Here is a 144,179-nt window from a genome sequence, read left to right as displayed (position 1 = left end):
GCCATGCAGGTGTAGCCATCACTGGTGCCTGCAGTTGCAACAAGCTGGCTGAATTTATTGCCAAGGGACTGTGCAGCACAACACATTTGCTCAGGTTAGCTGTATCACTACCTCCACAACATGCAGTGGTCCTCTGGATCAATACATCCCACCCCTCGCCTCAGATACAGTTCAGCTTTCTCAAAGGTTTCCTGAATTATGGATTATGTTAGCAATCTGTTCAGATAGTAGTTTCCTGGCAGGCTCAGACCTGTCACAGCACCTGACACAGTGTCCACTCCCAGTGCAGCACTGGGCCTTGCTGCAGGGTCCCATGCAGCAGCTCCTCAAGCTGGCATGTGGTCACTCGTGCCTGAAGGCCAGGGCCAAACGGCAGACACAGCCTGTTCCAGATCACTAACTCATCAAACAAGATGTCTTTTGTGGGGTTTCCAACACACCACCTAATCCCCATCTTCAGCTCTCCAGGCTCACCTCACTCCCAGTCCATGACAGATGATACCACAATTAAATTACAGCACTATGTTTATTGCTCTAATCAAGACTACCTGTCCAATATCAAATAAAATCACATCACTGTATCTTTTGCCTATTAGAAATATTCTCATTTTTAGCTTCTATAGACGCATAAACGTCACTCAGTTGTTCTGCTTTAAAACCCCTGAAAACATCTTGATTTCTAATCCCAGATGAAGGTAAATCCATTTTCTGGGGTTCTCTTCTCTTCTCTTCTCTTCTCTTCTCTTCTCTTCTCTTCTCTTCTCTTCTCTTCTCTTCTCTTCTCTTCTCTTCTCTTCTCTTCTCTTCTCTTCTCTTCTCTTCTCTTCTCTTCTCTTCTCTTCTCTTTCTTTCTTTTTTCTTTGAAAGGGCTGGAGCTATCAGTGGGATAGAGCTATCTGACACTAGGACTGCCCCATATTGATCCAGTTTGCCCCTGACCTCACCCACCCCCAGACTGTTTTTCCTCTGTTAGCCCTTCACTACAGGTTCCAACACAGCACTGCCACAAGGCAGCGGCCCCTGCAGCATTGTCAGGCAATGACACTTGGAAGCATCTTCCTGCCTAGTATATTCTCCAAGTTTCTTTCTAGCGGGACCTGGGAATCTAAACAGGAGCTAAACTCCTACATAGGCCTCAGTACTCATAGGACTTTTTCTCACTGGCTGTGTTCTCTCTTCAAACAGTAGCCTGGAAGAACATGTGCTTTGCTAAACAAAAGCAGAAACAGTACAACTAAAGAATCTGACTCCAGACCCCAAGGGATTGTCTTTGCCAAATCAGGATTCTGAAGCACCTGCAAGAGGCCTTGACAGCAACGGTCAGGGAAGTCTTTCTATAAGGTCTTATAACACACTTTTTACTTTTTTTTTTTTTTTAAATGATGAAACTATTTTCTTGCGATCGTGATTGAGATCTAAAGCCAGCAGAAACAAAAGCCGTAAATGATTCAAAGTGGGAAGAAAACCCAAACAAAGCAAAACAGACCTAAAAACAAAGTACTCTATCACATAAACAAAAACAGCACACACACACACACACAAACACAGAAAGGACTAACTCTGTGTGCTGCAACTGCACCATGGTAGAGCTTTTACTAGATTTGGGGAAGGATTTTCTAATGGCAACAACAATGACAGTAAAACACTGCCTGCCAGATGATTCCCATTAGAAAAGGTAGAAAGAGAACATGAAACAAACAGCTGTCAGCCCTGCTTTAGAAAGAATCAATTCTGCCTTGGAAAGCTAGAGGCTAAATCAGCTCTTGTCAGACCTTATAGACCAAGTATCAGTCATCCCATCCACATGCCTTTTGACATCATCAGGTAGACCAGGAGCTGCATTTCACACTGGGATGGCTGCCTGATAAGATCTAGGTGTTTGTAAGCATGTTCTGTGCATGCACACTCAAGAGCCAAGTGCTTTCACAGCAGACCAGCCCAGACAATAAAGCCCTGATGCAGCCTCGTCTTGTGGCACTACAGCTTGATTTGCATGGCCTGCATCAAGCCAGACACTCTCAGGCTTCCCTCCACAGTGCTTGCCTCACCTCTGGGTAAGCCTCCTGTGTCAAACTCAGGGGGCAGAGCTCATGGTTGTCGTATCTCCACTGTCAGCCCCATACCCTGCTTCTTACCATCCCATGCCTGTATCACAACATCCTCTGTATCCACTCCCCAAGGGCTCTGCTGTCCTACCAAATATGGTTTTCTCTACACTACATCATTATATTGGTGATTAAACCACACAAACCTAAGAAAAAGTTTAAAAAAATAGCATCTGGTAAATCAGAAGGTTTACACCTCTTCAATCAGAAGGTTATCTGTCCCAGGATCTCATCTTCTGTGATGGCCAGAAATGGATATCTGCAGAACAGTTCAAAACCAAAGGAAATAAGAAGCTATCCTTTCCCAGAATATTCTTTCCATCTCCTAAATTGTATGTGCCTGGGCTTCCAGCAAGAAAATCTACATGTCCTAAGGCTACTGGCAAGAACTTCCTCTTTCAGTGGAGGGAAGACTTTGCTAAGGAGCAATCTCAAATTTGGTACTTATATTTCTTTTAGAAGCAGAAAATAATAACAGCTGTGTCACTTTCCTGTGTTAGGGAGTTCATCAAAAGAGGACCTATTTGCAGCTCTTCTACAGCTTTTTTCTTTGTTGTTTTATACGTATGTACACCCAGACAGTGCCAGGAGCCGCACACAGGCTCTTTGCTGGATTTAACCCATGTGCAGTTTGAGGACAGAGTGCTCCCAACAGGCAGCAACACCTCAGCTGAGAAGACAAGCAGAAATAGCCAGGGCCTATATTTCACTGTCAATCTGCAGATGTTTGCAGACAGAATAACCAAAGTCTTTGAAGATCCCGAGCTGCTGAAGTACCTATCTCTTCCTCTTTTTTTCAAAGCACATTCAATGCTTCAAAATTTGCTTTTAGAAGGAATCGCTCTGTGTGACTCAAATCGAATTGAACGTCTCTCATTTTGTAACTTCTTTTCTCAGGCAACAAATTATGTCCTGGGAGGAACACAACTTTTAGTTCTCATAAAAGCAGCTTGATACAGTCCATGAATGAAGTGGTTTATATCCAAAGGAATTTCATATATCAACCCAAGTATCAAAAATCACAACCATAGCAGGATGTTAAAGCCCTCAATATAAAAATACAATAAGGTGTGGTGGTTGTCATGGTGACTTTCCATCATACTGGGCACTTGCAGCAACTTGAGAATAATGATTCAGAAGCTGAAATGTAAGATGCTGTTTCAGAGGAAGATATTCTTATAAACCACTTTTTCTTTGTGTTAAATAAATTCCTTTTTTTCAGATTGTCTATTCTGATTTACTATTGTGGCTTAAAGTAATAGAAAGAATGTACTTGAATCCCAATCCTTTTTTTTTTTTTTTTTAAAGAAGAAAATCCCCTCTTTACACTTCCTGCCAACAGATTTCATCTTCCTGAGTCTATGAGTTTTCATAAAGTTTGCCTTGTGAAAAGACTTTAGGGACCTCTTGAATTTCTTGCCCACAACATAAAAATGTATTACATAGTTCAGTTGAAGAATACTAAAGCATAACAAATAATAGCTCCTTTTGAAAGAATTGTCAAGATTTTTTGAGTGGAAAAGTAAGAGGGACTCAGAGGACAAACTATTCTTTTCTTTCAGAAAAAAGACAGGGATTCATGTACAGTGGTGTTAGGGATCAATCATACCAGTTTCAACTGTACTATTTGAATTCAGCTTTTTAAATTATGCATCCCCTTGAAAAATTCATAAAGTTGTTAGAGATGCCCTCTAAGAAATTCCACTGAAGATGTGTATCTTTCTGTGTTACCGGAACTCTCCAAGGTGTTCCCTTGTTTCCTGACTGGACACTGCAGTATGACCAACGCTAATGTTGCAGGAGAAGCTCCTGCCAAATGCAAGTTTGCATAGCTATGGCCATAACAGCTGCATGTTTGTCTGACATTCACCACCATGGGTGAGGCTGCTATCAGGAACACAAATACAGCATAGAAATCTCTCACTGAATATAGGATTTAGGATCACTATTTGCAAGCTTTCAAGAAACATATTTCGTGCAAGTAGCTCGGGGTACAGCTAGAGTGGGAGCTGCAAGTTGAGCTCTGGGTGGGAGCCTGGGGCAGGAGGGCATGAATTGCCAACTCTTGGCACAGGGACCTGTGGCAGCAGCCAGGAAACCAGACACTGAGGCACTGCAGGAGCTGAGGACTCAGTAGGAATATGGCAGGCTTCCACACACGCAGACTGTGAGGTATAAAAGCTCAGGGTTTCCTTTGTTCAGGTCCCTCCTTGGAGGCACCAGTTTGAGCTGAGATTCTTTTGCTGCACAAGGATTACTTTCAGAATCAGAGGTCTGAGACTCTGCTGTGGGAAATGTGGGGTGAAGCCAGTAAGGAAACCATGTCCAGCTGTATGAGTATGTATGAGCTGCCTATCATGTCACTGGAGCCACCAATTGCTTGGTTCCAGCTCAATGACTGCCAGAGTGGTCCGTGAACGGTCAGACAGGGAAGTTTCCTTTAAAAAGCCAATAGTAATCTGATGCTTTATGTCCCAACAGTTCCCTATAAAAAGGTAGACTCTCCTGTTATGTGGAGCGATGAGTGGGAAAAGGAGAGCCTCACCCTGTGCTGTTTCACCCAATGCTGGGTGACCAGAGCAGAGATGAAATAAAAGATGATGAGTCCTTCACAGTGTTGTTATTTTGTTCCTGAAGACATCGTCAATACCCATGTCCTTTCCTGGCAGGGATGAACTCAGGGACATACAACAGGTTGTCAGCATGTGTGGGAGCAGCTGTTTCCCAAAATATCCCCAAAATGAAACATTCACGCTTAAGTTGCCTTGGCACTTGACTTGTCAAGATGCAATCATCCAGGGAGATTATTCAGGCTCCTCACAGAAAGGGGGAAATAAACCTACCCTGTTGCAAAGGGGAAACTAAGGGAATCACCCTCCCACAAACAAATATCTCTCAGCAGCAAGAGTCAGATGGAAGGAAATGAGGTCACCGCACAGTTTCCATATTGTTTTGAGCCCTGGCTCAGAGCACTGACTGTTTTACCAATGGAAAAGTCACAAACTGTTGTCAGGATTACAATCATTTGGGAAGGGATTTGCCAGGTCCAGCATTTTGCTCTGGCTAGTGCCTGGAGAAGAAGCAGTGAGGACACCAGCCTGCCAGGAGCCAGCGTCAGTCAGATATCACAAGACCACCACTGCAAAAGAAAGCTTCCAATTCAGTAGGAATTACACAGTGACCAGTACTATAGAATTACAGAATCACAGAATCACCAAGGCTGGAAGAAATCTTCAAGATTATCTGTCCATTCATCAGCCTTGAGTTACCATTATCATCCCAAACCATATTCAGATGCCAGAAGTGCCACATCCACATACTACTTGAGCACTTACAAAGAAAGTAGCACCAGGACCTCCCTGGGCAACACCTAATCACCTTTTCCATGAAAAAAATTCTGAACCTCCTCTGACACAACCTAAGACCATTTCCTCTTGCCCTTTCACTGGAGACTTGGCAGAAGAGACTAACACTCTTGCTGCAACCTCTTTTTAGATAGTTGTAGAGAGCAGTAAACACACCCCTCAGCCTCCTCCAGCCTAAACACCCTCAGGTGTCTCAGCTACTCCTCATGAAATATGTTCCCTAGATTCTTTACCATCTTTGTTGCCCTTCTATGAACATACTCCAACACCTCAATGTCCTTCTTAAAGTTCAGGGCCCAGAATTGGACACAGACTTGAGTGTCTTACCAGTGGCCTTACCAGTGCTGAGTACAGGGGGACAATCAGTCCTGCTCCTGCTGGCCACACTGTTCCTGATATGGGCCAGGATGCCCTTGGCCATCTTGGCCTCTTGGGCACACTGCTGGCTCCTGTTCAGGACCTGGCAATTCAACATGTTGAACATCATACCATTGGCCTCGGCCCATTGATCCAGCCTGTCCAGATCCCTCTGGAGAGCCTTCCTGCCCTCCGACAGAGCAACGCTCCCACACGCCTGGGTGTCACCTGCAAACTGACTGAGGGGGCACTCGATTGCCTCATCCAGATCATCAGTAGAGATATTAAACAGGACTGGCCCCAATACTGAGTTCCGGGGGAACACCAGTAGTGACCAGCCCCCAGCAGGATTTAGCTCCATCCACCACCATTCTCTGGGCCTATATTTGCAGCCAGTGTTTCACCCAGAGAAGAGTGCACCCATCCAAGCCATGAAAGTCAGTTTCTCTGGGAGAATGCCAGGGGAGACAATGTCAAAGGCTCTACTGAATTCCACTCAGCGAGCATGCATAGTCTTTCCCTCATCCATGAAGTGGGTCACTTTGTAATAGAAGGAGACCAGCTTGGTCAAGCAGGATGTGCTTTTCCTAAATCACATGAACCCACTTCTCAAGCTTTTCCAGATCCCTCCAGATGGCATTCTATCCTTTAGGATTTTCAACAACATCATTCAGCTTCGTGCTGCCTGCAGCTTTTCTGAGGATGTACTCGATTCCTTTGTCTGCCGTTAGTGAAGACATAAAATAACACTGGTACTGGGATGGATCCCTGAGGGGCCTTATATGAGGCCAGATCTCTGCAGGTGTACCTTTCAAGGCTACAGAAACTAGACACACACGGGCATTTCATAGATCATCAAAATCAATCCAGCTATCATGGAAAAGCATACTGCTGAATCCTTTTCTAATTCTACAGAAGGGAAATGAGCCTTATGTCATCTTTCACCATTTGCTTAGCCCTGATCACAGTATCTAAGAACTGACAAACTAACAGTCACAAGACACTGCAGAAGCAACAGAGTAGCATGGTTCAAAGTCTACATCACAGATTAGACTTTATTATCAGAGTCTGGAATTAAATCTGATTATGAGGTCATGAATCAAAATTTGGGCTTGAAAGAAACTGCCCATTTACTTCTTACTTTCCGCTACCATCATAAAAACTGACTCTGTTCAATCAGCAAAAAGCACGCTTTCAAACATGCAGATAATTAGAACAGGAGGGTGGCCTGGGTTAATGTCTTGGACAATCACTTCAGCTTTGAGTCTCAGACTATATCAGTTTAATGTGTTTGTGAAATCGTAGCCAATAATGATCACAATATTTTATCTCATACAAGAAAAGTCTGTACAAGAAAGACAGGGGAAAAGACAGAATTAGAGTGTCAATAATCTAAAATCTACAGCTAGATTTTAGAACATCTATTTAGAACATCACTTTCACAAATTCAAGTGCCAATTTCAGACAACTCTGAGCTCAAAGCTGTGTGAGGAAGCACAAATCTGAACAAGGCTATCACAAAGACAGTGAATGTCCTCTAAACAATTACTTAGATCATCCAAGACTCCCGATCTGCTATGCTCAGCTTATTTAAACTCTACCTTTGCATGTAAAGTGAGACAAAGGGTTCGATAAACTCTTTCTTGTACTTCATAAATTTTGATAACTCTTCATTCATGTAAACTACATGCAGCAGTTTTACCATGCGCCCTTAGCCTCTACAAATAAGTTTTCCCTAGTTCATAAACAAGTTTCAACACACTGCTTTTTTGCTCTATACTATACTATCTATCAGATAGTCTATACTAAAGAAAGAGACCTTTTTCTTCTCAAAGTCCATTTTGTCATAGCAGTTCTCATGAAACAATTTAATTCAGCTGTAGCATTGTGCTCCTGAGTATCCCTTGCTTGCTGGGAATTTTCTCTTCAATGCAGGTAGTTTGACTGATATAGTTGTTTCTGACTTTCCTGTAGTTTTAAAATTTGACAGTGCTCACAGAGGTCTTAGGATGAGGGAAGAGACGAGGATCTGACTCCATGTTTCAGAAGGCTTGATTTATTATTTTATGATATATATTATATTAAAACCATAGTAAAATAATAGAAGAAAGGATTTCATCAGAAGGCTAGCTAAGAATAGAAAAAGAAAGAATGATAACAAAAGCATGTTTCTTGGACAGAGTCCAAGTCAGCTGACTGTGATTGCCATTAATTAGAAACAACCACATGAGATCAATCACAGATCCACCTGTTGCATTCCACAGCAGCAGATAATCGTTGTTTACACTTTGTTCCTGAGGCCACTCGACTTCTCAGGAGAAAAAATCCTAAGGAAAGGATTTTTCAGAAAATATCATGGCTACATTTAAATATCTGTGAGTAGTGGTTTCATTACACTGCACTTAGACAGGCAGAATACATGAGGAGAAAAAAAATATCTTTAATTAGACCACAATACTGCAGAAAAGGGAAGGTTTTTGGGATCTTCCCTTCCTAAGTCCTTCTTCACATTACAACAGTCATTTCAGGAGACAGAACACAACAGAGACAAGAAAGGGAGAGACAGAGAGGGGCAAGGGGTGTCAGTAAGAGGAGAAAGAGAATGGAAGGTTAAGGGGTCAAAGAGTCTGTGATAGGCTGACAGAAGAAGATAGAAACACAGGTTAGGAAGAGTGAAAAAGTGAAGAGAGAAAGACAGGCTGTGAAGGAAGAGAAAGGCAGAGAGTAGACAGAGATCCAGGCTGGAGAGAGGGTGAGACAGAAAATTAATTCACTGCAGCAAATACTTTGGTGTTCCCTTTTTATCAAGTAATATCATCTCTGTAATTTGCCCACATTCCTTCACAAATGCCCGAGAGTTTATTTATTATTTTAATTATTTCTCTATCTTTCAGCAATTTTCTACAACACATTTTGTGTAAACCTATTGAAGTTCAACTTATTTTTCCATAAATATTCCTGATCAGCCTTCAAGCTCCTTTTGTGGAGATTTATTTTTACTCCTATATGTAATGATCTAATTTTAGACCTCTTTCTTTTCAGAGATCAAGCATGCATATCATCTGAAATTCTCATAAACTCTATTCACTATTTCAGTCACCCAAGAAAAAACTCAAATATCCTTATTGGACTTTCAGGACTGATCAAAGAGGGCTGTGAATATCTACAGAGAATCATGCTTAGGTACAGAAAATTCAAGAGCACGTGCCAAAATAATGAGGTTTTCATTATCACTTCAGAGACAATTCATAAACTAGAGTTTATGAAGAGGGGGGAGGGAATGAGTTTACTTTATTATATAGATTTTACACTATAAATAGTTACTCATATCTGGAAAATACAGTTCTGGCAGGGAGAAATAACAGGCAGATATTAAAGAGCGTTAGAAGGAATATCAGCTCCCTCTATGGAGCATAGCCAATAATTCAGAGTAAATATTATGGATGAAATGTATTTTCTTTTTCTGTTTGCAAATTTCTTTGAACAGCTTATAGATAATTACAGTTAAAGTCATGTTCTGCCCATCTAGCTTAGTAATAGTGATGGATTTTTAGGCCCGAGATTTTTCTTCTTTTTCTTTTTTCCCCAGTAAACAGATATATTGAGGAATTTGATTGTGATCTAGGGTTTTTTTTTCAAAATATAATTTTATTATATTTTTTAACTATTTTAGGCTGCAAAACCATATATTCGAGAAATATTTTAATCTGCCAGGGTGACTAACCTGAAGCATGTCAGGAGGGACCACAGACCTTTGAGGCAAGGGTCAAGAGCTGTCTTTGTAAACAGACTTGCCAGCCTAGTGAGGGGTGCTTTAAAGCAGCTGGGGCTAGGAGGGCTAACCTGAAGGGAACAGGGGGCACAAGGGGCTGACAAATGGGGGGACAGAGAGACAGGGGAGCTCTCTGACATTTCCACTGTAAAAGCAGTATGAGTTGCAGTGTATCACAAGTGTTTTAGCACTAATGCACGAAGCATGAAGCTCTCGGGTTTTATATTGCTGAAACAGCTCCCAAGGTATTAAAAAGTCCGTTATCCCAGCCTCGCAACTGAAGAAGAAGTTGGGGCTCCTCAGCTCTGGTTTTCAAGGTTGTTTATTTTCTCTTATCTAATACATTATTTCTCCGACCTACTGAGGTCTGTCTGGCACGTAGGTTCAAGGCATACTGAATGCCCTCAGGGCGGTGCTATCTTTTTATACTAAAACCTACATGTACTTTATTTACAATAATTTTCCAATACCTATCACCTATGTTAGACAGTCTGTCTCTATCCTAAACCAATCAAAAAGTGCCACCATCACAGCAGAAGATGGAAGACAAGAAAGACAGGACACACCCAGATTCCTTCATCTTGCCTCTTAAACCCCCATTCTAAAACACCAAAATTGTATTTTTTCACCCTGTGACAAACTAACTATCATTCCATTCATACTCTTGTGGCTTGAAAATCTTCACACAAAGTTGGTAATTGTTTCCATGGTTAAAATCAAAGGCACAGGTATCTTTGACTCCATGCCAAGGTCTTTGAGCCTCTTGTCAGGGTCTCGAACCATTCAGGGCAGTCAGAGGAATGTCCTAGGCTCCGACAGAAGCAAGGGGAATTAGAAGTCTGTGAACATAGCATGGTGCTAATAATGCCAAGGTTGTGGGTTTGATCCCTGTATGGGCCTTTCACTAAAGAGTTGGGTCCCTTCCAGCTGAGAATATTCCATGATTCTGTGAAATCAGCAAGTGTGATACTGTAGTAGGTGGCTGCTATCACTTGATCAGGAAAAGGAGACAGCTTTATTTACTCAGCTCAAGAAAGCTTCACCATCAAAGATTCTTGATATCAATGGATGACTTTAACCTCCTTGATCTGTACAGCAATACAGCTGGTGGAAAGAAACAACAATATATACAAAATGTGCTGAAGGCAGCTTCTGATGCATGTGGCCAATGACCTAGTGAAAAAATGTCCTGTTCAACCTTAAACTTCCAAACAAGGTTAAACAAGTTACAGGTAAGGAGTTTGAGGGCACTCTTAAGCTGCAGCATACAAGGTTCTAAGACAAATGAACAAGACAAAGAGCAGAATTGTCACAGACATCTTTTCATTAAAAATCTTTCCTTAAGATTTTTTCCTCCTGAGAAGCTGAGAGGCTTCAGGAACAAAATGTAAACAATGGTTATCTGCTGCTGTGGAATGCAAAAGGTGCATCTGTCATTGGTCTCATCTGCTTGTTTGTAACTAATGGCAAATCACAGCAGAGCTGACTCGGACAGAGAGTCTGAGGCAGCTGCCTTTGTTATCATTCTTGTCTCTTCTATTCTTAGCTTAGCTAGCCTTCTGAGATGAAACATTTCCTTCTATTCTTTTTAGTATAGTTTTAATGTAATGCATATAATAAAATAATAAATCAAGCCTTCTGAAAATTGAGTCATCATTCTCGTCTCTTCCCTCACCCTAAAATCCCTGTGAACACCGTCACACAGAATCACAATCCTGGACAGTTGAGAAACAGAATTTGAACTGTTCAGGGACCTGCTTGAAAGAATCCAGAAGGAAGTTACCCTGGAGGTTAAAAGAGCCTGGGAGAACTGTTTGAGAATTGCTCCCAGGAAGGCCTTTGGCCTAAAGCACATCCCAGCATCTCAGCCCTTCCTCCTCCTCTTTCTGGCATTCACACAGAAGGGGTAAGGATGGAAGGGACCACAGTCATCTGGTCCAGCCTCCCTGCTCAAAGCTCAAGCAGGGTCATCCTAGTGAACATTGCACAGGATTTCATTTAGACAGCTCTTGAATATTTCCAGTCAGAGAGACACCACAACCCCTCTGGGAAGCCTAGTCCAATGCATGGTCACCTGCACAAGAAGGAGCTCCCTCCTCATATTCAAGTGGAACTTCTGTGCATCAGTTTCTGTTACCTCTTGTCCTATTGCTTAGATCTCTCAGAAGAGCCTTGCTCCAACCTCATGGCACCCTCCCTTCTGATACTGATAACATCTCTCAGTCATCTTTTCTGGAGGCTGAACAGGCCCAGCTCCCTCAGCCTTTCCCTCGTAAGAGAGATGCTCCTGTCCCTTAATCATCTCTGTTGCCCTCAGCTGGACCCACTCCAGGAGTTTCATGTCTCTCATGTCCTGAGGAACTCAAAACTGGACACAGACTGAAGATGAACATTTATTGCACCTAAGATCTGTCTGATGACTCTGTGGCTGTATGTAGAAATACAGAAGAACAAATATAATTTTCCTTATCATTTAAGTGAAAACAAGAACAAAGAAACAAGTTTGCCTGTTGCTTCTGTACACCAATAAGTGACAAACTATTTCTTGTTCCTTGTAATATAAAACCAGAAGACAAAGTCATCTCACCCTTAAAGACCATTTACACCCAAGGCAGGAAAGAGCCTGGGGGTCAGCAACAAAATATTTTTAGATAGTGGGTTTCAGCAGTTGGGGTGTCAGTATAACACCAGCTTCAACGGTGTTAAAAGTATTCATTTCAGCTTCCTCTTAAGCAGTGAGAAACTCCTTTCTGAGGATGACTAGGAACAAGAGGAATAGTGACCAAAGAAGATACATACGCAACATGATCATGGCAGAGGTGGGAATAGAAAAGCCAAAGACTATCTGGAGTTGAATTTGATCAAGACTGTAAGGGGCAACAAAATGGGATTATGCAAGTATATAAATGAAAGAAATGAAAGAAAATGTGGGCTTGCCACTAGATAGAGCAGAGACCACCACAAAAGGAAAATGGAAAGCCACACAAAGCCTCTCTTGCCTCAGCCTTTACTAGTAAAACCAGAATCCAGGAATCCTCAGATTTCTGAGACCAGAAAGAAAATTTGAGCAGGGAAGACTCTAGGAAACAGAAACTGAACATGCAGCACTCTGTGAGACCTGTCAGCTTGCTCCCACAAATGCTGAGGGAAGCTGGTGATATTGAAAGACCACTCTTTATTGTCTCTGGAGGGCAGATGGAACAGTTTCTGAGGATTGACAGAGAAAAAATGTCAATCCTATCTTCCAGAAGGGAGATAATAACGAGTAAGAGAAGCCCAGGCCAGCCCAGTTCTCCTCAGTCCATGGAAGGTGATGGAAACTATCTCTAGACGCGTGAAGGATGAAAAGATAATTAGGAATAGTCAACACTGACTTACAAAGTGGAAGTCATGTTTAACTAATTTGATAGGCTTCTCCAATAAGTTGAATAGCTTGGTGGATGAGGGGAGCACAGTAAATACAGTTTCTCTTGTCTTACGCTGGCTGTTGACACAGTCTCCCTCGACATTCTGAAGGAGATTAAACTCTGGTCAAAGAGCTGGCCCAGAGGGTTGTGGACAAAGGCTGTCTGGATGCTGATCACCAGTCATGTATCCCATGGGGGTGTAAAGTTGTGGGTCAATACTATTCAATAACTTCATTACTGCTCTGGACAATTAGGTAGACTGCACCTGCATGAACTTTGCAGAGCAGACAAAAGTATGAGAAGCAGCTAATACATCAGGTGGCTTTGCTGCCATTCAGAAGGACATAGAAAAACCAGAGAAACTGGAGAGCAAAAACCTCATGAAGCTCAACAGAGTTAAATGTGAGGTTCTGCATCAGACAGAGCAACCCTGAGCACCTGAGCATGTGGAAGGAGGTGATTCTTCCAGCCCTACTTAGCACTGGCGATGCCACACCTGGAGTATTATATCCTTTTCTGGGCTACACAGTACGAGACAGGCATCATGGACATACCATAAAGAGTCTCAAAAAAAGTCCACAAGGCAATTTAGGAACTGAGTCACGAGTCATGTGAGGGAAGTCTGAACAAACTGGGACTGTTCAGCCTGGAGAAGAGAAGGTTTGAGGATCTTATCAATGTGAATAAATACCTCGTGAGAGGACTAGAAATGACAGAGCAAAGCTCTATTCAGTGATGCTGATAGGACAAAAGACAATGGACACAATTTAAAACACATTACATTCTACTGCACACAAGAGCATAATTTTTAGTGTGTGGTGGCTCAACCACTGGGACAGGTTGTCCAGAAAAGTTTGGAATCTCAGGCCCAGAAGCTCTTCAAAATCTCACTGGACACAGTCCTGGAAAACCTCCTACAACTGACATTGCTTAGGCAGAGGTGTTGGAGTGGAAGTGATGTGTGACAGCATAACAGTTCCTTGAACAGTTGTAGTCTAGAGAAGTGCACAGAATCTGCCAGCTTAGACTGTAATTTTGTAGAAAGGTGTCCTACTGCTAGGACATAACAATTTTCTCAAAGTGAAAAGGAAAAGGGACAAAATCTACTGATGATCAGCCAGTTTGCAATTTGTGGTTAAATACTCGCCTGCTAATGCAAGGAAAAGTTGGTCTGTATACAACATAGCGTCCTCCCCAAGGTTTGCCCAGATGTTCTGGGCAGCTCTGTGGTACATTGCTACAAATTGCCACATTTATTTTGCTTCTTGCTGAGGTTTTAAACTGTGTACAGCTGGGTTAGAGGAGTCACTTCCTTTGCACACACCCTGATACTCAGATCTGACCATTCATCTTCCAGAGATGTTCTGTTCTCATATAGCCTACAGAAGGCTCTTGATTCCACAGTTCCCAGGTGATCAAAGAAATTTGTTTCTGACAGTTTTTCTTCAATAGCTGAGAGAGGTCACAAGGAACTGGAAGAGTTTGTTTGCAGAGTTTGTGAGGTAAATACATCCTATATTAATGTACCTGCGAATGCACCAAGGGTCTGAAGGCAGGTAGATGAAGGTGGAGTTCACATGGAAAGTGTTTTCCGAATTTACTTAATGGCCACCGGGTGTCACTGCTACTCCGCCAAAGATGATTGCCTGCGCAGTGACCAGAATCGGTAATTCCAGTCTGGAAATTCAGCTGTGCTCATGTTGTCACAGTCAAAGACAACAAGAAACAGGCAGTTCAGGGACTCCTGCACCTGCTGAAAGCAAATTCTGCAGCATATCGGCATGCAAAACAGTCCCCACACAGTGACCAGGCCAGAAACATTTATTAGAAAATCATCCATTTTTTATAATATTTTTACCATCAGATTAAAATAACATGCCTCTGGACAGCCAATAGAATACATGATTCAAGTATCAGACCATATCTTTCAAAACAAGAATTTTTGTATAGCTTATTGCAAACTACTGTGGTTCTACAATACTGTGGTATTTTAGAAATTTTGTTGCATCTTTTCCCCGGCTCAGTGGAATAAGCTTCTTATATTTAACCAAGCAGTCTTTGCTCTTCTCTTACTAAGCCTCTTTTGTTTTCTCATCCTATGTATCCCCCTTTTTTTATTTATTAATGGTTGTAAAGCCATTACTGTGTGTATAAGTTAGCCTTACTGGCTTTAAGTTTTGATTGATAAGCCATTGAATATAAGGAAAGATACATAGCAAACACAACATGATCACCAAAAGAGATACAGGTCCCATTATTGCTATGGCAAATACACGTTTAACCTAAGGTCCAAAATTGAAACTTCCCAGCCAAGAAAACAAGCCAAAAGGATCGAACCCATCCCTGGTTTTTCTGCCGTTATCCAGACAGTTCCATCAATTTCTGGATATTTTGTGAATGGATTCAGAATGGTCACTCAGGTTCATACAGCACATTCCCTCAAAGTCTTCACATCTGTGTTCCTGGGCTAACAACAATAAGCATTGCTGCTCTGTTTTCCAGTGTTTCATGGCATACAGACGCAACATCTGTTAACAATCCTCTTAAAGCATTACTAGTAGTTTTACTCGCCTTTGCAAGCCAACGACAAGGCGTGCCACAACTACCAACAGAAGCAACTAGAGAACTAAAAAATCTTTTTGTAGGATTCCAGAATTTGGTCTCAGAGTACAATCAGGGCTAAATGACTCATCATCACATTTATTTCACCTGTGTCGTAGTGTCCAATTAGTTAGAGTTTCGAGACTGAGGTAAAACATGGTTAAATGACTGAAAGAGGGACATGGACCTCCCACTGCTTTCCCTGGAATGCCTTTCCATGCTCTGTCACCACATAATAGAAAAATGTTATCTGGCAGACTTATTGCATTGATATTTGTGGTGACATGTGAGGGAGCAGTAAGACTACACCAGGCAGAGGCATTATGGTAAATGCCAGTGCCACTTATATTGACTCCTGTGTTGTCTGTGTTTGTACTGTTAGCATAATCGACATAAAAACATAAAGGAGCTTTTATAGAGCCTAGTACAACCAACTCTTGAGGCTGTAGGGAGAGAGCAGGGAAGTTACTTGCTTTTCTCATGCCTCCATCAGTATTGCCCATATACCATCCCACAGACTGATCACCATTAGGCTGCCATGATCCCAAATATCACGATGATCTACGCTTACCTGGAGTTGTACAATCATGAGGAACTGTTTGATTGTATAATTTGTTCAATTTGTCCTCCAACATGATGCTAAAGCATCATAGGAAAAACTTTTTTCACTTGCTGTTTTGTTATCAAATCTGGCAATATTTAAGAAATTTAAAACAAATGTTGCTTCGTCCAATTGTTCCTGAGGTGTTATACCAAGGGGATTCCCCCCTTTTTTCTTTAAGAAGCATATTCTTTAAAAGGGCATGTGTTCATTCCACAACAGCTTGACCTGTTGAGGATGAGTTATACCAGTTAAGTGATGTATACACCAGCAATGAAAAACAGTTTTCATTGGTTGTGAAACATATGCTGCACCACTATCAGTTTTCACTGCTTTAAGGACTTTTAAAGTAGCAATGGTTTGCAACATGCCAATGACATCTCTTGCCTTTTTCTCTTTATGAGTGGAGGCAACAAAAATTTGGAATATGTATCAACTGATACATGCACATATTTTAAGGTTCTAAAAGACGAAATGTGTGTAACATCCATCTGTCAAATTTCATTGATACCTAATTTATTTTTTGTTTGTACTTTTTGTAGTAGGTAATGGTGTTAAGCTAAACAATCAGGGCAGCAATGAACAATTTGTTTAACTTGAAAAAAAGTAAGATTCAATAGTTTACCTAAAGTTTTTGCATTCTGGTGATAAAAGTCATGTGATAACTTTTCTTGAGTAATTTGATTCACAACTTTTGCCATCATCATCAGAACATCAGCAGCTGCATTGCCTTTCACCAGAGATCCAGGCAATGATAAGAGAGAGCTGAGACGCACAGCATAAAAACAGTGAGATCTGCATCAAACAAAATCAAAGTAGATAACAATATAAAAACATTTATGTTGTGTACTTCTTTTAGAAAGGAATGTTCTATTTGGTTTAAAATATCAACTACATACAAGAAATTTGATATAAAGTGGAAGGGCTCATTTTTGAACAATCTAAAGGCCTCCACAGTAGTTGCTAATTTGACGAGCTGTGTTGATCCTGGCTGAAAAATCACAGAGTTTTCCCAATTCTCTGACAAATCTTTCCAAGCAATAACTGCTTTCTGAGTTTTCTCAGAGCCATTGATGAAAACTGTCTTTACATCAGACAGGGGCTGTGACAATATTAAAAAATGTGGCAGTAAAGAAAGATCTTTTAAAGATTGCAAAGGTTTATTTTTAGTTAAAGAATTAACAATGTTTCCCAAGAATTCTGTCAGGGCCATCTGTAAAGACAATGACTCTTGGAATATATCCTGAAAAACGTTTGCAGACAAAGGAATGTGAATGTGAAAAGGATCTTCCCTACATAGCGTCTAGCATCATTTTCATCCTGTGGAAATAAGTCTAACAATCATGTCAAGCAATGTAGTTACTGTTGTTGAAAATGTGTGAGGTAAAAATACCCACTCTATTATCCACAACTGTTGTGTATACAACACTGTGCTGTTACTGTTGGAATTCAGCTGGGATAAGAAAAAGTTTGAGCGGTAACTCTGCTTCTGGATACAAAAGAGGTCTGAACTGCATTCAGAGTTGCAATGCTTCATGGGCTTCTGCATCCAGCTTGTGAGAAGATATTAAATCTGTGTCTCCCTTAAGTAAATTAAACAAGGGTGACAATTCCTCAGTGGAGATACCAAGGGTAGGTCTGAGACAATTAATAGTTCCTAATAATTTTTGCAAATCGTTTAGTGTTTTAATAGAGATCCACAGCACAATGGGCTGAGGAACAACTTTCAATTCAAATAATAGAAACCCTAGGGGCTTCCATGGACAGCTCAAACCTTGTCTGCTGCAATACAAAGACCAAATTTATCAAGAGCAAAACACAAAGGGGCAAAACAATTCTGCAGTACTATAGAGTGATCTGCTGCTAGCAGTATATCATCCATACCATGACACAGGAAAATGTTTGACAAGTGCTGTCACATCAGTTGTAAAGCACTCGCTACCACAAACTGATATATTTTAGGACTGTTTTTCATTCCTTCTGTAACACAATCCAGTGATGCCTTTGCATCAGTTCACTGTTTTTTAAGGATGATAATGAAAAAGCAAATGAGGTGCAGCATCAGGATGTAATGCAACTGTGAGAAAACAATCTTTTAAGGCAATGATTAATAATTCCCATGTTTCAGGGATCATTGCTGGATTAGGAATTACAGTGCCCATCAGGGCTATAAGTGCACTGATAGCCATATCTTGTAGGAATCTTCATTTGCCTGTCTTTTTTGGAATCACAAATATTGGGGTGTTCCACAGACTTGTAGAGGGAATTATATTTGCCATATCAAATCATTCTTTGACCAATTTTTGTGCTTGTTGCAGTGGTTCCCCTCAGAGGGGCCACTGATCCACCCACAGAGGAGTGTTCATGTTCCATGTGAGTTTAGGTCTCAGCAGCACATCAGAGGTTCCTTTTAAAAATCTGTTGTCAGTGTCAGTCCCCACTGTGGTAACAGGTCTCTTGCCCACAGTGTGGAGTAGCAGAAAGTACATGTGGTTTGAGCTGTGCTTGTTTCCCTTCTGGCCCATATACCATGAGTTCCTTAGCTGACTGCTGTGGCATCTGCTGACCTCCGATGCCTGTAACGATCGATCGCTGATGGCGTTGACAAGGGCCAGGTAGTGGCCATTCCCATTCCCTGACGATGGCTTTGTCAGCTCTGGTATCTATTAGTCCCATAGAAGGCTTGCCACCTACAACACAGGTTAGAAAAGGTTGTTGCACTGAAATAAGTTTAGACCAGTAAACATGAGGAGTGCCTGTGCTCCCAAATCCTCCAGTGCCCCTGTCAGCATTGATAGATGGTATTGATTCTGGATCTGCCAATATAGGAAGTGGGATGAGTTGAGCAATGCATGATCTTAATGGAATAGTACAAGGTGGGTTAGGAGTCGAAGCCATGATTTTTATTTCACCCTTAGAATCAGAGTTGATGATTCCTGGTAAAATAGAAAGTCCACTTTTAGATGATGATGATCTCCCAAATAACAATGCATGACATTTAAAAGGAAGGGGTCCACTTAAACCTGTAGGTATAAGGTTGTACGTGAACCAATGTGTCATTTATTGTGGTTTTGGTGGAAACTGCCAAGTCCAAGCCAGCAACTGCCTGGGGTTCCCCTGATATACCTTGAGCTGTGGAGAGTAGCTGTGGCTGCGTCTTTTTTTGTTGAGGGGTGCAGGTTCCCTGGCCCCTCTTCAAGTTTCCCTGCTTTGGCAGAGGTCATCCATCTTGGTCAAATTTAGAACAGTATTGGCTGTACCAGCGATAGCTTTTTTTGCATCTGGGGCATGGCCTGCAAGGTTTTTTTATTCCTTTGCTCATTCTTGGGGCACTGGTTTCTCACATGACCTTCCTCTTCACAGTCAAAGCATTTAATTGTTGCCCAAGCCACTTGTAGCTGAGCCAAAGCAGCTGCCAACAAATCTTCTCTGTATTGTTCTCCACCAATACATGCACAGGTTTTGACGAAGTCAGTCAAGTAATATCAGGTTTGTTTCTGATTGGATCAATTGCCTTTTGACAGCCAGTATTAGCATTTTCCTAGACTAAAAATTTCAATAAATCTTCTGCTGTAGCTGGTAATTCAACGTGCCTGTTCACAGCTGTTTGCAAACAATCAATAAAGGTGATGTAAGCCTCTCAGAGTCCTTGCCTTATGGTGAAAAAGCCAGGCTCAGTCTTATTAGCATCCAGCACTCTTCTCAGAGACTTCATAACCAGCCCCCTCACTTGGTAAAATGTTTATGGGGGCATTCTTAATTGATCCCCTATAGATGCCTGAGGTTCCATCCCTGACAGATGATCTCTTGTTATTTCAGCATTCTGTGTTCAGATTTGCCAATGCCTGTTCTTGACATACATCTTGGTATTCAGACCACACACAATTGAATACTCTCCCGGTGTCATAACCAATTTAAATAAAGCTTTCCAAAAATCAGCCGGTAACATTATACATCTTTCTGCAACAGATTCTATAAGTCCCATCGTATGGGAAGATTGTAGACTTTTTCCACTCATAGAGTTTTTTAACTCCTTAGCCGTATCATAAGAAATTTGTTCATGACAACATGCTTGTTGTGATAAATTACAGGCATAGCAGTGAGAAGTTCAACATCCCATTGATCGATCCGCTTGTTTTCAGCAAGTATCTAAAAAGTGTTTTGGCTCAGAGGACAGCAAAGCTTCATTATCAGTCACGTAGGGCAGAGGCTTTAATTGCTGTTTTAGCAGCTTTGTGTCGCTAGATGGTACTGCAGCCACAGCTTTCGTTGGCTGTGGTTTTACAGTAGGCTGTAAATTACAGTCTTTTAAATTTATGGGATCACCCTCTGGTTCCTCCTCATTAATTCCCTCCTTCATTTGCAAAACTACCGGATCATGACGCGACAGCGGCAGTGTTGATTCAGAAGAAGAATCTGCCAACAGATCTACTGTGGGCTGATCAATTTCATCCAAGTCATGAAAAGACTGTAGTGCAAAATAAACAATTTGCCACGTAATAAATTTATCAGGATTAACCTCATGGTTCTCTGATTGATGAGTCCTGATGAGTCTTTAAAGAATCACCCCCTCACTTCCAGTTTTCAAGGTTATATAATTCCTTTACTTCATACTACAGACAGTTGGCCTTCACCCACATAAGGAGTTGCATAAGCTTTTTTTCTTGAATTCTATAACCTTGCTTCCTTGTGATACATAATAAACAGGTTTTATGCAGGGTTTCTAATTTACTTTCATTGTTCCCCGTCCTATAGAGAGAGAGAGAGAGAGAGAGAGAGAGAGAGAGAGAGACGGAGAGACAGAGTTTGGAGTTTTGTTTTATTTGCTTACTTATTTGTTTGTGATTTTTTGTTTATCTATAAAATTTAGTTTTTTCCCCAATGGCTCAGAAGGCTGACCTGCAATTGTTCCTTCTCGCACAACAAGAAGGACATCCTCAACAATTCTCAAAATCCACCCTTTGGTTCAGTTGGGAATAGTCTCAGAGAATTCGGGTCCCTGTTAAGCAGGTGCCATTTTGCAGCATATCAGCACACAAAGAATGGTCCCCAGACAGTGATAAGGCCAGAAATATTTATTAGAAAGCATATACTTTTTGTAATATTTTTACCATCAGATTAAAATAACATACCTCTAGACAGCCAATTGAATAAATTATTCAAGCATCAGACCACTTCTTTCAGAAGTGTTTTGTTATAGCTTACTGCAAATTACTGAGGTTCTATCGGTTATATTTTAGAAACTTTGTTACATCTTTTCCCCAGCTTCTTTTATTTAATCAATCAGTATTTGTTCTTCTTTTACTAAGCCTCCTTTGCTTTCTGGCCCTACAAGATAAAAGGGCAGTGACAGCTTGATGAGAAGTGAAGGTGAATTGGAAAGGAATAAGCCCTTCCAAGGAAACACACCTCCTTATGAAGTAGGAATGGGCTAGAGGGATTCCCAGAGAGCAGTGGATTTCAAGGTGGGGTAAATGTTAACCCTAGTTTAGAGAATGGGGGTTTCAAGCAGGTCATCAGCAGATAAGCTGGAAAGCCAGACACGCAGTTTAGGAGACTGCAGCCTTGCTGTCAGCGTTGCTCAGTGCCGTGTGTGTGCTTGCAGCTCCCACCACAGCACAGGCTGTGCAGTCTCTCACCCAGACAGGCTGCAGCCATGCCCTTGCTCAGGCTGGCCTCTTCCTCACAGGGACACAGACTGCATCTCCTCAAGCCCCAATCTAGCCACTGCACCAGCCTGTCTAGCCCAAGGAGTAAAAGGTCCAACTTGCTGCCCACAGTTCTGGCATTTCAAGGGACTCTTGCTGAAGGCCTCACAAGGTGCATCTGACACTGTCAATCCAACATTCCTTGCCCATGACCTACCATCTCCTTTCAATATATACTTCTTTAACTGCCCTCCTTACATACGATAACAAGGGTTCCCAGAATCATTCCATATTCTTGGGAATTAATGGGTTGCAACATTCTAGAGATGCCCATCACTCGGACGAGAGCGACAAAGACAAATTAATGCAGGGCACCAACATTGCAATCATAATTTTTATTTGTACCAAGAAGAACTCAAAATGGCAATCAGTTAGAGTGATGGCAGAATGGTGAGATGGTGAGATGGTGAGATTCACCTCTGTGGTGAATGACCACAAGCCTGAACACAAACTGGTTTTGGATTCTGTTATGTGAGAAGCTAAAGGTGGCTGGCACTGGCATGTAGATGCTCTTTTCCTGACAATAGTTTAGTTCCACAGTTTGTAAACCTTATTTTGTATACCAAAAACCATGGGAGATCAGAGGTGACTACAGTACTAAATAACAAAACATAAGGAGGCAGAAGAACCCAAAATATAAGACTGACATTCTTGATGGAATACATGGATGCCAACTGTCACCTAATATAAGCCAGCCTAGATTCAGCTTCACAAGTTTGGATCAGCTCAGCCTTTCACTCCAGAGTTTTATTCACCTACAGCTTCTGTCAGTATATATTTGCCTTGTGTAACAGAAGTACTTGCTAAAACCTAGAGATTTGACAAGTACTTCCATTAGAAATAGAAGGGATGTGGGGAGGAAGGTAACTCAATTTCCAAAGGAGACACAAAGAATATATGAAATAAGAAATGGGACTGTTAACCAAAATTACTCACATCAGCCAGCTCTTAAACCATATCTCTCTCTTTCTTCTTACTTCAGGTCCCCTACCCCTATACACCTCCCAAGACAGGACACCATGCACAGTTCCACCTTTCCCACAGCCTGGGTGTGGGTCAGAATGTGTCCCTGTCTAGGGTGGATGACATTTTGTTCCAGGTTTCTGACTCCATCAGGGAGTCTGGCTGTCAGAAGGGTGGTGACCAGAACTGCCTTGAAGCCCAGTCTAGCCATTATGTGGCTTGTTAAAGGCCATGGTCCAAGTAATGTTCAGGGCAGCTCTTCAGGATAATGGGAGGATGAAGGTCTCCTGTCCAGACTCTCTCTTTCATCCACCTTTCCTACAAGAGCAGGAAACCCAAGGAAGGGGGGTGGTTCTGAACTGGCCTGAGCTGTCTGGTTTCTGTACCCACTTTGTCTTGGCACACTGTTTTGTTGCACTTCCCCAGAGCTCGTGAAAGCTGAACCTGCCTGCTTCTCTTGGCTGCAGAAATAAGGATTTCTTGCTCTTTCTGATTGCAAGCCAAATGAGACATCCCCCAACTCAGTGTCTCAAGGGAGGATTCTAACTCACAGGAACTGAGTCTGACTTTTCCTTCACTGTCTGAAGTGCCTTACACCTCTCCCAGCATCCCACAAGCTGCTCTGTCCCACCCTGGAGTCTCTTCTCTACAATTTAAAAGTTAATCTACTGGCATTTCCTTAGGCTCCCCACCCCAGCTCTCTAATCCTGGTGTTGTTTAATGTTCTCAAATAGCTAACATTTGAAGGGAACAGAAACACCCTTCCCCACCTCATAACTAAGACACACACACACAGTCCCTAAAACAACAACATTCATCTGTCTGCAACTGGTTTCACACATAGTGTGAATTTTTAAGAAAATCTCGAGTCCAGTTTGGAGAACAACTCTGCTTCATCAAAAAAAAAAAAAAGTTTTAAAAAAGTAAATAAAAGAGACAAGATTTGACACATCTGACCGTGAAAAGAAAGTTTCTGAGACATCAGAATTAAGTGGGCTGAATGTCCTCTTTGAGCACTCGTCAATATTTTTTGAAAGGCTGAGGTGGGAGGAACTACAAGTTGTCAGCTGGGCAGGAAGTCAGCTTTCCCAAAACAAATAGAAAGTTTCAACTTTATCGAAACCAAAAAATATCTTGACTCATAGCAACAAACCGAAAAGGACAAAAACAAATTTGCAAACTGTTCCATTTTGCTAGAATTACCCTCAAAATATTTTAAGTTCAATTTATGCACACCTAAACAACCTTCCTAAAGCAAGGAGCAAAGAAATCTCTGAAAATGCTCCCTCTTCCTCTAGTTTAGAAAGCAGAGGTTTGCTGACAGCAAATCCCCAGAAGTCCAGCACTTCTCAGATTGAAACCACAGCAAACTGATGAACCCCTCATCTTTCAAGGTCCTTGGCCCTGAACAAGCTCCTTCTATCCCCCACCTGTCCCCATGGCATGGGTTTGTTTATGTGTCCATGATGAGCACATAATGTGGCCCACATGAGCACCACTCCCTCTAAACCCCACCCCAACATCAGAAAACCAAACCAGCATTCAGGCACTTATGCAATTTCCCCATGCTTGCTAAATTGAAGTGGGCTTAGATCCCCTCTGACCACCACATCCCCAGTGCCTTTCACCCATGGAGAAACATTTTGTGGGCAGTAACCCCATCTCTGGTGGCACCAGCAGGGTTAAAATAGTCTGACAGTGGGTTCAGAGAGTAGCACAGTAAGAAACTCTCTTGTTGGAAGCATCACTGTTTTTTCCTTTCTCCCTATGTAGGAATATTCAATGGTATGCAGGCTTCCACAGGTCTGCTTCCCTACGGTCACTCTCTTATTTTCATTAGATAAGGAGGGGTTGATGGTACCGATAAAGCCCAATATTTACACTAGGCTCTCGTAGACCAGTTGAGCCAGTTTACTCAAAATGACAACACAGCGCATGTGATACTGCCATACTCTCTGCACACACCTCATGCTTTTATCTTTGTTAAGGCATGCACAAATTACTTGAGGCATATTCTGCAATATTGAGTACAATTTCATGCCACCTCTGGCCTAAAAAAAACACCCCCAAATTTCAGTCACATTTCTCCAGCACATCTATAATAGCAAACAGAGTTGTCTGCTGAGTAGGAGAAATAAACTGCAGGAAGCAAAGAAGGAATAAAGTATCACTGAAAATAAGACAAAGAAAAATAAAATCATTACCTAATTTTTAACAAATCTTCCTTTTTAAATATCAGTATTTCATTATACCAGTTTATTAAAAAGTTTAGGCAACAAAGGAGAACAAATGCTTTGAAAGTATCCCACTACTCCGTGCAAAAAGAGGAATAAGATAAAATCCAATGGAAGTTCAGGGATTTCACTCTCTCGAGACCCCTCAAAAGTAGGTGGTACCTACTGAGTAGGTTGAAATTGTCATGTGACAAGATAACTGTCCATCAAAAGGTGAAATGAGTCTTGTCTGTTTTTTCACTGGTCCATCCGGATAAAAACCAAATATGTCCTGCCTACAAAGCTTAGCTTTTCTCTGGGCCTGTTCTAGATAACCAAATAGTTTTTCATGCTACTTCTGCCTTGATTAGACATATGAGAAATATGATGCTTTTCTTGGAAAAAAGGAGGAAAAGAAATGCTTTTTGGCCCACACACCACCAACTCAGTTTGTGTATCTGAAAATTATTTATGCCTAAGGACTTGTGGGCTATCAGCCACCATTCCCTGCTATTCACCAAAGAACACCAACAGCAGGTTCCAAATAAATCCCCTTCACAGCCTGAAGTCAGATGCCCATGCTGCGATATTATCTCTGCTGGAGTTAATTTGATCTTCAACCTTTGGACTTCTGTAATCACTTGAAGAAGCCTGCAAGTTCTAGCTTCAACATACAGGTGTCCAACATCAGAAAAAGCTCTGCTAGGGCCAAGTGTGACCACCCAGGACTCGTGGTTGTCAGGATCACCCTTGAAAGATGATCCCAGTGTCACTCGAGAAGTACCACCCAGGCTCTACCAGCTTGACAGACCCATCATCTTTGCATCACTGCCATCATTGTCTAGCCTGCCTGCTTTCAGCTGAACAAGATAACAAATGACAGCCTCATTTTCTACATGAGTTGGAAATATTATGCTGTGTGCTACTGCATGATATTGTGAATGGATTTTGGCAAAAAAAAAAAAAAAAAAGGAAATACTCATTGCTGTGGACACAGCATAGAAAAGAAAGAAGGGAAGAAAGAAAAATCAAGCCTTGCTTGAGTGCTTCTTTCCTTACTCAAAGGACTTAGCTTTTCAGGGCTTAAAAATTAAATTCTGTGGTAAGTATATCTTGCAACATGAGACAGTAGTTGCAATCTTGCTGCTTTTCTAAATTATTCTAAGTGCTGTATAATGAAGCGTTCCACTGGAACTTCTTTTCTAGGAAAGTACATGGATTTTCAGGAATACTCTGCTATACTGACCCAGAGCTACAACGAAAAGAAAACCTTGGGAAATGCTTGACATTTCATATTTCATGTTCATATATCCATCTCAAATTGAGATAAAAGACATCTTTTAGAAACCCAATTTATGTTTTTAGTTTCTATCAATTCTAAGCACTTTTCTACAACACTTACCCACTTACTCTTACTTCTTCAACTGAATTTGGTTAAATAAAACTGAGTCACATGAAAAAACACAGCTCTTACAATCAATTTTTTATTTATATTTGGGGCTTTTTTCAACTAAACTGCATTGAATTTAGTGGATCATTTTACTTCCCTTAAAACTTTATTTCCCAGAGGGTATTACTCCAATGAAAATGTTCCATGAAGCTCTGCTCTGTGGTCTAGCAGTAGAAAAAAAGGCCACCAACAAAAGTACCTCATTTCCTACCTAGGGAACATGGTGACATTTTGCTGGAAACCTAGGCCACCAAACATACCAATTTGATTTACAACATAATGGATTTCTTAAGGTGCATGTGATTACAATGGCTTCGGACCCAATCTTGGTTATTCATTGTTATAGCATCCAGTAGAACGATGACAGATTTCTGTTACAAGCTTTCAAAAAAATATACTGCAGCACTGGAGACATGAAAAAATCTCATTTATGTTTCACTGGACTTGTCTGCAAATTTCTCACACACATGTTGCAAAGCATTTTGGAGGAAATCCTACTTATCTTCCTGGAAACGGCCCGTTCCCACTCCCTGTAAACTGAGTTTAGAATGAATGAGGTTGTCACTGAAGAATGTAGTAGGAATGGAAGACTGAAGTAAATACCAAAGAGCCTAATCCTTCTTCTATAACACTACAAGTCTCTGCCTACCGTCCCTACTATGTCTGCAACAACATCGTACCCGGGGGATGATAACAGAGGAATTGCAGGAATGAGACTCAAATTAGAGGAATGGATTCCTCTCTCACCCTGGGTGAAAATGAGTGAGAGAAAGCCAACACTATTCTCCAATTCCACTGCAGATTAATAACAAGGTCAATTCAGCTTTCTCTTCAGTGCTGGGACTGTGTCAGGGTTTGGTTGGCTTTTACCACAGCCAAACAGGAATGTCTGCCCCATGCATAAAAAGGAGTGCTCCGTGCAGAGTTGCTCAATCCAACCAACCTCTGAGGCACACTGCCTTCTGAGCAGATAACTCAGGCCATGCCAGGGGACTGATGTGGAGCCTCAAATGCAGTTGTTACAGTTTGAAGACAGAGGATTCAATTAACTATATTGGCAAGTACTGTAGTTTTGTTTTAAGTCCCAGTTAGTGCAGTAACATTATCTGACTTCCTCCTTATTAATAAAAAAATTAGGATTCTGGTCTTCAGAGTGGCAGAGAAAATCTTGAAAAATAGGGGCATACAAGAGACTCAAACACTAAAAAAAGACAGTAAGAAGGCAAAATACATTGATTTATCGTTTTAAGTAAATATCAGTAGCTTTTCAATATAAAAAAACTGAAAATTCTTTGCAAAGCAAAGAATTTAACACTACTTCACAAAATAACTGATGCTTTCTGAACTCTTGGAGATTAGAGAGACACAGATTTGCCCAGTTTCTTTAGTAGGAACTGAAAGTTAACTTATACCAGGAAACTGTAAGCTGACTCTCAGTTTATAGATAAGGGTTTCTAGGCCAAATTTTGCAATACCCTTTGAACAGAACATGATAATAAAGCACTGTTTAAATGCCCTTTTCAGAGTGAAAAGTTTTCCCTCTTCCAAATGACAGACTCCAGCAGACCCATTCACAAACTCTGAGCAATACAGTATTTTGTGGCACATGCTCTCTGGGTCAATACTGGTAGAGGATGTTTTTGGAGTATCTGACACACAAACCAAAACACTAAAGGATCATAAGCTATATAGAAACCCCTGAGTTAACATACCCCAGGCCTGTCAGAAGGCAAAAAACTCTCAAGATAAGATTGCTATTTAGGCTTGAAGAAATGGGAATTTGGGAGAATGATTATTCACATAGTGCCCCAGGTTACAAAGGTGCGCTGTTTAGCCAGCACTTGCAGGACTGATTCTGAGACTGTTGCAAGACTGTGCACCTCCTGCAGAACTTCCACTGCAGGAGCAAGAAGCACTTCTTGAAGGAATACCAAAGTGCTTGCTGCACTTTTTAGATATGGCAATAACAGTGGAGCTCCTTTGTGGCTTTGGCACTGCCTCCTTCATCATGCTACTCATTCCTTCAATCCACCAGACCATTCCCCCTCTGGAGCAATCACAATGAATCGAGCCATCCTGGTCCACCTAAAAATAAAAAGCCCAGTGTTGTACACATCTATTTTCCCTCAACAATTCCTGGTTGCTAAATGTGAAATTGTAACAGTGCTTAGTCATGATTTGCCTACAGGAAGAGGAAAAAAAGTCCCATGGGTGTATCCTTGCCCTGTAATAATGTATAATTTTTCCAAACAGTCTCAACCACTGGAATGTTCTCTGACCTCCCACTGTCTCACTTGATAGCTTAGTGTCTTGAACAGAAAATCATATGAAATAACTGCATAGGTTTGGTTGGGTTGAATACACATGATTCTTTTCATTGTTGAGAGACAGCTTTTTATATCACATCACCATCCCTGAATTTATAGAGACTAGAACATAGTTCAACGAGACACACTTAGATTTGCCATGTCAGGAAGGATTTTAGCAGCTGTTCCCAGAAGGACCTTGTGAATCTTTTCCTTAAGCCCCATCTGAAAAGTCAAATGAAACAAAAATATCTGACTTTTTTCTGAGAAAGGAAATAAAAATAGTTTGTTCAAATGCAAATCTATATGGTCTGCAAGAAAGAAGTTTTTGTTTTTCTTTCAAGATGTTATTAAAAAAAATCCACTTTCAGCACTCATTGCTTTAGTTCAGCAGAATATTTAACTAACAAAAACGGAGAGCCATGCTGTGCTTTTGACTGTGCTTTGTCCCAGAAGAAAACTCTTAATGGGAATTGGCTGCTCAGCAAGACAGAAAATTTTATTTGGTCCGTGAGGTGTCAGTCAACATAAAATGCCAACATTTATCAGCTTGGCTGGTACATCAAAATAAAAATCTCTGTTGGGTTTTGAGAATGAGTAGTCATTTCACTATGAAATACTCCATTTCTAGTGAAGTCCATGAATCCCAGGCCAACTGTGGTGGGCTGTATACAAGCCTGCAAGCTAGAAATAAATTTCTTGCTCTGGAATCAGGATTCCAACCTGCTAATTCCCAGAAATACTATGGGAACCTCAAGAACCTGTAGTGACTAACAGTGACAATACAAGTTTGAAAAGACAGTCTGAATAAAAAAAATCTCATTAATTGGCAAACCACCCATACAGGAATAGAAGAAATAGATGAAAGAGCAAATACATGCACTGGAGCTTTAATGATACAGCCTCAGCCAGCTCTGAGTAATACCTTACCAAGACGTGATTCAGCCAATGTGGCGAACAAGAAACATTCACCATTTCTGCCTTTAGACAGGACATGCCAACCTGAATGTTCCGCAGGCAGAGCCAGCCTGCTGATGCATATGACCCTTATCTCTGCTCTGCTTGGCATGAGAGGAGCTGCTGTCCTCCCCAGCCCAGGTGCAGGATGTGAGAGGGAGCTGCTGCCTGCAGGCCGGTACAGCTGCGGCTCTGCTGTCTGCATAGCACAGGCCCTGCCTCATCTCTCTGTACAGACAAGAAGCAGAGGACAAAGAGCCAGGTTCTGGTCCAGAAATTACAGTTAAACTTCAACACAAATATTTGCACAGAAATAATGACCTATAAAGATCAGATAAGTCTGTCTTGCATAGAAAATTTTTGTGAGTGACTTGAGAAACACCTTTTAGTCTCCTTGGTTAAAACAGATGGTGTTCTCAGAACTACTGCAACACGTTTATTTTTAACTAAAGGAGTTCAATAATTGACTGCTTTAAGGTGAAGGATAGAGTGGAAAGATTCTTACAGTCACAGTAGCCCCAATAACTGAACACTGCTCAGAGGCAGGAATGAATGTGCAAAACTTGCCATTTTGGAACCCTTTCACATGCTTCCTAAACAACTGACCGTTGTCCACATGGCCTCCTGCCAACGTCCATATGTTATTTCATTCTCTTCTCTTCACCTCACATCTAGTGTATACCTATGACAGCAGCACTACTACTGAATATGATTGCTGTCTGAGGTAGCAACAGGGCCCTGAATTTCCTGTCAGTACCCTGCACCACAGGACACCATCATCATCATCTTCAGAAATATGAGACTAGTAAAACCCAGACTGGAAAACAAATATAGCCCTACACTTGCAAGTGGGATCAACTAATCAATACAAAAAATGTAGAGATAAAGAAACATCTGAGAACATAAAGAAAATAATTTTTTTTTGGAGGAGAAAACAATTTTCTTGCCTTGAGGTATTACAGTTTTAGCATGTGCTAAGACTACATGTGTCTCCACAGGCTTGGATGGAGATTTTTGTATGAAGCACTCTGCTTTCTTAGGAGGTGGAGTGGCAGTTCCTGTTTGCAAATCTAAGTTACTTATGAGTGCTGAATTTATCACTTACGTATATAGTTCCATTACTGCTTTGCTCATTAACTGTCCTGGAAACAGAAGAAAGGTACTGAAGAAAGAATACCAAGCCCATAAGTTCCAAGCACACATTGTTTCACACTGAAGTGCCCTCCAAGCAGTATCACTGAAGTTTTCCTGTCATACATTGCTTGCAGCTGGAGTTGGAACAAAATCCTGGGCTGGCAGATGAAAGGAGCAGTGGTAAAGTGTTTAGGTTAGTCGTCTCTCAGTATGCAAGCCCCATAACAAGCTGCTTCTCTCAGCATACTAGGCTGTGAGTCTCACCATTCTGTCAGTGAATTGTACACCTGGAGTACATGATGTCTCTTCCATATCAGAGGGGTATACATGAGAGATCCAAAGGTCTAGCAGATGGATTCCAATTTTGTCTTGAAGGTTAGCATTTGCTTCAGTCAGGACTGGAATGCATGGGCAGCAAATGAGGATTTGCCAGCCAGGGATGCAACAGAATAGGATCACAGAAATGCCAATCCCTCTCAGATTGACTTTTGCCTTTTTAAATTATGTCAAGTCTTTTTAGGTCTTACCTTTCCCCTTACCTTCAGAGAAAATTTCTCAAATCCCAGGCCCAAGAGTTATAAATTTATTTTGACACTTTCTTGAAGTCCAAATTTGGGTCAAGCACCGTGAGACTGGCATTTAGAGCTCTAGCATGGACAATACCATGCACCTCTCCTTGTAAGACAACTCACCTAACCCAACCCAAATTTCTCAAATGTGAAAGACTCAGCCTGATTCAAGTAAAGCTGACTACAGCTTCCCTTGATACCCGGCTTTCTGTCCATAACCTGTCCTCTGATGTTCCGAGGAGGCTGTGCTTACCTTGAAGTGTCATGACACCCATGTTGGTTTCAAATGCTGTCCTCAGTGCAGGGAGACCCAGTGGCTGTGGTGAAGTCTTCCAGGAAGACTGCATTGGCCTGCACCGACCTGTGCTCAGCCATGTTAAGAAAGAGGTACCCAATTTAAAGGGATCTGGGCTTTCTCTACTTAAAGTAATTTCTTTCTGGTCCCTTCACTGCTGCTGTAGATGAATTCTGGACACTTGTATACAGCTCTCCTCAGTGCTTGCACAGATGGCCTTGCCTTGACTTCTTACATCATAGCACAGTTTACTTGGCAAGACCTGAATAAATCACACCACGAAGCTTCAGAGAGACACCCCAATGACCCACACAAGTACCTCCCCTACTGATTTGCACCAGTGGTGGACCACAAAATCAGTTGTTTTGACTAGTTCAGAATATTTCATTCTGACACAGAAGTCCCCACCTAAAGTTATCAAACCGCATTTCTCAGAGCAATCTTTTCTGCAAAGGGCCATGGTAAAGGCCTGTGGCCTTCCTCACTGTCTCTAAGCTTAGCTGATTAAGAAATCACCGAAGGACTCCCTTGCTCTTGCAAATGTAGGCATGCAGACTCCTAAGATACAGCACAGATTTTGATAGTCTGCTTAGGTCATAGGGTCCTCACAGTCTCAGGAAATTCAGTTTCCAAAAAAGAACAAAGCACAAATGAACTGAAGGAGAGCAGTGGAAAGTGGAGAGAGAGGAGAGAGTCCCAGACACTTTATTTTTATTGTCTTATTCACTAAAAAGACAATGGAATATTTTGATGCCATGTATTTCAGATTTTCTTACTTTGATCTGCTTCTTCCTGAATGTTTGAGGCATGCTCTGTAAGCTATTTTTGACTTGTTCTTATCTGTATTTTCAAGAAGGGAAAGACTGGTCTATGTCAGGTATAATATGCCACAGATTTTAGCTAAATACTGGCAGTCTTGAGTTCTTTAGTTCTGGGTATGCCATTCTCACATATGTACTACAGCTTTCTTCCTTGGCCGCAGACTTTTACCATACAGCTTATTCTCTGCTGCTCCTTCACTGAGAGAACCGTGTGCTCTTGAGTTCTGCAGCTTAAACAGAGACCTAGGAAAGCCCAGTCACACACTGGAAGCAAAAGCACAAATAGACATTTTTATTCCAAGCCATTAGACTGGCTGCAGAACACTCTGCAGCAGTTCACTAAGCAGCGTACTCCTGTGGGACTCCATGCTCCAGAGGGTGGAGTTGCGGCTTGGAGTGAGTACTGTATTTCTTTGTTAAAACAACTATGTGACCTAAAGGGAACAAGGAACCAAAAGACATGCTGTTCACCACACTCTGCCTCCTGCTGTGCCATGCTGTGGCAACCCTGGAAGTCCTCTGACACAAAAGAAGAGGCAAGAGCCCACACAGGTGGTGCCAAGTCCCAAAGTCTGGCCAGGCAGGTTTGCTAATACTTTCCCTACCTTCAGCCAGGGATGAAGTCGAGAATAATTGCACTCTTAGTTTCTTAACAGCCTCACAAATTATGTTTCAGGACACCACTCCTGTTCCAGGAAAAAACTGGACATCACACTGTCAGCTTCTCAAAAACACTGCGGTCCACATATGAGCGGAGGAAGGTGTTGGTTGAGTTAGATTCCAGTTGGCTACATACTGGAGGGAAAGGAGTTCTGAATCTTATCCCCTTCCAATGCATATTCAAAATTCCCAGTGGTGTCTTCATATACTTTAAGTGCCAAAGTTCCTTTAAAAAGTTGAGATTCCTCAATTAAAATCCAGCAAGCCCTGCCTGCCAAAAGTGGCTTTCAAACTAGACTGAGAAAAATCCAGCTAGGCCTTTTACAATTTTCAGCACCTCTGACTTTATTGTAGATAACTTCCTCAAACAAAATCTCTTTCAGCCTGCAATTTTGCACTCCACTTTCTCAGAGGTGATTTATTTTCCTGATTTATGAAGAATTTCAGTTTGGCTTTTTGGGGCTAACTGATGTAGAACATTCAGGACAGAACATTTTCAAAAACCTTTCAGATACCAGCAAGCCAATATACAGATAATTGCAACACATATGAAACATTAAAACTTTCAATAGGTTTAATGCTAGGGATTTTTTGAACTTGTGCACACCACACACACTTTCTTGTGCTTTCTAGAAGCATGTGTGACATTTATGAAGACAGACAACCTGAAGCACTGGGAAAAGATTCTGCTTTGAAGGCTTAGAAGGGAATTTGCCTTAAGATTCTCTGTGCAGAGGGTCTGTACAGCAGTGAATGTCACTGAAGAATTTGTGAAAGAGATATCACTCGTACACTACAACTTTGTTTCCTAAACTCTCCCTCCACAGTAGGCTGCTGGCCTCACACAAACAAAGAAATCTGCTAGGGTCCTCACTTGGAGTAAAAACCCAATTAAAACAAAATGTAAGCTAGAACATCCTCCACAGCCTTCCTGTCTCTGTTTTGCTCTTGGAGTGAAAGGATAAAAGTTTATGGCATATTGACTCACAATACTGCACTGATGCCAAAGCACGTTGCTGGTAGACAGATCATCTCAAGATTTGGATGAGCCAAGTGCTGAAGTAAGTAGGGATCTCCCTTATTTATCAGGTAAACGAAAAGAAAAACTAGCTGCAGTATGTGAGCAGGATTTTTATTTTCTTTGCAGCACAGTGCCAGCTGCACAGCTCATTACAAATACATTTGCCAAGAACAAAAAGTCCTGCCCTGTCCCCTGCTCATCTCAAAGTATGAACTCACCTGCAGGGCTGCTCTCACACAGTACAATCTGTGTTTCTCCCCTTGCAATTAACAAGAACAGTAACTTGCAAGAAGATGGCTCTTTTTGCCTTCCAAGGAAAACTTACTTAATAAATACTCCTTTGAGTGTGGCCCTATATATTCCCTTCTGTGTGATGCCCACAAATATTTCTACTTTATCCTTTATACATAGGAAATATGCATAATTTACATTTAGTTTTCCTACCCCTGGATTTTCAATCATCTGTTGCAGTTTTGAATCCAGCACATTTCAGACCCAACATATTTCAGATTCTCATTTAAACTCTCATGTCAGAATTTGGCCTTTTGGTTTCAGGACAGTAAAAAGTGGACACACAAGCAAAGATGTCCTGTCAATCATAGTTTGAACCCGGGAGAAAAACAAATCAAACAGAGATCTGTACTTCTTCAAGAGAAGAACCCAGCAAACTGGTATTATAAGCAGCAACTTTCTGTGATAATTTATCTTACAGTCAGAAACAGGCAGGATGAGATTACAGGTGATCTGGGATGGAAAACTAGCATGCCTGTACATGCAGCAGCAGTACAATCCTGAAAATCTTCTCTCATTGGTAAAAGGGTTTTTTCTTGCTACTCCAAATGCCAACTAGACTCTAAGCTTAGATTCTCAGCTGAAGGACAGCAGTGACCAACTCTGATTTCAGCTCTTCTATCAAAGTCTCCCAATGCAGAACTCTCCAAAAACATGAAGCCCCAAATTCCAAGCACTTGGCTCAGGACCACCCAGACTGTATTCTCCACCTCTGAAGTACCAAGCAGCAAGGTTCAGATCTGTAAGAGTACTCAGGCTCCCAGACCCTTGCTACCTTGATACTTGAGGTCATATATTTTAAAGTGTCCTATGCCATCACAAATCTAAGCATATATCTGGTCTGACAAAACTGCAAAACAGTAGAATCAAAAACTGACTCCATAAAAAAAACCATCAACTGTAAAAAGTTAATTCCTGGGGAAAAAACCACAGGAATGTCTGTAATGCATAATTTCACACCAAACAAGCCAACACCTTTAAGATAAATATGCTCTTCCTCTTCAACAGGATCCACATCCTGCTCCTGCCCATCCACAGATACAACATTGAATGGAACATGTTTGCTCTGTGTAGAAGTTACTGCCAAGACACTAAGGAGTAACTCAGGAATTTAAACACAGGCATCTGATGTAATTTAGAGACCTTTAAGTAACCCTTAGTTATCAGCACACAACCTGCAGGAACTTTTACGTCTTCAGTATTTTATGACGTCTATCACAGAAGCTTAGAATGGCGGAGGTTGGAAGCAATCTCTGGAATTCATCTGGTCCAACCACCCTGCTGAAACAAGGCCACTTCATGCTGGTTGCCAGGACTACGCCCAGATGACCTCTGAAGATCCCCAAGGCAGGAGAATCCACCACCTTGATCACTCACACAGTAAAAAAGTCTTACCTGATGTTCAGAGGAAAATTCAAGCATTTGAGTTTGTGCTCCTTGTCTGTCACTGGGCTTCACCAAAAAGAGTCTGGGTCCTTCTTCTTTTTGCTCTCATTTCAGATTTTGAAGCACACTGATGAGATTTCCCCGTGAGCCTTCTCTGAGAAAGAGTACCAGCTCTCTTGGACTCTCTTCATATGAAAGATGCTCCAGGCCTTTAATCATCTTTGGAGCCCTTCTGGACTCCCTCAGCAGCTCCATATCTCGGCTCTACTGGGAAGCCCAGAGCTCACCACAGCACTCCAGGTGTGACCTTAACAGTACTGAATAGAGGACAAATATCACTCTCTCAGCCTGCTGGTAACACTCTTCCTAATGTAGCTCAGGATACTGTTCAACTGCATTGGCACAAGGGCATGCTGATGGCTCTTGGTCAAGTTGCTGCCCACCAGGACTTTGGGTCCTTTCCCACAAATTGTTTTGGCCAATTGATCTCCAACAAGTACTAGTGCAGGTGGTGTTCCTCCCCAGATGAAGGATGTTACACTTCCCTTGGCTGCATTGTATGATGTCAAAATCCCACTAAAGAGCAGAACCACCCTCTGGTGTATCAGCCATTCCTCCCAGTTTGGTGTCATCAGTGATCTTGTTGTGAGGGCACTCTGTTTCATCATCCAGATCATTAATGAAGATGTTTAAAGAGTGTTGGACCCAGTGTTGGACCCAGTATTGACCCCTGGGGTGCACTACCAGTTACTGGCCTCAAACTCCATGCCATTGAACACTACCCTCTGGGCCCAGCCTTCAACCAGTTTTCAATCCACCACACTGTCTGCTCATCAAACCCATGTGACAGCAGTTTATCCATTAATTTTATGGCAGTATCCAAAGCCTTACTGAAGTCAAGGTAGGCAGTACCTAGTGCTATTCCCTCATATATCAAATTAGTAATTTCATCATTGAAGGTTATTGACTTCACTAAGCAGGACTTCCTCTCTGTATATCCATGCTGCCTAATCCAAATCACCTTCTTTCCAGGAATAGTTTCCAGAAAGTTGCTTCACCATCATGTCAGGAGACAGAGAACCACAGAAAGAGTTGAAAGGGACACTAAGTATCATCTATTTCCAACCTCCTTGCCATGGGCAGGGACAATTTCCACTAGACCAGATTGCTCAAAGCCCTCTCCAGCCAGGCCTGGAACATGCCTAGGGACTGGGCATCAAAAGCTTCTTTGGGCAACCTGTTCCAGTGCCTCACCACTCTGACAGTAAAGAATTTGTTCCTAACATGCAATCTAAACCCACTCTCTAACAATTTGAAGACATTCCCTCTTGTCCTGTCATTACATGCCCTTGTAAAAAGTCCCTTTCTGCCTTTCTTGTAGGCTCCCTTCAAGTGCTGTAAGGTCACAGTTAGGTCATCCCAAAGCCTTCTCTTTTCCAGGCTGAACAATCCCAGTTCTCTCACTCTTTTTCTTTTTCCTTCAGGTCTCAGGAACCTCTCCCAGTCACTATGATCAGTCTAAGATAATTCTGAGTGGCCTCACAATTCTATCTGCCAGCTCCCTCTGCACTCATGGGTACACACCATCAGGGCCCATGGCCTTAGGTATTAATTTAGTTAAGTATTCCCTAATTTGAATCTCTTCCAACAAAAAGAGTACTAAAACCTCCTCCCTTCAGACTTCCCCCTACTCTCACTGATATTTAAACTAATTAATGCCTACAGTGCTTGACAAGCAAGCAGTCATATTGTGGCCAAACCCCTCCTTGTAAGCCATGAGGAAGCCATTGTTTACTGATACAGATCAAGGCAGGCAAGGTACAGAGGTGTCTTCTAAGTGTTGGCAATGCATGAATGGTGTCTCCAGTCTCCTGCATCAAATTCTGAGCTCCTTGGTTTGTTATTCGGCACCCAAGTGAGATAGTTTTGCCAAGTTGTTGGGAATTGAACAACTTGTTACCAGGTGCTGGGAATTGAACAAATACACTAGCATCAATAACACAATTAAACAGCAACAGAAGAATAGAAAGGGTCGTTTCTTGTGTGTGCCTGTGTGTACTCAGCATGACGCTTTCCAGATAGGGCTGGGACAAGGTTTATCACTAACTGAGATGACTATTCTTAGAGAAGAGATCCATGTATGGATGTGGATCACTGCTGTTTTCAGATGGGAGTGTGTTTTTTCTCTTGTCTCTCTGCTACTAACCAGAAACCTCTATATTTTGATCCTTAGCTGTCTTCTCCTGCTCTGATAATTTAAGCTGTGGAAGAAAATCTTCAGTTTCCCCTGCTCTGACCAAAGACAGAGGGTGAGCAGTTGTCAGGGTTATATCAGAACAGCTGGCTAAATCTTCCCAAAGCAGCTTTCAAGCCTAGACATATGATGACACATCTCATCTCAGAGTGGGAACAGAGCACTCAGTGCCTCTCACTGCTCTGTCAGGGAAGACATGACAGGCAGCTCTGAGAACACCAGCCAGAGCTCTCTCATGCACCTGATGACAGTGCATCCTTCATAAACAGCCAGCTCTGCGAAGAACCAGGGTTTATTGGAAAGTGCTGACTCTTGACTGGTTCCCCTGGTATGCCTCATCACAGCCCTGAGGCAGAAGGCAGGTAAAGGCATTTTCCCAACGTTTGGTTAAGGGCAGAGGCTGTCTAAGGACCATCCTAAGACATGTATGTTCTGTCCAAAATAAGCAAGTGCTCTTTTCTGTCAAAAGTCAGATCTGACCCGGCCTAACAGTCCCGTGGATTTGTTTCCTTAATTAAATCTCATGACTCCTGCATAATGGTCACAGGCATCTTTAGAAAATTCTAAGATCCACATTACTTTCCTGGAGCTAATCACTCAACTTCCTCAAAATATTTGCTGCTCTCATTTCCCTTCTGGAGCACCAAAACAAGCATCAGTCTAATTAACCAAGAAAAAAATCTTCACAGGTAAAAACTTGTAAATAAAATGTGACCTTCTTTAAATACACGACACCAGATGGGCCTTTCTTGTTTTCTAGGTAAACACTCCATACCATCTCAAATTAATCCTTCCTTTGGCCTGCTTCCATACATATTAGCTCTATAAATCTAGTGCGTCCAGACTCCTGCTTTCAATAAAATATAGGGATCACAGTTTATTTCTGCCTGAACAGTCAGAAGATGATCACCATACAAATACTTCACTGCACTCCATCTGTGCAGTATCCTTCAGAGCTTGAAGCTTTTGAAATTAGAAAAGCAGGGGTAAATGTTTTCCTCTAACACCACATAGCTTGTGTACTAAACCTTTACTCTGAGAACTTTGTTACATACAGCCACATTATTGGGATACAGCAGAGGACTTAGTCAAAAACTGGCTAAGGAGTAAGATCTGAATTCACTGAGTGTTGTAACAGGCTGTGAACATATAACAAATGTGATGCTGCTACTGCTAGCAGAAAGATGCCATTATACTGTGGAGGCTACTGGTTTTATTTTAATGAGTTGTGTTCAACTAAAAATATTAACTATTCACCATATTGTATGTTACTAGCTATAGAAACTCTCAACATTAACACACTGGAGTTTTATGAAGTACACTGGTCTTTTTATTAAATATCAGTAAGGTCTTTTCACCATCATCTGGTTGAATCTGTGTAAAATACTGGGTCTTACTAAGTCTGCAAACCTGAGGATTTTCTACACAGAGCTTCTCCATTCACCTCCCTCTTGACACAGAGTCTGTTGTGGGTCCAGGATCCACATTCCAGTTCTTTCAGACAGCCTGGTCAGGCGCTCATGCAGCAGATTAAAAGGGCAGGGGAAGGGCCCCAGCTCATCTGCCTCATCCACAGTCCCTCGTGGCAGTGGCTGGCAGAAATCACCTTTATTTCTGTCATTCTGGAAGTTTAGACCTTCCTTTCTCCTTCAGCAGCTTTACTGTGCTAATTGTTGTACTGAATTCCTCCGGTGTTTGTGGTGACATTTTCAGCTGAGCCTGCATGAACTATATAACAGTAGTCTGCTCTTTTCTTAGTGGATGTTTGTCACATGCTTTTTTACAGGAACAGCCTGGAGGCAAATAAAGGAGGGTAGAGCAAGAAAATGTAGTAAAGCAAGGTTAATTGTTTAATCAGAGATTACTTGAAAAGTTCCTTCTGTCCCTCCTTGCCCTAAAGCAGAGAGAAGTAAGTATATCCTAGAAGGGGTCAGGGAGCTTAACATTTACTCTCAGCTGCAACACCACCTCAGTGCTCTGAATGCCCAAAAGGAGCAGAAAAAAACTTCTACAAATCATCCATGTCCACACTTCAGCTTCCTCCACACTAATACCTCATCACTTGGGGTCAGGGCATAAGTCTCTAGACAGTATAAACTGCCAAGAGATCAAGTAATCCTGTAAGATCTAGTAGAAAGCCCAGGCAATACTAGCAGGAAAAGGGTGATGCTACCTCCCTTTCAATAGGAAAGGTCAGTAAAAATGTGTGGAAAACAGACATGGCTGTGTGAAGTCATACATATATATCTTATGTATGACTATACTAATTTTAATATGACATACAACTTTACAAAGACAAAGCCTTTTTTATTCCCCTTTCACTACCAAGCAGCCAGGCTGCTGTCAGCAACGTGTCAGCTGTCCTAGCTGGCCAGCAGAAGGCAATGCAAGTCCCCTGTGCAGTTCCCTCTTCCTCAGAACACTGTTCAACGGGGTTATTGCTACTTGCAAGTCACTGGTCTCATCAAAGCAGGGGAAGACAGGGAGAAATTCAAACTTCTGCCAAATTGATAAAAATTGACCAATATGTTATTTAAAATGTAATATTTCTTTTAGACTGTAGGCAGAGGTGACTTTGGGCAACAGCATTTTACCAAGACTTCTTCCTTACATGAGAGGCCAGAAGACAAGATAAGGCACTTGAAGGTCTGGTTTTGTGTGAGAAGGCAGGCGCTCAGTTAGGTCCAAGTATCTTGCACAACCTCAGGTGTCTCACAAGCCTACTGAAGATTAAGGAGAACACAATCCTCTCCATTAGTCTTGTGTGCAGAGAAGGAGTGGTGGACTGCTGTGGTTTAACCCCAGTTGGCAATGAAGCACCACACAGCTGCTCATTCAGTCCACCCTCTCATCAGGAAGGGGCAGAGAATCAGCAGACTCAGACTTCTGGTTTTACATAAGGACAGTTTAAAGGGGACAGAGAGAACATATTAATAATGATGGTGGTGATGATTCATAATAACAAGAACAACAAAAACAACGATAATAGTAGTTAGAACATATAAGAGTGAGTGATGCACAAAGAAATGCTCAGTCTGCTCACTGATCCTGCCACTGATTCTGCCACTGCCCAAGCAGCAGGCCCCAGACAACTTTCCTCCCCATACTAAGCATGACATCATATGGTATGGAATATCCCTTTGGCCAGTTGGGATCAACTGTCCTGGCTGTGTCCTCTCCCAGCTTCTTGTGTTCTGCCAGCCTTCTTGATGGCAGGGCAGGAGAAGCTGAAAATTCTCTGACATAGTATAAACACTACCATAAACTTAGTAACAACTGAAAATGTAAGTCTGTTATCAACATTATTCTTATGCTAAATCCAGAACACAACACTATACCACCTACTCAGATGAAAATGAAATTATCCCATCTAAAACTAGGGCACGGACACATTACAGAAATTACCTGCTGCTATTCTAAATCAAGGGATAGTGAGGGAAAATCCTGTTAAAGGTTCGCTTTATGCAGCCCCTGCCATCCCTCCTGAATAAAGCCTTACACTTATGAATTACCGCACCTACACAGGTGCGTCTGTAGAGGGTGGCTGAGAATAAAAATCATCTTTCAGCTGGGGAGGCCAGGACAAAGGTTTATTATACTGAGAGACTCAAACACCTTGGGAATACTTTACTGCACCTCCAAAGACATTATTTTCTGCACACTGGGCAAAACACCAGTACAACTCACATGGCACATAGGACCAGGACAGGAACACTTGACTGCCCCTACAAGCACTCAGGTGTGCTCATTTGTCTGAAGGAGTTAGTGAGTTTTCAGAGGAGACTCAATAAAGTCCCAGGCTGACATCCCAGGCTCTTGGACTGCTGCTTTTGCTAAGTTTCAGGAAAAGTAAGAAGTCCTGTAACACAACAGACACAGTTCCTGGCACACGAGAATTTCCTGCAGTGCCACAGAATACAGTACTAAAGGAAAAAAAATAAACTAAATAAATGAACTTGCATTTGTATCAATCCAAAACAAAGACCCATCTCTAAGGGTACTAATCATCAGTAGAGTAGGAAGTAAAGGTCCCATGCCAAACAAATGATCAGTGATGTTTGAAGAAGCAGGATGACAAATGTTTGCAAAAGTGGAAAAGTACAGTAAGAAAGGAATGCTGTTTGGAGAAGCCCAAGGGAATTTGAGCTTTCCTTTTTACTAGTGTTGTCCCAGAGGAAAAAGAGCCTCAAGTTCTAAATCTAAGACTCTCTTTGTGTCAACAACAGAGAAATTTTAGAAACCAAGTATCTCACAAAGGGAAATTTCAATACAGATATTTTTCTCCCACAACCAGCAAATATGTTTAAAACCTATATACCTACATATATATTTATGTGTATGCCTATACATATACATCAGTGTAATGCAGCCCTGGGGGAAGAAAATCTGTTAATTGGATGTTTCAATGCTGAGAAGAAATAAGAGCTGAAAATACGTATGTGCCGGATGAGACTTCAGTAGAACACAGTGTAACACTTTGGGTTTCAGATTAGACTAGAGACAGAAAAAAATGTATATTTCTGAGACAAAGAAAGAAGATAATAGCAAAGAACTCACAATGAAAATATACAGAAAAGAGAACCACACAGATCTGCATGCTGTGTAAAATGGGGGGAAAATGCAATGTACAGTTCACAGCAAACTAAGAAAATTACTCCTTTTCCAATTCTACAAAGCCCACCTTTTTAGAGTCTTTTGTGCTGCTTCGTTGTCCATCCTTTTGTTCTGATGTTTTATTTAGTAACTTACCTTGTAGACATTTAACAGACTAAAATGAGCAGCTAGGAAAACATTGTGGCAACAGAATGCAAAAAAATTATAAATTACCAATTATAAACTGCCATGGCTATACAGGAGGAATCAAAATAGATACCAGTACAGCACACTGATGCGAATTAAAATAATATCACAGCAATATTCATGGCCACTACTATTGAACTGTTTGTGTACAGGTGTAAATCTGGTCACAGAGAAAAAGCCAGTCAGCAAAATTTACAGGTGCTGTGTTGCTGACCTGCTTACTAGAGTAAAATGCTATAAATTTATGTGTTACTTTGAACATCTGTGTTCCAGGAAAAACAAGCAGGAAAGGAGAGAATGGCTGGAGACAAGCAGTTTCTCCATAAACACTAAGGCAGACATCTCAAAAATCAAAAGACATTCACAAAAAAATTGCAAGCACCCCAAGACGACCCAGAAATTTGTGGTCACACAGGTGTCTACAGCAGCTGGGGGCTCTGCACGAGAAGGGTAACTCCAGGGCTCCCTTGGGACAGGGTGGACACATACAGGCCCCAGCATTGTCTTGGGACAAGAAGAAACTGCAATCAGGCTTGTGAAGCTCTGGCTGCTGCTGTCTTCCAAACCTGTGTTTGGGAAGACTCACTTGACACGTTCCTTGCCTTGAGACAGCTGCAGATTCCTGTTGCTCTGACCGGATCTGGGTAGTCTTGGTGATGTTAAACACACTAGGTGTCATGGATATTAGCGGATAATAACCACAGAGATGCTTGGTAGCAGTAAAGCTGCCTGCATTTCCTCACCGCTGAGTGCTCTGAGGGTACCCAGCAGGGGAACGGCTCCCCGAGGCACAGGGGAGCGCAGGAAGGCGATACCGGGGGATACCCGGAGTAGGACCCCGCTTCCCACGCTGCCCTGCGGGGGTACCGCACGGCCTTAGCGCACGCAGTGCTGAAGCCTCGGTCGCCGGGACCACCCCGGAATACGGAGCAGCCTCAGCACAGCCCCTCATCCCTCGACCCTCCGGCGCCTTCCAGCGCCGCGCACACCCCTCCCGGCGGCGGGCGGAGGGCGGCGCTTGCAGGGCGGTCCCGGCCGCGGGTGTCTCTCGGCCTGGCAGCGGCAGAGCCGGCCCGGCAAAGCGGCGGGCACCGGCGGCCGCCATGGGGACGAACGCGCCGCCGCGCCGGGAGCCGCTGGCCCGCGGCCCTCACGTAAGTCAGGGCTGGGCGCGGGGGACGGCGGGCGGGCCGGGGGCGCTGCGGGGCCGTGCCGCGGCTGAGCCCCGCGGGGCGGCCGGGCAGGCAGCGCTCCGCCGAGCCCTGCGCCGAGCCGGCTCCCGGCACCGGGGGATGCAGCCGGGAGGGAGGGAGCTGCCTGCCCGCGCCGCGAGGATGTCACGGCAGGCGCCGTCTCCAGGGCCATCGCGGGACCCGCCTCTGTATCGCCGTGTTTTCAGCGGGCACACGGGATTTGGGGCCGTGCCGGCTGATGTGGAAGTTCTCGTGAGACCTGTGCTGAATGGTTGCCCTGGGCTGAATTTGTGCCCTTTCTCTCTGGCTTCTTTTCATTACCCAGTCCATAGCAAGCTGTGGGGAGCCAGTGACCTTTTCCGAAGCTAGCACACTGTTCCTTGTAACTGTGACTGTCGTTCTTCTATTTGGAAGATGAGAAATTAGATTCACCTACATTAGGTTCACCCATCCTGGAAGGTGGTCTCGGCAAGGGTCTAGAATAATTTTCAGTTTTATTTTGTTGATGAACCTGTGGCAATGATGAATGGCCCCAGCATTCCAGGTGCTATACTAGTACAAGGAAAAAAGGCATGCATGCTCCAAGGATTCACTTTCAAGCAGGATGTGGACAGAGTTTGGGAGAAGAGACTTGAATACAGGCAGGATAACAAGGGGACTTGATCTCTGTGGGCTAATTTTTCAGGTAGGTTTTCTCAGAAGGCGTTCAGCCAACAGGTGAAGTCAACACACCATTGAGGAGAAGGCAGAGGGGAACTGTACAGCAGGGAGGATAGCAAGTGCAGAAGGGCTGGAAATATGGCACTGGAGAGGGGGCCAAGACTCTTGGGAGGGAGCGGTCCAGAATCCTTGATCTTGGACTAGCAGTGCCACTGCAGGAAGTAGTCCTGCTGATGCTGTTGCTCCAGGCTATTGACTTTGCCACCTGTAGAGCAGGTTTTGTGGCTGACTGACAGCTGGTTTTAACTACTAGGAGCTATAGCTCTCTGCATGCTTGAAGAGTGTGCAACAGATATCAGAGGTGATGTCTGCCAAAATACAAAACAAAAGGTGTGTGCCTATCATGCAAGGAAGGCCTGTCCCTTTTCAATCTGAATGTCCTACCATGTCAGTTGTTTCTCTGAAGCTTTTCTTTACCTGTCCTCCCTTTCCCCTTGTGTTCCAGCCAGCTTTGACTTCAGATTTGGCACCAGATCTCCCTGAGATCTGGAGGTGTTGAGAAATACCACCTTGGCTATTCACCAGTGAAGGTATCCCTCTAGGACTCAGATACAGGCTTTAAATAAACTGATATCCAAAAAGCACTGAAAATATATCTGTCGTATTTATTTTTAAGTAAGAAATTAATTGACATTTTTTGCCGTCTAGTAGCACTGCTTTCCTATGGTGCTCTGAGTCCAAATCTGAAATCACCATGTCAGCACATCAGATACTGAAGAGTAAACCAACTCAGAGACAAAACTGAAAATTAACAAAGCTCCCCATTCATATTAAGGAAATCAAGGGTGCTGATGGAAATTATACAATGTTTGCACATCCCCCAAGATTTTAAATGAGAGTGTCAGTATACAGGAGCTGTGTGGATTGTCTGACTTGGGAGCAGGAGCACTCTTCTACCAGAAAATTTCTCACCTCTGATATGTGTGATGTGCTCTTTAAGCATATCGAACTTAACAAGACTACCTGCAGCCTGGAGATTTTTAACTAGTAAGAAAGTAGGGGGCCCAACACTTGGGGACATGAGTCCCATCAACACTGTGCTGCCTCGGGAAAGGCAGATTTTTATGGGCTATGTAAAAATGACACTAGGGCAGAGTCAAGGACACCCATAACATTTTCTGCAAATAAGCATGATTTCGTGGTAGAAGCCAATCACAGGGATTTTTCCGCTAAGTACTTACGACTAAGGATTGTCCTTTTCAAAATTGTGTTCAAATTTTATGCTTTTTCTTACAATTGTAATCAAATTTTAATTCTAATCAAAAGATTGAGCTGGATCATTGGATCTTTGAGAAAACACAGGCATGACAGCATGCCACACAATGCCAGTATTTCATAATTGCCTTTCAGAGACACACAAGAGGGTTTCAAAAAGCACAGGAAAAGTAAGAGGGAGTCTCAACCTGGAGTCTCATTGTCAGATACATTCAGGCTGAGTTTTTTATAAATACTGCCTCAGCAGCCAGGCCAGTCAGAAAGTGGTCTGTGTCCACCTCCTACACCCTGGCACAAAGAAGGCCTTGGGGAAACAGGCTGCTATTCTCTTAATAGTGTATGGTCCTTCCTGGAGGGACTCGGTACAGCCTAAGGACATGGGTGTCTATTAGAATGTCTGTTGTAGACTTGCTCTTCCTGCAAAAATCAGGGAATATTTTAGCAGTTATATATCTCTGCAATTCTGGACAATTTTTCATCGAAACATCTGTTACTAAATCAAAGCTTTAATAAAAGAACATGGATAGCAAATCCAGCTGAGAAAATCAGACTATTCTAGAATAACAGCTGACTCAGGCGCTCTGCATGTGATTTTTTTTCCAGATTAGTATCAGAAAGCCAGAAGGAAATAAGTAAATGGCAATTTAGCATGTGGGGCTTTTTCGTTTTTTTCCTAAATGTCATCCTGAATTCCATAGATTTACTCTTCATCATCAAGATCTTGATTTACTGTCCAGTCAAAGCAAATTTACTGATGGTTTGTTGGTTGAAGGCTTTAGAAACAGAGCCTCTTTTTAAAATGGTGTGCTTGTTTTTATTTTTCCTTGACTTTTATTTGTTGTTTGGAAAAAACAAACTTTTCCTGGACATTTCTGGTAATGAAAATAAGGCCTACAGACACTTCAAAAAACAAGGAGACTTTATTCTTTATTCCAGAATTAAAACCACAGATGTACTTTTGTGGAATACCTGATACCACTGTGCTTTTGACTGGCACTTAAGCCTTCTGTTGCATCTCTACAAGCTTCTTCAAATGGAAAATCTGAAATTGTTTCAGGGAATTATAGTAGCCATGTAATACATTAAGATTTAAGAATCCTCTGAGAGTCACATATTTAAAGGAGACATTTGAATAACTCACCTAATAATACCTAGTGTGTTGAAAGACAGGAGAATCCAGACTTAGAGAAGGTAGCTACTGCTACCCTTGTCCATTTTATATTGTCTCACAAAATTTCCTCACCTGTCTTAGTAAATGTAAACTGACTATCTGCTTTGTACTGTAACTTTACAATCTCATTTTCTTCTTTCATCATATTTTTTGTCTTAGTTAATAGCCAAAATCCACAAACTACACATGAAAGAAATTATTTTAATATGGCATAAAGGGTGGAAATACATGTTTACTATTATAATTCTTTAATCCTGATAATGGATCATTTCTTAATGGATTTGTTTTTTTGTAATTATGTAGTAGAATTAGTACTCCTTAAAATTAGAAATTAGCAATTACCAGAGAAGATATAATAATTCAAATATTGGTAATCTAATAGTCGCATTGAAAAACACAGTTACATTCAAGTAGGATGTGAAAGAGCCTCAAAAGGATTAGGAGAGATGAAAAAAAAGAACATAGCAGTTGGACAGGAACAGCAGAGAGGAATCTCTAGACCAGTGTGCAACACAGCAGGTATTTATTAATAGTGAGAAGTGGCCAGAGTTTGATTCCTCCTTCCTGCCAGACTTTTAACTTTCTTTTCAGCACTTCATGTCAATTTGAAGTGAAAAAAGTAGGCAGTCTTAGCGTCAGAACTGGTAAAGCTTAACAGAACTTTCTTTCCAGACTTTCACAAATGAGAGGCATTTGCATCTTTGGCTGTTGGAGAGTTGGCTCTTTTTTCTTCATGGTTTCCTCGACCAGGTATTTATATATATAAATCTGAGGTGGAAATTGGGTCTTGTACTTGGCAAAGTTACCCAGTGTCTTACCTACTGATGAGGTAAGCTTCCAATCAACTTCATTCTGCACTGGATCACATCCAAATATTCTGAGTATGTAGAGCAACTCTACTGATTCCATTTTGAACATAGCCCAAGTTGTTTTAAGAGAACCACACTGTCTGCTGATCCAGGGGTGTAGATGCACGGCACCGTAAGAGGAAGAATTGCACCACAAGAACCACCCCAGCCTAGGCTGCCATCATTGTTCAAGACCAACTGGTCTGAAGCCAGCTTGGGTATGTTGAACTTCATCAGATTTCCCAGTGGATGTCTGATGTGTGTCAAAAAATCGTCAGCAGCAATCATTCCAGCAGGACTGAACAAGAAGTAGAGCTTCAGAAGAAACAGACAAGCTGTAACCCTAACAGCAAACAGACAAGCTGTAACCCTAACGGCATTGGTTACAAGTGAAGAAAACAGACCCATTTGAAGAATTAAACTGATCACATAAGCAGAGTTAGTCACATGATGACAGCAAAAAGTGGGTCAGATCCACTATTTTTAGATGGAGTGGGAAGGAAAAGTTTTGTGGTGTTTTTTTTTAGCAGAAATTAAGATAAAGGCTCAAGACATAGAATGAACTGGGAAAAAACACCCCAAACTATTGAGGTTTCCAGTACTCTTTCCACTGCTTTACATGGGTTTCACATGGATATTATCCTAGCCTACACTACACACACACCCCTCTCTGACCAAGGAATTCTCTATAAAGAGTTTGCTTTTTGTGCCATGTATCTATCACATTCTACAACTCTACCTAGTTAGAATAAACTTTACTCACATTTTATAGCATATATGCAAATGCCATTGTTTTGTAACACACCAGACACCAGAATATGCCATCTTTCCAAATAGGGAAGAAAAAGGTACTGTAATCTATTACAGAACATTGGAAACTCTTGGGAAAAAAAGTACAGAATGTTTTTTACCTAATTCCTAATTACTTCAATGAGATTCACAATTCTGCTTCTTACTTGGGTTTTTGAAGCACCTAATTTTAACACTGACTCATGGAATATTTAGATAGGAAAAGAACCTTAAAGTCATCAAGTCCAACCATTAATACAGCACTGCCAAATCCAACATTAAATCATGTTCCTAAGTGCCACATCTATGTGCCTTTTACATAATTCTAGGGGTGATAACTCCAGTACTTCCTTGGGCAGTTGCTTATAATGTTTGATAACCCTTTCAGTGAATAAATATTTCTGAATATCCAAGAATAAACCTCCACTGGCACACCCTGAGGCCATTTCCTCTTGTCTGTCATTGTTACTTGGGAAAAGAAACTGATCCCCACCTTGCTACTCATAAGATAGCTCCCTGCACCAGCTTCATTGATTTCTTTGGACAGTATCTTTCCAGAGACAAAGAACAAATTTTCATATAGTTATTGATTTCTTCTCCCTTAGCTGGGAATTCTGTGTCTTACAGTCTTAGATGTCCATTTTGTGGGCATAAGACGCTGAGCAAAGATGTAAGAGATCTGTGTTACGATGACAAGAGAATAAATCTCCAAATTTCCCTTTTCATAGCATCTATGGCATTGTCTTATCCCTGATCTCTTCCCCTTCTCTGGAACATCAGATATGAACTGTGATGTGTTTGTCCACAATTGCTGTTAACTGCACACCTCACCTGGTAGTTTTAACCAGGAAGAACAAACAGGAAAATGCAGGAAGGTAAAATTTATTAGGCTTTCCCTACTGTGTGTAACTATTTATATTCTCCTTATATCATGTAGTGCACGGTACTTGGTCCCTTTCTGCAAGGAGTATTTATAATGGAGTGCATTCTCAGTAGCTGAACACTACCATGCCAGAATCTTCAGAGGTTATCAGTTTGGCTGTCTCAGAAGGGCCTGCTTTTCTGAAAGCCCCGATCTTTAAAATTCAAGTTGCTTTCAGGTATTTTAGGTTGGACAGTACAGAATTGTTACATTCAGCTGCTTTTGAAAACCTTAGTGGAAGTTCTTTTACTCTCAGCATGTGTCTTTGACATAAATAAAATGGACATAAATGAAAAATTAAGGAGAAATAATAAAGATTCACATCACGTAGATGTTGAAAAGTCATAAAGCTCTGCTTTCAGAAGGGAATAAGTAACACACAGTGGCTAGCACCAGTGCAGAAGATCAGAATGCTACTGATTCTGTCTGTCCACACTATCCATCTCCTGGCCACCGTCATGCACCGACCATCCCAGTTAAGCACCTTTCACCTTTTGCAGGATGGGTTTCCAGGAAATCCAAACCAGCTGCAAACCAAACCCGCTCTTCTATTCAGATCTTAAGCACCATGACCTCTCCCAAAACTAGTATGCTCCTCATCTCCAACATTTCCCAACACTTTGACACTAATGACCATTTAGTCTCTGCAGAGCCTTTACTATTCCTGCAAAGCTTTCTGATGAGGGAAGTGCCAATGAATTTTCTGGATACTGAGACCCTACTCCTCTAATGAACCCCTTCGCAGCCACAGGCCTTGTCAAGGCCCTCTTCACAGTGTCATTGGAGATTTTGAGCAGCAAAGCATAAAACCAACAGGAGCAGGCAGATTTTGGGCTGAGGCTTCTCCTCCCATCTCATCTCATCTCATCTCATCTCATCTCATCTCATCTCATCTCATCTCATCTCATCTCATCTCATCTCATCTCATTTCATCTCATCTCATCTCATCTCATCTCATCTCTCTGCACAGCATTTGTCTCTCTGCTGAGAAGCCTTGAGGCAGGGCTCACTCAGTAACAAGAAAAATTTAATCTTGTTTATGTAATATGTGAGGTCTGTGAGAAATAGCCAAAAGGAACATAAACTTTCTTGTTTCTTCTGCACCTTTCACTGTAACATGCTGAAACACCATTAGAACATTTACAGAAAAATTACATTAAGAGATGCACTGATGGTGTTGTAAGAGTAATTAACTCTCAATGTGGTTGCTTCTAGCTGTGTTAGTACTAGTTTAAACCGGAGTCTGCCCATATGTTCACACTTCCATACACTCATGCTCAAATATTATTCAGGCTCTTCTTCAGTGTTTCGGTGAAACCAAACAGATATGCTGGCAAGTTTATCATAACCTGAGAGCATTTACAGCAGACAATTCAAATTTATTTAATATGGCATTTCCAGAATGTAAATGGGTTTTTAAGCAATGTGCATAAAGTAAATCTAGTGATGCAGAGAACAATGGAAATAATTTAAATTGGACATGAATTGAACCTAAGGTGCCTATCAGTTGCTATTACTGCATGTGGTCAGTATTGCAAGCAAAGATGCCTGGTAACTTCAGAAGTGGGTGTGCTGCAATATTCTCAAAACACTGAGTCTTTACAGAGCTATGACTCATTGAACCACAGCTGTCTGAGGACTTTCTGAATGTCAGCATAGGATAAGATCCTTTCTACCTCTCTTGGGAAACAGTCAGATCATCACTTTAAATTCCCAAGGGCAAGTCGTTAAGAGTTTTTACTTTAATAATCACTCTTGAAAATATTTTTTCTTTTAGCTGAAAACTTCAGTAATTGTTTCTTAAAGTCTTATTAAACAAATATTTGTAACTGCTAGGAAAGACAACCTTTTTCTCCCTGATAAAGGCTAGAAATGCAATTATCTCATTCCTTCCACCTGCTTTCTTCTAGGTATGTCAGACAAGAGTCAGTCTTACACCTAATTTTTCTAAGAATTAAAGGGCAAAGCTAGAAGGGATACGAGTCCCCTCAGGTTTATATGGATGAACAAAGATACAATCTGGACTGAAAAACTGTGGGAAAGTTCTGGTACCAAATAGCTGAATGTTGTACAGGCTTCCTCCAATGTATGGCCCTACCACACTAGACTTAGGTTTCAGCCACACAAATGTGAAATCAGAGAAGTAAAAATGGGCAAAGAATTATCCTTTTACTAGGACTGTGTGACACCATTTCAACTATTGCGATGTTTTAGGTAGTTTCAATACATAGTGGGCACAGGTGTTACAGATGTTACACATGGTGCCTCAGGTATTGAGCTAGGATCCAAGTCATAGTCACTTCATTAATGTGAGACTTGACCTCCAAACGCCTCCAGCTTGAGAAAACAAACCACATCTCTTTTACAGTCAACTGGAACGCAGACGACAGCAACACCTGGTAGTTGGTTTAACAGCTTTTTTGATTGTGCTGCATGCCAATGAAATTGTCATTTGGCAACGCCCTGGGCTGAATTAATGCCAAAATTATTAAATTCTGCATCACACCCAGGCACTCTTCAGGCGCTTCTGGTAGGTGCTCTGACTGGGGGGCTGCAGTTCCGCACAGCCTGCACCATCAGGTTACTGCCGTATTCTTCCATACACCTCTGTAGGCTGTTTGTCCTGACTGTGCATCTCCTACAGCACCCCCACAGCCCCTCGTTCCCTGACAGCCCTCACTTTAAAAGGTCTTAACATGATGGCAGTCGCCACTCAAGCCGTGAGATCATCCAGCAGTTTTAACTAGCTACCTCAGATGTGTATATACGGAGTATTCCATATATAAACCGACTCTAAGGTGGGACAGTATCTTCTTATAGACGATATGGCTCCTCTTTGGGAGGAATTTCTTCACAGAAAGCCCGATGAGACATTGGAACGAGCTGCCATTGCATGGAGTCACAGTCCCTGGCGGTGTTTAAGGACAGACTGGATGTGGCACTCAGTGCCATGGTCTCGTTGACAGGGAGGTGTTGGCTCCTAAGTTGGACTCGGTGACCTCAGAGGTCTTTTCCAAGCAACTGGTTCTGTGGTTCTGTGGTGGCAAATCCGCATGCGGCCCTAGGGGCGAGCCGGGGGCTGCCCGGGCCTCGGGCCAGCGTGGCGCGGCCGGGTCAGACCCCTCCTCTGCGCTCACTTCCTGCGGGGCGGGGCTTGCTGCCTGCGGATGCGAGCGGCGCTGGCGCCGGCAAGGTGACTGCGGGGCGGCCGCGCAGAGCCGAGCCGGGCCGGGCCGGGCCGGGCCGCGTCTCTGCCGCCGATGTGCGGGGAGACGGCAGCGGCGGGAGCGCGGCGGGCGGGGGCGGGAGCGCGGCTGTGCCTGGGGGCGGGGCGGCGCGCGGGCCGGGGCGCGTCTCCGCGGAATGCGGGGATCCAGAGCCCCGGAGATGCGGGTGCGGGTCCCCGGGAAAAGCGGGATCCAGAGCCCCCGCAGGGGACAGGTGCGCACGGGGACACTGTCCAGAGGAGCAGAGAGAGCGGCGGGCCGCAGGCGTGGCTTGTCCCCGTGGCTTGTGCGGAAGAGGGGGAGTACCTGGGCAGCCTTGTGTAGCCAGTGAACGGCCTGAAGTGTCAGGGCGGGTTTAGATTGGATATTAGGAAAAGGCACTTCACCCAGAGGATAACTGGGACGGACTCCCTAAGGAAGTGGTCGCAGCACCAGCCTGACAGGGTTCAGGAAGCGTTCATGCTTCCTGAATGCTCTCCGGCACGTGGATGCTTGGGTTGTCCTGTGCAGGAATAAGAGTTGGACTCAATGATCTTTGTGCTTCTCTTCCAGTTCAGCATTGGAGTAATCATATTCTGTGATTCTTGGTGTATCAATATTTGGAGAAGCACAGGGGTTGATCCCTTGCACCAGGAAGGGGCCTGGTGGAGACATCAGCCACATTTATGGGGGGAATGGTGGGGAGCGTTTTTTGCCCTAAAACATGTGCAGGGCGATGGATGCTTTTCCACCCTCACAGAGGTGTTTGAGGGTGTCATTTGATGTTTGGTCACCTGCACTCGGCTCTAGGAAGGGGCCCTGGGTGTGTGTGCACACAGGCGATGTAGAACCGATGGTTCAGTGCATGGGTGGAGAAGGGTGGTGGGAATACACGTACTGGTACAGGGTGTGGGAAGCGCTCAGGGTACAATAACCTGCGTGCCACACAGCAAAGCAGTTGGGTAGGTGAAATTGCCATCAACACATGGGAATACACAGAGTGTAGAAACAGGGTCTTTTATAAGCCAGTGTTTCAGAGGCGTGAATGTAGAATATAGAGTATGCGGGTGGTGTCATTTGTTTGTGAAAGAGTTATCGAGGATTGTCTCATGCTCTGAGCCTGCTAAGAGAAATAGTAGCTGCTTGGCTGCTGTTAAGTCTGGTCCAGAATTTCCCAGTCTCAAAAAGTCCTTGAATCTGTAATAATCTAAAAGCTTTAGGATGGAGTATAGAAGAGCAGTAGACCAAAGCACATGGAGATTAAGTATTTCAAGTAGTCCTTCATGTAAGACTGTTTTATTTCTTTACCCTTCTGCTAAAGATTGCTAGTTCCTACAAGGTAGAAGAGGTAGACCTTGGAACAGGAGGATCTCCCAGCTAGAGAGTTCTATGTAGATCAAGCTCAGTATATCGTCAGACATCTAGAAACTAAGAGGCAAATGTCCGGGATTCATTATTTCATATAATTTTGGTGAAAAGTCCTGGAAAGAGATGACTTGCCTGCAAAAGCTGATAATAAATTCTAAAACCACACTGGTAACAAAATTTTGTAACTAGGTCATCACAGCTGTGCTTGAAGGAATTTGCTGTTAATGGCTGAAGGGACTTGGCCATTGCTTTTTGACAGTGAATACTGTCTGAAATTAAGAATTATTTTTTCTGAGCATTTAGGCTCAGAAAAGTTTGGAGTCGGGATAGAATAATGACTGTTGTTAAACTGTGATGTAGCAATACATCAGATGTTTAGGAAACATCCACGTTATCCTCGAAAACAATAAACCTATTTAATTAGTGGCAAATTTCCACATGCAGTTGATAATTATACTGCATTATTACCTACCTTATACTAGGGTAAATATTTTGGTTCTTCAGATAGGCAGGTGTTTAAAATTGACAGCAATAGAAAACCTGTCTGCACCAAGGCCAATGTCTGCACTTGTCAGCTTTTTGAAACTACTGTGTTACAGAGTTTTAAGGCAGTACTGGAAATAATTCTGCTTTTAAATATAATGTTAACAGAAGTTTAAATGGACAAATACCAGAAACTGCCTTTGATTCTAGTCAATTCAGACAGATTTGGAGTGTCTCCACATCTACGTCTAAAATTATTTCAAGAGACCATTACTACAGCCAAATACTAACTGTAATTAAATGATCTCTTCATCGCTGGAAAGATATGTGGGCTAGTGATTCAGTTCTGTTGGATCTGTGAAAAAATGGTGGAAAAAGAGATTTCATTTTTTCTTAACTTACAGACCTTCTGTTTTAGGAGATGGTATATTCTGTGTCTGGATGGAAGGTTTTTAGAATTTCAGACAATTCTTGAAGAAAAAAGAAAGAAAACTATTCTGCTTCTTAAAAGACTGTTTTGCATAAGTGAAGAGAAACTGCTTTGTTAGAGGGGTCATGGTGGTCCTATCTCAGACGGGTAACTTGGAGTTCAGTTTAGTTGTCTTTGTCACTTCCTTATTTTGCAGTTTTTTACTTTGGCTTCTTGTTTTATATAGTATAGAATATGTATGCAGCAGTGGCCAACTTGAAGAGTTTTGTGAGCGGTTTGGCTCTAGTTATACTTAAATTGTTCATGCAGTTTCAAAGAACAAGCTTATAGGTGTGTCAAAAGTGGCGTTCACATCTTGAGCACCATTTTATTTGAATTAGTGGCCAGTTTTACATAAATAATGACAGGACATCGTGCTCAGAACCACCTCCGAAGAGAGGCTGTTTTAGAAATGAGGAAAAACAGTGGGGTCTGTTAGATCTGAGTCTGGCTGGTGTCACTGCCAGTGATGGTCACTGATAGTTTTCTCTGATAGTTTTCACTAATAGTTTTGCAGAGCCATAATGGATGGCAAGTGGACTAGAGATACCGCATTACCTTTGACAACTTGGCATAGATTCCTGATCAACCCTCATGTTGCTATTACACCAAAGCATTGTATGATCATGTGTGATGAAACCTAAACTAATGTCTTAAAATTAGGCAAATCTTGAAATTTTTTAAGTTGAATCTTGATTTTGTAAGTTTCATGAGAGTGTGATACCACAGTAGCCTTTCTTTTAGAACTTTACTGAAAAAAATCTGGATGCAGTCTAAAAGGAGCATGGAATTTCTCCTGTTAATATTATCATGCACTGTCACACATTTCTAGCTGGCAAAATCAGTAGAGATTGATACTGCTTTGAGTCAAGGATAAGCAAGCCTTGTCCATTAATCAAGAACAAGTTGCATCTGCAGAGTGGAGCAAAAATCTGACATAACATCAGATTTATACCAAAAGGATTGTGCTTACTTAAACTCTTGCTAACACCTTAGCCATTTCTGTTTGGTAGGAAAGGAAATTTGGGTTATTTTGATGTTTTGTATTATTGATTTTCTTAATGTACTTTGGCCTACAAAAGGGTATGTAGGGCTTTGGAAATAAATGTTTAACTTGCTCTACCTCACCAAAATGTGTTTAATGGAGATACATAAGCTGTCATAGTAAAAAATTTTTATTTTTGTTTACAGAGTCTTGTCAGTGGATGCATCTGAGCAATTTATTCCATTCTTTTATTTGGAACATGAGATTTTCTTTCTTTCATTTACTAAGGCAGAATAATTTTTCTACTTATGCAGAGGTTTCCATCAGAATAGGGAGAAGTAATTTTACTGTTTGATTACAGTTGAACTTCATAACACTTAAATATTGTTTATACAGAATTTTTATATACTTTTTGTAGAAATAGAAGCATTAAAATTGAGTTTTAACTGGAAAAAAATTTCTCTTCTAAATTTTGGAAGGAGAAACCCATTTGTTCTGTTAGGTATTAGATGTCCATTACAAGTGCAGTAGTATCCATAGTTGGGGCTACACTTGTGTGTATTGTTCATGAAGTGATTGCCATTTGATGCAAGTAAATTACTATTATTAATTACACACTTCTTGTTTTCTCTATTATGCCAGGAGGTGTACTTCAAGAATCTTTCAAAACAGAAGCAGAAGGAAGTAATGGAGAAGAATGGAAACAACCACAAACTTCGTGTTTGTGTTGCTACTTGCAACCGTGCTGATTATTCAAAATTAGCTCCCATTATGTTTGGTATTAAGGCAGAACCACAGTTTTTTGAGCTTGATGTCGTGGTGCTTGGTTCCCACCTGATTGATGATTATGGGTAAGGTGAATTTTTATCTACCAGTTTCTGAGGTGTTAGCAATGATAATATGAACATTAGGTAAAACAGACTCTTGGCATGAGTGCAGACAACAAAGTTTTACTTTTTTTTCCCAGAATTTTATTTTTAGCTCCTTATGAGATTGCATATTTTATGCAATCATTTTTTTTCAGCCAGTCTTTGAATTGTAGAAAGTTTTGTGCAAATGCTGTAACTGACTCCAAAAAGAATCACAGGCTGTATGAAGTAAGAAAGTGATGTACTGCATTTTTCCCTGAAACCTGGTGATTATCAAATGGAAATGTGCTACAGTTTTTTAGTTTTCATAGAGAAAAGAGCCTCCTCAGTCATGTTAAATTGCAGCTCTTCTGCTTTACAGTTATTGGAGAAAGTACATATTGCATATGCCAGGAGAACACTGTTAGTTCTTACTTCCAGTGTTGTGGAGGCAGGAAACTGTCGTCATATGTTTCTGACAAAATGAATGACAAAATTTAATGACAAAATGAATGGCAAAATTTAATAACAAAATGATAGCTATATGGTTGTCTGTTCGTGTATGGTAGGTGGGAGAGAACTAGTAAGACAGGATGTTCCACTGGTGACTGTTCTCTTTCTGCACATTGCAGCGCTCTGTTCCTTGCTTTGTACTGGATGTTGTTTGCAGCCAGTAACATGGCAAGGTGCATTCAACATCACAAAAGTAACCTGATTCAGAGAAAAAAAAAAAAAAAAAAACCAAATAGTTTAACTTCTTGACAGGTCAGTACATTGAATTGCACCCTCTCTGATTGGAGAAATAAAGTAGTCCCATTTAATTTGCCATAAAGGACAAACATGGAAACATGGCCCTGATTTCTCCATATCGCATAACCCTTGACTGTCTGCAAGACTTGTGCAAAGTAATACAAAATACTACTTTTCTAGTTCCAAGGTGTTTAACATTTGTCTCTGTATTGTGAATGATTTGTAATGCACAAAGCAAACAGTAGAGATTTTGATCTGGCAAACATAAATGCACAATCTCGCTTGCCTCCTAGATTTTCACCTTTCAAAAGGCAAAGAATGCAGAAACAAAGAGAAAGAAAGTTTTCTGAGATAAATGTACATAATCAGGAAGATGGTAGGTCTGTGAAGGATATTTGTAAATGGAGTTGGAAATTTAATGAAATTTATGCTATATCAATGCGAGGCCCTTTACTCAGTAAAATAAAAAGGATATGCCTTAAAAAAATACAGAGTCTGAAATAATATATGCTACCTGCAGGATGTTTTCTTTAAACATACAGGCCTCGGCTTTGCATCACATTGGTTGTTGTATTTATAGAGTTGTCCACAGAAATGTCAATAAACATACCCTTTCTGACAGGAAGTCATGCCATATCTATTCTCTGTAAGTCTCAGTGGACATATGAACAAAGAGTTTGATTTCTGAGGATTTCCACAATGTGTTCAGCGCAGTTCTTCCTTAATGGTGTCTAGGAAAACTGGATGTTTGGAATATTAGGGAGGATCTTCACATGGATGAGAATATTCTGTTAAAATCTTAAAAGCTACTTTCCTCAGTGAAGAAGATGTGGAAAGCAAGTCTTTTTTCAACCCCAGTACAGCTGTTGTAATTCATGTTTATTTTGTGAGGCAATATTGCTGTAAAATCAAGTTGTATTTACTCTAATAACGCTTTTTCTCTGACCTTCAGTAACACCTATCGTATGATTGAACAAGATGACTTTGACATTCATACGAGACTGCACACCATCGTGAGAGGGGAGGATGAGGCAGCTATGGTGGAGTCAGTGGGCCTTGCATTAGTCAAGTTACCTGACGTCCTCAACCGCCTGAAACCTGACATAATGATAGTTCATGGGGACAGATTCGATGCCTTGGCCCTGGCCACGTCCGCAGCCCTGATGAACATTCGCATTCTTCACATTGAAGGTGGGGAGGTCAGCGGGACCATCGATGACTCCATCAGACATGCCATAACCAAGCTGGCCCATTACCACGTGTGCTGCACGAGGAGTGCAGAGCAGCACCTGATAGCCATGTGTGAAGACCACGACCGCATCCTTTTAGCAGGCTGTCCCTCGTATGACAAGCTTCTCTCTGCCAAAAACAAAGACTACATGAGTATTATTAGCATGTGGCTAGGTAAGCGGGCCACTTCTTACGTTTTTCTCACATGCCTTTCAACACTAGACGAACTCAGTAAGTAGGCTATCAGTCAAAAAATAATATGTATTTTTAATAGTACTTGGTATTTCTTTCTACATTTGCTTTCATTTTGCCACATACAACTGAAACAAATCTATTTTACTGAACACTTCCAGACCTTTTGCCAAGTCAAAAAATAACTCCTTAAATGAATATTTTCTCTGAGCTGAACAGTTTAAAAGCAGAACAGTCTTACATGAGCAGTTACTTTGGTGTAGTAGAGTTTTAGTTAAATAGAATCAAAGCTGTTCAGGCCTAATGTAAAAAAAATCACACAGATTTGTATTATGAACCTTTTTTTGAGGAATGCACTGCAACAGGACAACATGCACCAAAGGCTTTTGGTGTTTAATACTGACTAACTTAGAAATAATTCCTGTTAACAGTGGAGTTTTATGTTTCCTTTTTGTCTTTGACAAAGCAGTGTCCTGTAGGGTTACCATGTGTAGAAGCAGGAATCTTTTTCAATCAGTATGTTTTGCAGATAAATGTTTATCAAATGTACTAAGACTAGTGTGACTGACTGTTTTTATACTGTGGAAATGAGGTCTTTGCTTGAGAATGGACAACTGACAGAAAATCAGAGCAGCTTCAGGAGCAAATCCAGATTTATAGTGGTGTCAGAGTAGTGTCTTGATCTCCTGGTATAGTCTTATAAAGCTTTAGAAGTAGGCTTGCAAGTTAACAGTTTGTAGACATTTAGGCAGTGGTCTGTAAAATTATGAGACGTGCTTAGAGAGGCCAATAACAAGCTAGGCTACCCTGTACGTACCTTGATTTTTATTCTAGCATTTTCCCTATGTGTTAGATATATCCCATTTGGTGCCTCAGCTTTTCAGGGTTTCACATCTGTAGTTCTAAAAGTATGTCCTTCCTTCCTCTTGCTATTCTACACCAATAAAAAAACTTCTCTTGCCCTCCATTTGGACAGGTGAAGATGTCAAAACCAGAGATTATATAGTTGCTCTGCAGCATCCTGTAACCACAGATATTAAACATTCCATAAAGATGTTTGAGCTGACACTAGATGCACTCATCTCCTTCAACAAGAGAACACTTGTTCTATTCCCTAATGTGGATGCAGGTGAGTAGAATACCTTCGTGACAGAGTGACACATAACAGATTGTCTTCAAAAGAGTGCTTTTATCCATGTCTTCCAGCCAGATGGAACTAGCTGGATTGTGTCAGCCTTGTGGGTGCATCTGCTGCAGCTCTATGTTCACATTGCTAGAAGACATTTCAGTTTTTCAGTGTGGGAAGGAAAATGAGGAGAAACCAGGTGACATGTAGGAGCAATATTAGTGCCTCTTAAATTAGCTTAAAACTACAAAGACACTTTTGCAGTGAATTCTTGTATCAAACTTTGGCATAAGTGCTGAGCAAAATGATTTACAGTTTAAGGATAAAAAGAGCAAAAACCAGCTCTCAGTGAGTGGCTGGCTACTATATTCTTTGTGTGCCAGGACTTTGATTTTAAAAGTAGAACTTAAATAATTTATTCTACTTTGCTTTTCTGTAGGAAGCAAAGAGATGGTTCGTGTGATGAGGAAGAAGGGCATTGAACACCATCCCAATTTTCGGGCAGTGAAGCATGTGCCATTTGACCAGTTCATTCAGCTAGTTGCTCACGCTGGTTGTATGATTGGTAACAGCAGTTGTGGTGTCAGAGAGGTGGGAGCATTTGGCACACCTGTCATCAACCTGGGGACACGGCAGACAGGAAGAGAAACAGGTACATGTTTTCTTAACTACGTTTTATAATGCAGGACAGTGTCTCAGAGGTGACACCATTGCTTTAGTGGGAGCAAGGGGAGGCACAGAACTGATGAAGAGTGATGTCAATCTGATGGGCATCTTGCCCTCACAGAGGAGCTAAAACCTTTTTTTTTTTTCATTTCTAAAGCAGCTCATACTCTAATGCAATTTGAGCATCTGATCTGTCCTATTATCTTAATTTTTTGTTGTCTAGGTGAAAATGTTCTTCATGTTCGTGATGCTGATACACAGGATAAGATTCTTCATGCTCTACAGCTGCAGTTTGGGAAGCAATATCCATGGTGAGTACACTCATCTTAATTCATTGAGGGGGATGTTAAAGCAGTAGAGTAAAAGGCATTTAGTCCTAAGGTGTTTCATCATATTTGATTGGAGTGCATTTAATACACTGATTGGAGGTTACAAATGATTTTTCATTTCAGAACCATAATGCAGTGTCTGGTATGCAGTAGTATTTACAGAGCAAAATGTTACTAGTAATATTTCAATACAAGTTCATTTAACATGTTCATGTTTCAATACGTGTTCATTTAACATCCAACCGAAAGTCAAGAAGACAAAATTTATATTAACCTAGACCAGTGATTAAGAGAGCTTGTTCTTTAGGAGCAGCATGGGAGAGAACATCCTGTCTGCCTACCTTGACTTGTGCCTTAAGGACACTTTGTGTGGATACAAATGATACTGAGAGCCAAAACATGGCCAGGATCAAGGAAGACTGTAAAGCCCTGGTGAGGCACATGAAAAACATCTCTGCCCAGGTCATCTCATGTATCCTACGAGTCAGAGAAATCAGGACAGTCAGAGGCAGACACATTGTTCAGATCAGTGTCTGGGTTTGTGGCTGTTGCTATCAAGAAGGTTTTGGCTTTTATAACAGTGGATTGTGTTTTTATTATTTTTAGCCTGTTACAGGGGAATTGGATCCCCCAGCTAAAAAGGGCATAAAAAGGGCAGTGTCTCTTTGGCAGCAGGCTAGCCAGTCTGGTGAGATGGACTTTAAATTGAAGGACTGGGAATCAGGGTGCAAATGGCAATAATTGTGCCATTGCTTCCTCCTGGGGAGCAGGTCGTAGCAACCGCTGCAGAGTCAGATGTACCTTGGCTGCAGATTGAAGATCTGTCTCATTTTGAGGAAATTTAAAGAGGTGGGCACTCTGAAATGAGTAACTTCCCCTTGATTCCAACCAATCCCTTTCTACCAATAAGGAACAACACATAATGAATGGAGTAAATGCAAGTGAAAAATAAGTTTATTAAACAAACAGGATGCCTGCAGGTTGGGTGTGGGAGGGGGGAAAGGAAATAACTGTTAGATACCAAACTGCTAAATCTCACAACCCCACGGGAACAGAGAGAGACCTGAAATGCCAGAAATAACTGTTCCTGAAGTGGTGCCTGCCAGAGGCAGCTGCATGGCTGAAGGACAAAGGGAAAGGGGCATCACACCCTTCCCTTCCAAGGTGGTGCCTCCCAGGAACAAAGAGGCAAGATGGTGAGAACCCGCTCTGGGAAGGCAGGAGTCTGCAGAGCAGTTCTGGGGGCAAATGGAAGCTTTCTGGTTCCAGTGACTGCTGCCACTTCCTCCTGCTGTCCATGGGCTCTGCCAGCGCTGCTACCGTGCTGCTCTACACCATGGTTCTGGGATGGGCTGGTGGGGAAGGAGCACTCCATCCGCACTGGCACTGGGTGCCCAACCCCAGGAACTCGCTGGCTTATCTGCTGCCAGCAGACCTTGCAAAGTTCCCTTTGATATAGTTTCTGACTGCAAAATGCAGTTTTTAGACTGGAAAACCCAAGGCTGCCACAAAAGGGAGAGGGGAGAAGATCTACTCCCGTAGTCTTCTCTCCTGGAGCAGCTCGGGCTGAGGCGGGGCCAGCCCCTCCCTGCAGCAGCAGGAGGGCACATACAGACTTTGCCCCAGGACAGCCCAGAAACGCCAGCTGGAGTCTGGCTGAGGCAGGGTGGGGTGTTGGGGGGAAATGAAAAGAGAACCCAAAAAAGGAAGGGAAAAAAATCTACCAAAACAAGGTTGAAACAGCCCTCAAAGCAAACACTAGCAAGCAAAAGGCAGGAAACTGCCTGGGCAGGGTAATTTTAAAAATACCCTCCCTCCTGCCACATGCACACGAGGTCCCCAGCTGCAGCGTCTTGAAGAGACAGTGTGGTATTTGCTGGGTCCCCAGGATGAAGGAGGAATTGAGAATCTGACTGCATGTTCTTAGAAGGCTAATTTATTATTTTATATTATATTAAAGATTGCTATACTAAAACTATACTAAAGAATAGAGAAAGGATCCTTACAGAAGGCCTAACAAGATACTAATTAAAAACTCATGACTTCTTCCAGTCCTGACACAGCTGGATGGTGATTGGTCATTAAGTAAAAACAGTTCATATGAAACCAATCAACCACCTACCTGTTGAATAAACAATCTCCAACCCCATTCCAAAGCTGCAAACACAAGAGAAGCAATCAAATAATTATTGTTTTCATTCTTCTCTAAGACTTCTCAGCTTCCCAGGTGAAGAAATCCTGGTGAAGGGTTTTTTCAGAAAATATGACAGTGACAAGACAGTAATGATTTTTTGGCACAGATAGTTGTGGAATACAGCATTATAGATCACTCCAGGACAGGATCATAGGGCAAAACACATCAAGGGTTTTCATGACTGTGGTGTTCATGACTCTCACACCCCTTCAAGCGGCCTTGTTGCTTGATCTTCCGTAAAGTGCCTGTATACCAGTGCACTCAGCAAGTGTAATCTAATAAACTAGAAATCTATGTGAGGTTGCAGAGCCATGATCTCATTGGAATTACGGCAACATACCTGGAATTTTGTCATGGATGGCTATGTGTGGAGGTAAATGTTGTCATGGATGGCTATATCTAGAGAGGACAGATCAGAGAAGCAAGGTGGTGGAGTTGCTCTTCATGTGAGAGAGCAATTGGACTGTATCAGGCTCTACTCAGTGACAGATGAACAAGTTGAGTTTATGGATGAGAATTAAGTGACAGGCTAATATGGGTGACACTCTTGTGGGTATTTACCAGAGGCTACCTGATGAAGAGAGGAAGTTGATGAGGCTTTGTGTGGGCAACTGAAATAGCATCACAGGCCCTGGTTCTCCTGGGAGATTTGTACCTGATGTTTGTTAAGAGTGACAACACAGCTTGGCACAGAGTTCAGGAAGTTCCTGCAGATCAGTTAAGATAATTTTGATGCAATGGTGGAGGAGCCAGTGAGGAAAGATGTGTTCTGGACCTTTTACTAACAAACCAAGAGGCACTGGTTCAAGATGTGGAGGCTGGGGACAGCATTGGCTGCAGTGACCATTAGAAACTCAGAATCTGCCCCTGGGGAAGCAAAACAGCAAGCAGGATTAGAACTGTTTAGTTGAGGAGCTCTTTCCTAAACTTGGAAAGAGCTAACTTTAACCTCTTCAAGGGCCTGTTTGGAGGAATCTGATGGGTTAGGACTCCAGATGAGGAGGGTGTCCAAAGAGCTGGTCAGTATTCAAGCATCACTTCCTCTGACCTAAAGACCAGTGTGTCCCTATGATCCAGAAATCAGGCAAAGAGGGCTGGAGCCCTAAATAGATGAGATTTTAGTAAAACTCAAACAGAAGAAAGAAATTTATGGGATGTGAAAAAAGGGGCAGGCCACCTGGGAGGACTGTAGGAACATTGTCACAATATGCAGGGATGTGGAATTCAGTCTGGCCAGGGATATAAAGGACAACAAGAAGGACTTCTACAAATTCATCAGCAGCAACAGGAAGAACAGGGGAGATGTGTGGCTGCTGCTGGATCATAGGGGTGTCCTGGTATTGGAAGACACTGAGACGGCTGAATTATTGAATGTCTTCTTTTCTTCAGTGTTTACTGCTGAGAACAGCCTTCAGGAATCCCAGACATCAGAGTAAGAAGAAAAGGTTAGAGAATGGAAGACTTGTTTGTAGAGAGTTGAGTTAGAGATCAGCTAGGCAGATTGAAGACCCATAATTCTATAGACCTGATGGGATGCACCCATGTGTGCTGTGGGAGCTAGCAGATGTTGCTAAGCCAGTCTCCATTATCTTTGAAAAATCATGGACTGGGAAAGATGCCTAATAACTGGAAGAAAGCCAATGATCTTCAAAAAGGGCAACAGAGAAGGGCTGGTGGGAGATATGGTTGTTGGGGGCCATTTGGGATACAGTGATCATGAAATAATAGAATTCTCAATAATTGGTGAAACAAGGAGGGGCACAGAGAAAACTTCCACACTGGACTTCCAGAGGGCAGACTTTGGCCTATTCAAGAAGCTGATTCGGAAAGATCCTTAGGAAGCAACCCTTAAAAACAAGGGGGTACAGAAAGAAAGTAATCTTGAAAGCACAGGAGCAGGCTGTCCCTGTGTGCCAAAAGATGAGCTGTTGGAGAAGATGACTGATCTGGATGAAAAAAGAACTTCTGAAGGAACTAAGGGAGAAAAAGATGATGACCTTTGGAAAAAGGGACAGGTAATTCAGGAAATATTTAAGGATGTGGCTAGGTCTAGTAGGAAAAAAATCTAGGGAGGTAAAAGCCCAATTAAAACTTAATCTGGTCACTTCTATGAAGAATAATAAAAATATTTTTATAAATACATTAATGGCAAAAGGAGAGGCAAGGATAATCTCCATTCATTATTAGATGGGGAACAGTATTTAGTAACTAAAGGTGATGAAGAGGCAGAGATACTTAACACCTTCTTTGCCTCAATTTTTAACAGAAAGGCAGGTTGTCCTCAGGACAGCTGTCCTCCTGGGCTGGTAGGTGGGGACAGGGAGCAGAATGGTCCCCCTGTTATCCAGCAGGAGGCACTCAGAGACCTGCGGAGCCACTTAGATGCTCACAAGTCTATGGGCCCCGGTGGCCATCCCAGGGGGAGGAGAGAGCTGGCAGATGAGCTTGTGAGCCTCTCTGCATCATTTACCAGCAGTCCTGGCTCACTGGGGAGGTCTCAGATGACTGGAAGCTGGTCAGTGATGTCCATCCACACAAAGGGCAGGAAGGAAGGTCCAGGACACTACAGACCTGTCAGCCTGACCTCTGTGCCTGGCAGGAGAATGGCACAGATCATCCCAAGTGTGGTCACGTGGCACCTCCAGGATGGCCCAGGGCTCAGATGCAGCCAGCATGGATTTAGCAGGGGCAGGTCCTGCCTGACCAACCTGATCTCCTTTTATAACCAGGTGACCCACCTGGTGGATGAGGGGAAGGCTGTGGATGTTCTCCACCTGACCTTCAGCAATGCCTTTGACACCATCTGTCCACAGGACTTCCACCCCTGGAAAAGCTGGCAGCCCATGGCTTGGACAGGAGCACTCTTTGCTGGGTTAGGAACCAGCTGGATGGCCGGGCCCAGAGAGTGGAGGTGAATTGTGTCACATCCAGTGGGTGGGCAGTCACCATGGTGTCCCTCAGGGGTCTGTGCTGGGGTCAGTCCTGTTTCATATCTTCATTGATGATCAGGACAAGGGGATTGAGTTCACCATCAGTAAATTTGCAGATGACATCAAGCTGGGAGCAAGTATTGATCTGTTAGAGGGTAGGAGGGCTCTGCAGAGGGACCTGGACAGGCTGGATGGATGGGCCAAGTCCAAGGATATGAGGTTTAACAAGTCCAAGTCCCAGGTCCCAGACTTGAGTCACAACAGCCCCCTGCAAGCACACAGGCTGGGGATAGTGTGGCTGGACAGGGCCCAGGCAGAAAGGGACCTGGGGGTGCTGGTCCATAGCCAGCAGGACATGAGCCAGCAGTGTGCCCTGGGGGCCAAGAAGGCCAAGGGCATCCTGGCCTGTGTCAGGAACAGTGTGGCCAGCAGGAGCAGGGAGGTCATTCTGCCCCTGTACTCAGCACTGGTGAGGCCACACCTCAAGTGCTGTGTCCAATTTGTCAATTTAGGAAGGACGCTGAGATGCTTGAATTCATGCAGAGAAGGGCAACAAGGGTGGTGAAGGGCCTGGAATACAGATCCTATGAGGAATGGCTGAGGAAGCTGGGAGTTCAGCCTGGAAAAAAGGAGGCTCAAGGAGACCTTATCACTCTCTACAACTCCCTGACAAGAGGCTGTAGCCAGGTGGAAGTTTAGGCTAGATATTAGAAAGAATTATTCACAGAAAGAGTGGTTTAGCATTGGAATGTGCTACCCAGGTGTGAAAGGTAGTATGAAGTTCTCCTCATTTGCCTCATGACCATCCCAAGGACAGACATCTGGAGCCTGATTGGAATTCTGGCCTGCAGGTGGTGGATGAACTTCCAAAAATCCTGAGGCCCCTGAGCAGAATTCTGGCCTGCCAAGTGATTGTTCACAGCTGTATCTACAGTGACTGCTTCTAGCAGGGCCTGCCAAGGGGCGACGCGCCCTATATGCTTGCACCTGCTTCATGACCATAGCCCAGGAATTCTCCCACCTCTTGGCCAGATGAACTTGCTGGAGCAACTTTGGTAGCCCTCCCACGGAAAATCCTTCATCTGCTCCACTACCACCATGATGGACAGAGATTGATGTCCCCCTCCTAAGGACTGAGATTGAGACCCCCGTAATTCTGATCCAGGGGTGCTGGCCTGACTGAAGCAGGATGCCTGCTAAGTGCTGCCTGCAGATGTGTTCACTGGACCTAGACTGGTTTCCCATAGAAACCAGTGCTGAAACACAATGGGTCCTGCTCACTGCTGATATTGACTTACCCTGCTGAGAACGTGGGCTGTCTGTACCCATCTTCAATACCTTTTTCCCCTCAGCCATTTCAATAGACTTACTTCAAGATCTGTTCCCCCCCTCAGCAATGGACTATAGTAGAACCCTGAGATAACCAGGACTTTGAGATCTCCCTGACATAACAGTTGGGTCCTCGGCCGGAATGCAAAGGATTTCATCTCTATGTTTGGTAGCTATAAGCCCACCCCTTTCTCTCTCCCCCTTCCTCTATCTTTTTTCTCTCCCTTAATCCCTCTATCGCATTTGCTGTGGTCATTCAATAAACAGTGGTTTGTTTTGATTAATACTGAAATCCCCACTGTGTTGTGTTTTGCACTCTGAACCATCACAACCCCTGTTCGTATGAGCAGATCGTGACACCAGGGAGATGGTTGAGCTGCTGTCCCTGGAGGTGTTTAAAAGACTTGATGAGGCATTCAGTGCCATGGTTAAGCTGATAATGTTAGGTAACATGTTGGATTCAATTGTGTCAAAGGTCTTTTCCAGCCTAGTTTATTCTGTGATTCTGTTATTTGGGGTCTGGAGCATCTCTCTTATGAGAAAAGAGAGAATGTGGAAGCTGGCCCTGTCTAGACAAAGACAAGGCACAACTGAGAGCGGGGGCCTCTTCAATATATAATAATATCTCCAAGGCGGGTGCCCAGAGGATGGTGCCAGACTCCTCTCAGTGGTTCCCAGCAACAGGACAAGGGGTAATGGCCATAAACCAAAACACAAGTTACATCTCAACTTGAAGAAGAGCTTTACATTGAGGGTGGCAGACCACAGGCAAAGATCGCCCAGGTATGTTGTGGAGTCTCCCTCCCTGGAGACATTAAAATCCCACCTGGATGAGTTCTGTCACCTGGTCAATGTGACCTGCCTTGGCCTAGATGATCTCAAGAGGTCACTTCCAATGCAAGCTATTCTGTGCTTCTATGACACAATACTCAATAACTGATTTGACCTCATGATGCATAGAGAGTCCTGAGTGCAAGCTTCCAGGGAAGCTGCAGAATTCTGGCAAGGTGCTTTTCCTTATTCCTCAGCCCTAATGAGTACTGACTCATTCATCTAAGTTCTTATAAAGTTTGATAGATACTTGTTCAACTAAGGACAAGGATAAAAAGAGTATTTTTGAAGAATCTAAACTGAACAGTAAAACTGAATTCTTTAATACCAAGTATCTGATGCTGTGTATGATATTTTAGAAACAGTCATGTTGAAAACTGACATGAATGTATGGTTTATTATTACATAGTTGGCATCTGTGCAATAAGTACATCTTACTTGATTTGTACCACATAAACTGCCCATATTTTTATTTCTGCTTCATTAAAGATAATTTTACAGGGATTTTGGTATCACTAGTTTCCAGTTTTCTGCATTCCAGTTTCATATTCCAAAATGGAGCTAATGCCAGACTTGAAAGATCTGTGTGTGTTGTTTAAACTACTGTCACTATCTACCATGTCTCATGACAGTCTGTCATAGTGTGAGCTGCAGTATTAGCAGAGTCGCCAGATCATAATATTGTAATGATACTGTTACACTCTTCTGCCATACAAAGAACTTTATAGATTCCAGTGTTATTTCAAATTACATTAATTCTTTTTTGTATTATAGCTCAAAAATATATGGAGATGGTAATGCTGTTCCAAGGATTTTGAAGTTCCTTAAATCTATTGACCTCAAAGAACCATTGCAAAAGAAATTCTGTTTTCCTCCTGTCAAAGATAATATCTCTCAAGATATTGACCATATTCTAGAGACACAGAGTGCTCTGGCAGTGGATCTAGGCGGAACAAATCTCCGAGTAGCAATCGTCAGTATGAAGGTAAATATTCTGTTGTGCTTTTAGATATTCTGCCAACTCCACTGGGCTTTGTGGGTACGGGCTTGTGATGCCAAATAGCTCCAAAACGAAGCAGTATTATCAACTTTTGTTGAGGGACAAAGAAGATTTCTCACCTTCTTTCCTGCCTCTCATACAGTCCTGATAAAACTTGCTTATTGCTTTGCTCTTCTAAGACTGATGTTAAACTAGCAATGCCCATTTGGTGGTGCAGGGTTTTAGCTGCTTCTTTGTGGGTTGACTACAGACTTTGGCGAATAGAACAGCTTTTGCATGTGTTGGTTCTTCTTAAAAGGTAACTCGGTTCAACCTGCAAGGTTTTGTATGTCAAGCAAAACATGAAGGGCTGCAGTATTAGTTTTTTTGCTTCCCCACTGCCTTATACTTACATTAATTGACACAAGACCATTCTGAGCAACAACCAGCATCTAGCAAATCAATTTACTGAACTCTGCAGCGTTTCAAAGATGTGAATAAAATTCATGATGAGAAGTATTTTGCTTTTGTTCTTAACAGTATTGGACAATTACACCTACCGTTATACTTCATATTTGCAGATAACTAGATCAGTTCAATAATAACTGCCCAGAAGGTAGAATAAGGTGCCTGAAGCATGAAGGGTTATGTAAAGGGATCTGACACAGTCCACAATTTTCACATTAAGAGAAAATTTTCATTTCAGAGATGTCTGACAGATCTTCAAGGTCTTAAAGACAGCTTTTAAAAGTGTAATATTTTTAGAAGCAAAATTGACACCACATTTTTTCCTATGAGTCAACACAGACTGGAAAAAAATAATGTAAAAAATTCTGCCCACTTTACAGAGCTTGAAGTTATATTTGTGAAAATTGAAATGCTGGCACATCAGAGTGAAAACAATCAGACTTTCATAATAAAATTTACACAACAGATGTAAGTATTTAACAGCCAGTGGCAGAATATGAGATTAAATTTTATTTTCACAAAAAAAAAAAAGATTTAAAAATTCCTTTTAGAAGGCCTTATGTCTTCTGATAATATTTGCTGCAACCTTGTCTTCCAAATCAAGTTCTCTGATGCACCCTCAAACCTAAAAGTGAAAAAGAAACTAAGCATCCAAAATCCACAAACTGTCACTTATGTGATACTGAGATGGTGGGACCCAGTACTCAAACCCATTATCAGTTTGGAATTTTCCAAGTTCTTTCGCAACAATCACTCAGCCATGTTTTTTTATAGACTGTCATTGTTACTCCTCTTTACTGAGTTGCATTAATTCAGTGCAGTTCACTGAGATGCATGGTACAGGGGATTTAACAGGGAGAATAACACTGTTACACAGGATGCCTTCAGCAGTCTCCTGGCTTAATCCTGCCATGTAAACATTGAATTAATTCCTTAGTGCCCATGGATTCCAAGCATGCATCATGAATACTTTCATTACACAGCATGAACAGGGTTGAAAATAATCTTCATGGCCCCTCCCCACCCTCTCCAAAGTATTTACAAGGGCATGTAGTGACATGAAAAGGGGAATGCCTTCAGCCTGAAAGAGGGTGGGTTTAGATTAGATATTGGGAAGATGTTCTTTGTTGTAGGATGGGGAGGCACTGGAACAGGTTGTCTAGAGGAGTCTGGGATGCCGCATCCCTGGAAATGTTCAAGGCCAGGTTCGATGGAGCTCTGAGCAGCCTGGTTTGGTTCAGTGTCCCTTCCCATGGTAGGGAGTTGGAACTGGATGACCTTTGAGGTCCCTTTAAACCCAGACTATTCTGGGTACCATCAAGTGTCATGATGTATGACACGATGGTACTCCACAGATATTGCAAGTAACTCAGAAGTCTAATCACTTAGAAGATATTTCTGAAAGTATAGTCAATTTTGCCTTGAAATTTCTAGCATTTCTGTCTGTCTGATTCTGCCTTTTTGGTGCAGAAACCTTTCAGAATGCAGTCAGATTGGAAAGATTTTATTTTTAAAGCACTGTGGGTTTTCCGTCCTTTTTAAGCAATTGTTACTTTTTTTTTTTTTACGCAGTGTTGAGCTTAAGTACATTGCTCTGTCATGGTTTATGCATAACAACAGTTGCAGCAGCTCTGGTGATACTTCCTCACATGAGCTATGTGTTCCTTAAAATGTGTATTTAATTTCAGATGGGGGGTTGATTACAGAAGCAGAATGCAATGCCTAATCTTACAAACTTGTACCCAAGAGCTGTCACGAACGTTGCCTGCAAGCCCAAAAACTAAAGTATAGCATTTGTGTTTTTTTAAAGAGATAAGTTATGGCTCTCTATTTTCAAATTCACTTGTAATTTATGTGGAAGAGAAATTTCATCATGACATACATTTCTGTGGGGCATGTTTTGTTGTTTTTAATTTCTAGGGTGAAATAGTTAAGAAGTATACCCAGCTCAACCCTAAAACCTATGAAGACAGACTAGCGTTAATTCTAAAGATGTGCGTAGAGGCTGCATCAGAGGCAGTAAATGTAAACTGCAGAATTTTGGGAGTAGGTAAGTTAACAAATACTTTTTACATCTGTATTTTCCAACATGAAATCAAATCACTACTCATTAATTTAAAACACCTCTCTAAAATGGATCTTCTGTACTTCAAGTTCTTACATATTCTTAACAAACAAACATTTCTAAATAGCTAAAAATGAGAAGCTGACTATAAAAACTGAAGTTTCTACAGTTTGTAACAACCATTAAACAATCTGTTATGGTAAACTATATCTAAAATGTGTTTTTGTAGTACTCTGGATTATGAAGCTCTCTGCTGTCTTGGCCTTGTGAATCAGATGCTCAGTGTTTAGTGTTTATCAAAACAGCTCTTTGCTGTCTGTAAGCCTTTCTTTAGGGCTAGGATCAACTGTGCAGCAGAATTTTCAGATACACCAAGGCAAACTAAAAAGGCAAGAAAGTTAGGAGTAAATTTGTAGCTAGCAGAGACAAAAGCAGCCCTTCTGCTGACTTCTAGTTCACTTGCAGTACAGTGTATTAAACTGTGTATTAAACAGTGTATTAAACTGTATTAAACTGTGCTTGTATCAGACAGGACTTCTTCAGTTTGATGGTGACTAGGAGATTTGTCCTTAAATATTAGTTATTTATGAAGATGTTGTTTAATGTGTTCTGGATTTTTCAGAAGGACATAGAATATTCATTTTAGCTGAGAAACGTTCCTAAAGAAAAGTAGTTTGTTCCAGATGAAAACTTACCCGAATCACACACTACAAAGAAAAGTTAACTTGAACTTCAAAAACAGTGTTAAGTACACAAAGATGTAAGGAAAAATGTTAGCCCTTCAAATCTGATCTTTTTTACACCTTTAATGTTCAATTCAGCTGCTTGTTTTGGAGCTTTTATGGCTGCTTTCCATTACAGCATTAACCCTGGAGCCATCTTCATATATGAGGCAGTCATATAAGCTCTGTACAAGAAAATGTTCAAACTTAATTGTCTAGAGCTACATACCTCCGTTATAGACACCTGCTTTTCAGTGGTCCTGAGAGACTGCTGCCAACTCTGGAAGCCTCTCCAGAGTTAGGAAAAACTGGGCTGGCCAATAGAGCTGGTTACTGGCCTACTTTGTTCAGCAGACAAATCCCTGAACACAGTTTTGATCTTTCACAAAAACAGTGTGTTTTTAAGGCAAAATCAATACTCTAGGTCTAGTAATTATTTTAGTCATTCTGAATCTTGAGAGTAATAGCAGACTTCTGGACACTAATAGAGTTCCAGGATTTGAATAATTTATTTTTTCTGTTACGTCTTTTGTACCCACTAACAAGAAAGGCAGCTACTAAGTGATTTGCTGCAATCTTGCCTGAAGTAGGAACATTAACTCTCTGACTAACAACCACTACCTATCTAGTCAGTCTAAAGATACTTGGTGCATTGTGATTAGAGGTGTGGCATTCTATGAACTGTCTTCTTTACTTTGAGGGTGACTGAGCACTGAAACACACTGCCTGGAGAGGTTGTGGAGTCGTCTTCTCTGGAGATACTCAAAACCCACACGGACAGAATCCTGTGCCACTTGCTGTAGGTGAACCTGCTCTAGCAGAGAGGTTGGACTAGATGATCTCCAGCAGTCCCTTTCAACCCGAACCATTCAATGATTTTGTGATCTGTACATGTCTAAAGAGTAACTGCCAGTAATACTTCAAAAATTTTTACTTTCATACTCTGCTTCAAAGCCTAATATTAGGGGGAAAAAATGTTGTCATTAGAGAAAGAAAAATAGGTTTTTACTTCAAGTCTGTTACACAGACTTAGTTTTCATTTTTCTCTCCTGTATTTCTGGGACTTAGGTATTTCCACCGGTGGACGGGTAAACCCTCGAGAAGGAGTTGTGCTTCACTCTACAAAACTCATTCAGGAGTGGAGCTCTGTGGATCTCAGAACTCCTATATCTGATGCTTTGCACCTGCCAGTCTGGGTGGACAATGATGGAAACTGTGCTGCTCTAGCAGAGAGGAAATTTGGTCATGGAAAAGGAATAGAAAATTTTGTAACACTGATTACTGGTACAGGTGGGTATGTTGTAGTTCAGTAAAACCCAAAGTCCAGCACCATCACTTAGAGGCTCTATAGGCTAGGCATAAACATTACGACTGTGCCTGGAAAACCAAAAATTCTTTTGCTATACTGTTTTTTTGGTATAGGGTGCTTTTTAATTTATTCTGGCAAATAAAACCACTTCCATAGTTTATAGACTTTTTGATCAAACAAGTTCTTCTGGTACTGCTACACAGGCAAGTAAGGAAAATCTGAGCAACTTCAGCTGGAATAATTTGGCATTTTTCAGCTCTACAGATTAATCCTTTTTCAACTTTAGAAATGCAGAATATGTATCTGGAAGATAAGCAACTGAATATACGAAAGTATGCTTAACTCCCAAATGCAAATGTGGGGTAACTTTTCTCATTTGTTAAGTATATAGTCTTTTAGATGGTGGCAGTAAGAATTAGCTGAATGAATCTACACCCAGTTTGGGGAGGGGCGGCAGAGGCCTGCACATTTATCTGTCCTGGCCATTTAACACACAGGTTTAGCTGTCTAAATACACCATTAGAACTTCTCTTCTGAAGTGCAAAATTTTAAGGCCACTTGGATAGTTTTCTGCATAAAGAGTATGATTCACAAGCTTAAAAGATCTGTCATATTTCAGTACCATCCATAGGTTTAAAAAAATACAAACATTATATACCATTTTGATACATATATGAATAGGAGGGAGCTATAAGCTTGTGTATTAAGAGTGTCAAATCACTGAAGCAAATTATTTAATCTTGTCTACATCAGGATAAAGCAAATATCAGTGTCTTGTAATCTTTAAAAACTGTTGGGGAGCAGGGGCTGTTTGTCCTTTTTTTAAACAAAAGAAATCTTAATATCTTTGCAGGAATTGGAGGTGGAATTGTTCATCAGCACGAATTGATCCATGGCAGTTCTTTCTGTGCTGCTGAGCTTGGGCACATTGTGGTATCCTTAGATGGACCAGAGTGCCTGTGTGGCAGCCAAGGATGCATAGAAGCATATGCCTCAGGAATAGCGTTACAGAGAGAAGCTAAGAAACTGCACGATGGTATCTATTTACTCTGGGTTTGAAAACACTGTTACTAAACTGCAGTATAGGAAGACATTTGAAAAGAAGGTATTAAGAAAAAATTAATCTGCCTTCTTTTTCTAGGAGGAGACAAGAATAGGTACACAGGCAGCATACATAATACAGATCATTTTCAGTAGCAAGGAACATTTGGAACCACTGGTCTCAGAACTTGCAGAAGCACACAGTACAGCTGGTCTTTTCTTTTTAAGCTTGATGAAGATTAATCTGACAGGCATTCTGTGACATTTGGTTTCACAGTGATTGTCTTTCAGCTAAGGCTTCTAAGTCTTAAATAATATGAGAGTATTTATATTTTATTTATTTTGGGGTCCAACAAGACTAGTGGATATTATATATAGATATAATATATAATATATATAATATATATATTAATATATATATTTTTATATATTTTTATATATTTTTATATATATATATATATATATAAATATACCACACTTTAACTGTTTGAGTTTGATTCCCTGCTTCTGCAAGTAGTGTCCCAAATAACATGGCTATGATTACTTCAGCTAAACTCAGAGTTGAACAGATTGTTCAGGATTCAGTATACAAGTAAAAGAGATGGAAATATTTTTTCTTTTTTTTCACCCTCTGACTTGCCACGTTATCATATTTTGCTCTTGGCTTTCTCTCCTTTTCAGATGATCTGCTTTTAGTAGAAGGAATGTCAATGAAGGAGGAGGAGATTGTTAGTGCTGCACACCTTATTCAAGCAGCTAAACTTGGGAATACAAAAGCAGAGAGCATTCTCAGAACAGGTGAGAACATAGTCCAGAGGGTGAAACACTTCCATGGTTGTATTTTAGGGGATACAGAAATGGTAGTTCACTGTAACACTACAAGCAGCCTGTACATGTTGAGGCTCTCTCAATATAGAAATTGAGATATCTAATGGTAATGAGATTTTAAATATAAATGTTGGAGAAAATGTCAGCAGAAGTGTTAAAAGTATCTGTTCCAGTAAAAAAAAAAAATATTAAAAGGCTCTGCTTTAAAAAATAAGTTTTTTATAATTTATCATAATGGAACATTCTGGGACATTTCATTGTAAACAAGTGAATGGCTGTTAGAGGTAGCAAAGGCAATTTATGTTATGTGCTACTTTACATGGTGGATTTTATGGATTTACTAGTTTTAAGCATAGTCCTTCCTTGTACACAGTGGTTAACACTGAGGTGGTAGAGCGATGCTTTCCTATTTCCTCCTTGCTTACAAGCATGCTTAATGCCTTGTTTTGTCTTTTCACATCCATAACATTGAATAATGCATTATTGTGCAAAAAAAATTGCCTTTTCTTTTTTTACTTTCAAAAGAAAATTTAATAGCAGACACATATTACCTGATAACATAAAACTCTGTGGAACAAAACACTTAACTGACTTTCCAGTGTTACTTGCTGCTAACAGAACTGTTTCACCCACTGATGCCAGAAGTGCTCTGAGTATTCTACTTAATTTCTTTTTACTTCATCTTTCAGCTGGGACAGCGCTGGGCCTTGGCGTTGTGAACATTCTGCACACGGTGAACCCGTCTCTTGTGATCCTTTCTGGGGTTCTAGCTAACCACTACGTTAATGCTGTCAAAGATGTGATAAATAGACAGGCACTGTCCTCTGTTAAAACAGTGGATGTGGTGGTCTCAAATCTAGCAGATCCTGCTCTTCTTGGAGCTGCTAGCCTGGTACTGGATTATACCACACGTAGAATATACTAAAGAATTACAGAAGAATTAGAGAATTGGACTATTCAAATTCCTAATGGGTGGAGGGAATACTTTGCCCCAAATTTTTCTTTGATGAGAGCAGCTAATGAATCAAAGTAGTGTTCTGAGTAGTTAGTGACTACTTAAGCATTTCCTAATTGAGGTATTATCTTTTTATATTTTTCCTAAATTTCAGCTGACTTCATTGGAAGTAATGTGCAATTCTGGTTTTTTAAGCACCTCTGTTGTTAAGCCTATACATTACTTTTGAGTGTGGCTGAATTATTTATGAGCATCTCTTTCTGTATGGGGATAATGTGTATGGTGTATAAAATTATTATAACTGTTGGGGACCGATATCTCATTTCCCACTTCTGTGAAATGAGATGCTTACCAGCTTTTCAGTTTCCAGGATTCCACCCACAAAGTAAATATGATGTAATCACCAGTAGCAGGTAATAATTTAAGTGGGTGGAAACCAGGGCCTCTACAATAAAAAAGGTTATACCTAGAAGAAATTCCTTTCCATGAAGGACTTGGTAGAGGCAACCAGGTTTATTTATTAGATCATCTCTGAACGCCAGAGTCCCATTTTAGAAGCTTTGCATATGAAGGAAAAAAACTACAGTTTAGTGAGCTTACAGCCTGCAGAGGATTCCAAACAAACTCATAAGAAAGCAGTGAGCATCTTTGTCTTCTGGCTATGGCCAGTAGTAAATTGTTTGAATTTTAATCTTGAAGGACTTTTCAAGAGACTTAATGTACTACTTTAAGAGAGGGGGGCTGTAATAGGGCTGCTTATTCTTTGGTAGCCAGTTAGCTGAAATTCAGCCACGTGGCACAGCTGATCATAAAGAACCTTTCACTACAGAGTGACACAGTGCATCCCCTCAGCCATTCAGGTGGCTGAAGGTGCACTGTTCTTGTCCTGCTTTCACCATCAGCTTTCAGGATGGAGAGTCAAATCTGACCCTTATCCTTGCCTTCAGAGCATTCAGAGGCCTAGTAGAAAAGTATGTCAAGTACCAGTAAAGGCTTGCCTAAGTAAGCTGGTTTGTATTTCTTTAATGAGTCCTTGATATACAGTGCTGTCTTTATCCAGTTGCTTTTTTAGCATTCTTTCAAGATGCTGGAGGAATTGAAAAACCAACCCATCTATCAGCTAATCCAGAAAGATAGCTCTGGAGGAACAGTCATAAGACGATATATCCTGTCCTGAATTTAATGACCTATTTTGACATCTAACTCAACCACTGATATTCTCAAGAGTCCAGTAGTGTGTTAGTACAGAGGCTATTTTCACACTTGAACTTCTCCTCCAATCGAAATGAAACAATCTCTGCAACCATTGCCCTGTCCTATACAATCAACTTGGACTGAATAGCTCCTAGTTCATTTGCTAATTCTGGGATGTAATCTACAGAGATTGTCTTTACTTCACCCTGTCTTCCACAAGGAATTGGTAACTCACATCTTCAGAGCAGATTTCAGGAATACCACCAGATCTCCCTCCTGATGTCTCCAGGAAGAATCCTGCAGCCTCTATACCACTGGCAAATAACTGGTTCTTCACTCTGCCAAGTTATACTAGGCTTTATGTAACCAAGGAGATTTAGTTGCTTTTCCTACGACTCTTGGTTCACTTGATGAGTATTGAAGGTAATGAAATTACCTTCAATGCCACAGCATTAGCTCTATGAGCAGGTCAAGGAGAAACTGGCATTTCTCTGCAGTGACAGTAGCTTAGATCAGGAGTACTGACGTTCTAACAGTGAGGAGGCCTGTCATTTGATCTTTCCATCCTCTACTATGACAAGGAACGCCTGGCTGGAATGCCTGGCTAAAAGTGGGACCAGGCTTTTGCTTTCCAGACCCTCTGAAGCTCTGTATTTCTTGTATCTCAGACTCAAAATGTTTTTTCCTAGCAGCTAAAGGGAGGGTGCAGGCACAGAAAAAACACAACAGACTAAAACACAGTTGAAAAGTTTTACACATTTAATGTCATGTTAAGAAAACAGTTCTTGAAATGTTTTTGAAAATGCTTTTTTTCTGTCAATTGGCCAAGAACTTGCTGCATATGTAGAAGCAGTTTATTAAATCAGAAAGAATAAAAAATCATGTTTAATAGTGTAATAGTGGTTTTGTTTGTCTCTACTTCTTTCTCTGTTCAGAAGCATCTTTTGAACTTCAGGTACTTGAATGTGGACCAGAGGTTTTATGGATATTAGCCCCCTGTTGTATCCAGCCCCAGAAGGAGCAAACATCAGATGTTCACAGAATATCTGCAGCAATGTGCTTACTTGATGCTGGCCCAGTGTTCTTTAGAATAACCCATACCATCAAGTTTAGTTAATATTTTGAATCTTTGATATGCCACCCAGACACTTGGAAATAACAAATTCATTCATTTTCTGGTGGTCTTAAAGCACTGTCCTTCCTCCATTTAATTGTAACAAAATTGTCAAAAACTCGCACCTATTATCAATGGAGGCAATGGCAATTTTGTATTAAAAAAACACAACACAGAGTAAGGTGCAGACAGATTTTACACTTGGATTCAGTGAAATCTGATCACTGTGTCGATTTCAAATGCCATGGAGATACCACAGGCAGTAGTAAGTATATAACACCTGGGCTGTACACCCCTTGGACCATTCCAGGTAATTATATTTGGATTAGAACTAGTGAGACAGCACACAGTTCTGCAAAGGAACTTGCTTGCTTGCATGACAGGTACTGCTGGGGGAATCCTCTTGGCAATGACTGTAGACACCTATGTTGTCCATTCTGATATACAAGCCAGTAATCTATGTTTGCCTCTTAACTGGCTGCTCAGAAAAAAACCAAAAAAACAGCAGGAAAAAAGATAAGCTGCACCATGAATTTTATGGCTGCTTAAAACTTAACCGTGTTCCACAAGCTAAGAGGATGAATGCATAGTGCTGTTGTTTCCAGGCTCCCTGCTTTCCAATGAACCCATGACCTCTCCATCCCCCTTCTTCTTTACAAATGCTCTTTGTAATTTCAGACTGCCCGGCTGCTGGCTGCCACCTGATCAGAAGCTAAACAAAGCAAGTCCTATACCAGGACATATTCAGCAAGAGTCCACAGCTTCTCTCCCAGTACTGCATGAGATCTTCACATGCATGCAGCTGGGATTTTATCTGCAGGATAGGAAGCGTCCAAGTTTTTTTCCAGATTCCACTGGCAGAAGAGGTAATCTCTGCACCAGAGTTAGTGGAAGTAATCAGAACCCACAGAGCTGCATTTTAAGTGTTCCAGCAGGATGAAATATGTGAAAAATCTGCAAACACTTTCTTAAGCTCTGCAAACCCGGCATATAGAATACTGCTTTAACTTCTGTAATACTGCTTTGGGCTTGAATTCGAGTCTTTGCCCATTTTCTTGGATTGCAGCTCTAAGCCACACTCATAGCCAGATAAAATATTCTGTAAGATTGGAAAATGTACTGGTCAATACATACCATCATTCATTTGGTGTGCAGGAACCCCTCTAACCTGTTGATCTTTGAAATTCTCTTCAATTCATATTAAGACTTTAAAGACTGTATTTAATGTAGTGGACTTTTCTTTATTATCAGGTCATTTTGAACATCTTTGTTTTCAGAGCTTTTGAGTGTGCAGCAAAAAGGAAATTTTCAGTCAAGGTGAATACGTAACTAGGCAAGGCTAGGAATGATTATCAGTATTCTATGGACTTGCTCTGTGCTTCAGTCCTGTTGGGACTCACCTGCCATGCCCTTGTGCAGTTCAGAAGATACTTTCTTGCTCTAATCTTCCATGGAATCAAGCTTTCTGACTTGTAGTCTACAATCATTCTCATCACCACACATCAGTAGCATGTGAATACACTTGCAAACACAAGAGTAGGTCAAGCCATTACAACAGTAAGGTACAGCTTAACTACTGCAGCCCAACTGGAAACCATTTATTGACTACCTTACCCACCAAAGGGACACAGCTGCTGTGCAGTAACATTTTGAGCTTTGGTCCATCATAGTCTGTATCTGCAACTCTTTTCAAACTACCTGGACTAACCTTCCAGCTTGTACATAAATGGTATTAAAGCAATTACACTACACAGTAGTTAAAATACTGTGTCTTTGATAAACATGGTGGAATAACATAGGAGATTGAACAGATTAGTTTTAAGACAGACAGCTAAGGTAAGGTTTAACAGAGCAATGCTAGAATACAGCCCCTGTGACTGCTCGGTGAGCAAAGGAAGCAGAACACAGATTTTCTAGATCGCTTTGTTTCTGATTCAACCACCTCGGCAGACAGAGCTCCAACCTAGAGATGAGCAGCAGTAAGAGGAAGTCTTCCCTCCTCTTACTCTCCAACTCTCCAGTTCACCACCCTAGTGGGAGGAAGTGTCCGCAAAGGTCAGCGAGGACAAGCACGCAGTTCAAAAACATCCAAACTGCCTCTGCACCACAGATCTTTGCATATGAAGACTGCATTGAAAACCTCGTGGAACACAATAAGCAGTAGAATACCAAAGGCTTTAACTGCAGTGCCCTCTCCTTTGTGTTGAGCCTCAGACAGCCAGAGTGACAGCAGAAAATTATACACAACTACTTACCTGCAGAAGGCAGTGTCCTCAATCCCACTGGAAGCAAGATAAGCCCCTTAACAAGCCTGCTGTTTAAGTTTTCTTGAACTGCTGTCTAGTGTGACAAATTGGATAGTGGAGAAATTTTTAAACTAAAGCTCTCAAGAGCTTTAAGAAAGGTTAAAGAAACAAGGAGGACAGCCTTGCACTGCTGGCTGGACATTCACCAGCAAGGTGAAATCACCAGCAATCAAGAGAAATGTTTACTCACACTTAATTCAAACACACTCTGTCAAAAAGAAGCAGGAGACCTTCTCAATTCATCCAAAGTCAACACATTTTGTGTTTAAGAGATCTTTAATATCAGTAATGTAGGAAGTGACACCTTGGTGCACAACAGCACAGAGACTACAGTTTTGGAGGTTCTCCCATTTCAGACACAGAAAGGAAACATCAGGAAGAACATGCAATCAAACGATGATCAGCTCTAGATACATCATGATGTGGTCCAAAAATACACATTGAAACAATTAATAAAATTACTGCAAACATAGCTTCTCTGGGTAAGGTTAAAATATTGCATTTGTAGTGTCTCCATCGAGCTTTGCTTCAGCGAACCAGTGGAGCCTGCTTGAGTGAGATGAGGACTGAACGCATGCGGGACACATCTTTTGCCTGCTTACTAGACTTGGGATTAAAGTCACAGAGCTGAGCCACACGTTCCCACTCAGTGCCAGGAAAATCTTCTGCATCATTCACAAAGGCTTCTTCAGCTGCCCTAAAAGCAATGCAATGCACCTTGTGTTAATGCCCAGCATGTAAGGCACTCCTTCCCTCTTAGAGGATGCAGTTTCTTTCAGCATGTTTCATAAGAAATGTGACCTGACAGCTGCTTGTGGACATTATGGCCACGTAAGCTCCCACTGCCCCAGTCCTGGAGATGAAAGTAGACTGCAGTAGTATGCTATGCACAAGCAGTGCAGAGGATCGCAGAGGATTGTGTAAAATGTTGGAATACAGGTGTTTGGTTTTAAGAATACTTATTGAGTCTTTGCCTAAGGAGTCACCACACAAGGTTCCAGGAAGTAAGGTACTTCTTTTGTAGGCATTTTATTTATGGAGAAATGCCCAGGTCTTGAATAGTTAAGCCTCTGCTGCTTGATGGCTTATACTGGACATTTGCCAACTGGAAATTTACAACTGCCTGCAAGCATGTCTTAAACAAATTCTGTTTGAGGATTTAAACCAGCCCCAAGGCCTACAGGCCATCATAAAACTATCTGCTGATGATTCCCAATGCTGTAGTGAAGCAGCATGAATCATAAGGAATTTAAGTCAGGAATCCCATGCTTGTGAATGCAATGAACTACAGCGTATCTTGGCAGAGGAGATGACTTGTTTGAGGTCACCTCACAGAACAAACGGAATTCTCCTGCTCTCACCCTTAGGAGACTCTAAGGCTTTGTACATTATGTACTGGATAGTGCCAGTGGCTTCCCAGCTGTATTACTTTGGCTTTTCTATGCTGCCAATAGCATTGCTTCAATGCAGGGATAGCACTCCAGCATCTAGTTTACATGATGTGGGGCCCTGGTAGCTGCCTGAGTGCAGAAGCAGTAAGCATCCAGAGATCAAACCAAATCCATCTACTCCAACAAGCAGTACAGAGAAAGCAGTGAAAATGACTCTCCCATGAGGGTTCAGCACTATTCACAAGGATGATAAGGTTACAGACACCACTGAAGACAAGGATCACTACAACACTGCTACTTTATGTGACATGACACTTGTAAAGGGCAGTGAAGATTTTTTTACTTAACTGTTCTAGGCTGTAGCAAGGATGATTTATGTTTGTGCTTAAAGGTGAAGAGAAGAAAAGAAACAAGGAGAGAAAGTTTAAGTCAGATATAGAAAATGAGAATGAGTTTAATGCAGATGATTAGCTGGCTGAACATGCACTAGTAGCTTAGCCTACATTCAGGAAACAGGCAGCCAGTTTTATTATGCAGCACTCACACTGCACATTTGCATTGGACATACAACAATAATGGTTTTATTGTAAAAATCTAACAAAATCAACTCCAGGAAATTTCAGAAAAGTTAAACACCACCTGTAAATCCATCATTTCACAAGTCTTGGTTTACATCCACCTACAGTTAGCTGTGAATTTCACACCAAATCTTCAATATTAATGCACTCAAAGCCAGAACACGGCTCTCCAATACACCTTCTAAAGGTGTCACCTTAGAATCTGTGACATGTCCATCTTTCAATTCAAGTCTACAAATTAAGGGAAGAAATTAAAATACACGAACAAGCCAATGAACATTGCAATCCTTCTACCCCTCAGAAACTAGCATATTCATTGGGGCTTGAAAGTCACAGCTCTATTTTCACTGACCTATTAGGCTGGCAAAACATCTACACTACTCCTAAATGTCTTCCCAGCAGTTTACACTGATTTCTCAATGCCACCTTCTTGTACTTTATATCTGTTCTCTAATGGCCTCCTATTTCTACATGCATGCACATTTTCTTCCCTGATTCGTGTCAGGCAATTCCCCTCTACCTTCCTTGGCTTCCTTGTGAACCTTTATGTGCAAGCATTGCTTGAATATTTTTCTGATATGTAGGCAAAGCAGGTGGTGACTGCCTATTACAGAATTAAACACTGCTTCTCTGTGGAAGGACTAAATACAGCACCCATGTGAAACTGCAGGCACTAACCCACATCCCCAGCAAAGCATCTTGCTAAGCAATGTTCACTGGCCTGGAAACAACTGTAAACCCTTAGGTCTAAAGAGTACTGCAGTCGTTACCATAATTCCAGGGCTACGTACACTACATGACTTGATCTGAAAGTGCTAGGATTTGTGCACTGCATACAGGAGAACTGCACTTAAAACTGCAGGCCAGAAGTGGTCCAAAAAGTAAATATTCAGAAGGCACCTTCAGACACTCAGCACTGTTTTTGATCCTGCTTATTATCGTGTTGACTAGCAAGCATAATTAGTAGTTAAGCAACATACACATAACCAATCACGTCAGCGAAGGGCTGTTTGTAGAAAGCTTCATCTGCCACCCTAGGTAGCAAGTAGTCCAACAGGCAGGCAAGCAGGCAGGAGAAAAGAGATAAGGATGAGAAGTACGGAACACAGCTGGAGGCAGTTTTAACAAGCATATCAACCTTGCATCACCTAGACTTACTGTAACAGGAAAGCAGTTACCACATGGAATGGATCAATTAAGCCATTGGTTAGAGGGGCAACACAGAAATTCTTCCACATCCTAGAAGTTTAGATCAGCTAGTTGAGGACTAGAGCCCCAATGTTAGCATAAGACTACTCCCAGAGGACAGAAACTACCAGCAGGCAAGAGATCTCACCAGAGTGATGAGAATGCCAAACAGTTCTGTGCAACACCTGTTTAATGTGCCCTGCTCCAGACTCTGTATCCTGCACTCAAACACTGACCATAATAAAGCCATGAGGGTGTCATGAACTCTGGCCACCAACTAGGAGAGTATTAATCCTGTTTCCCTTTCTTCACTCAACGAAAAGGTAGTGAATTCCTCAGTGAATGTTATGGAAGTGGCAAATCCATAATTCTGAAGGCAGTGTAGGCCTCCTTTCTTCCTTTAGAAAGGAGAGTAGTTTACCTAGGACTTCATTTAATAAAGACAAAGCTGATGCCTATTTTGACAAGAAAAGCAGTATTTCAAAGAAATAAACTAACAAAATACAACAAAATGAACAAAACAGCAGTTTTGAACAGCAGTTTTGAACCCTCTGAGTTCCAAAATATAAAGCAGTCTTGATGATTACCTGCATAGAATGAAGTAGAGATTTAAGAGGCATTAAGTCAGTTCTATCACTTTTACCATCATGTACCTTGAAGTCAAAATTCCACAGGGAATTTCTAAGAAAGTGTAAGAGCTTATTATTCCAGCAATCAAGTCATCACTTTCTACCACAGGACCCATAATGAGACAATTCAAACCACTACAGACACAATCAGCATTCAGTTTTTCACTACTAGAACTGAGTAATGTAATTTCTGAACTGCTTCCAAAAAGAGCAGCAAAAGATTTTAAGATATTTTATGAAATTACCTGTAGCAAAGATTAACTAGAATGCCACTTCCATATGTTATAAAGTAAGCAAGTAAGATTGCTAGTCTCAGGGTAGGTAACTACAGACATTGAAGGCCTGTACAGCTGGGAGCATGACAAGTGGGCAGAGTAAAATATTTTCTGGCCATGTTCAAGCTTCATGTCTGAAGGAAACTTCAGTAATACTTGATCATCATCTTAATGCTTCCTGGATATTTAATCTAGATTATCTAAGAAAACTTAAAAAGGTAGGTCATAGGAGTGTTTACTTTAATGATCTGAAGGACTATTGCCTTAGGACACAGAAGAAGTATTCTCACATCCCTTCCTAATTATTTTCATAACTAGAACCATAACTCTCCTGATGACTGGAAAAACTTTACCTGTTACTGGCTTTTGTTTTCTCAAGCTTTTCATCTTGCCTTGCATACCACTCTTCCAACTCTTTTATTGCTTTCTCTTTCCATTCTGCTTCCTGCTTTCGTGAATTTGCATCTGAAGATTTAAGAATTGCTTTGTCAGTCACGTTTGTATTCAAATGCATCTTGCAAACATTTCAACTTACGGTTCAGGGTGCACTCTAGTGCAGACAGTTGCTTCACCAACTCAGGTAAGGGTTAGGAGATTTCCTGATTTAGTCCTAGGAGAACTCTAAATACTACAAACATTGAAAGGATTAGCTGAACAGAACTCCTGTGCTGCATAACTGGGACAGTCCACTTCAGTTTAGGATAGGCACTTTGCAGAGTAGCTCAGATTCAGTCAGTCTGTTGGTCTGCAAACTGCTCAAACCAGAAACAGTCACCTTGCTATGCCAGTGCTAGAACAAAGCTTAGTAAAGCCTCTATGCTTAGACAAAGTGAAGGAACCTGGCATTCCACATACTTTTTACACACAGCCTACAGTTCAAGACAACCTCACCTGCTGTAACTAATACAAAAGAGGAGTGAAACTGTCAGCTTTATCCAGAATTACATCTTAACAGAAGGTTCTGTCCTAACAATTTCAAGCAAAGGCTCCTCCACCATGTAAGTGGGAAGCACACCAGTTTGTAGTCTCTTAGACATTGTCCATGGGTAGGTACCACTGCATTTGATAGCTGTATTTAGTTTAATTAATAATCCATTATTTTCTTAATTTATTTATTAGATTAAGATCCATGTGACAACAGATGGCCTCGGCAATTACAAAATGATTAATCTTTATCCTTTGAAATAAACTACTAATGCCTGTAGTATTTATTATCATCAAAGCTTAAAAAAGCTTTTCATTTTCTGTCAGCTCATCTCTAAGTAAAGGTTCAGAGAGCCACTTGCTTGCTGACTCCCACACCAGTCTTAAGTCTGCTTACCAGAAGACTCATCCAGGAAGCATGTTAAGACTCTGAAGAAGCACTGCCATGGTTCAGAATTCTATTGCTTAAGAATCATAGAATGGCTTGAGTTGGAAGAGGCCTTTAAGATCATCTAGTTCCACCTCCTCTGCTGTGGGCAGAGACACCTTTCATTAGACCAGACTGCTCAAAATCCCCATTCAGCCTAGGATGGGGCATTCACAGCTTCTCTGGGCAGCCTGTGCCAGTGCCTCACCACCCTCACCACAAAGAATTTTTTCCTAATGAGTAATCCAAATCTACCCTCTTTCTGTTTAAAGCCATTCCTCCTTGTAAACTACACAATGCTCTCACTCTCTTGTAAAAATTCCCTCTCCACTTCTTCTGTAGGTACTGGAGGGCTGCTCTCAGGTGACCCCAGAGCCTTCTCTTCTCCAGGTAGAACACCCCCACCTCTCTCAGCCCGAGAGGAGCTGACATGAGGTTACTCAACAAATACCATGCTTACCAAGCTGCTCCAGACGCTCCTTTTGCTCCTCTCTCCACTTACGAATACTTTCTGGTTCTGACTGCAGTCGATCTACTTGGGAGATGGCAGCATAGCAGTCTGTGGGACCATTACTCTCCTTGGAGGAAAGAACAGCAAAGTCATTTGTGTAGAACAAGTGATTTCAGGTAACTGCCTGCCAGCTATATAAAATTATACTCTATTTGAACTGAGCCAATAAAACATTCATTTGATGTTATAACACATTTCCACCATTAAAACCATCTTGCTACAAATTACAGCACAATCAAAGGAAATTAAAACAGGGCTTCCTCCAGAAATCAGGAATCAAACAAAAATTCAACACAACTGGAAATACAAGTGCCACAGACACTTAGTGCCAGAGCACTAAGCCTGCAGAATGCAGAAGACAATGCCTAGCACCTCACTACACAGTAGTAGGCCATATACTCTCTGAGTTCATCTCACCTTAAATATTTTTTGCAAAATAATTTTCTTCATGGTTTTGTGCACAGGAGTACAAAACATTCTTTGCAGCTTATTTGTCTACTTCAAGAGACATTTGCATATCACATTACAGAATTTGGATTGCTGTATGCAGCTTATAACCCAAGAGGCATTTTAATATTTAATCATCAGAACAGTGAGAGTACTAGCATCCGTTTCACAATGTAACATCTCAAAGACTCAAAATGAGTAGGGCTAACATTAATACACCAGATTTACAAAGCTAATGAATACTGTGGTATTTGCTACAGAAGATACTCCAAGTTTAACGACTTTTATTGCTTCATCCTACCCCTAGCAGAGTTAAGGAATACCACTCATAAGAGTACCAGGTTGACTGCAGCTGACCATAGATTTGGCTTGCCCCTCTCTGGACTCCCTGTAGCCCTCAATGAAGGAATATTGCAAAGAGAAGACACTAGGCTGGTGCAACACCACCAGGCTTCACATTTCATCCAAAGCAAAATAAACTGGGCAGCTGCAGGGCTAGCTAGTTACAGGTAGCTAAAACCTATGTTATGTATAGCCCATTCAGTCTCTTCTTTCTGATTAAGAGGAAGCTCTGTCAGCCAAAGCAACTGATCTCAGAATTTCAAACACAAAATCAAGGTACCTAAAAATGGAAATCTGCCTTCTCTTGTACAAGGAAGAGCAAAGGGCCTGTGAAATGCAGGTTGTCCCATCAATCTCACAGTAATGCTGAGGATATAAGAATGTCAGCAGCAGTGAAAGTTGTTTGTGTCTCCACAAAGCTCAGCATTCACTTAAAACTCTAAGGAGAAGTACATCGCTCACAATGCTTCTTTCCCAAGCATTCATTTAACCACGGTAACAAGTCAACTGTGACACCAGGCAATGACCATGCCGTGAAATTCAGTTACAACAAAGTGATAGCCTTAGCGTGCCTCCTTCCTCCCTGACACCAACAAAGCAGGTATCTCCTTTTTTTGTCATCATGGCTGTCTAACGTGCTTTCATACTGTGGCTGAGCTTTTTAGCCAGAAGCTTAATTTCATGCATCTTCATGTCACTAAGAAATGTATGTTTTCAGTCCGTTCCTTGTAAGACTATTTTGATAAGACAACCAGGATGCATGAATTACCTTTAAAGAGCAAGCAAATCTGAAAACTCTACTTTAAACTAGGTAATCAGAGCACACTTTCAGCTTAGCAGCCAGTGAAAGTCAATGTAAAGTCATATCGCAGAGCCTAACAGTCTGCTTTACAGTGCTTACATACTGTTAAGCCACATTTCAAAATGAACTGCTGCTTTATATGGCCTCTAAGTTCAGAGGATGGGCATAATTAAGAAGACTGACAACTCCATGAGATGAGTTACCAGTACAGAAAACCCTCCTCAGATATGAGACAAATTTACTTTAAAGACAAGAAATAGGAAGTATTAGTCTACATTAAGGTAAAGTTCTCAGAGTAGAACAGCACATTCTAAGTATAGAATACTTCTATCTTACCTTATAGACATCCCCGTTAATCACTCCATCAACGGCATCTGCAAAGAGGTGACTTGTTTAGTCATTTGAGAAAGATACAACAGCTAGATTTACTGATTTCTTTAACTTGTATGGAAAGCTTTACTAAAGTAGGTAATGTGGGAGTTGTGAAAGGGAATGTTACTTGATACCCTGCAGGGACACTTCCTTCTCCCTGCACTTTTCTGGATAGGCATGAAAAACCAAGTGAGCCACTGTTCTGCAGAACCAGAAATACAAGGTCATTTCTTCTTTATGAGATCCTGCTTTTAACAACACAAAAAGCAGAGCTGATACTGCTGAGAATCTGCTACAGACTGTGTTCTAAAGCTACTCCCACTTTGTCCTCATCCTCCCTCTCCTAGAAGCTGACTACTATACAGCTGTTCTTAAGAAGGATGACTACCAGTTTTTTAGTGTCTACCTGGAAGATTAACAATGCTGCAGCCAACAATTAGTAATTCTTATCTTACTGTTGTTATCCCATAATTAGCTCAGAGATAAAGCTAACATTCCTAGCAAAGTCACCTTTCTGCTACCATCTGTGATGACATGCTTGATAACTCCTACTTCAGTTGCAGCATTATTATCTCTGAAGTGACAGTGGCAACACAGCCGTCGGGAACAAACACCAGGTGTTAGTCAAACCTTTAAGTTTTTGAAACTATTTAAATCTATGGACTATACAAAACACATCAAGATTTTCAGAAACTCCTAAGTCTCAGCAGGGCACCTCTCTGGAGCAGGGCTACATAACATCTGTCAGCATGCCATACCAAGTACTCATGCTACTCATATCACCATGGATAAATCTATTACACAAAAGTGTGTCCACCATAATACACCCCTCAGAGAAAGAAGTGACTATACCAAAAAGTAAGCAAAAAAATCACATTATTTTGCACCACTGTCTTAAAAACAGATAGCTGACTGACCTAAAACTAAGCAAGTTATACTGCTGTGTCCTCTTATTTGCAGCTAGTTTCGCACCAGTTTCATAGTTCAAGTGAATGGCACACAGGAAGTTCTTCATACTCCTTTATAAGTGAACTGAAGAGCAATCATTAACTGTGTTATGTAGAGGACTGTAAATTCATCAGTTCAAGAATGGCAGTTAAGTTGGAGAATACTAGTCCCCAAGAACATAGTTACTAACTTTTGCAGGGGAAGACTCAAATTAAGAAAAAATAGCTTTTCAGTTATGAGAAAATATATTTTATAACTAGACTCCCATAACTGAGATATGGTTGCTGCTTTGTTGGACTCCTACTCCTCTGGAAGGTACAGGAGGCCTTTAAAAAGACTAGAGTCACCAGCTGGGCTAGAGGGCTCATAAATTTTGAGGATGTTTCCAAGAACATTGAAAATATGTTTTTCTTGTCACACCAAAAAACATTCATTACGGTTTTCACTACTCAGGCTGGCAGGTAAAAGGAACAACATCATTGTTTAAGGCTGTGCCTGAGATGAAACACATAGGTTTGTCTAAGGGCCATTTTTGTTCTGCACAGAAACAGCCACTAACAGAAACTGAACTAAGTGTTTCCAGAGGGCATCCAGGTTAGAAGCGTTAGCAGTATTAGAACAAATTTCCCATCTGTTCTGAGCTCCCTAGAACTTGCAATTAAGCTGCAGAGTCAGCATGCTGACTGAGCTAATCACAAGCAGAAGAGGAAACAGAAATGTACCAGCACACTGTCATATGCCAATACAAGTGTGCTAACTGCAACAAGACCAATAGTCAAACATTCCTTCCTTTCAGCTCTCCAGTCTTCATGCTTGTATAATTAAGTATAAAGTACAGAAAAACTGTCTGTCTGCCAGCCTTCATATCAGTAACCAATGCTAGTTGTGTATCAGACTTTTCTGTTCACAGAAACATGCAATTTCATAAGCTTCCCACAGAAAAAGCCTAAAATCTGCTAGTGCCATCATAACATTTTCAGCAGCCATGAACAACGAGACTCCTCTACTGGTTTCAGAGTCCATCCAATTCTATCATAGTATTGTATCTCCTGAAGTTAAAATCCACATGTTTAGAACCATCTCAGTTACCAATGATCCATACTCCTTGTTGTTTGCTTTTGAACTTCAGATAAACTTTTATTTTTAAGGGCACTGTTGCAATGAACACATATAAACATCTACAGTTCTGCAACACATGCTGACCATAGGGTAATAATGAACATTCATACAGCAACACAGATACCTTTTAGAGTCTGGAAGAGCATGGAGAGGATAAGTCATATCAGCTGCCTTGCATTCCCAGGAGATACAACATCCAAGCTTGCCAGAAATAGAAAGCTAGCATTAATGCCCTCCACATTTACTACAGCTTACAAAAGAAAAGACTGGGGAGTTTGAAGATGAATACAAAAAGCATTTTGTCACTTACATCTTAGAAGTCAATATATGGCCTCAGAGATTTATCACAATGATGATTAACTATTCTGAAGGCTGCTACTATAATTATTACCACTCAGGATCATTTGGCCTGAAAGGAAGCTAGCTTAGCCTTGTTCACCAGCCTCTCTAAAGTCTTATTCTCCCCTAAAGTCAGAGGCAGGGCTTTGCAGTATACTGAAACATTTTTCTTACTCTCTTTTAAAATAGAAGTATTTTTTAGGAGTTACCTGCAGCATCTCTTTTAAACAATAAGTACCCTAAGTGCTGCTACTTTCAATAGGTTAGCAGCTCTAGTTAAAGAACAGAAGAACATAAAGTTTAATATATTCTGACATAAGGTTAAGTAACTTCACCACTCAAGGCCTAGTTTACCATCCTTTTTTCTTTTAGGCACAGTCATGCTTTAATTTTACCTACTTCTAACCCATAACATGATAAGAAAGAAGGATCTTTCACAAACCTTTTGTTTACGGAGTTATGAAAGAACCTGGAGAAGAAATAATTTTTCTAGCTATAACTCATCCTCATGCCTGTGCGCAAAACAAAGGCAAGCAGCTCAGGAAGAGTGCTTCTTTCCAGTGTTTTAGTTTAATCTGCTGTCCTATTAAAAGCCATGAGTTCCCTCATTTTCAATATAATCAGTAGGCTAGAATTAAAACACATCTGCAATAACACTGTGCCATAACAGCTTCTATAATCTTCCAATCTAACAGCTTCTGTAATTTCCGCCTTCTGTACATTTCCACTAGTATTCTCTTGAAAACAAAACAAAACAAAACAAGATTTTTCTGTCCTGACTTCATAATAATGCAGCATTACTAACACAAGCTAGGCAGATACCACTCCTTTTCTCATACCCTTATCAGTGCTGTCTTATGGGGCTCTGAAGCCTCTGACGCTGATTGCACAGCAAAACCCAAATCAATGGCTGTTCAAACAATCAAGAAAGAATCAATAGTCAGAAAAGAACTCTTGCTGTTTGTGGTGCTAACTACAGAGACAGGAATAAATTCTTTCCTAAGCAATTTTGAAGCAAATTGATACTCAGCTCCTGAAAGGCTATTAAACGAAGTACCTAGAGAAACCACCAGACACAATTAATTTTCTGAATTGCTAGAGGCTCACGAACATCTTTCGAAGATAGAGAAAAATAATTTGGTCAAGTTCATATGAAACTTACAGGCGTGAAAATGTAAAAGCAATGTTTGAGACTAGTCAGCCTACATTAAAATTGTGTATTTACATGATTTTCAACATCTATAACTGTTTGTCTTTAAATGAAATTCCCCATAAGAAGCTACTTGGCAAACTGCCAGGATGATTTGTATTGGCATACAGGATATAGAAACCACACATTTCCCCTTGAACTCTCTTGCTTAGAGAACATAGGAAGTGAACCAATACAACCTCAAGACACACTATTGTCAGAATCTCACTGCAAATACATGGACATTGATTCATCACTGAAAAATAAATGTCATAAGATATCATGTTACCCATACCTAAGCAACAGCATTGTATTACTTGATTTATACAGTACTCTCTGCTTTCTGGAGCAGGGATTATGCTTCACCTTCCAAGGGAAATAAGATTAGGTTTTTGCATGCTCAGGCAGCTTGAATGGCATAGCTATTTACATAATGAATAGCCTACTGGATCAGGCCTGGATCAGTATTCCAACCCTGATCATGGCAACATGAAATAATGCTGTGTGAGACGCACAAGCCTGGCAGCATTCCGCTATTCCCACCATACTCACCCAGTATCCACCACTACGACAATTAACAGAATTCCCAATAATGATGTTTACAATTCATGAAGCTCACTTCTGTCCATGTATTTGTCTAACTATTTAAAGAGACTGAAACTGAAAGACTGTTTGTTGATGAGAAACTATGATTCTTAAAAAGTGTATTTCAAGAAGCTGATGACTGCTTGTGACTGTATCTGAAGTTAAGATCTTCAAACTCCAGTTGAGAGCTGCCCAAGTTATTAGTTTTGGCCCAGTGTTTATAAAGAACTTATCCAAGAGACCTGTAAATGAGGAGTTCAAGAAAGGTTACAGTTAAAAAAAGTAAATCCACAAATCCCTGGTCATTATGCTTAAGGATTTACATAAGAACTTGCATTGTTTCAGGAAGAAATTTGCATTCACCTATTCAATTACAGAAGAGTTTAATGAGCTAATATGCCAGAGACTACAACTGTCTGATATTTATTAAGGTACTGATCAGATGATAAGAAATGTCTAACACAAATGGCAACAGATGTCATTAGATCATTTGTCACCCTGCCTGAACCAGTACATTTTGCATGGCTGAAGTCTGTTCTTTTTGACATGGAGCAAGCAAGTACAGGCTCTGACAGTCAACAAAGATCAATGTCTGTTAAAAAACAGGGCCACCACAAGTCCACAAGCATTGTCTACCATGCCTATTTAACAGGCCAGAGCATAAATGCAATCCCAAGGCATAAAAACAAGCAAGATGATATACAGTTCCTGCCTAGGGTTCCCAGATCCTTGGATCATATTATCATATTTATTATTTTATTAACTTATTCCTAAAGTTCTCCAATAACCCTTTTGCACTTCATGACAAGTCAACTTACATGACTTCAGAAAAAGTGCTTAAAAGGCAGTTTAAGAACTACTTCTAAATAAGAAACTAATCTAGAAGCATTAAACAAATCAACTTTTTGAAAAGGAAACACTTTGCAATAGTCATCATTACATATATGTAGAGAACATACTCTTCTAGTTGTTCTAGTATATTGTGGGCAAGGTCAATGATAGATTTTTTTTTTCAACTAAATTAGTTTTCAAACAACCACTTTAATGTTCCAGAGTCTGTTTGGAACATAAAGCCCACGTAAGGCATGATGTTTGTCTAAGACTTCTGAAAGTAAGAAGGGAAGTGACCAATGTGTCTGTTTCTGCACTATACATAGAATACGGAAGTCAAATTATGTATGGTACCAAAACAGGATGGTGTTCTGATAACAATTATCCTCAAGTTCTTGTACTGGAACAAAACAGTCCCCAGTAAATACCTTTTTTTTCAGCAGTATGTAATCCATGTTTTGGAACTTATGAGTGAGCTGATGCTAAGAGCAGCCCTACCTCCAAATAAGCACTGGAAGGTCTCCATTACCCAGTTTATCTAGATGAGCTTTATTGACTGAGATACTACAAACCTTCCCCCTCATACATAAGATACGTCAGTAATTTCTGATATCAGGTTGCAAAATGAATACTTAATTCTAAAGATGTTCCAACAATGAACTGGGGAGCAGTTATTCAACTCAGTCTGAAGGAGAGTGGCATCCTACTGCAGTGACAAAGGGAAGTCACATGAGAGAGCAAGTATGTCCCCAGTATATATTTGGCCCTGGTGATAAGTACAAGCAAAGTCTTCTGAGAGTGTTGCAACATCAACCCCTTTCCACTCGGGCTTCGGTTAAAACCTTTCAAAAGGAGAAGTGTTTATTCTGGGCTGCTTTAGCCACCATTAGACTATAATCCATACTTCTCAACACTCAGTTCCCACCCTTCTCCAAACGCGGGTTCTGCAGTGTCGGGCTTGCTACATTCAGTACAAAGGTTACCAAAGAACAAAGGCTAAAGGTTTAGTAAAATTAAACATTAGCTTAACTCCTCTTATGCTTTAAGACTAAGATCACCCCCGCTGAAGACAGAAATTCAAGTGGCGGATTTATTCAGCTTTCAGAAGCCTTCCTTCAGACAGGCTCCTGGATTAAACGAGATCAGCACCGTTCGCATTAGGACACAGGCACGCCTTAGGCATCTTCAGGGGACACAAACTATAACCGGGGAGCAGGGAGGTAGCTCACCTTGCGGCGCAGCGCACCCAGGACGGCCCCGACCCACCCCCGGACCAGCCCCGGGCAGCGAGGGTCCCGCCGGCGCCGTCCCCGCCCGGCCGCGCCGCCCCGAGGGACGAGGGGACCCGGGACCCCTCAGCCCCCGCCCCACCCGTGGCCCCCGCAGGGCGTACCCGCGCCGAGGCCCTCGGGACCCTGCAGCGCCTCGGGCACCTCGCCGTTCTCCAGGATGCCGTAGCCCACGTCGTTCTCGATGCCCGCGATCTCGTTCTCCTGCTGCGCCAGGAAAGCGGCGGCGGGATCCTCCTCGCCACTGTCGGGCATCCCGTTCCCGGTGGTCGGCGGCTGCGGCTGCTGGGCACCGAAGAGCTCCATGTCGGCCATGGGTGAAGGCGGGCAAGCAACTGCGGCTCCGCACCGCGCCTACGCCGGGCAGCAGCGCGGAAAGGGCGGGGCCGCCCCGCCTGCACCAATGAGCGGCGAACACCGCCGGCTCCGCCCAATCAACGAGCGGCCGTGGCGGGGCCTCCGAAACGCGAGCCAATCAGTGCCCAGAGAACAGCGAGTGGGCGGGCGGGGCGGAGCGCGGCCCCGGTGCCCGGAGAGCCGGGTGGCACCGGCGGGCTCCGCTCCATCGGGATCCGCTCCATCGGGATCCGCTCCTTCGGGCTGTAGCCGGTCCGGAGTCGCCTCTGCCAGCCTGCCAAAGCACAGGCGCTCCGCTGGGACAAGACACGGGTCCATCGGCAACTTGGAGAGAAATTCGAACGTCCAAAACATGGGTTGTGTCAAACATCTTTCGTGATATTGGGTGTCTTCTCTCTCACATAGGGAAACTTAAGTCACAGAAACATAGAAGATGTTGGAAGGGACATCAACATTGGGTCATCTATTCAATCTCCCTGCTTAAGCAGGGTTATCCCAGAGCATTTGGCACAGGATTGTGTCTATATGGTTCTTGAATATCTCCAGTGAGGGAGACTTCACACCCTCTCTGGACAATCTGTTCCAATACTCAATCACCCACACAGTAAAGCTCTTTCTTATGTTCAAGTGGAATTTACTGTGCATCAGTCTTTGACAGTTGTCTCATGTACTAGTGGTTGGCACCACCGAGAAGAGCCTGGCTCCCTGCTCTTGACACCCCTGCCTTTAGACATTTTTACACATTGATGAGACCAAACCAGTGTAAATTCAAGAAGCATGTGTTCTATTGACAAAATGTTAATCAGAAGGGCACTAATTTCTGATACAATTTTTTGGACAGTTACTTTGATCATGTTCTTGTATCTGGGTATTATAACACAGATGGAATCATACAATTGTAGAATGTGAAGGGATTAGAATGGACTAAAAGATCATCTATTCCAAACCCCTGCTGCCTTGGGCAGGGACACCTTCCACTAGAGCAGCTTATGTTAGGCCTTATCCAACTGGCCTTCAACACTGCCAGGGTTGGGACATCCACAACCTCCCTAGGCAACCTCTTCCAGTCTCTCCCCAGAAGACTAAAGAATTTCTTCCTAATGTCTAACCTAAATTTCCCCTGTTTCAGTTTGTACCCATTACCCCTTGCCCTGTTACTACAGTTCCTGACACTGACTCCCTCTCCAGTTTCCCAGTAGTACCCTTCAGATAGTGGGAGGTTGCACAACCTCCTCTTCTCCAGGATGAACAGACCCAACTTCCTCAGTCTGTCTTTGTAGGGGAGGTGCTCCAGTCCTCTTACCAACACTGCGGCCTCCTCTGGACTTGCTCCAGCAGTTCCATGTCCTTCTCATGCTGAGGGCATGAGAACTGTGTGCTGTAGTCCAGGTGGCGTGGCATGTGAGCAGAGCGAGGGACAATCACCTCCTTTGACCTGCTGGCCAGGGATGAAATTTATTGGCATAGCAGAGAGGAAGAGGAAAATATTTATGTAACAAAGGAGAAAATGATGCTGGCAGCCCTCAAGCTGGTGTAGTTGCTGCAAGATGTACCTGCTTAATTCTGCTTACATAAGTCTGTGTGTACATTTCATTAAATATTAGAGGTAATGCCATCCAGGCTTATGTTATAGTCCCAAAAAAGGGTTCAGACATATTTCACAAGGAGCCCAAATTCAGAGAAAAATTTAACTCTGAAAGACTGTTGTAAATGTGAATTTAATGGGTGAGATAAACCACATGCTCAGTTACACTTTTTCCCCCCATCAATATCATTTGCTAGAGAAAAAAAGTACAAGTAAATTCTTGTAGTATGACAGATAGCTCCCTTCACCTCATTTAGTCAAATAAAAGATGTGCCTAGCTTTTCCTTTGAAAACTCAGAATCTGGTATGGTAGGAGGCTAGACCTTCCTGAATTTCATCTCTCATAGAAAAACAGCAAGGTTATTTAAATTAAATAATCTCCAACTGCCATGGAAAAGCTAAAGAATTAAAAACAATAGCAGTAAGTGGGCCTGTAACTTACGACAGGAGATGATAAAAATGAAATGCCATCATGAAGTGTATGCCACACCAGCAGAAATGTGCTGACTTTGTTTCCACAAGTTCTTCTAAAAAGATACTCCCACATTTTCATCACTCCTCTTTCCTTATACGTAAATAAAGGAATATTGCACTGCTTCCCTTTAACTATGATTAGTGGATGTTGCATGACTGTCTAGTTATTTCCTCTTTTGCTTTACCACTGCCTCTTAGCCCTCTGGGGGATTTCTGATGGCACAAACACAAGTAGGACATTGTGACTTAAAATGAAAAGCAAATCCGGTTACTTGCTTGTCTAAAAATTGCAGAACAGGGATTAAGGAATTTGATACATAAACAGAATTGCAATTTTTCAAATAACCCAAGAAAATTATTTTCTGTGTTCTATTGGAATGAGTAACTGAATGTTATTGCTTTAGATGCAAGGGAAAATACAGTGAGCAATTAGATCTGTTTTGATGATGAATTCAAAAATTTGTATGTCATCTATCATTCAGATGCACTATGAAGTGTTCTTGCACTGACAAAGGTATTATTACTTTCCTGCTTTCTTACCCTGTATAAGAAGTCAAGATATCTCATTTTCTAAAGGCAGATATTACTCCTTAGAGAGTAGTACAAAGCACAAGAGTAGCACACCTTTGTTATTCATCCATCATGGTTTGTTGATGTGTCACACTAGGGAGAAGAGTGTATTACAGAAATATTAGGTGAATAAACCCTTATGGAATTATGAAAAGGCAAATAGACTACAAAGGAGTGTCAGGATTGTTCTGTTTCTTTCAAAGATGATAAAATTTAATTCTAGTTTCTATATGTACTGAGATTTTGTTTACAAGTAGTTTAAAAATATGTTTTTGAGCATTTATGAAAAGATGGGTTTGCAACTCAGCACTTCCTACATTAAGAAAGGCATTGCAACAGAAAGGCATTGCAATCCCACAATACTGGGATTTCTCTGACTCTTTCACAATGTTTTTTATTTAAGAAAATAAATAATTAGTAGAACAGATGTTTCTAGAGAAAAAAAATTAAATGCAAGCCCATACAATACTCTGTTAGTATGCAAATGAGAAAGGCATTGCACAGCTGACATCTGGACAGGAAATCTTTCTAACTAGAAGTGCCCTGCACAAGAGCCCTCAGTTGGTGAGAGCACAAAATGACTAGGACTTGGTCCAGTTCCATTGAAACCAGTTAAGAGGTTCCCTCAAACTGCTGATGACTAGCGACTTTCAAGCTATAGACAGAAGTTAGAAAAACCTCCCAGCTTTTCACTTATGAGAACCTAGACTCCTGTATCAGAAAGATGGTGCCTACTTGGGGTCAGATTGCCACTCCTTTGCAAGGTACAAAACCCAAAAAGAACTGGTTTGAGAGGCACATAAAGCTACCAGCATCAGCTGGTGGCTTTATGGATCTGGATCTGCTCCACAGCAACTACCCTGCACATCACTTCACATCAGTCTGGAAGCTCCCTCAAAGCAGATTTTTAAAGGTCACTGCACATACACTGACTTGGGCACTTAAAGCTACAATTAACAGTTCTACTAAATAGAAGACTATTACTTTAGAAGACTAAAGCCCACAAAGAAAACATTTGTACACGTCACTGCCATTCAGCTCAAGCCCATCTGCACTACAGAATCATGCTGCAGCTGTTCACCTTGTTTTGATGGGGCTGGATCTAAAGCCAAGCCAGGGTCTATAAGTCATATTGATAGTAGCAGCTTAAATAAGCCATCTGCCCACTCTGACTACCTAGGATGACCACAGAGCAATTCTCCTATTCAATCAAACTGGAGACATGTTTATTTCTACAATGTGAAAGAGAAACCAGTCTTTAAATATATGTAGTTCTCATCCCCAGAAGAAAGGCAGTTTTATCATGAGAGTGCATCAAGCTACCTGCAAGGCAAGAGGATTTCAAGTGGCCCACCCTTACTTCACATGTATATTAACAAACATGTCCACTGCTACAAGACCTCCAGTGCCACAGCAAGACACACTGCTTTCAGTTTATCAAGCTGATTTGCTGCCATGAGAATTTAATTAGATGAGGGCACAAAGAGACACTGCTGGTATTGTCCACACTGTTAAACACAAACATCCCAAGATAAGAGGTGTAGCTGCTTTCCAAGGAACAGCCAGTAGTCAGTAAAATAAGGAACATACCTACAACTAATAAACACATAAAAACTAATAAAAACTATGCTGCTTTTTTGTTGCTCTGACAGCTGTATCTAATCATCACAGCTGTGCATGGTATTCAAACAGAATCTGAGTAAGCAGAGAAGAGACATGGTTCCCTACCTAAGGGAAGCCCGGAGCTTCACAAAGATGAGCAGAGTGGAGGGTTAGACTGCCAGAGCAGAACAGTAGTAAGTAAGTAAGTAAGTAAGTAAGTAATATGACAAGCCTAGTATAAAGAGGAAGGTTTGCAAATACAGGGTGAAGATACTTGAAATTATATGATTATGAATTATAGAGTGAGCAATACCAGGAAGGTAAAGCCTTGCCAACATTTTGTATGGATATAATGGGCCTCTCCTTAACACAAAAGTACTTCGGTCTTTTAATAATCTTTGTTGTCTTGCCCTGGACTCACTCCAGTATGTCCATGTCTTTCTTGTCCTGTGGGCTCAAAACTGGATTCAGCATTCCAGATGTGCTGAATGCAGAGGAAGGATCACTTTCTTTCACATGCTAGCAGTGCTCTTCCTTGTGCATCCATCCCAGGATGCTGTTGGCCTTTTTCATTGTAAGGGCATATTGCTGTTAGATGACAAGCTTCTTGCTCCCAAAGACGCCAAGGCCCTTCATTGCCAAGCTATACTGCAGTCCCCAGAATGTACTGATGGCTGGATCATTCTTATCCCAGTGTAAGACTTCACATCTTTCATTGTTGAGCTCTATGAGATTCCCCTCTGCCCAATTCTCCAGCCTACCAAGGTCCCTCTCAGTCCCTCTGATGTAACAGTCACTCCTCCTGGTTTTGTATAATATGTGAACTTGCTGTAGCAGCACTCTGCTCCATCATCCAGGTTGTTAATGAAGAACCTCAACAGTACTGGCCCCACTATCATGCCCTGAAGTATAATGCTAGTGAACTTGCTTTCAGCTTGATTTTGTGCCATATATCACAACCTCTGGACCAGATTGTTCAGATAATCTTCAATTCACCTCACTATCCATTTATTTGTCCCACACTTTGCCAGCTTGTCTTGTTAGAACATTGTGAAAGACAGCATTAAAACCCTATCACAGCCGAGGTAAACAATGTCTCAGTGCTCTCCATTCATGCAGCAGGCAAGGCAACTCTCTGTGGAAGGTTATCAAGCTGGTTAAGCATAACTTTCCCTCCATGTGTGCATGGTGGCTACTTCTGATTTTTGTCCTTCCTGAGACTGAAAATGATATCCAGGATTAGTTGCTCTGTCATCTTTCCAGGGGCTCACGTGGAGCTGGTTGGCTTGTTGTTGCATTGCTGATGTTCTTTTTTGACTTTCTGGAAGATAGTGACCCTTGCTCTCTTCCAGTCTTGAGGGACATTCCCAGTTGCCATGGCCTTTCAAAGACTATCAAAGGTGGACTCCCAAAGATATCTGTCAGCTTTGTCATTGGTGGAGTAGGTAAGGCCTATTTGTTTATGCACTCCTTAAACTGGTCCTTCTCCACCCAGGGAAAGTTTCTTTGCTCCAGACATTTTCTCTGGTTCAGCCAATTTGTCTGATACAGAGTCCCGAGATTCTTGAAGGTTAGGATTGTTTTATTTCAAGAGACCTAAGAAGATGTTCCAAATTTACTCATAATCCAAGGTGGAGAGTTTGATTTAGGTGCATACAAATCCCGTGTAGAGACAGGTGTCTTTCTGATAGTTGAAACAGTAGTATGTGGCTCCCCATGGATCATCACTTCCCCAGAAACAAAAGGAAATAGGCTTTTGATGCCTTACCATTTGTTTTCTTAAGAGCATCGTCTCTGCTAAAAGGAGACAGTGGAAATGCACAGGAGAAACTGTTACAGCATGTTGCATTTCCACAAAGATGGTGAAATCAACATTTTTGTGGTGTTCTGACAGGTGTATGAAATAAGGAAGAATGTGCTTGAAGGGTTCAGTTTAGTTCTTCATACAAAATGCATTAATTGTCAGGAAGAAAAAGCCCTATGTAGGGGCAGAAGAAAAAAGTACCTATTTGCAGGTATTTCTGGGGCACATTTTCAAGCCAGATCATTGATTCTCCTTCTCAGGATAAAGGCTTATTACCAAAAACAAACAAACAAACAAAAAAATCACACCAAAACCAAAACCAGCCTACTTACCATGTAGAACTGCTGAAGCCTGCAAGAAGCCTCAAATTCCTGCCTTATCAATTTTGCTTAATCTACTCTTGTCTGGCATCCATGCCAACAAAAAAGATGATTGATGGCATTGTGAGGCCACTCAATCATCTTTGAAATGCCAGTTAGGAGGACTCCTTAAGCCTGAATAAGGGCAATTACTATTCATATCTTAAAGAACAAGTTCACAGAAAAACATTTTGAATTCCTCACTAGTGAAAGGTGATACAGAATCTCTGATTCCATAAAGCAATGACATGTCGTTTGACTTCACAGTTTCTTGTTGTTGTAGAATGTGCTGCATGTGAAGTTCTTACATGCAAAGGAAGACTTGTCAGCCTACCTGACAGAACTGTCCTGAGAGAAAAATTCATTTTCCACAGATGATAGCTTCTTAGCCTGTCTGACCAAACTGATTGCAAGCGTGTAGGCAATAAGCATCTTTCTGTCCTATAATCTCACTCTCATCTTCTCTGACATAACTAAAGAGACCTATTTAATTTACAGCAGGAATTCCCCCACCACCAGAAGTATTCAGTGAAAAATTTTATTTCAGTAGTATATTTGAAAATGTATTCAGTAAATTAGTTTCCAGTCAAGTTTTCTGGACAATCTGTATTACATTTTTGTTCTACAGTTTGGATTCGCAAGGCTACTTCACAATACATTGTCTTAATATTTTAGTATCACCTCTGAATGTGGAACTTCTGCAATTCCTAAGGTAGTAAAACTAATTGAAATATTAGCAAATAACCTACCACTTCTTTCATGTATTACAGTCCTGTAATACATGTCGGCTTCCTTACAAACAATGAAGCAATGACCTTTTCTGGATTTGATTTACAGACACAAAAGCATTCCACGAGGTGCAGAATGAGTTTTTTAACTTGCTGTTATGGTTTGGGCCTGGCAAAGCCAGAGCCCCATGGGTACACCTTCTCCCTGGTGTCTGCTGTGAGATGTGACCAGGAATAAGCAAAGCAGGCTCCAAACTTAACATAAAGAAAATTTTATTAACTAAACTACACACAAACAATTACTAAACTACACACAAAAGAAAAAAAAAAAAAAAACCAAGGAAAATGAAAACCTCACAAAAACACTCTCCTCCTCCTCCCCCCTAAATTCCCAATACAATACATCCTCCAAAACCACCAATTCTAGGTCCAACACCACCCTTCAGATTGCTCAGACTTTCAGCTCCTCAAGAGGAGAGGGAGTCCTTCTGTGTGTCGTGGTGGCGTCTTCCGTCCTTGTTCCGGTGCTCTCACCACCGAACAGGGATCAGGGCTGCTTCCAGGGTTGTCTTTTTTTAAGGATGCTTTGTCCAGTTCCAGAAAAACACAGTATCTCACCTTCTCACCTCTGGGACATCCATCCCCCCCATATTTTATATACCCCCTGGGGCCGAGGGGTACCCACACTGAATCTTCTCTGGCACTGGGACATTTCTCCCCCTGGACTCAGTCTCTGTATCTCACGGAAACATGGCTCTGTCCATGGCTACACAAAAGAGTCCAGCATAAAATGCCACTCCATCTTCTCCCTTCTTTCAACATCTCTCACTCTCTCTCTCTCTCTGGTCCAGACCTCCATCACTGGTTCATTTCCTTCGTCCTCCTCCACTCTTATCACACGTCTAGGAAGGGTTAATGTTCTGTAGGGTTTTCATTGTCCAAAAGGGGTTAAAAAACTCCTCCAGGCGGCTGGACTCCTGGCTGCACCCCCCCCCCCATCTCCTCAGCTGGGCTGCCTGCTGCCAGCACATATTTACTGAATTTCAAGGTAACGACACAGGCTGCACTCTCTGTCTCCGGGGGGGGGGGGGGGGGGGGGGGGGAAGGCTGTCCGATGTCTCTTGGGGCTCTTCCTCCACCCTTCCATCCTGCAAGGCCTCCTTACTCCCATCTCTGTCCAGGCCCAGGCCTACCGCATGGCTGCCCCTCCCCCGCCCAGCGGCAGCGGCTGGACGGGGGAGAGCTCCGACCTCGGTCCCTCGAAGTCCCAAGAGAGCCTCCCCGCGCCGAAGCTCTGCTTTTAACCCCTGGGTGTTCTCGGAGGTGTGTCCTAAAACCCACTGGCTACCCCAGGTGCCAATATCAAAATCCAAGCACCCATTGGTTTGACCAGAACATCCCAGAATTCCCACTTCTTTCTGGTCAAACCACCACACTTGCCCAAACCCAACATAGGTCACAAAATGTTGAGAAGAACCTGGCTGCAAAAAATTAACTCATGCAAAGAAATATAAATAAAGGTAACTCTTTAATTCTATTTCTGCTGTAAACTGCTTTTCAAAGTGTGTGTGTGGGGGGGTTGGTTTAGTTTGTTTGCTTGCTTGTTTGTTTTTAATGATTTAATTGAACCTTAAATAAATGACAGACACTTGAAATACAGGGATTGTTGAAACACAAACTGAGTAGAAATCACAATTTATTGCAGACTGTTGCAAGGTAAGGAAATTAAGAAAGCTCTGGTAGAAGGGAAAAGCCATTCTTTATTGACAGAGGGGATTTTTAACTTTTTAATTAAATTTTAGAAGAACTTTGAAAGGGAGTTTGACCATAAGGAAAATTGGGTAGCCAAGAGCTTTTGAAGCTCTTTTGAAGCTCTTGGGTCTGCCAAAATCTTCTCATTTGCCTCCTAAAACAGCAATGGGTTTATGACTGAATTCCATACAGAAGGTGAGGTATTGCACCACTTTCCCCTGTTTAAGTGTCAAAGTAATCTACATTCTGAACACATAGAAAGCACCCATTCAGCTGCCTTATCACAAAACACATTAACTTGACTTTTTTTCCCTGGGTAATCAAGGCAGTAGCATCTGTGTGAATGCTTATTTTTCCACTCAGAGTTCAGTTTTCTTTCTAATACTTGGAAGATCTATCTCCTTGAAACAGCAAAGCTGGGCTTTGATCTGCTGGAGGAAATCAACTGGATCCAGTTGCAAGATGTGCCTCTTACAGTGGGAACTTGTGACCAGCGTGTACAAGCCAGCTGAGAATGGGTTTGGCTATGACCTCAGCCCACAGACTGTAGTGATTAGCAGGTCAATGATGAGTGATGTCATGCAGGCAGGCCAGGAGCTGAGATGTAGACTGGCACTCCTAGAGCACCACTGAGGCAGGACTGACAGCCCCGAGCTAAGCTGACAAACAAACATTCTGTTTATTCTCACTGTTTTGCGTGTCACGCATTTCTGCATCACACACTTTTCAACTGTTCCTCTGACAACAGATGTATTATTTCTGTCATTGCGCCTTTTACAATCACATGGAGGCTTCTTAAAGTAATAATTTACATTTACACACCTCTCAGAAAAGTGAGAGTATTAGCCCTCTCCCTCTCTGCCCTCAATGTACAGAGAGTGTACTCTCTTCTCTCCTCTGCTCCTGCCTCTGTAGGACTGAAATACAACCAGATTAGACTGGATGGTGTCTACTTATTCCAAATGTCAATTCAGAGATGCCAAAGACCAGGTATTTTATATGGGTATTGTGTTAGTTCAGCACATTTCTCATACTGAATTGTACCTGTAAGAATTCAACAGATCTGTAAACTAAACAGTAATGCCTTGGGTAAGCCATCTATAAAAATTTAGTTTGACAATTAGATATGAAAAGCTTATTTTAGTGATTAGCCCAGTATCATCCAGGAATTTAATAGCAAAACCAGTGAATCAGAACTGGCTGATTTAGGGACCAGCTTTCTCTTCCCTAAAGCTTTGGTCAGTGTTTCCCTGCTGTCTCATAAAACACAGGATATATGGACTAGGACAGTCACCTCCAGTACATCTGGTACAGTCTAGGGCAAGATTGCTCTTGAGGGGGTATTTTAATGACTGTTCACTAAGTATGCTGAAAGAGGCAAAAATGATGACTGAAAAATCTTAAAACTAGCAACCTCTATAATTTGAGGGTTGTATAGCCCTAAACATGTGCTTTGTGTCATAGCCCTGATCATGTGTCTTGTCAAGTCAAAAATTGCAAGCCAGTGCACCCCAGCGATACACACGGGGCTGGAACATAGAGATCTCTGTTCCTTCAGCCCCAGAAATAACTGAAGGAGAGAAGACAGTTGTGCAGAAGGAGGGAGAAAATATACTCTAGGTAGGCCTCTAACTAAATTCTAAATCTTTACTGATTTTGAATATGTTCTAATGGACCATAGTCCTTTACTTGTGATTTTTTAGGGGAAAAAAGATGATGTTTAATATCATCTGCCTTCTTCTTATGCAGACCCCTTATTTATAGCCACATTTGTATCATATTACTCATAGCACTAGGGATAGGCTCTGATCTTCATGACTCAGTCCCCTCAGCTGCCATTTCCAGCAGCATTTCTCATGAAACCAGTATCCTTCAAGTTCCCCTGTCTCCCAACTTTCAGTCCAGCCTCTTATACTCCTCAGATTTTTGGGCTTCCCAGCATTCTCAGCAATCCACTGGCCCAGTATCAGCCAGTATCACTTTATTCTGTCACTCTTCCTTAGTTTCTCCTTATATCTTTTCCCTTCTGAATCCCTTCTTGCCTCTGTAGCCCTTACTGTTTGTCAGTAAGAGTTGTCTCATTCACATCATCCCAGCCATCCTGCTCAAATATTGTATGCAATCTCTCATTTCTTCTTGTGGAAGTTGTTTAAAGTTACTTAAACTCCACAAGATCCGGTAAAAGGACAAGTCAATCCATTACTGTAATTTGCTGAACTATTAGCACATCTGGATGCATTCACAATACACAGGGTTGTTCTCAAAGTTGTATAAGAAAGCTGGTCAGAGCAAAAGGGAAATACGCTAGTCTTTTTAGCTTGTCAGAACTTGTGTGGAAACTAAAATTCAAATGTCAAGCTGAAATAAAGAAAATCTGCAGAAATCAAATTCTTGCTGTCACCACAAGGAGATGTACTGCCTGTCACCTATGGCCTGGATGGTCCAATAAAAAAATTATACTGTCATTGCAAGTAAGAAAATTAATGCTAGCATTGCAAGGCCACAAGAACTGGTGGGCGGTTAGGTTTGTTATTAGTTTGAATGAATTTACTCAGTACAAATTGAAATTTGGTATCAAGTGTCTTTTGTTATGATGTAGAATTTAAGTATGGGATATTACCAGAGACCTTGAAAATATGTGCACAGGCTAAAAACAGAGGCCATGAGACTATAAACATCTCACTGGCAATCAGCTTCTGGTTCCAGATGATTATAATCTTAAGTGCTGAGAACACTTCTTTAGACATAACAAGGAGGAAGCAATCAAACAAGTGCATGTACTTCATGCACTGTTTATGAACAAGACAAATAGATTATGTGGCCATGGGAAGTTAACACGCCCAGAATTGGAGAGTGTATCATCCAAGGAAAAGGAGACCAGGGAATTAAAATTCACTGACAGTCAAGCTTTCTGAAATGTACTAGATCTTGATATTTGAAAGGAATTGCTGCTGGCAAATGGTTGTCATCGCTGGATTATAATGGAATTTTCTTCTTAAAAACTATATCAAAGGTGCAAGCACATCTGTTTCAAGGACCAAGGCTCTTCAAATATATTTTATCATGCCAGTCAAGTGCTAGGGCTGTATAGAAGTATGTGTCTGAGTACACAAACTATATGCACTTGTTGTCTCAAACTCTGTAATTCCTGAATAAAGCATTAAATTCAGTTTGCCTAGTGTGATAACTATCAGTGTGACAACATCAACTGACAAGCCATGAAATGGTCAAGCAATTGCACTAAACAATCATTGTAGGTCCCTTCCAGCTGGAAGTATTCCATTGTATTCTCTGTATGCTTTTCATTATTGTCTGCAAATACATCCATCAAATCCTCAGTGTGAGTCGGCTCTCCCACTGAAATAAAAGACAAACCTGCAACAGAACTAGGGTTTTAGACATCACACAGGGACACAGTTTCACAGAATACAAAGTTAGAATTATTGCAGCCAGACATTTATTGGGAAGTGTTAGGAAGTGTAAAACTGCCTGGGTTGGAATGGTTCACAGTTTCTGCAGTGTTATTATTTGTTTCTGTATTAGTTCTTACTTTAGTGCTTGACATTAAAAATATTTATATATATATATATATATATATATATATATATCTCACCACATGTTATCTTATGTTCCATTCTACTGCTTTAATGCTGAATAATTAAAAGCACAGGGGCTGAACTTTCTGTTATTTTTAGGCTGTAATATGCGAAATGTTATTATGTCATTGCTAAATTATTCCAGAAGTTAATTATTTGTGTTCTGGAGGCATTTTTTTCCTGCTTCTTCACTTGATGACTGAACAAGAAACTTGCCCCAGGAAATAAGGGTGTGTCTGTGCTGTGGAGGTGGTGGTAAATGTTTATGCAGGAAGAACCTAGAGTACCTAAGGAACTACAAGAACAAATTTTTGGCTTCAAGCCATGTAGTTTAGTTGGAGAAATGTCTCATGGGGTAGGTGGTACATTACAGTGTAAACTAAAATTCAGTGAAATGCAGCACATTAGAGACTTGCTTCAGATACTACAATTAAGAAACACTTAAGGAGCTGCTTTTTCAATCAGCAAATTTTGGGGTAAATTTCATTATAATTATTCTCAGTGTTTGTATGCATGCAGTATTAAAGTTACATTCACAAATTGTTTTGCATAGCCAATATTGAGTATCAGGTGTTTTCATAAATCATTAATTTGTAGTATCCTAAAGTTCAACAGACTATGGTATGGCTTTCATCTCTATGTAATTCCTGAAATTATACTGTTTTAGCCTATATGGGCTACACCAGTAATACCTGCAGTATAGTTTCAACCTTCTATTTTTTTCTCTGGAAAATTTTCATAAAAACATTAAGTATGTATAACCCATTGCACAAATGCAACCTTTTTTATACTCAGATCGCTTTCTTTAACAATCATTCAGCACCCCTAAAAAAGCTACGGCTGCATATGTATCCACCTGTGACTGTAGTCAATGTAATTGACCAGTAGAAATGGTTAGTGCGAGTTCTCTTGTCAGGAAACTTTCTCATCTATGAGACAGCCTCAGGCAACTGACCTGTTCCTAGAAAACTGACTGGTTTTATACAGATACAAACATTTTATATGCTGCAATTCTTGGTTACACAAAGGAAAAAAAATTGTATTTATACGGTGTTCTCATCATAATTTACAAGTCTATCCTTTGTAAAAGACAACATCCTTTTCAAGAGCCACTGGCATATTGCAGTGTATCACTCATCAAGGCCATTTCTGATTTTAAATTGAGGCAATTTCTTAGGCTATCTCTCATGTAGTAGTACACAGCTTAGAGCCTGCTGGTTGTGTCCGATCAATCACTGCAGTCTGTCAGAAGGATGCAGTTCTCCTTGGGGAACAATCAATACCCCCAAAAAGAACTACTGTGCTGTAACTATGGTACTAACATTGTGCATCAATGGGACTCAACTCTGCTTCATGTCACTCACCAAGACAAAACAAACCAGATAAAGCAAGTAAAAAACCACCAGACACGTACCATAAAATCATAACAATTGAAATTATCGATTTTCAGTTCTATTGAAAACTTCACAGATAGGCCCAGAATGTCACAAGTGCATCTGCATGTCAGTCAGAGAACGATTTTGGAGTAAAATAATTTCAGAAGTAGCCTTAGCTATTACGTCATATTTTACCATTTATTTCCATATATCATGGAAAGTTTTGTCTGAACCAAGTCTCTGCAGCTCCTGAAAGGAGTGTGTAGTGAGGTAGGGGTCGGTGTGGTCTGCCGGGCCTGGCCTTAATCTGAGACACTGGAGATTCAGGTTAGGTATTAGAAAAAAAATTTGTCACTCTCAGGGAGGTCAGGCACTGGAATATGTTTTCCGGGAGGTGGTGGAGTCACCATCCCTGGAAGATTTTAAACGTCTCTTGGGTGGAGCACCCAGCTTGTGCGTGCTTCCCGAGAAGCCGCTGCCGTGGCAGCGGTGCCCGTGTCCCTGCGGGAAGCGCCGAGGGCGCGGTGCCGCGGCATCGCCGGCCGGCGGGCAGCTGGCCCTGGGGGAGGGAGTCCGCGCCCATCGGCGGCGGCGCCGCTGGCGGGCGCGGCCGGACCGGCAATGGCGGCGCCCATTGGTGCGGCCGGGAGAAGGCGCGGCCGGGCCCGGAATGGCGGCGCCCATTGGTGCGGCCGGGAGAAGGCGCGGCCGGGCCCGGAATGGCGGCGCCCATTGGTGCGGCCGGGAGAAGGCGCGGCCGGGCCCGGAATGGCGGCGCCCATTGGTGCGGATGTAAAGAGGCGCGGCCGGGCCCGGAATGGCGGCGCCCATTGGTGCGGATGTAAAGAGGCGCGGCCGGGCCCGGAATGGCGGCGCCCATTGGTGCGGATGTAAAGAGGCGCGGCGGGGCCGGGAGCGGCGGCGCAGTCGCGGGCGGGTTGTTGGGCTGTCGCCATCTCGCCATGGCTCGCGAGTTCGAGCTGTGCCCCGGGCGGTGCGTCGGCGGCGACCAGCCCTGCTTCATCATCGCCGAGATCGGGCAGAACCACCAGGGTGACCTGGACATCGCCAAGCGCATGATCCGCATGGTCAAGGTGCGCGGGGGGGAGGCGGGTGAGGGAGAGCGCCGGAGCGCGGCCTGGGTTTATTCCAGACACAGATTGTCTGCAGGGGGACCCTTGCATTTGACTTTGATTAAGGGTCTGGAGTGCTTGTCCAGTGAGGAGCGGCTGAGGGAGCTGTGGTTCTTCAGCCTGGAGAAAAGGAGGCTCAGGGGTGACATGATCCCTCTCTACAACTCCCTGAGAGGAGCGTGTGGCCAGGGGGGCCTCGGCCTCTTCTGCCAGGCCGCTAGTGACAGGATGAGACGACGTGGCCTCAAGCTGTGCCACAGAGGTTAAGGCTGGCCATCAGGAAGAATTTCTCGGAGAGGCCGAACAGACATCGCAGTGGGCTGCCCAGGGAGGTGGTGGAGTCGCTGTCCGTGGAGGTATTTAAGGAAAGACTGGACGTGGCACTTGGTGGTCTATTTGACAACGTGGAGCTCAGTCACCTCAAGGCCTCGATGATCTCAGAGGTCTTTTCCAACTAATTCATTCTGTGATCTTTTGTCATGGCTGCAGCCCCGCAGCTGGGGCATGAGCTTACGGGGAATTTAGGAAGTATCTGAACCATTAATCTGCTGAACCATCTCTGATGAACCTCCAGTTTGACTTGGTTGACATCAGGGCTTTATTGCAGTAAAGCTTGTGTCATCCAGTAAGACAGTCAAACTGCTTTCACATTTGATGTGATATCTATTGGATAGAAAACCACGCATCATCACAGCTCAGGACATGGTATATTCAGTTATGTGACTGGGCTGAAAGTGGAGACCAGTCTAATGAGAATTTGTCTTTATTGTGTGACTTCATATGAATTATTCCTTCAAATTAATTATTCTTCCTGGAGTTGTTCAAGAGTGTCTGGTGCTGGTGACATGACCTAGGGATAACTCTGGTGATGCTGGGTGGATGGTTGGACTGGATGATCTTAAAAGTTTCTTCCAGCCTTGATGATGCTATGAATTTCAGACTCCTTGTTCCATAGACTCCTGTGTCCTTTTTTAAAGTAACATTATCAGTGACAGCTAATCTGGGAACAACACCACAGAAGTCAACTCTTCGAATAAGCAACATACATAGCTAAGTAGTTTTGTAGGTTTAATATGGTTTCTCTGAACTGCTGCTCTACTAAGTGTATGAGGACTCTGAAATAGAAGGGGTCATACATGTGTAGGTCCACAGTCACTCTGTGTTCATTACCGTTTCTGTGATTGCTGTGATGATAATGTGAAAACTCCACAACAGATGAGCACATCAGTTACTCACTCCTTGCATTCAGAGCTAGGTGAGTGCAGGTTCACTTGCAGTTCCACTCAGTGTGCACCAGCTTGTTTTGCAGGACTGTGGAGCAGACTGTGCTAAGTTCCAGAAGAGTGAACTGGAGTACAAATTCAACAAGAAAGCCTTAGAAAGGCCCTACACCTCTGAACACTCCTGGGGAAAGACTTATGGGGAACACAAGCGCCACTTGGAGTTCAGTCATGACCAATATAGAGAGCTGAAGAAGTATGCAGAGGAGATTGGCATTTTCTTCACAGCTTCTGGCATGGATGAGGTATGTAAGCCGTACTGGAATGACAAGGGGAGTCTGGCTGTTGTGTCTGTTGGGTATTACTTAGATGTGATAGTTTTTACAGAAAAAGAATATACAGACAATCGATTTCTTAACTCAGACACCTAGAGTAATTTGCCAGTTCACCTGTGTTCCTACAGTAGTTGGCTGAATATTTTGGAAGACTTGCCATGTGTTGAGATACTTACCAGAGTAAGTAGTATTAGGGACAAGGCTTCATTTTGACCTTCATAAACAATTGAGGCTTTGAGAGTACAGATCAAGATGGCAATCAGACTGCTCTCCAGTGTTGTCTGGTATATTGTTTTCAAGCATATCAAACTTCTTTCTATATTTAAAACAGATTCTTTTCTTGATCTAATCCCCGTTATTTCCCTCTTTTTTTCTGCCCTCCTTGTTGTTTACTAGACCCTTGTGGTGTTTCTAAGCAGTAGGAGTTTTATGCCCCTATTTCTTTTACAAATCTCATGGAGTGGCTCATACCTTGTCCTGTTACTGCTGAATCATTTACTGATTTTTGCCAGTGGGCTCTTGAACAGTCAGTCACCAGCTTCACAACTCCATGAAACTCCTGCTGCTGTTCCCCCTTAGACTTGTGTACTTGTAGCTGTTGCATGTCATTTGCCTCAGAATAATGGTAGTGACAGTATTAACAAATGCAACATACAGTTCATATGTGTAAGCTGTAAAGGTCAGGTAACACTTGAACTTCAGTACAGATGAGAGATTACAGATTTATTTTTCTTTGTGGCCTAGAAAAGACAGAACCGAATGGAAAGAGACCCTCCACAAGTAAGCTAGCCACTCCTGCATATGGCCAGCAGAACCATGTCCCTGGCTTTCTGGAAGTAGATATATCCAGGATAGGACAAACCTGATTTACTTACTGTTTTAAGGCAATCTATTCTGTGTCTCACTCTTGCAATCAGAGACAATTCCTGATACATGAGTTGTTATTTCTCACAATTTGTCTCTCTCTTCATCTGATGATAGACAAATATGCTGTGTGTATATGGCACTAACTCAGTGCCATGGATTCAGAAATAGATCTGTGAAAAGAGAGTGTGGTGATGTTTCTTTTATTGCTCTCTTCACATCTAGAAGACTTGCTGAACAGCATGCATTCCTTTAAGAAAGGAGTACATGAACACAGGAATCTCGGACTTCTGTATCTGGGATCTTAAAGACCTACGTGCCTTTGGGGAGAAGAAAACCCCCACATTCCTTCTTTGATGTTAAAACCTCTGGTTTCTAAAGGCTGTAGTACAACATAGAACAATTTTTATAGGCAGCAGCTAAGATCACTTTCTGCTGCTGGGATCCCTCTTTTTCTCTGCTGTGCTCTTTTGTATGTGGCTTTATTAGCTAATTAACAGAAGTGATACATGTTTGTGCCTTCTTTTTGAGCAGTAATTGCATTACACCCTAATATTTCTGGTGGCATTTCTGCAAGACAGGGGTTTGGAACTTAAAATATTGCATACATTGACATAAAAACTCATTAAGAATGCATTAACTTCTGAAATTTTTTATACATTAACTTCTGTAAATTTAACATAATCTCCAGAGGTCCAGATACATCAAAGAGGTTAAATTGTGTGATTAACTATATGAGGAAATTATTTAAGTGATGTGTGAAATAAATAAAAAAGTCTTTGAATAACTTTTTTATTTATTCTGTTCTGGTGTGTACCGGAGACAAAACAGGATCTCATTGAACCACTCCCTTTAACGTCATTTTTGTTATTTGAAATTACTTCCTGGTTCTTGAATCTCTTAAAGAAGAGCTGCTAATTTTCAAGAGATATTTACCTAATGAAGAGTGGCCTTAGATGCAAGGTCTACCTGTCATTTTTAATTTTTGCCATCTCCTGAGATAAGATCTGTGTCAATAGATTACACATTGTCTTTATGCACAATACATCTGAATAAACTATATTAAATAGTGAACAGAGAGATGTTATACATAGCAGCTATGAGAAATTTAATCTCCATCATACTGATGGTAGAAAAATTAGATTGAATAAGACTTTATTATCTTTGTGGACATTAGTATTCTTTCTCCGGCATTAAGTAAATGTAACTGCAACAAGAAAAGAGTTGAAGAAATGAAAAGTATTTGCGGGTGGTCAACAAGGGCAAAGGTAACTGTTTCATTATTTTCCCCGGAGGTGAATGGAGGATTCAAATACCTCCTGTGATAGATTTGTAATTTAAATTTTCTTCCAATAAAGTACTAATTTTTAAAAGGCAACTTACGTACCCATTTTCAGGAAGCCTCTAATAATTCTTGAATTGTTTGGCATATTTTTAGAGAAAGGCAGAGTATAATTAGCATTTAAATAAACAGTTTTATAGTCTTTGCTTTGGCATATTTTATTGTCTAGTATCTTTCCTAAAAGCAAATTAATTTTGGATTTCCCTTTTTGGGCACTTTTGGGTTTTTTTCCTGGTGCTTATTTAATATGCTCATACAAGTTTTCAGTGTGATGAGTCTGTTCTACTATCTGTAGTTTTAAACACTCTGTAGCTTAATCTTTCTGACCTGCAGGACACATGTGGCAGGAAAACTCTGTGCATGCTTGTATCACATTTCTTCTTCAACAGGCAGGCTTCCATCTGCAGGTAGTTGCTCTCTCTGGTAGTGTTCAAAAAAGAGAGAAAAAAATCAAGAGTGTTGTGATACACAGGTTCATCTGCAAGCTGAGATGGAGCTCTGCTTGCTTGTACTAAGCAGCAGACTGTACAGCTGGTGAGACCAGAAACTGCCTTGAGACCATGATCCCAGTCACACTAAAACAGAAGTATGAAAGAAGGCATCATAATTATACTCCACCTGGAGGGAAATCAGATGCTAATATTGTCAAGATTGCAAATGCTACTTCAGGAGTGGGGTTTTTTGTGTATGATACTCTATAATACCCACCTGTTTAATTAAGCTTTGGGTTTGTTGTGTTAAACAGTTGTTTATTTCCAAGAACAGTAGTTCTTGATCCCTTGATCCAGCTGAAATGGAGTGTTAAAGCATGATTTCTTTTCCTTGTAGATGGCTGTGGAATTTCTACATGAACTGGATGTTCCATTTTTCAAAGTAGGATCAGGAGATACAAATAATTTTCCATATTTGGAAAAGACTGCAAAGAAAGGTAAGCATTTTCTTTGATCCATCTTGGTGACCATCACAGTTTCTCAGTAGCTCAGTTATTACATTTTTCTCCAGTTGATTTTTGGGAAAACAATCTGAAGTTTCTTTATATTTCAGACTTTGAAAAAAAAAAGTTTTATCCAGAGTTCTTTTCTAGTTTTACTGAAATAATTTACTTTAAAGAATTTTATTTAATCTTGGGTAGCTTTCTTGTTGACATAGGATGTGGATATTTTCCAATGGCTAGGTCGCCCAATGGTGATTTCCAGTGGGATGCAATCGATGAGCACAATGCATCAGGTTTATCAGATTGTGAAGCCCATAAATCCAAACTTCTGCTTCCTGCAGTGCACCAGTGCATACCCACTTCAGCCAGAGGACGTCAATCTCCGTGTTATATCGGTCAGTGAGTAACCCAGAGCGTGCTGTGGGTGGGGTGGCAGAGAAGGGTTCTGTGCTTTTGCTGAGATATACTTCTAGGTCTTAAGGCGTGCTGGAATTTTCTTCTGAGAAGTTACAGGATATGTCACGTACCTCTAATTCACACTGAAGTTAAAAGATCCACCGGGTCCTTTTTTAGCAGAACTCATCTTTGAGGAATATGATAAAGGATATTGCTGGAGTATTCACAGTTCAACAGAGGAAAACATGACATGGTTATCAGGTTAACCTTGTGGTTTTTAGTGCTAAGAAAAATCATGTAGACTGTTATCATTTTAGAAGGTGCATGAAATGAGAATGTAATTCTAAATAGGAAGCTAGACCAGAAGCTTTGTTTAAAAAGTTTCATGTGACTATCAGAGCCATGAAGAAAATTGATTCGATAGTTTCCTTCATTTGAAATGTTACTTGTGTATGCCAAATAGTGATGTAAGAAAGTTTTCCCAAACTGGCCAGTGTTCAAGCACTACCTTAGATCTATAACATACTATACACATAGTATATTATTTTTAATAGAATGACACATGGCTGCATTTAAGTGCTTTTAGGACTTGGTGACTGTTCTCTGTGCTTGGATTAAAAGGTTGCTTCAGATTTTAAATACAATGTTGAAGAAATCTGTTTTGGATACGGATTAAGTTTAACCAATCCACTGGCTTCTTGGATAAAAATAGGATACTATTACTGTTACTTAGGCTAATACAGGCCTTGAAGACCTTGAATAGTAGAAGTGTATTAAAACGAGAAATGTAAATTGTAGAAGAGAACATGCTTCCTTGTCGGTATTGATAATATTAGTCAGATTTGGAATGTAGTGATTGGTAATGCAGTGTAACTTGTTGAATTTAAAAGTTTGCATTCTCTGCATATCCAACTACTTGTTTATGGCACAGTATTTGTCCACTGCAGTTATCACTGTTAAATTTGCTTTGTTTTTGAAACTGCTGCCTTGGTAATTCAGACCAACTCTGTCGTGATTCAAGGCATACCAGTCAGCTTTTCCTGATATCCCCATTGGCTATTCGGGGCATGAAACTGGCATAGCCATTTCAGTGGCAGCTGTTGCTATGGGTGCTAAAGTACTGGAACGGCACGTGACTCTCAACAAAACATGGAAAGGAAGCGACCACCAAGCATCTCTGGAGCCAGATGAGCTGGCAGACTTAGTGAAAGCCATCCGTACTGTGGAAAAAGCAATGGGTTCTCCAATCAAACAGCTCTTGCCCTGTGAAACGGCTTGCAATGAAAAGGTAACTTTTGATTTCAGTTTGTGTAAACCTGCAACTAATTTAGACCTATAGCTAATAACTCTGTATTCAGAAAAATAGGTTGTAAATTGTTTATTGCAGTAGCATTTCTGCCTCTGCACTTAAAAAATTTCACACTGCATAATGTTGGCAGTTTTGATTATAATAGAGGTCTGTGTTTATCATCCAGTGGTTAACTAAGTTGAGTAACAGCCTGGAATCATTTAAGTTGGAAAAGACCCATGAGGTCATTTAGTCCAACCTAACACTGCCAAGCTCAACCACTAATGTATGTTCCTAAGTGCCATGTCTACACATTTTAAATAACTCCAGGAATCATGTCTCAACTGCTTCCATGTTCTAGACTGGTTGAGTGCTTGATCATCCTTTTAGAGAAGAAATTTTTCCTAATATCTTGTCTAACCCTCCCCTGGCACAGCTTGAGGCCATTTCCTCTTTTTCTGTCATTTGCTGCCTGGGAGAAGAGACCACTCTGCTGACTACAGCATCCTTTCATGGAGTTGTAGACAGTGATAAGGCCCCCTCTGAGCTTCCTTTTCTCCAGGCTAAGCACGCCCCAGCTCCCTCAGCCACTTTTCAAAGGACTTGTGCTCCAGACCTTTCACCAGCTTTGTGGCCTTTCTCTGGATTCACTCCAGCATTTCAATGTCCTTCTTGTAATAAGGGGTCCAGAACTGGACACAGCATTTGAGGTGTGGCCTCACCAGTGCCAGGTACTTGGCAATAGTAATAGGAATAATACCTCTATGATTTTATATTAGCTGCTTTTGCACTAAGCTAAAATGCCAATCATTCTAATCAGATTCCCTCCATTGTGATTTTGAAAAATTCCAGTGAGCCACTGTCCAGTTTCACAAAAAATCCGCATGTTCCTGGCAGCCTAGTTAGAGTGAGAGTAACCATGGTAAATTAATCTTCGTTTGGAATAAGTAATGGAGAAGGCAGTTCTACACAACCTGTTCTAAAATAACTGCAGAACGTTTTTTTATCCTTTTATGTCATACTAAGCTAGCAATGTATTTAACTTCAACATTGTTTTTTCCCCCTCCCTGTAGCTGGGAAAGTCGGTAGTGGCAAAAGTGGCGATTCCTGAAGGTGCAGTGTTGACACTTGACATGCTGACGGTGAAGGTGGGAGAGCCAAAGGGATTTCCTCCAGAATGCATCTTTGACCTGGTGGGCCAGAAGGTTAAAAGAACTATTGAAGAAGATGAAACCATCACTGAGCAAGCAGTGGAAAATCACGTAAAAAAAGTGAAGTGCTAAACCAAAGCACTCCATTCCATATTTCTCAATGTACTACCATGCAATGTGTTTGAGAATAGCAGCATGGTAGATTAGAAGAAAGGGGTGTAATTATGAGGGTACAAACAGGATAGAATTTTCAGGTTCTTGTTAGCAGGAAGTTTCAGAAGCAAAGGGGATATAAATTATGAAGATTTTGTTAGAAATTGTATAGCATTGTGCCTAGGAAATGCCATGGTCCTCTCTTCTCCATTTCACTTAACCTAGATTAATTTGGAGTTCTGCCAAATACAAGACCACAGTCTGCCACTTTCCAGCTTCCCTTTTCTGTTAAGAATACAGTGAATTATCGGAATTTTGTCTACACTTTGAATTGTTCTAGCCCTGTATCTTTTGATACTCCTCTCTTTTCTGCCATTTGCCTCACCTGTGTGATAGCAGGACTCTGGTTGGAGTTGAATACAGATAAGTGAAGGTTTACACTGAACAGAAAACTACAAATGCAACCTGGATGGATTTTTTTTTTTTTAAGATGAAACTCTTAAAAGTGTCATGATAAAGCAGTGGGTTGCAGCAATCTGTATTCTGTGGGAAAATGGGCTTCTTGAGAAAGCTAATTTCTCAAGAGACAGTACCAGGAAAGGAAGCATAGTGATATTTACAAAGGTCCCATTTAAGGAGCAAGAGAGCCTTTTTTGAACTGAAAGGCCAAAAGGCATGCCAGAGAGATTGAGGAGGGAAGAAAAGTAGATCTGAGATGAATCAGTGGAAATAAGTTTAACTTATGCTTCAGAAATTCTGAAAAGCGTCTATTTTAAGTTGAGTGAAGTCTGGAATATTTAGTTGATTCTGCAGAGCATTTGGATGCCTCTGTTGGACCTGGAGGGAGCTTCTCAGGTAGGAAGCCAAATGCTGGTGGAGTTTTAGCAGCTTTTTTTTTCTGTACTAAGCAGAATCCTCTACATTGGGATTTTTCTCCCAACACTGGTGTATTGGGAGATGGCTGAGGCTGACTGCCTGACTACATTTACACCATTGTGCTTCAGCATGACGGTCAGTACATGATTTGTGTGGTCTGCTCTTGCGTCCCAGCTTCTCATTTTTCATTTGAGAAATGCAATACCACTCGTATTGCCTGCTGGTTTTCCCTTTGACCAGAAGGGAGCTGTATAGCAGCAGCTGCAAGCCATTAATTCTTCAACTACCTTGCTTAGGACAGAACTGCTTTGCAATACTTAATCTGCTTTTGTTCTGTGGTGGAATCATTTACTGATGGTTACTTGGAACTTGCTACCTTTTTGTCATGAGTTGGTGAAGTATCTTGAATTTGGTGGTGAGTGGTTTTATACCTATAAACTATTTACTTTCAAAATGTGAAATTCTGAGGAAACTGTATTCATATCTTTAAATGGGGAAGCAGAGGTTGAGTCATATACTTCAATATATGTGATCTGTGACTGATGCAGTATGCTTGCCTTACATTAAAAAATACTTAATTGTTAAAAGATATTTTTTTTTTCATTTCAAATTTGAAAAATAAATTTAGCTTATAAAACAAGCTCTTGTTTCTGCATTTCAGGCTACGGTCAGATCTTGCCTTTGCCAGCACTGGTGATGCAGGGCCTTTAGTGTTTGAACACTGTAACATTACCTGACCAGTTTCAAGTAGCAGTGGTTTTTCACTCTAGGCTGGTCCTGGAGACTGCTGTAAGCAAAAGCTCCAGAAATGTCCAGGACTTTAATTTATGTATTGATGGGGGGGAAGACATGCATATACAGAAAATTGCAAGCTGTGTCCCCTATTTTTACGTGAATGTTGCAAATTGGATGCAAACATAAATGGACCACAAATGCACCTCTGGCCTAGTGTTTTCATTGCACCTGTGAGCCCTGCAGACATTTCATCCTCCTAGGGGTTGTACACAGCTTTTTCTCATGCTATCACTCAATGGGAAGAATAGGGCCACCCAGAAGTCCAATTCAGAGCTTCTGTCACATGTAAGACCAGCTAGTGACTATTAAATGTGGTCACAGAAGTTCCAGTTTTAGAAGGGACCTTTCCAAGAATCAGTGCAGACTTTGATTTTTCCAAGCTGACACTTAAATATGAGCTAATTTACTTAGTGCATTTATTATCCAAATCTGACCTTGTCAATGATAACAATATGCAGTATAAAATCTTGAAGCTTGAACCAAACTAAACCTGGTGCCATACACAATTGCAGCCTCTCCAGGCTGATAAGGGGAGGGAGTTCATTAAAAAAAAATTTCAAAAAGTCAATATCCATGTTCCAGTCTGGGTTGTAATATGGATCTTTCAACCTGACTTCTTCCATTTTGCAAGCTGAAAAATACTACATACGGCACTTCAGGTGGTACAGCAACACCATTTATAAGTCAAATAATCTTTCCCCATTGAAAAACACATATACATTAAAAAAATACAGTTGATATTCTTGAACTTACTGTTACAATTTGAAAAAAAGCACAATAATACTATATACTGCACTTTGAGTGGTATATCAACATAATTTATACAAGTGAGGTCACCTTCCTTCATTGAAAAAAAATACACATTAAAAATCACAGTTGGTTTTCCTAAACTTATGTTACCTTCTAAAAGCATCATAATTACAACTTTGATACAACAGAAATGAATTCATGTAGAAAATTGCTGAAATGGCATTAGCAGAAAAAGCATGAACTAGTAGGCTTTGTTTCTTATGTTAGTTTGCATGTTCTAATGGACCCTTCCCAGAGTCTCAGGGCTGGATAAACTGGTTCTGTGAACTTGCAGCAGAAGGTGTGCAAATGAGCCATGCCATCGCTAACGTTGTAGAATGAAAGGATTCCTGCTTCATAATCTAGAAAAATGCCAATGCAATCAGGATCATCTTCTACCAGGATGGGGATTCTCTCTCCCTTGTGAAATGCCCAGTATTCAAAATCAAATTTCTTAAGGCACCAAGATGCTCTATTCCAGCCCAGTCGACAGGCTTCAGAGTCTCCTTTCCTGCCAATGGTCGGGTAGGCTGCGCCAATCCACCATCCCTCTCCAGCACAACGCAGGTCAACTTCCCAGTAATGGCTCCCAGAAAGGAATGCGTCTCTGCTTAGCACTTGCCATAATTTATCAAATCTCTTGGGACTACAGGGGTAGAGTATTCTCCTCCAGCTACAGCTTACTTCAAGACGGTCTTCTGACAATTTCAGTCTTGGGTGAATGCTGTCATGTTCCCAGGTTGGTGATCTTGCATCTGCAGTAAAAGCCATAATCAGACTTGCTACATTTCTCATGACCCTTGGAAGAAGTCCAAGTTACAGAACACCTGCAAAGGAGCTCACAGTTGGAAGTGTCTTGGGACAGTCAGAAAGCCTGCAGTCCCAGGAACATGGGCTGGAAAAGGCATGCCAAAGGGGTTAGAGCAGGCCACTAATATTGCTGCCTCCACACCTTTGTGATCTGGGCCAACCATGGTGATGGGGACCTCAGCCACAGCACCAAGTTTGCTTTACATTTTGAGTTAGGGCTCAGCCAGAAAGCCCACAGGTCCAAGGACACTGGGTCTGGAAAAGGCATTCCAGTCAGAGCAAGGCAGGGACCCAACATTGCTGACTGTACATTAGGTAGGGATGGGATTCAGCTAGTCACAGAGCCTACATCTCCAGGGGCTGGAAAATGTGTGCTAAGTGCATAAAGCAGTGAACCAACACTGCTGTCCCCACACCTTTCTAACGTAGGGCACCAACGTGATGCGCACCTCTGCCACAGCACTAAGCTGCCATTTGGGCTAAGGTCAGGATTCAGGGAGCCACAGAGCCCACAGCTCCAGAGACACTGCAAAAGGCATGCCAAGGGAATCACAGCAGGGCACCAACACTGGTGCCTCCACATATTTCTAATCTGGATCACTCATGGTGATGGGATAAGGAGAAGCCATACACAGAGAGTTACAGTCCTGTGGTCTGTTCAGCCTGGAGGAGACTGAAACGGAGACCTCACTGTAGTTTACATCTTCCTTGTGAAGGGGAGAGAAGGGGCAGGCACTGATCTCTTCTCTGTGATGACAATGACAGGACCCGAGGGAATGGCCTGAAAATTCTGTCAAGCAAGGCTTAGGTTAGGAAGAGGTTAGAAAAGGTTCCCCAGAGGGTGTTTGTGCACTGGAACAGGCTCCCCAGGGAAGTGATCACAGCACCAACCCTGACAGAGCTCAAGAAGTGCTTGGACAACGCTCTCATATACGTGGTCCTGTGCAGGCCCAGGAGTTGGACCCTAGTGATTTTTGTGGGTCCATTCCAGCTCAGGAGATTCTAGGACTCTAGCATAATCATACTTACGCTTTAAGAAAAGCAACCGATCAACAGGAGTCATGGTTTTCAGCACTGTCCCAGGCTCCTTCTTTGCAGTGGGATTAAGGCTACTGAAAATATCTGGGCAAAGATAAAAAGGGACAGCTTAGGGAGTCTGCCAGTTTTTCAACAATCATTTTCCAACTTCATGGACAAACTATGTTACTAACTATGTTACTTTTTCTGGGGAGGGGCTACTCATTCTATGCTTTCAGCATTATGCTCTTTGCATAGTATGGAGATGCTGGACTAGTGTTCCCACAGAATTACACAATTTAGCACAACACCAAGTAATCAGACCTGATTCCTTTAAAACTGGCCCTTATCAGATGAAATAGGCAGCTGAAGATAGCTGCAGGTGCTTGCTGCAGTAGCAGTCCTACACACATCCTGCAGTCTTTCAGATCAGATCTGACCATTTGCCCCAGCAACCTGCTACAGTCTTTTCAGTGGCAATTCTCTGATAAGGGCTTAAAAGGCAGCTGGGTGAAATGTGATGGCCATTTAATCACATTTCACCCAGCTGATGAAATGTGATCATTTCATCACATGTTGCCTGCTCAAAGAGCAGCAGGATTTTCCCATGGTTATTTAGCTTTGTGCCTCTGTGCCCCATTAGGAAAAACTGCTTGCCTTCATTATGCCAAAGGTCATTGAGGGATGAACTAACAGCTCAAAGACAAAATTATTTCTAAATAGAACATGTTAGTTCAGCTTTACTGTACTAAAAATCATCAATTTTTTCAGACTGAGGCAGATCACCGGGTACATCAATTAAAAAAATCTTTCAAATTTTAGAGGTACTCCATTGCCAGAGCACTTGCACTCAATTGTAACTGAGAGAATAGATACATTCTATAGGTGTGATGGTCTACATTAAATTGTATTGAAATACCTGATGGAACTGGGGGGGGGGGAAAAGCAACAGACAAACCAAAGATCATCTTCAGAGTTGGAAGAGAAATCTCTTAGTTCCTAAATCACCACTATATCACCTAAATCACCTATAACAGCATTACACCCATGCTGACAGAAAGCAGTACCCATGCCTGAAAAACTGTTGTTTCTCCAGATGATTTGGTAAAAAGTCCTGTTCTTACTTAAAAAGTACACTTTATTTGCAAAGACAGCAGAAGAAAGCAAAATTCAGAGCACTCTCTCAGGTACCTTCTTTAAGCCGGGCATCCAATGGTTTCTGTAGAATGGACTGCAGAGCTCTGATGAACTGTTTATAATGGTTAAGTAAGTGTTCAAACGAGAGCGGTATTGGATGCCACTTTTCTAATGGGTGTCTGGATTCCTTAATTTCCTTCTCAATTTCTGTGTACTTCTGAGAGCAGAAAGCCAAACACTACAATTAGCAGAGACTGTGACATGAAAGGACTCTTCCATCCGAGCTCCCATACACCAGAGAGCAAGGACAGCTCCAACATGAGGTAAACCTATGGGCCATCACAGGCAAACTTGCTGAGATCAGCCTGCCTTTTAGCTCATTAGCCTGCCCATTACCTCCTCCTGCCAGTGGAGCCATCCCAGACATGGAGAACCCAACAGCCACAGTTAAAGAGGTCCCTCCAGGATGGAAATGAGTTTAGCCTAGCCAGGACCCTTTGTGGGAAATCCCATCAATGGCAAAATCAAACTATTAAGTTTTAAAAACAATTTGAAGAATAAAATCCAACTTCCCCACAAGAAAATCTCCACAAAATCACAAAGAGCGGCTCCTGTGTGTAGGTGTGTTGCTAGAACACACAGCAGAATGCCAGGGCCATATCACAGCAATGGAAACTCCAGTCTGACACACTGCAAGGATGCAAAAATGTTCCAGAGGCATCATCCTGTAAAAAATTGCATCTTTTGTCTTGTGTCAGGGCACAAGCACATGGCAACATAATCTTTCCAAGGAAGGTGAAGATCATCATCTGTAGGAAAAAGGAACAGCATTGTCCAGTGAAGGCTTGTGGTGATTAGGATTTCTTGCAATTAAGGAAATTACAGATTTTAACTTCCCTCCTGAGGTTGCCTGAGGACTGGCTTTTCTCATACCTTCATATCACACAAGGAAAGACTTGATACAGCATTTGTCTTCAAGATTAAGAGACGTGTCTTTTCCATCTATGCTTAAAATTAACATGAATTTCATACAGACCTGAAATCAATGCCATAGCAGGAAGACCTAATAGCTCAAAAATCAGGAACCAAATTTGTTCACCAAAACAGCAACACAAAGCAAATTAAAAAGCACTTAGGAAGATGCTGCTTACATACAGAAGGATCTATAGAAGACATCACTAGAGAAATTCACCAAGGACTGTCAGGGTAAGAGGTAGAAAGAGACCATACAATACCACCTCCAGCAAATTAATAGGATCACTGTCCTGTTGTATTTGTCTGATTTGATGTGTGAAGGTCTCGAGGGCTTCCAGCTGTTCTTCACAGGACCTCAAATGCTGATCATGTGTTCCCAGAGCTTGCTGAGTCTTTTCATCAATGAAGATTTTTGCCAGACTCTCTTCCTCCCGAAGAAGTAACTGAAGCTCAGTTATTTTTTCTGACAGCTGTCGTTTAATCATATCAGCATGTGCCTATGGATAAAGCAGAAGAATGTCTCAACAGACCATAAACATTTCAGACATTTCTCTTTCAGGCTTTTAGTGCTATGTTTTGGTTGAATTTTACTGATTTTCTCCATCTCTTCAGAAACATGTCTCTACCCCTTAAGGGAGCACAGATATGATCTACCTGCTGATGTCTGGATGGAAAAGAGTGAGAGAAGATTCCAAGATGCCTATTTATGTCAAAAAATCTGTTTTTGGCTGGAATTTGCAGGGTACCATTTGCAACAAGAAACAGATCTTTTTCTTCAGTAGCAAGACTTTGACTGCTTTTAAAGCAAGCCAGAGAGAAGTAAGTGGTAGGAAGAGAAAGCTTCCCAAAGAATGTGGCATCAGGCCAAGTCTCTAAAGCTCCCTCAAGCTCTTGCTGACATTTCTGTAACAGAGGTGCCTAGCGATGCTCCTTAGAGCAGAAGTCATTTCATGCTCTATAAATGAGGTGCAGCTTAGCATACATTCCCATTCTTAAGACAGAGTCAACAGAACTGTGTTTACTCAACTCTGAATACAGAAAATTCAATGCAATTCAGTCCATATCATCCAAGTTCAGTGCATATCATACAAGATACATAAGTGTAGCCAGAATAACATATGCAGCTGGGGCTATCTACTATTCCTCTGCATAAAAATTTTACCCTTGGTCTTCCAGAGATGTTCAGCTGATCAAGGAATGAGGATCAGGTCTTTGGAGACTCTCCCTCTTCCCTCTCTTTGGTAGTGTAATATATTGTGATGAATACAGGGAATACACTCTTCTCCTGGGAAGTAGAGTAGCCACCCAATAGATGGCTGGGTCTTTGAATAGCTACAGAGAAAACAAAATGTCTCCCCTTGGAAAATGACCATCCAGTGGAGAACGAAACCACACTTTACCTTCACATCATTTACAGCCTGCTCTATGCTCCTTCTGTTGCCATCTTCTTCCTCTTTTCTCTCTTCTAGATTCTTCAAGCACAATGCCATGAGTTCCTATACAACAATGAAACAAAATAAAACGCTGTTTCATAACACCTGTAAAAACCAGAAACAACTATCCAGCTTGATTTTCATATAGGGGGGGTTACTCCAATATACTGTTTCAGAATCAGAATATTGGAAGGTGAAACTCTTAAATGAAAGGCCTTTTATGAGGCTTATTAAGGCCAGTATAGTGATGAACCATAAGGATTTCAGCATTTCCCCTGGTGGCTATACTGGTAAGGTTTGGACAGCTGGGCAAATTAGCACCACCTTCTTAAGGCACAGGGAAACCCAAAGTGAAAAAAACCTATCCATCTTTAATCTATGGTGCTGCGTATTTCCATTACGTGCTAATGCATTTAGCAGCTGAAGGGCAACTAAGTACTTTTATTTAGAGGACAAATGGAAGGCTCCACTTATCTAAAAATCCAGTGAATGTTTAGGATGCTTCCCAGTGTACAAATGACCAATCAGATACCTCACTATTGCCACAGTGATGCTGTAGTCTGAACATTTGCAACAGCTAATAGTGTCAGCATGGCTAGTAATCAGTCACAGTACCTGTGACACTTCTTAGATTATTGTGTGCCCAGCACAGCATAATCAATGTTCTGCTTATATCTTGGTATGCCTGCTAATGCATTTTTGTCATTAGTAACAGGAAGGATACAGGCAATGGTGCCCCACAGTGCTGTCAGTGCACTGGTGCTAAAACAGGCCCTCAGTAAACACCAGGTAAGCTAGTGCCACGTGTAGCTGCTATCAGTGTCCTCTTCTGCAGCTGAGACCCAGTCAAGAACACCTGCATGCACATGTACCAGGTCACTGCCACAGCCCTAGGGCACCACAGCATTTAAACTCTGCAGCATGGACAAATAGAGCATGAAGCAACAGTTTGCATTTCTGACATGTCTCCTTAGAAAACACCTGCAGTTTGTCATTTGAGTACGACAGAGTCAGAAGAAAATGGGCTCCCAGCAAAAGCCAGAGACTCTGCATCTGGAAGGCCCTTGACACAGACACATCCATGCAAGCGGGTAAATGTTCTTGCACAGAGCAAGACACTCATGCTATTTATTCCAGCCACAGTTTTCTAGTCTTGTCCCTGAACAACCAGAAGAGGATTCATTCTACACCACTAGAAGATTCAGGAATTCTACCAGGTACCAGCCTTCCTCAGTTTATTTTGCAGCCTTGACCTCATTCCTTTCCTCAAAGACTGACAAAGACCCCAGCAAAAAACCCAATCTTCCTTCTTTGCTAGTTACACACATCACTTTGTGCACTCACAACAGTGACCGTATGCAAATACTTCTATTAATCCCAAGCATTTCTGGTTAAGCATTACTTTCTTTACAGAGATACATGAAAGAGCTGCTTCCTACCAATTGAAGACTATGCCAGCAAACCATGTCATTCACCCTGAGGAATCAACTGAAAATCTTCCTTTAGGGATTGCCTAGGTGCTTTAACTCATTCAAATGAAAACACTGTAAAAGCAAGGATTTCTGAGATGACACTCAGAGCTCCAGTCAAGCTCACAGGACACATACCAAGTTCAAAGAATGCTGATCCTGTGTGCTGCATTCAGGAGCACAGGGAATATCCTTTTCAATGATTTTAAACAAGCTCTGCTCCAAGGATGAAACAGCTGATGGATCTCTCACAATGATTTTCATGTCTTCTTAGCACTCACAGCTAGGACCTGCTGAAACAGCTGCGGAAGATTCTCAGTGCAAGAAGTGCTGCCTGACTGATGTCACACCACAAGGGCTGTACTGAATAACTGCTCACAGCAAACAAAATCACTAGTCAAAATACCATCACTTATGCCAAAACCATTGATAGTTTGTGCCTAAAATCTCTGCAGCCCTACGCCACTAGATGTCAGCAGATACTTCATAGGGACAGAGGGTCACACGGGAGTACAGGTTTCTACCCCACTCACTTCCTGATTTAGCAGAAACAAGCCTTTATCAACAGCACATGCTTCCTTCTCTGTGTCCATCAGACCCCCAGGGAGGCAGCACAGTTTGTAGATTTGTGCACTTTGCCTCAGATCAGGTTGCCACTGCACAATACGTGCATCAGCCACCCACTGCCACCCTGTCGTGAAGGGAACGCAAACACTTTAGTGAGTTCCCACCTGGAAGAGGGACACTTTGGGTGAAAGCAAAGCTGCAGGCAGGTGCAGTGCTCTGCGTTGCTCAGATGTCTTAAATAGTTTCACCTTTGTGCTGCTGTTTGCACAGCCCTCTTCCCCTGTAATGCTCTGTAACATGAAGTGCAATGGAATGTTCCAACAGTTTATCATGATGATAAACTGGCTCACAATCTGTGTGAACTTCCAAGCAGGAAGTTCTGTAGGAACTGTTTCTTCCTAGTGTTTTCTGTAGGAAACCTCCTCATAGCACTCCTATATCACAAAAGGAGTGAGAAGAAACTTTCTGAAGTTGTAGAGGGAAAAAAAAGGAGAAAAGAAAAAAGGGAAGGGAAAAAAGGAAGGAAGGAAGTGTCGGAAGGAAGTGTCAGAAAGAAAGAAAGAAAGAAAGAAGGAAAGAAAGGAAGGAAGGAAGGAAGGAAGGAAGGAAGGAAGGAAGGAAGGAAGGAAGGAAGGAAGGAAGGAAGGAAGGAAGGAAGGAAGGAAGGAAGGAAGGAAGGAAGGAAGGAAGGAAGGAAGGAAGGAAGGAAGGAAGGAAGGAAGGAAGGAAGGAAGGAAGGAAGGAAGGAAGGAAGGAAGGAAGGAAGGAAGGAAGGAAGGAAGGAAGGAAGGAAGGAAGGAAGGAAGGAAGGAAGGAAGGAAGAAAGAAAGAAAGAAAGAAAGAAAGAAAGAAAGAAAGAAAGAAAGAAAGAAAGAAAGAAAGAAAGAAAGAAAGAAAGAAAGAAAGAAAGAAAGAAAGAAAGAAAGAAAGAAAGAAAGAAAGAAAGAAAGAAAGAAAGAAAGAAAGAAAGAAGAGCTTCTGAACATCAAACTTCTGTGTTACAGTATTTTAAGTCTCCCAAGGTTAGCACCACAGCACGCAGGCCTTAGTAAGCCTCCTGGCAGGCTTTCCAAGTAAAACAGCACATGCAGGAGTATTGGCAAGCTTGCAAAACTTCATGAGGGTATTTGGTGGACAGCTACACTGACATAAAGAAAAAAATCTTAGGGAAGAATCCCTGGGCTGGCTGTGGCTGGGATGGAGTTCATTTTCCTTATAGCAACCTGTGTGGTGCTGTGTTTCAGATGTGACTACTCTATGAGTGCGCAGAAGACTAGAAGGGGAAACAAGCAGGACATTACCCCTACTAATCAAAGAGTAGTACCATATAACATCATGTTCTGCAAACTGGAAGAGGGGTGTTTAGGTGGGCTAGCTGCCTTTTGCTCAGGAACTGTATGATGAGTGAAAGAAAAGAACACTTTTTTTCTTTTTCTCTTCTCCACTTCTTCTCTTATTAAACTTATTTTTATCCTAATCCATGAATTTTCTTGGTTTTAATGTTTCTCTTCCCCCGTCCCACTGGGCAAGGAAGCGGAATAAGCAGGCAGCTGTGTTGTGCTTAGCTGCCTATTGGGGTTAACCCACAACATCCCAGAGGAGTTATCAGAGAACTGTGAATGGGTAGTCATTGTGATCTAACCAGCTACCATGATGGTGTCAGGGGGTAAACAGAAATGACCTTTCCCCTTACCCTAAGGTATCTGTGTTTTGGTCAAAGGTTCTTCTAGCCTGTCAATAAAAACAAATTTCCTGAAACAGCCACACTGATTCCACATACAAGGTCGGAGGATAAAATGCTGCTGCATGTGATCTAACAGTGAAAGTCACTTCCTCCTTACCCCTTGATTTATATACCTGTTTTGCGGACGCTTGGGTGTGACTGATTGACTCTTTCCTTTTCGTACACGACCCCCATCCTTGTGCAGTGGCATCAGACTGACCTTGTCTGTATGGGGTCTACAAAGCACTTGCTGAACTACAGAAAGTACAGAAACTTTGTTCTTAGTTAACACAGTCTACAAACCTTGAACTCCACAAGGTGTTGATAAGGCAAGCAAAGTAAGGCTAAAGGCTTAGTTCTGTGGCACTGCACTAGTACTCACACACACCACCATCACACTCTAGCCAAAGAAAACCCAGAGGCACACGTTTCAGAAACGAGGGGACAACCGGCAAGACATGGCATGAGGAAGATGATGTCTCAGCTCCAGTTTCACCCCCGCTCCGCGGCACAGCGGCCCGGGCCGGCACTCACCTGCGTGCGGCGGACGGCCTGCGGCAGGAGGCAGGCGCGGTGCCCGCGGTGCGCGCCCAGCGCCGGGCACAGCGCGCACACGCAGCACCCGCAGTCCTCGCAGAACAGCTCCAGCGGCCGGCCGGCATGGGCCGCGCACAGCCGCGGCTCCCCCTGCGCCATGCCGGAGGGCGGGTAGCACAAGGATGCGGAGCCGGCAGCTGAGGGAGAGGCGGGTACGGGGCAGGCGGGGGCAGGGGCAGGCGGGGGCAGGGAGAGGCGGGTGCGGGGCCGGCGTGTGGAGGGTGTGCGCTGCGGGCGGCGGTGCCGCCATTCGGGGCCGGGGCCGTGGCTGTGGCCGTGGCTGTGGGGCTGCCGGGCAGGCAGTGCCGGCAGGAGCGGAGACCCGCAGCGGGACAGCCGGTGCCCTGGGAGCTGCCTCCGTCCGGGGCCCGGGCTGGAAAACTGATTGACAGATACGTGGAATTTCAGCAGCGTCGGTGTGGGGTGGGCTTCAGTGGTATGGCTGAGCAAAACACCTGATACAAAATGTGGGGGGGAAATTGTCTTCAGGGTATGTTTTTTCAGTTTCTAATTTTCAGTTAGAATTTTGTGCTTTGAATGGTCTCATTTATAGAAATCAAAATAGAGCGCTCATGCTCTTATAGAGCTTGTACACTTACCTTCACTGGCTGTAACTCTACATTCAACCAAATTCATACCAGTTTTTTAACATGGTTTGTTCTTCCTGTGAATAAAAGCAGTACAGAGTATTCACACACACAACACGTGCACACACAGAAGATGTGAAAAAATAGGAAGATATTTTAAAACTGAGCATTTTGGTGCAACGTGTGGGAGTCAGAATATGTATTAGTACATAAGAATGTGGAGTACTGAGGAACAAGGGCAGTCTTGCTGAAATTCATGCATCAGGCAGAATTTCATGCCTGCTGCTAACATAACCAATAATTTAGAAATTGCCTTTTGTATATACAAAAGTCAGGTTTTTTTCCTTGGAAAGTGTTTCATACAGACCCCAGGATAGAGTCGTGGAATCTTAGGGATCATTATGGATATCTGTAGATTGTTTGCTCTTGTTCTACACACACAAAGAAAAGTGCTAATGCCTGCTTTAATAAAATAAGAGTTTCAGGTGCAGTTTCACCTGCTCTGGTGCTTGACCAAACTCAGAAAGAAAGGTTTTCCTACTGTCAATCAACATTTTTCTCATTACAACTGGATCCATGTTGTTTCACTGTGCCTTTCCAAGGGGAAATCTCTCTTTTAATCTCATCTTCTCAATCTACGCCCATACAGGAGCTGTAGACAGTGCTGAATTCTCTGACAGAGGCTGAACAATTCCAGTTCTTTGCCTGTGGGTTTTGAAATGCTAAGCTTCAGTTCCACTACTATGTTTGCAGCTCCTGCAGGAGGGTTTGCCCGGTGCAGTCTGTGTGTGCCCTGTCCAGAGGAACGTGTGTGTTAAGTGAAGGATCCCGTCTGGCCGTTCAGGAACACTCTGTCAGTCACAGCATCAGGGACTGAGGCCCCTTCACAGGGCTCTCTCCAGTGAGCCAAAGCGTCCCTGCCTGACTCTACACACCCCGCACTCAGTCAGACAAGGCTTCCCTAAGAGCTCAACCCCAGCTTTCCAGCGGCAGCATCTCAGACCTCTGGATCTCTGAAGAGATTTATTTATGGTTTGGTAGCAGAGTAACACCTCCAGCTAGTGCCTCAAGTAGGAATCCTGAACAAAAGATTACCTGAATTTTTATACCCTCACAAGCAAGTCTGGGCTCTTCCTGCTGAGTCCTTGGCTCCTGCAGTGCCTCAGTGTCCGGTCACCCGTCTGGGTCACAGGCCCCTGTGTCCTTTGCCTTTCCAAACATTGGCAATTCCTGACCTCTTGCCTCAGACTCCCAGCCAGAGCTCAACCTGCAGCTCCCACTACAACTGCATCCCGAGCGACCTGCACAGAATGTTCATACCTTTTTTTGGATTGAGCAGATCTGCTAATATATTAAAAGGTGAAAAGAAAGCTTTCACAGCATTTTACACTGCCCTTACTTACAACATTATTACAAGTAACAGAATTAAGACTAATGTTGTCATAGGGTAGAAAGTATTATCAAAACAAGATCATGAAAGACTCTTGAAACTCATTTATTGTCCAACTTGTTAATAATTCACTACCTGTTGGATATGAGACTGGTGTATCAGTTTTCTTAACACAAAATTTTAACAGCAAAATAAGAACACAGAAAGACAGCATATAGTGCCTCCCATTAGATTCTAATTTGATTTTTTTGTGAGATTATCTTGCTTAGCACTACATCTGCAGGTTGTGTATCATTTACTTCTATTTCAAGTAGGCTGGGCTGATACTATTGTGCACACTTTCTCCATTCCTTGAACCCTTTCTGTATTTTATATATAAAATACTGGGTAATGCAATCTTTTCCATCCAGAAGGCTGGTGTTAGCTGGAATATAAACTCCTGACATAGGTGAGTGTCTTCCAAAGAAACTTTCTGCCAGTGCTACGGGTTGTGACAGAACATTCCAAACATTCCACAGCGCTGAATTTAAGGTTTGTGGCCATTTTAGTTGAAAAGGCTTCTGCCCAGCCTGATAGCTGATCTGCTGTCACTGGCAAATGCTTACCCGCAGCCGTAGGAGTCCACAGTCTATTTGTAGTTACTGAAAAGGGAAGTAGGCTCAGTTAGTCATCCTATCTCTGAGCTTGGTCTGATACTTCTGGTAGGCTGGGAAGCTGTCTGTGATCCTTCTTGCAGTGGTATAAATTCCTGGAGCTACCCATATTTTCTTCTTTTTTTATTTGGCTAGCTGTTGCCTCTGCCTCTCCATCTACTTTATTGTGAAACCTTCTAACCACGCAGATTAAATATCTCTTTGGAAGAGTTGGCTTCCCCTCTGTAGACCACCTTCCATCATAATCTTGTGTCGTGTCCCATTTTTCCCACTGTTTCTTTTCTTCTCTTGAGCAGTCCTTCTCATACATGGTCTCAGGGTCTCAAATTTGGCCATTCACTCTGGCCAACCGGAGCCACAACAGCACGTTCTCTATCATCAGGGAGAGGCATTAGGCTCGCTGGATTCAAGGTGTTACATCTCTTTAATATTATCTGCCATTGTGAAGATCGGCTCATATCTGTGTGCCCATTGCGTGTTAGTGCTTGGGCTGCAGACTGTCACATCCCACTGCTCCACATCATGTGGGATATGAACTACTCCAGGATAAGGGGAACAACTAATTTCTAATATTTTTGCTGTTGTTGCCACTGACTTAGGCTGGTGCTTCTGCTGCAAATGAAGCTAATTTCACTAAGTAATATGCAACTGGTATCTGATGGGGTCCTGAATTATGCTTTACCACTCCACGGGTTATTCCTTTACATTCATGAGTATACACATTGAGGTGTTTTGTATAATCTGGGAGCACAAGACTAGAGGCAGACCACCAGAGCTCCTTTTATTGCTGTGTAAACTTACTCTTTCTCCAGGGCCGATGCAATAGACTTTATGTCTTTGTTCTTGGTTTCCTCAGTCAGAGGCTTAGTCAATTCCTCTACCGCAGGAATCTATGGCCGACCAAATCCCACAGGTCTGAGCAAACCTGGTACATGATTTTGTGACTGGATGTGGGAGCCTAACTATGGCCTCTATTCTTTTTTGACCTGTTGTTCATCATCCCTTTCCAAAGTAAAATGTAAATATTTAACTTCATCTCTGGCTCAGCTAAAGTTTGGATGGAGATGCAGGCTGTTCCCTCTTTTGGCAGTACATAAATGAATACTGTCTAATATATAAACACTCATGTCACAGTTAGGCCATGACAGATCATCTACATATTGTACAAGAACCAATATGCCCAGTAACTTTATAACTTTATTGCAGTGCATTAAGTGCCAAAATTCTCTGTGGATTCAATGGGTCTAATCTTCTATATCCTGAAGACCATAACAGAACTTTCAAGCATTTTCATGTTTACAAGGTTTGTTTGGTTGTTTTTAATAAACACAGACTTATCACCATTACAAGCAAGTACTAGTCCAGAGGAAATCTCATATATGTACAAAAAATAAAGCAGTGTTTCCAGCTGACCTAAACTTTCTGGAGAACCTGCTCTTGGTATTTCAAGTTTACACCACAACAATCAATTCAAATAGTTACAACAACACACAGTTTGAAGATGAACATTCCTGTATATGCAGATCTCCCTGAATCCCCATTTTGGAGACAGCATCTGCACATAATAGCAACAGAGGGTGAACTATTTTATATAATGTTTTGTGCACTCTCTAAAGACATGTTTTGTCTGTGCAGGAATTGCCTCAAAAAAGAACTGTCAGGAGATGCACGGATCACCTTGGAGATCTGCTGTGGGTATGGATACAGCCCAGCACAGACTGACACTCCCTCCCAAAAAAGTGGGAAAACCCCATTTTGTTTCCCTGGTGCTGCCAGAGCTCTCCTCAGAGCTCCTGATCGGTTGTGCCACTGTGCTGGGAGCCCCAGGACAGGCGTCTCCGCCAGTCTGGATGCAGGCATCTGAATCCAGCACCTGACTGATTGGTGGAGGGCTGGGCAGTCATTGCTCATTCATTCGGAATGGTGCTTGCCTGTCACTCCTGAGGGTTTCAGCCAGGTCTCTGGTTACAAGTAATTTAATCCTGGTGTAGCAAAAGAGTAAGGGTTTGAACTGGTGCCCAGAGGAGAAACCCTGAACAAAGGATTACCTGGGCTTTTATACCCTCACAGTTTGTGTGCCAGAAAGTCTGGGGTCTTCTAACTGAGTCTTTGGCTCCTGCTGTGTCTCGGTGTCCAGTCCCCAGGCTGGTGCCACAGGTCCCTGTGCCCCTTCCTGTGCCAAGGGTTGGCAGTTCCTGGTCTCCTGCCTCAGGCTCCCATCCAGAGCTCAGCCTGCAGCTCTCATTGCAACTGCACCCTGAGCTACCTGCACTGAATATGCTCCTCAACACATGGCTGGTCTTCACAAAACCACTCAATGGTGATGGAGGATACTCAGCTCAGGACTCTGGCTCCTTTTCTGGCAAAGTTAATCCCCAGTCTTAATTGTTGCAGAGTCACTCCATGGGCTGGATAAGCCCAGACATATCTTGATCTTTGTGAAGTTCATGCTGCTGCTTTCTGCAACACCTCACAGTCCCTCAGAAGACTGACTCTGCCTGCTACTTAATCTTTCGTCATCCTCTGTTTCATATCCTCCTTGTTTGTAATGACAGCAAACTCTGAGGGCATATTCCATCCTCTTGCCCTGGTTGCTGATAAGAACATTAAGGCACATTGGGCTCATCTTCTGTCCCAGAGGAATGGCACTAGTACCCAGTACAGGTGTTCTAGTCTATCTATCCAAACTCAAACATAAGGTTGGCTGTAAGGACATTTCAAGGCCTATTACTTGCAGCATTAGAATTTGCAAGTTATTAATACCTAGGGCACTTCCCATTACAAATTATCTCATTGAGAGCTAGATTCTCTGTGCTTTCAAGCATTTTAAATTGTTTACGGTGGAGAAGAGAGTTGTGATAAAACTAAATAATGCTTGTATAAACACTACTGGACAACCAGGTGCTGCTACAATGCACCAAAATAAGATGTAATTTCTCCCCAGGACTTTACTAATGCTGGGGGGTGAAAGTACTCTTCCACTGTTGTTGTGAGAGGTCTGAAGATTCTCTTTTAATTCCCACATTCATCTCTCTGGAGGAAATACCTTTAGTCTTTCAAAACAGGTTTTAAATGTCTCAGAGTGTGCCTCATGCTGTTTTTGCCGAGAAGATTCATCCTCCAGTACAGGCAGTGAAGAGTTAAATCATAAGAAAACAGGAAGTAATGTTTTCCTCATTCAGCACAATCTCAGTGTAAAAGCCAGCTGAGGAAGAGTGGGTGAAGTGTGTTGGTAGAGTCAGAATGGGCCCGAGTCTTCACCTGTTAGTTTTGAGGTGAAATGATACTTTCCTTCTGCTGACTTGGATCTAATATAAGCCTTCTGCAAAATAGGGATACATTTCTGCAAGATTTTCTGCAAAGTGTTTCTGCAAACTGGCAGGATACAACACACAGAGACCAAGCTTTTGTTTAGGTGTAGCATCCTCTACCTCTTTGTACAGAAGATTTCTAAAACAAGCTCTGATTCCATCTTCATGGAATCGGTTTGTGTGAAGTATGGGAGGGGTAAGGGAGGAAAAGGTGGGTAAAGGGGTAAAGGAGAGAAGTTTGTTTGAGCATACAATTTACAAGTCTTGGTGCAGATCTGGACATCTTTGCAGCCATCTACAAAAAACCAACCAACTAGCCCACTCAAAACCAAGGGGAATAACTACTTCAGCAAAGATATTGAGGACTGTAATTTGCATGGCACTAATACACCATGTGTACACCCTGAAGAGCCTTTAGTCCCTGCCACACAGGGGCTGAATGTTAAATAAGCCTGAACTGAAGAATCCTCCATCAAAGTGGTCTGTTTTCAATACAAGTCACCCTTTCCACCGGCTTAAGAAGAGAAATAATTTTTCCTGCAGAAATCAGAGTTTGTATTGGTTTTGTTTGCCTCATTGCTACCCATTTCCAGAGGGACCACACAGGGAAGATCTATTTTATTCTGAGTCAAGAGAACCTTCTGGAAACATATGCCTGTGTATTTTAAGTATTTTAATTGTACAGTTAGTAAAATGTTTTATCAGTGCTGCGTGAGTTCAGTTTTCATGTTCAAGTAATTTTTTTTTCCTGAAAAATAAATACAATTTTGAAACTCCTAATTTTACTGGCAGTGGATGCTCTCTCTTTTGGCATTTTCATTGAGAAACTAAATGAAAGTAAGAATCCTTCTGCGGCTTAGCTATCCACTATTTCATTTAAAAAGACAGAAGATAATTTTAGGCTATCAAAAAAAATCAATGTATATCTTTATTTCTAATTTTTAGCAGAATATATTTTCAAACTCATACTTTGCCAAATACACTTTCTGCAAGAAAGTGCAAAGATTTGTGCAAAGATAGTATGCATTAAATAAGTGTCAGAATTACTTCAAACCGACATGGAAATTTTGTCTTTCCCTGTAGTATCACTGAGTTGGCTGTGTACTGGCAAGCGCTTTCGACACACACATTTTAAAGCAGTGAAAAGTATCCCAGGTAAATAGAGGTAAAAAAAAGTGGTTTTTTTTTATGGCTCAGTTTTTCATAGTGACAACAAACCTTGTGTTGCCTGGTCCTCGGAGATGGGAGGACCATGTCAGTGGGAAGTGACTTCCCGTTCGTAGACACTGAAATTGTCAGGAACCAGTTGTACCAGTTGACAGATTGTAGGTTTTCTGTGCCCACACTGGTTCCATCCCAGAAGGATGAAGGAGGTGGTGGATGTCCCAGCAGGACCCCTCTCATTACCTACTAAGTTCTTGGGAGTCTGGAGAGGTGCGTGCTGAGTGGCACCAGTCAGTGTTATCACAGTTCACAAGGCCATGAAGGATGACACAGGGAACTACAGACCTCTTAGTCTAACTTCAGTACCTGAAAAAAATTTTGGGGGAGATCCTACTGGGTGCTGCTGAAAGGCATTTAAAGGATAATGCAATCATCAGGCACAACCAGCGTAGACTGACAAAGGGAGAGTCCTGTTTAATTAGTGTGCTGTCCTTCTATGATGATGTCACCACCAGCTAAACTAGGGGATGAAGGGAAGGCAATGGATGTAGTTTTTCTGGATTTTAGTGAGGCCCACTGTCCCTCACAGCATCCTTTTGAATCTGACTGTGAGATGATCAGGTACCCCCTCAGGGGTCTGTGTTGGGAGAATGCTGTTCAGCATCTTTGTCAGCAACACGGACATTGGGACCAAGGGCACCCTCAGCAAGTTTGCCAGTGTCACCAAGCTGTGTGGGGCAGTCAATGTGCTGAAGAGAAGGGATGCCACACAGGGGGACAGGCTGGGAATGCACTGCTCTTAGGTTTTTTACTCACCCACCTGGTACTGTTGTCTTCCCTCAAGGCTGAGGTCTGATGCAATTACTTTCAGATGGTTTACCAGAGGAAGACAAATTATTTTTAGGCAGCCCAGATTACAATTGTTTTCCTGGGGTGTAAGTGCACATTGCTGGTTCATGTCTAATTTTTCATGTACTGAAATCCCCAGGTCCTTCTCTGCAGGACTGGTCACAACTCATTCATCCCACAGCCTGTACTGAGGGAGGGACTGCTCCTTATTTTCCTTTGCTTATTTGGGTGGTTTTTGCTTTCCCTGTTAAACTGTCCTTAACACACAAGTTTTCCACCTTTTACCCTTTTGACTCTCTACCTTATCCCTCTGGTGTGGGAGTGTGGGGCTTTGCTGTTGGCTGGGGTTAAACAAAACACAGGGTAAGGTGCTCTCTGGGACAAGCCAAAGTGGGCATAAACATGTTCTCCTTGGGTAACCACAGCCTCTAGTTCTGCACCATGAATGGATGCTGACTGGACTGCTGTCCTTCCAGGAGTTTCTCACTAATCCAGATCCTTCCCTGTCACAGGAGAACAGTCCTGATCTCTCACAGCTTGAAAACGTCCAGAATCAAAGTGGCTTGCTGGTTTCTCAATGACACACACTTAGCTATCCATGAGCTTGCACTTCTAGGCTCCTGAGAAGTCTTGGGCTGCAACTGGGCAGGGCAGCTGGGCAGAGCCCACCTTCATTTGAGTCCCAGAGTTCTCCCAAAGGGGGTCAGAGCTCAAGGCAGAGAAGAAAAGGAAAAATGAGCTGCCATTGCTCCCTGTGGCAGAAAGAAAACAGACTCATTGTCATCCTGACCCAAGTTCAGGTACTCCTTGATAAGTAACATAGATAATAGAAATTCTCAGCTGCCCTGGAGTTGCTGAATTGAGCTTAATGACTGACAAACAAACAAACAAACAGAAAAAGATAAAAGGGTGTAAAGGTATGCACAAAGGATGATAAGTGTAACTGGAATCAGTGGAGATAAAGAGACCTACAGTGGTTTTTTAGCAAGTTATGGAACAGGAAGCAACAGTGCATGCCCAAAGAAAAAGTCTGAGGGAAGGTCACCTTTGAAGCATTTAATATTGAAGCATTCAGGAAATATGACCACCAGAGACCCCTTTTGATGAACTTCCAGGACCTTACTTGCCTGCTTTCTAATGCTTCAAATTATGTTAAAAATTTTACTTGGTTTGATTTCAGTATTAACCTGAACCACAGTGAGAGACTGTAACATGGCTCAGGAGTATTATTTCCCTGCAAGCTTTAGGGCTAGAACATGTGACAGCTTTGCTCTGTGCTCCAAGTACATCTGCCTCTGCTTCAGAAGAAGTTGCCTGCTTATGAGGGATGGGAAAGAGTCTCCATGTGTTAGAGAAGCTCCAAGTACAGGCTCTTGGGCTTGGGGCAAGCATGCTGGTAATCAGGCTTGGCAGGTGTGGGAAGCAGAGACAGGATGCCCAGCACAGACAGGAGGGTGGGTGCAAAGGCCTGCTGGGTACAGCCAGAGCAATTGGGCTTTTCTCTGCTGGCAGGGCTTTTCTCTACAGGCAATTTTCCCTGCATCTAGGCATTGTAGAGCCCCAGTGAAGTCCCCAGCAGCTGGGAAGGCTGTGAGCTGAATGGTGGCCCTAGAGAAAATCCCTAGCACTGGATGCTGAGCTGCAGGTGCCCCCTCAGCCAACATGAGAGGCAGCTCTGCACAGCCCCAACAGCACCAAGTCTTGCCTTTGGCTCTTTTGGGCCAGGGCTCCTCTGGCTTTGGAAAGACCCACAGGGACCTGAGAGCATGGGTGCCAGCAGGATGTGCCGCTCTGGGACTGCTGGCAGGGCTCACCGGAGGGCAGTGATCCTTGCAGCAGCCCTGAGAGCACTGGCTGGCCCTGGGAGCCTGCAGCTGAGCCTGGCTGGGGCACAGGGGGCATTTGGACATTTGTAGCTGGAGCCAGAGCCCTGATGCATACCTGACAGCAGAAGCGATTTACTGTGCACCACAGCCGGGCATTTGGGGTTTGCAAGCACAAGTGATTTTTTAACTGTAAACTCCTTCCCCTCCTATTTGCTACCTCCAAATAGGTAGGTGTTTGCTACACTGTGACATGGCAGCTTTCATCCTTCGTACTTTCAGTGTCCCTTTGCTGGGCTCTCTCCACCATGTCCCTGTCTCCTGTGTCCTGGGAAGCCCACAGCTGGGCTCATTAACAGCTCCTTGAGCCTTTTCACCCTGGTGCTGTATGACCCTTTCAGAAGCTGGCACCTCAGTACGTGCCATGGCCACTGGCCTCACTGAGCTGCTTCTCTGGCTGCTTGTACAGAAACAGGCACCAAACACCAAAGTCTCCCAGTTTGCCAAATACCATGGGATTGGACATATTGGTGGAGACTTGAAAACATTTCCTTTGAACCCTGAAGCCCCAGTCCATCAGCTGGTGAGGGAGGAAGGGCAGAAGAGACATGGATCTTCCTTCAAGGGTGGTATTTCTCCAGAAAAACTTCTGCAGAGGCGGTAGCCCAGCCTGCAACTGCAGCCAGCTACCCTGTCTGGGCAAGGTTCCCCAATGCACTCTGACACACCAGCACTTCATGCTCGTTCTGGGTGTGTGAGGGCTGAGAGCAGCTCTCTGGAAGTAGGCTGGCACCGGGGAATGCATTCCTGAGTGTTCCTTGCCAGCTTTCCCTGAAAATAGCAAGGGCAGAGGCATCCACAGTATGACCTAACAAGTCTTTCTCAGCCCAGACAACTGTTGCTGGCAGCACAGTGACCTCAGACAGAGGACAGGAAATTGAAGACAGAAAAGGGGAGAAGAGTGTGAGGGCTTGGGATTAGCTCCCACCTCCTTTGGGAGGCAGCACACATGCAGGGAATAGGGGCACATTAGCAGCCTCAGTTGCATCTCCCTTCTCTTTCCCTGTTTTGGGGTCTGATTAAAAAAAAAAACCTCCCCAGTTAAATTTAGAGGGAGATGCTGCTCCATCCTGGGCTACCTGTGCCAGCAAGGGTTAGGTTAGCTTTTGGGTATCCCCGAGTGTCCCCAGCCATGTGTTCAGCATCTCAAAAGAGCATCTCTTTGCGACCCTGCTGCTCCTCATCCCTCTTCCTGTGCCTCCCTACATTAGGTAGGGTAGCATAAGGTACTTCTGTGCTGACAAGTGAACAGACAAGTGAACATCTCCTCTTGCACCTGGGCCACAGTTCAGGCCATAAGGCCAGGATTTGCCTTAGCAGTATCTGTCAGAGTTTATCCTTGGCTTGTGCACTGAAAGCCTTCAGAGCAGGAGGAGCACTGTCCCAGACCCCCTGTGAAACACAGCACTCAATACTTACATAAAATAGATCAGTACTAATTCATTGCTTTACTTCAGATTTTGTGCTGCAAGCAAACACTTTTATTACATAGGCTCTCTGATCTCCCAGCCACCTTTCTAAGCACGGTACCACCTTTCTAAGCACAACTGAAAACTAGCTGACAGGAGAGAATTAAAGTGGAACTGGCTCCTTTCCTTCCTCTTCAGTCACATGCTCTTGCTTCCCACATGACACTCGCCCAGCATCCCCGCAGACTTCCCGCTTATTTGCCTTTTGATGACAGGCAGAGTTTCAGACCCACCTGCCCGCCCCACTGCAAGGAGTCCCACATCACCCAAGTGCCTCGTGTGGGCAACCACAGCCTGGAGCACAGGAAGCTGCATCATTCTTCACTGAGTGTGAGCTGAGGGCTCAGGAAGATGACATTCTGCTAAGGGCAGCTCCCAGGTTTAAGGCAAACAACTCTCAGCAAAGCCCTAGTGATGCTCCTGCTGTCACAGGCAGGAGAGGGATTCTCTAGCACCTGGTGTTCCAAGTTGTAAGTTTCTGTCTGAAGTTTCTCTCATCTGCCTCACAATCGTTGTGAAAGGACAGAAACTGGGGCCACCGAAAAGACTCTGTTTGGAATCCTGGCCTTGTTGGAGATGTTTGCTTGCCAAGACCCCGAGGCCTGAGCAGAGCTCCTGGCATTGCCAAGTCATTGCTCACAGGTGTGTTTGCTGTATGCAACACTGAGCCAGGTGAAAGGAGAAAGGAGGCACTCTGCCCTCTCTTTGGTGGTGCCTGCTTCACAACAATGGCCCTGGAATTTCCCCACCTCTCTGCCTGGCTGGACTTTTCCTTTGGTAGCTTTTGGTGGTCCCCACAGAAGACCCCTCGCCTGTTTTACAACCACCAAGATGGATGGACTGAGATGGGAGAAGCTTCTCCCTCAAGGATTGAGACATGAAACCCCTATGTGGAAACCCCCCCCCCGCCTTCCAAGGACTGGGACTGAAACCCCCAAGCCAGAGGAGCTGTGTGGGGAGGCGAGCTGACCAAAGCGAGGTGCACATTGCAGGTGCGAGCAGTGGACCAAGGAGACAATGGTTCTTGCCCACTGCTGAGAATATGGACTGTTTGCACCCGTTTTCTTTCCCCCAGAAATAACAACAGACTGTTATTTACTAGTTTTAATTAATTTTCAAGATTCATCCTCTTCCTCCATCAAAAAAGAGTATAACAGGAATTGGAATCGACTGGAATCTCTGAGATCTCCCCAGTGTAACAAGTGGATCCAGCTGGATCCAGCTGGACTGGACCAATGGACTTCATCTCTATATTCAGTAGCTACATACCTTCTTTCTCTTCCTCCCTCTTTTTCCTTATTCTTCCCTTTTTCCCAATTCCCCCCAACACATTTTGCTGTGGTCATTCAATAAAGGTGCATCGGGTTTTGATTATTACTGCAAACCCCCTGTGCCGTGTTGGTTTTTGCACTCTGAGATCACTCAACGAGCCATCATGAAACCCTTTCCTAAGGACAGATCGTGACACCAGTCCCAGAGAGGATTGAGGCTGCATATCCAGCATGGAGATGCTCAGATCAAGGAAGATTTCATGTGGTTTCATGTGGTTTAGTAGGAAGAAAACAGCTAGGAAGGGACAGCAAGTTTCAATGTAAACACACAGTCTGGATATGCAGCTGGGAAAGGGATTGCCGCTTAATGAAAGGAAATGTAGAATTTCTGCTTGGCA

General features: G+C 42.2%; 4 protein-coding genes across 6 annotated transcripts; 2 read left to right on the top strand and 2 right to left on the bottom strand.

Annotated features, from left to right (window-relative positions):
* The first annotated feature begins 44,065 nt into the window (after window positions 1-44,065).
* On the top strand, window positions 44,066-79,288 carry GNE (glucosamine (UDP-N-acetyl)-2-epimerase/N-acetylmannosamine kinase). The gene is made up of 12 exons (XM_059492642.1): window positions 44,066-44,190; window positions 57,048-57,256; window positions 58,956-59,407; window positions 60,402-60,554; window positions 60,991-61,203; window positions 61,441-61,528; window positions 69,605-69,815; window positions 72,198-72,327; window positions 74,133-74,354; window positions 75,227-75,409; window positions 76,096-76,212; window positions 76,932-79,288. The coding sequence occupies exons 1-12, from the start codon at window positions 44,140-44,142 to the stop codon at window positions 77,165-77,167; spliced, it is 2,265 nt and encodes a 754-aa protein (XP_059348625.1). The 5' UTR covers window positions 44,066-44,139; the 3' UTR covers window positions 77,168-79,288.
* Window positions 79,289-82,068: 2,780 nt separating this feature from the next.
* Window positions 82,069-96,336, bottom strand: CLTA (clathrin light chain A). Of its 3 annotated transcripts, XM_059491941.1 has the most exons (7): window positions 96,102-96,336; window positions 89,662-89,699; window positions 87,684-87,801; window positions 86,226-86,337; window positions 84,761-84,814; window positions 83,551-83,586; window positions 82,069-82,508 (listed from the first exon to the last, which is right to left on the bottom strand). In XM_059491941.1, the coding sequence occupies exons 1-7, from the start codon at window positions 96,310-96,312 to the stop codon at window positions 82,340-82,342; spliced, it is 738 nt and encodes a 245-aa protein (XP_059347924.1). In that variant the 5' UTR covers window positions 96,313-96,336; the 3' UTR covers window positions 82,069-82,339. The 3 variants fall into 3 exon arrangements, with proteins under 3 accessions (XP_059347924.1, XP_059347925.1, XP_059347926.1); XM_059491942.1 differs by lacking the exon at window positions 83,551-83,586; XM_059491943.1 differs by lacking the exons at window positions 83,551-83,586; window positions 84,761-84,814.
* A 14,800-nt stretch (window positions 96,337-111,136) lies between these two features.
* NANS (N-acetylneuraminate synthase) lies at window positions 111,137-120,532 on the top strand. Its single transcript, XM_059492538.1, has 6 exons — window positions 111,137-111,294; window positions 112,643-112,858; window positions 115,923-116,022; window positions 116,269-116,423; window positions 117,446-117,712; window positions 118,786-120,532. Exons 1-6 carry the CDS (start codon window positions 111,163-111,165, stop codon window positions 118,993-118,995), a joined length of 1,080 nt encoding a protein of 359 aa, XP_059348521.1. The 5' UTR covers window positions 111,137-111,162; the 3' UTR covers window positions 118,996-120,532.
* A 548-nt stretch (window positions 120,533-121,080) lies between these two features.
* Window positions 121,081-131,351, bottom strand: TRIM14 (tripartite motif containing 14). The gene is made up of 6 exons (XM_059492537.1): window positions 131,142-131,351; window positions 126,816-126,911; window positions 125,679-125,912; window positions 124,495-124,657; window positions 123,316-123,408; window positions 121,081-122,231 (listed from the first exon to the last, which is right to left on the bottom strand). The coding sequence occupies exons 1-6, from the start codon at window positions 131,301-131,303 to the stop codon at window positions 121,696-121,698; spliced, it is 1,284 nt and encodes a 427-aa protein (XP_059348520.1). The 5' UTR covers window positions 131,304-131,351; the 3' UTR covers window positions 121,081-121,695.
* Between the last annotated feature and the right edge of the window lie 12,828 nt (window positions 131,352-144,179).

This window comes from Ammospiza nelsoni, chromosome Z (genome assembly GCF_027579445.1).
Source record: "Ammospiza nelsoni isolate bAmmNel1 chromosome Z, bAmmNel1.pri, whole genome shotgun sequence".
NCBI lineage: Eukaryota > Metazoa > Chordata > Aves > Passeriformes > Passerellidae > Ammospiza > Ammospiza nelsoni.
Note: the sequence above shows the minus strand (reverse complement) of the source record. Positions and strands in the feature narration are given on the sequence as shown.

What these genes read in the sequence shown, in the direction of transcription:
- CLTA (XM_059491941.1), bottom strand. Translation starts at nt 96,312, where the DNA reads ATGGCCGACATGGAGCTCTTCGGTGCCCAGCAGCCGCAGCCGCCGACC. An exon ending in TCCCGAGGGCCTCGGCGCGG is followed by an intron (nt 89,700 to 96,101) that starts GTACGCCCTGCG and finishes ACCTCTTTGCAG; the next exon opens with ATGCCGTTGATGGAGTGATT. An exon ending in CCTTGCTACAGCCTAGAACA is followed by an intron (nt 82,509 to 83,550) that starts GTTAAGTAAAAA and finishes CATTGCTTTTAG; the next exon opens with GGCAGCTGAAGAAGCCTTTG.
- TRIM14 (XM_059492537.1), bottom strand. Translation starts at nt 131,303, where the DNA reads ATGGCGCAGGGGGAGCCGCGGCTGTGCGCGGCCCATGCCGGCCGGCCG. An exon ending in AGGCCGTCCGCCGCACGCAG is followed by an intron (nt 126,912 to 131,141) that starts GTGAGTGCCGGC and finishes ATTGTTGTATAG; the next exon opens with GAACTCATGGCATTGTGCTT. An exon ending in GGATGCCCGGCTTAAAGAAG is followed by an intron (nt 123,409 to 124,494) that starts GTACCTGAGAGA and finishes ATCTTTGCCCAG; the next exon opens with ATATTTTCAGTAGCCTTAAT.
- NANS (XM_059492538.1), top strand. Translation starts at nt 111,163, where the DNA reads ATGGCTCGCGAGTTCGAGCTGTGCCCCGGGCGGTGCGTCGGCGGCGAC. An exon ending in CAGCTTCTGGCATGGATGAG is followed by an intron (nt 112,859 to 115,922) that starts GTATGTAAGCCG and finishes TTTTCCTTGTAG; the next exon opens with ATGGCTGTGGAATTTCTACA. An exon ending in TCAATCTCCGTGTTATATCG is followed by an intron (nt 116,424 to 117,445) that starts GTCAGTGAGTAA and finishes TCGTGATTCAAG; the next exon opens with GCATACCAGTCAGCTTTTCC.
- GNE (XM_059492642.1), top strand. Translation starts at nt 44,140, where the DNA reads ATGGGGACGAACGCGCCGCCGCGCCGGGAGCCGCTGGCCCGCGGCCCT. An exon ending in CGCTGGCCCGCGGCCCTCAC is followed by an intron (nt 44,191 to 57,047) that starts GTAAGTCAGGGC and finishes CTATTATGCCAG; the next exon opens with GAGGTGTACTTCAAGAATCT. An exon ending in TATTATTAGCATGTGGCTAG is followed by an intron (nt 59,408 to 60,401) that starts GTAAGCGGGCCA and finishes CCATTTGGACAG; the next exon opens with GTGAAGATGTCAAAACCAGA.